This window comes from Lithobates pipiens, unplaced genomic scaffold, assembly GCF_037356315.1.
Source record: "Lithobates pipiens isolate NorthernLeopardFrog02 unplaced genomic scaffold, aLitPip1_a1.2 Scaffold_3, whole genome shotgun sequence".
Lineage (NCBI taxonomy): Eukaryota > Metazoa > Chordata > Amphibia > Anura > Ranidae > Lithobates > Lithobates pipiens.
The window spans coordinates 108,436,379-108,567,963 of record NW_027507790.1 but is presented as its reverse complement, the minus strand read 5'-3'; the positions used below and the strand labels follow the sequence as shown (position 1 = coordinate 108,567,963).

Genomic DNA, 131,585 nt, shown 5'->3' with positions numbered 1-131,585 from the left:
AGTCAGTATATTCTTGCTGTTGGGATTCACAGTGTGGATAAAAGCCCATGTGAAGGTAACCGAAAGGGGTAAAGTTGGAAGAGCTTCAGCCCCTAAATGTTTTTTTTTTTTACAAAATTATAAAAAAAATGTAACTACAAAAATAAATGATTACCGCACAAATAATCAAATACACAAGACAAGGAAAACATTAACACTGTAGAATATAGAAATAGTTACCTCTCTCTTCCCCTTCTGGTATATGGGAGGGCCCTGTGTTGCAAGCACAGGAGCTAGACGCTCCCTGTGCAAGGGCCTTATAGGTAGCACATGGACTCTTATGTTTCAGCACTGGGGATGAAAAAAAAATATTTACAGCTTTAAAAAATGATGTATTAAGGTCTAATTTTATACATTGGGGAAGAGAGGTACATTCACAGGTGCAGAACATTAGATATTGAATCTCTTCCCAGTTTTGAATATTTATTTATTTGAAGGCCTCATGAACATTGCAGTTCAGAAATGCCTATTTTACAGGCATTCAATTTTTTTTCTGCATCTAAATGCCCCTCCATGTTAGCCTGTGTCCATGCATAGATAGGCATTTACAGGAGTTTAGAACTAGAAAAAAAAAATCACTTATGCGTTTAAGAGAGGAGTGTTTTGGCTGAATAAACACCAAAACGTGTCTAAAACATGTCTAAACATACCTAAATGATAGGCACATTTAGTGCTTGAACTTTGTTCATTTCAATGGCCATAATAAATTAATATTATGGCCAATGAAATGAATAAATGCCCAAATACTTGACGTACCTAAACGCATTTTGAAAAAACAAGGCTTAGGCGTTTAGAAGAGCCCCAGTGTACATGAAATTGAAGGAAACGTTTATTACTTTATAAACACCATCAATCAATCATCAATAATGACATCTAGTGATGAGAAATGTACACTGCAGAAATAGGACAAGGCAGAAATAAACAGTTGTGAACGATAACATCTTTTCTGCCTCCTTTATCTTCTCTCCGCCTATAGTTATAGACTCCTGACATGGCGAGACAGCTTTGTGGCAGAATTCTACCAATCACAACCAGAGAGATATGCTTGTGACTTATTTTCCATTTCCTGTGTTTACAATGTAAATGTGCAGGAAATCCACCATGTAGTCAGCGTGCCTCCTGTATAATGTGTGGCTCCTATATATCCCCTTAGAATTAAAAATACCCTGAAGAAGACCAGAATTGCAAAGGGTCGAAATGCATTGGGGTATTCCTGGTGTATTCATGTGGATAACAATATTATAATGTAACTGTATAATTAGGATCTCCTTGGTGTATGGTTTGTCACGAGTGATGGTTTCTGTTGTTTATGTCACCAAACAGAGCTTACATTCAATATTGATTGTACAATGAAATGTATTTTATGTCATAATTAAATAATATTTTTTTTTATCAATTACGGTTTTACAATATTTTGTTGCTAAAAAAAAAAAAACCCTTGGGGAAACTCTTCCACTTTTTTTTGCAAATTTTTGGGGTGCCCAGCTGCATCAACTCATACATGTGTTTTTCCATAACGTGTGGCTACTGACTAGATACATTTTTTTTCAATTTACATTTTTTAAAATAAGATTAGTATTTATGCAAAAGGCAAAAATACATTGGTACAGAGGACACAGCAGACATCCTTTGTTAACAGCATTGACTGCGTATTGGATTGAATGTACATGTACATTGTAAATAGAGAATGTGACGGGCCGCCTGGCAATCCACCTGGGTGCCTCAGCTACGATTCCACTCTGGTACTAGGAACCAGGTAATAGGCCCCTTTCCCACTGAGGCGCTTTGCAGGCGCTAGAGTGCTAAAAATTGCACCTGCAAAGCGCCCTCAAACAGCCGCTGCTGACAGCACGAGGAGAAAAGAAAAAAGCCGATCACCGGCGGCCGTATGAGGGACTTCAGTCCCGATCACCGTGAGCTGGCGCCAGCTCATCAGTGCCCACCTGCCACCTATGGAAAGGCAAAAGTGCCACCCATCTGTGCCACCCATCAGTGCCCACAATCTGCCTCAACAGTGCTGCACCTCTGTGCCACATATCCATGCCCATCAGTGTCATCTACCAGTGCCCATCAGTGCCACCCAGCAGTGTCACCTATCAGTGCCACCTATCAGTGCCCATCAGCGGTACCTATAAGTGCCTATTAGTGCCACCCATCCGTGCCATCTTATCTGTTCCCATCTTTGCCCATCAGTGCTGCCTTTTCTGTGCCTTTCAGTGCCCATCAGTGGTGCCTATCAGTGCCCACCAGTGCCGCCTCATCAGCGCATTTAATTGAAAGAGAAAAATGACCTGTTTGCAAAATTTTATAACAAACTATTAAACATTATTTTTTATTTTATTTTTTGCATCTTTTTTTGTTTGTTTAGCAAAAAATAAAACTCCCAGCTGTGATTAAATACCACCAAAGGACAGCTCTATTTGTGTCAAAAAAATGATAAAAATTTCATTTGGGTACAGTGTTGTATGACCGCGCAATTGTCATTCAAAGTGTATCAGTGCTGAAAGCTGAAAATTGGTCTGGGCAGGAGGGGGGTTTAAGTGCCCAGTAAGCAAGTGGTTAAACAGACCAGGAGATATGTAGAAGTGATAGGACCTGAAGAAGAGGGGCAGGGAGAAAAGGGGAGACGTCAAGAAAGAATAGGTAGGACGAGAGGACACGGGGGGGTTAGCGGGAGGAGTAATACTCTAGTAAATAGAGATTGCGATTGAGAAAATTGTTTTTTTCTCTTTTGATATATATCTGATATAAAGAAAATCAATAAAAAAAATGGAAAAAAAAAATACTCATGTCAGGGTTTTTTTTGCCATTTGTGTCTCATTGGTGAGATCTCTCTTGACTTCCTGTCCCAAAACAGGAAGTGAGAGAATACCTGGTTGTCACCAAAATTATAGTGTCCCCATTGACACATTTTTCATTTACTCCTGTTCTGGTGACAACCCAAAATTAGAAACCTGAAAGTGATCAGCAGAGCTAATATACAGGGTGAATTTTCCTAATAGAGGAGCAGACAGCAATGAAAGCATGGCAGGTGATCTAATTTTCCTCCACTGTATCCAAAACAAAAACAAAAAAAAAGTTTTGTCTTTAAATATACTTTAAAGTGGTTGTAAACCCTTATAAACCACTTTGACCTACAGGTAAGCCTAGATTAAGGCTTACCTGTAGGTCCAAGAAATATCTCCTAAACCGTATAGGTTTAGGAGATATTTACGGTTTAGGAGATATTTACCTGAAGACAGCGGCACGCAGGCGCACTGGGTAAGCCGCAGATCGCGGCGATATGCCGCGAGTGTCGGCTCCCGTGCGCATGCGCGGGAGTGACGTCATCGCTGCTTCGGGCAAATCACAGCGCCGGAGCAGCGAGACCCACGAAACCCACCAAGAAGATGGACGCTTGAAACTACAGGGGACAGCGGTGACTTCGCTGGCTCCTGTGTCAGGTAAGTGACACATAATGGACTACTATACGATGCATAGTAGTTCATTATGCTTTACCTTTGCAGGGAATCAAAGAGGAAGTAAACCCTAAAAGGTTACGTCCTCTTTAATACCATACTTTTAATGTGGGAATTTCCACTCTTTTGCATACTGCCTTTAAGGGTAAGAAAACAGACTTTCTGTCTGAAAATTAAATTATCTTCTGGAACATCATCATCTTGTTATTTAAGTCATCTTTATCGAATTTCATCCTCAGACAAAGTCTCTTTCACAGAAACAGAGGCCGTTTTAAAAAGAGCTATAAAACTTCCTGCGGAGAATTGTGTTTTAGCAGAATAGTATGCCTCTTGGGAACTTAGTTCCCCATACCCTTGCATCAAGCGGTAAATATGGTGTGACTGTCATCTGGCATAAGTACTAATGTTCCTTCATTTTGGCCCCGCCACTACTTCTTTCCTTGATGCAAAAGCATGGTTTATCCCCTGTTGTACCCCATTTCAGTGACTGGATGCAATGCCTTTGCTTCCTCATCTAACTGGTATATACATTTGCATATGCAAACCATAAACATTGTTAACATTCCACAGCTTCGTATAAACCTGTGAAACGCCCCTACCCCAGGGTTGAAATCATCTGTGACATGATGTTAAAGTAATTGTAAAGGCAAAAGGTTTTTTTCCTTCCTGCATTCCATAACTAGCCTATATCATGAATAGGCTAGTTAGGGAACAGCCTCGAAATTTAATGGAGTGGGATCCTATGGGGTAGGAGCAAGGGTGGAGCTACCCATGCTGCCATGGAATCCCGCAGGAAAGTAAAATTACAGAATTTGATCACTTTTTTTTTTTTTTACATGTTTTCCCCTAAACTTTCTTTCCCATCACATACAAAAAGTCCCCTATTCAGTGAATTTTTGGTGACAGGTTCTCTTAAACGAGACATCAGGAATCTGAAAGAATTTTACGTGTCACTTCTGGGTCATTAACAGGAAGTTCTCTGATCTCCCTCCCTACCCTGTGGCACCTGCCATGTTGGTCTGGGTTTGCCGATGGGCAAGGAGCCTGGAGATCTAGGAGGACAAGCCAAGATTGCTGGCGGTGGACCCCAGAAAAGGAGGTTTGGGGCAACTGTGTGCACTACCATTGCACAAAGAATGTAAGTATAACATGTTTGTTTTTTTAATTAAAATAACAAACAGGCTTTCCAAGTGCTTTAACAGGAAAGGCGGCACCCGTTATGCATGGAGCCTGGAAATACAGGTCTAAAATAGTGGAAAAGGTGACCTTATCCTTTAAAGGAGAGGTATGGACAAAGCTTTTTTTGTCCCTACGGATCACAGGAGTGCAGTTTATTCAGCATTCCTGTGACCACTGTCGGTTATCGTCACTCAGCCGGTCCAGGCTTTGGAAAGACCCTGACTTTAAAGTCAGATCCACACAGATGCTTGGACCGGTAGCTGACACAGCCTCTGCGTGAGCTGCTGGGAGACTGATCCAGCTGTTCCCACCCTTGCCATAGTCCAGCACTCCAGTGTTCACTGAAGACTGAGAACTGAGCATTTAGCGGTCTTTGAATGCTCAGTTCCCAGTCTTAGCCCCTGTACACACGGTCGGAGATTCTGCCAACCAAATCCGTCGGATTTTGGCCGTTGGATTTAGTCCGACAGATTGTGTTTTCCGAAACTGTTGCATACACACGGTCGGACTAAGTTGTCGAAAAATCAGATCTTTCAGAACGTGATGACGTAATTTTGTTACGATGGGACTACATTCAGGCTAGTAGCCAATAGCTTTGATGTAGGAATTCGATCTGAGCATGCGTGGCACTTGGTCCGATCAAAATTCGCTACACATGATCGGAGTATGTCCGATCGAACCAGTTGGTCGGGAAATATTTCCAACATGTTGGAAAATTGGGTCCGACGGATATTCGGACGGAATCGGTCCGATGCATACCACACAGTCGGATTATCCGACGACAAGGTCCGATAGGACACATTCCGACAGATTCTCCGACCGTGTGTACAAGGGCTTAGAAGCAGCAAGGGACAGCTAGGGGGTGTGTGTGTGTGTGTATGTATATATATATAAAATTTACAAAAGTGAGTACAACCCTCATATTTTTGTAAATATTTTATTACATCTTTTCATGTGACAACACTGAAGAAATTACACAATTACACTTTGCTACAATGTAAATTATTAAGTATACAGCTTGTATAACAGTGTAAATTTGCTGTCCCCTCAAAATAACTCAACACAGAGCCATTAATGGCTAAACCACTGGCAACAAATGTGAGTACACCACTAAGTGAAAACGTCCAAATTGGGACCAATTAGCCATTTTCCCTGATGTGACTCATTAGTGTTACAAGGTCTCACTTGTGAATGGGGAGCAGGTGTGTTAAATTTGGTGTTACCGCTCTTAGGGCTCTTTCATACAGGGTGGATGCCTGCTGATCCGCCCTGTGGACATCCGCTTGCTCAGCGGGAATAGCTCCGTCGATCCCCCCTGAGCAGGAAGATGACAGGTCTGTCTCTGCACAGTGCTGGGACAGACCTGCCAGAGTGCCGCTCTCCCCTATGGGAGATCGGATGAGAAGGGACCACAGAGTCCGCCATCACCCAATCCGATGACAGATGGAAAAGTAGGTTTTTCCTCCGTCACACTTTTTTGGATGGGAGTAGGTCGGATGTCAATGGACATGTCACTGCTGACATCCAACGCTCCATAGACCTCTATGGAGCATCCATTCAGGTCCACCTAAAAAACGGACAGGCAGACATGAACGGATCGTTCATGTGAAAGAGGCCTCACTCTCTCATACTGGTCACTGAAAGCTCATGGCAAAGAACTCTCTGGGGATCTGAAAAAAAGAATTGTTGATCTACATAAAGATGACCTAGGCTATAAGAAGATTGGCAAGACCTTGAAACTGAGCTGCAGGATGGTGGCCAAGACCACGGAGCAGTTTAACCGAACAGGTTCCAATCAGAACAGACCTCGCCATGGTCGACCAAAGAAGTTGAGTGCACATGTTCAGCATCATATGCAGAGGTTGTCATTGGGAAATAGATGTATGAGTGCTGCCAGAATTGCTGCAGAGATTGAAGAGGTGGGGGTCAGCCTGTCAGTACTCAGACCATACACCGCACCCTGCATCAAATTGGTCTGCATGGCTGTTGTCCCAGAAGGAAGCCTCTTCTAAAGATGATGCACAAGAAAGCCCACAGTTTGCTGAAGACAAGCAGACTAAGGACATGGATTACTGGAACCATGTCCTGTGGTCTGATGAGATCAAGATAAACATATTTGGTTCAGATGGTGTCAAGCGTGTGTGGTAGAAACCAGGTGAGTAGTACAAAAACAAGTGCGTCTTGCCTACAGTCAAGCATGGTGGTGGGAGTGGTATGGTCTGGGGCTGCATGAGTGCTGCTGGCACTGGGGTGCTACAGTTTATTGAGGAAACCACGAATGCCAACATGTACTGTGACATACTGAAGCAGAGCATGATCTCCTTCCTTCGGAGACTGGGCCGCAGGGCAGTATTCCGACATGATAATAACTCCAAACACACCTCTAAGACTACCACTGCCTTGCTAAAGAAGATGAAGGTAAAGGCGATGGACTGGCCAAGCATGTCTCCAGACCTAAACCCTATTGTGCATCTGTGGGGCATTCTCAAACGGAAGGTCTCTAACATCCGCCAGCTCCATGATGTCATCATAGAGGAGTGGAAGTAACTCCAGTGGCAACCTGTGAAGCTCTAGTGAACTCCATGCCCAAGAGGATTAAGGCAGTGTTGGAAAATAGTGGCTACAGAAAATATTGACACTTTGGGCCTAATTTGGACATTTTAACTTAGGGGTGTACTCTCTTTTGTTGCCAGTGGTTTAGACATTAATGGCTGTGTGATGAATTATTTTGAGGGGACAGAAAAGTTACACTGTTATACAAGCTGTACACTCAATAATTTACATTGTAACAAAGTGTAATTTCTTCACTGTTGTCACGTGAAAAGATAGAATAAAATATTTACAAAAAATGTAACAGGTGTACTCACCTTTATGAGATACTGTGTGTGTATATAGTATTTTTTTTTTTTTTTAAGAACCCAATTCTTTTTTAAAGGGTTATTTCACCTTTCCCCAAAAGCTGCTTATGGGGGCGCCTGTAGAAAAAAAACAAAAAAAACTGCACTGTGATTAAAGGATAAGTTGCCTTTTACAAAAAAAATTATAAATGCCCATATTTTTGCAGCAAAAAAAAAAAAGTGCCATTATTATGTTTTTCTACAGAAGCCTGTAAAAAATTGCATCCTCGGCCAGTAGATCGCAGGTGCAACATTAGGCCCCTGCACACTCACTCTCCTACTTTCTACCTGTACCTCTATATGGGCTTCCAATTACAAAGCTGATGGAAGGGTGAATGGACTACAAGTACACTGATCAGCTCTCTTGTAGTCCATTGATTCTGTGATAGACATCACTGCATGGGCTCAGGAATACTTCCAAAGATCACTGTCTGAATACAGTCATGGTGCCACCCAAAAAGGCAAATTGAAAGCTCTATCATGCAAAGAAGAAGCCATTTCTGAACAGTCCAGAAATGTCACCATCTTCTCTGGGTCAAAGCTAATTTAAAATGGTCTGTTGCAAAGTGTAAAACTGTTCTGTGGTTGGAAAATTTTAAATTTGGCATTCTTTTGGGAAACGATGGGTGCTGCGTCCACTGGACTAAAGTAGAAATGGACTTTCTGGCTTGTTTTCAGCACTAAGTTCAAATGCCTGCATCTCTGATGGTATAGGGGTGTATTAGTGCATATGGAATGAGCAGCTTGCACATCTGGAAAGGTACCAAAAAGATACATCCAGGCTTTAGATCAAAATATGCTCCCATACAGATGACATTTTTTTTTCAGGGAAGGCCTTTCACATTTCGGCAGGACAAAACTGTATACTGCATCTATGACAACAGTATAGCTTTGTAGTAGAGAAGTCTAGGCGCTTAACTGGCCTACCTGCAGTCCAGACCTTTTACCAATAAAAACATTGGACTCTTCTTGAAATTAAAAAAACATGACAAAGACGACCTAGAACTGTTGAGCCGTTATAGTCCTTTATCAGCCAAAAACAAAACCACATTCCTTTCCTAAAACTCAGCAAATGGTCTCCTCAGCTCCCAGACGGTAACAGAATGTTGTTAAAAGAAGAGGGGTTGTTACACCCTGGTAAACATGGCCCTGTCCCAACTTTGTTGACACATTGCTGCCAAATTGAAACTACCTTAACTTTTTCTTAAAATGATACGTTTTCTCATTTTAAACAGTTATATTTTTTATTTTCTATTGTGAAAAAAAGATGGGTTTATGAGATGCATGGGTCTCCTCCGGCTACTACGGTTTCCTCCCACACTCAAATAAAATGCTGGTAGGTAAACTGTCTCCTTTCCAAATTGGCCCTAGTATGTGTATGCATGTGAGAAAGGGACCTTAAATTGTAGGCTTAGAATGTCCACTGTACTGCATAATTTGATGGCACTATAAACAATAAATACCTGTAATAAATAAAAAATATAAGTTCATTCTCCTGCTTTAACATCTTTTATGCCTCCTTTCTCCTCTCTCTGTCTATAGTTATAGACCCCTGGGGGTGCAGAGAGACATGGTTAGACAATTTTGTGCTAGAAGTCTGCCAATCACAGCCAGAGGAATAGTCTTGTGATTATTTTCTATCTGCTGTATGAAAAACCCAACAGGGACAGGTGCTTTTGGAGCGCACTAGGGGTTAGCCTTCTATCCACTGATTAGGTCCACAAAAGGAGACTGAGGCTTTTGTCTGCTTCTCCCAGTCAGAGCATGGAAAAGAGCTCAGGTCAGCCTCAGATCTCATGGCGAAAGCAGATTATTGTTTAACGATGGACAACAGTGTGATGAAAGCGAGTGAGGCTTGGATTAATTCTCTGAATAAAGACCATAAAGCTTTCCTTTTGGAGTGGTTGGAAGATTGTAATATTAATCTTTTACAGGTGACTGGTCAGAGGAAATATGGTGGCCCTCCAAATTGGAGAAGCTCCTCCACTTGGGGCAGAAATTATTAAAGTGGACCTTCAGTAATTTCTTCAACTTTCTATCTATTAAATTGGTTGTAAACCCTTACAACCAACTTTGACCAACAGGTAAGCCTAGATTAAGGCTTACCTGTAGGTCCAAGAAATTTCTCCTAAACCTACACGGTTTAGGAGATATTTTCCGAAAGACAGGCACCGCTGTCTACGGCGCATGCACCCGTAGACAGCGGCGTGCAGGCGCACTGAGCGCGCCTCGGTCAACGGCGATATGCCGCGAGTGGCGGCTCCCGTGCGCATGCGTGGGAGTGACGTCATCGGGGCTTAGCCAAATGACAGCGGCAGAGCAACGAGACCCACCAAGAAGATGGATGTGCCGGACTACAGGGGACAGCGGTGACTTCCCTGGCTCCTGTGTCAGGTAAGTGACACATAATGGACTACTATGCGATGCATAGTAGCCCATTGTGCTTTACCTTTGCAGGGAATGAAAGAGGAAGTAAACTCATCAGGGTTTACTTCCACTTTAAAGCTTCGGTCCTTGCTGTTTTAACTTTGGATAGTAAAACATTTTTTTCTGCCAGTAAATAACTTATGCAGCCCACTTCCTGTTTCTTATCTGGTCATTAGCCTAGGCTTATGACATTATGCATAGCCGTCTCTAACTCTTGTGAAAGTTTGGCAGGAAGGAAGGGGGGATAAATTATAAGAGGGCCAATGAAAGCTGCAGAGCTGGAGGTGTGTGTCTGTGTAAATCCAGGAAGTGAACAGGCAGCAGCTTCATTTTCTCCACAGTTAAAATGGCTGCAGTCAGACTCAATGGAGGGAGATTTCTGCAGCATATTTGGAAAGTACAGAATCACAGTATATATAAAATAATATGCAAAGTGGGTGGAGGGAAGCTTCAGAGTGACAAAGATTTTTTTTTTTTTTTTTTTTTTTATTACAAAGTGAGCAGACTGCTGTTCATCTCAGTCAAGATGCTCTCACAAACGGTAAACAGGACAAAATAGAGTGACTTTTCCCAACAGGGAGCACAGACAGCAATACAGATAGGTGTTCTATACCCTCTCCATAACGAGAATTTTATTATATATATATATATATATATATATATATATATATATATATATATATATATATATATATATATATATATATATATATATATAATGTTTTGCCTTTAGTTACACTTTAAATCTTATATACACACCTAAAAAAGAAAAATGGCATCTGGCTCATCACTCCTTAGATCAGGTGTCTGAATTTTGGGTTTTCTTTATTTCCTGTGGTAATCATGTGAATAAAAACAAAACAAAAAAACAACACTTACACAGCCACATCTAAGGACTGTTTTTTGATCTCTGGTTTGGATATTCCATAAGCATATATCAGGGGTTAGAAACCTTTTCCACATTAAGGCCCCTTTCACATGGGCACCACTGTTGGAAGGACTCCGCTTGCTCGGCAGGGGATCGTTTCGCTGATACTGGACCCAGTCCTGCTCTCCTCTATGGGGAGATCGGGTGAAGACGGACCACCTGTCAGTTTTCATCTGATCCACCAGACAGAAAATAGGACCACCATTCGTCTGGATTTTGTGGAAAGGGTCAGATAGAATAGTGGTGGATGTCAGCTCCATAGGGGTGAATGGAGGGTCTGATCAGGTCTGCCTTAAAAACTGGACAGCCCTGTAAAAATGGACCTTAAATTACACCAACTTAACACAGCACTTTTTGTGATTCAACACTGCGTCACTTTAACTGACAATTGTGTGGTTGTGTGACGTGGCTCCCAAAGTTGGCGCCCTTTTTTTTCATACAAAGAGCTTTATTTTGGTGGTATTTGATTACCTCTGCTATTTTTTGCGCTATAAAACAAAAAAAGTGACAATTTTGAAAAAAAAAAAAATGCATTATTTTTTTACATTTTGCTATAATGAATATCCCCCAAATATATATAAAAAAAATATTTTCCTCCATTTAGGCCGATACGTATTCTACATATAGTAGAGTATTCCTACACCTGGCCAGGGTAAGGATAGATGGCGTACTGCTGCACACACTGAATGGAGATATCTGAACCCAGGAAGATTAAAAGTAAAAAAAAAAAAAAAAAAAAAAAAAAAAAGAGTAGTGGTGCGCTGTACTGGGACAGAATTCGCCTGCCCCCAAGGAGCAGTATGCTATAGCAGAAATTAGGTGGTGAGTGTTATAGCTGGATAAAAAATTGATACTATAAATTATAAACTAGATACAGTGCCTTGCGAAAGTATTCGGCCCCCTTGAACGTTTCAACCTTTTGCCACATTTCAGGCTTCAAACATAAAGATATAAAATGTTTATTTTTTATGAAGAATCACCAACAAGTGGGACACAATTGTGAAGTGGAACGAAATCTATTGGATTTTTGAAACTTTTTTAACTAATAAAAAAATGAAAAGTGGGGCGTGCAAAATTATTTGGCCCCCTTGAGTTAATACTTTGTAGAGCCACCTTTTGCTGCGATTACAGCTGCAAGTCGCTTGGGGTATGTCTCTATCAGTTTTGCACATCGAGAGACTGAAATTCTTGCCCATTCTTCCTTGCAAAACAGCTCGAGCTCAGTGAGGTTGGATGGAGAGCAAAACAGCAGTTTTCAGCTCTTTCTACAGATTCTCGATTGGATTCAGGTCTGGACTTTGACTTGGCCATTCTAACACCTGGATACGTTTATTTGTGAACCATTCCTTTGTAGATTTTGCTGTATGTTTGGGATCATTGTCTTGTTGGAAGATAAATCTCCGTCCCAGGTCTTTTGCAGACTCCAACAGGTTTTCATCCAGAATGGTCCTGTATTTGGCTGCATCCATCTTCCCCTCAATTTTAACCATCTTCCCTGTCCCTGCTGAAGAAAAGCAGGCCCAAACCATGATGCTGCCACCACCATATTTGACAGTGGGGATGGTGTGTTGAGGGTGATGAGCTGTGTTGCTTTTACGCCAAACACATCGTTTTGCATTGTGGGCAAAAAGTTTGATTTTGGTTTCATCTGACCAGAGCACCTTCTTCCACATGTTTGGTGTGTCTCCCAGGTGGCTTGTGGCAAACTTTAGACGAGACTTTTTATGGATATCTTTGAGAAATGACTTTCTTCTTGCCACTCTTCCATAAAGGCCAGATTTGTGCAGTGTACAACTGATTGTTGTCCTATGGACAGACTCTCCCACCTCAGCTGTAGTTCTCTGCAGTTCATCCAGGGTGATCATGGGCCTCTTGGCTGCATCTCTGATCAGTCTTCTCCTTGTCTGAGCTGAAAGTTTAGAGGGACGGCCAGGTCTTGGTAGATTTACAGTGGTCTGATACTCCTTCCATTTCAAAATGATCGCTTGCAAAGTGCTCCTTGGGATGTTTAAAGCTTGGGAAATCTTTTTGTATCCAAATCCGGCTTTAAACTTCTCCACAACAGTATTACGGACCTGCCTGGTGTGTTCCTTGGTCTTCATGATGCTCTCTGCGCTTTCAACAGAACCCTGAGACCATCACAGAGCAGGTGCATTTATACAGAGACTTGATTACACACAGGTGGATTCTATTTATCACCATCAGTCATTTAGGACAACATTGGATCATTCAGAGATCCTCGCTGAACTTCTGGAGTGAGTTTGCTGCACTGAAAGTAAAGGGGCCGAATAATTTTGCACGCACCACTTTTCAGTTTTTTATTTGCTAAAAAAGTTTAAATTATCCAATAGATTTCGTTCCACTTCACAATTGTGTCCCACTTGTTGGTGATTCTTCACAAAAAAGAAAAATTTTATATCTTTATGTTTGAAGCCTGAAATGTCGCAAAAGGTTGAAAAGTTCAAGGGGGCCGAATACTTTCGCAAGGCACTGTAGATATAGATATAGATTTGGCATATCATGCAATCAACTGCTCAGATAGGCTTAAACCATACATATAAGTTCATATAGCACACTTAGAAGTAGTGATTACTTTCCATAATCATATAACTGTGACATTCATTTCAGTGTCCATACATAAGTTAGTGTAAGCCAAAAGAGATATATATTACTAAAAAACGTATAAAAGTAAAGAAATATATTAAAATATCTTTAAATTGCAAAGTGTAGCGATTAATTTGAAAAAATCTCACAAAGTGCTGGTGCTATAATGCAATACAAATGGGTAACCTTCGCAAGTGTAAAAGGAAACAAAAAAAGTTAATAAAAATCTCGAATGTCCATTTGTAGCGTGCAAAGTGCAGCTATTATCTCCAAAATTGCATAAGGCTTCAATACAATAGTGTGATCAACCGTGAAGAAAATGCAAATGAAAATAGTGATGCTGGTGATGGGGGGTGTATCCCTCGTGATCCTGTGTGGTCTGGTAATGGGTGTCCCCTTACCTTACTGCTGTAAGGTAACAGTGTGTGTAATAATCTTTTGAGGTCCTTGGTGGTCTTTCCCTTTAAGATCCCGTTGTGATGTTCCCAGGTCCTGGCGTTTTTTAATCCTGCCTATTATGCTGTATGGCCCCTTTAAATGGTTTCTGTGAGGTATTTCAGCAATGGAGGGTCCCTCAGCGGAAGGCATATATATGGGATCAAAGAGATATAGAGGAAGGATGCCCCATAGTGTAGTATATTTGATAAATAATCTTTATTTCAAAAAATCAAAAAAGTAAATACTCACAGAGTGAAAACGAACGTTGTACAAACGAGCAACGAGCTCAGTATGCGTCACTTCTGGTAGCTATCGTCCCGACGCGTGTTCGTCCCGGGTCACGTGACTTCATCCCTCTGTTTTACGTATTCTACATATTTTTTTACCCCCAAAATCGCAATAAGCGATTTGTTTGCGCAAAAGTTATAGCGTTTAAAAAAAAAATAGGTTATAGTTTTATGGCATTTTTATATTTTTTTTTTTTTTACTAGTAATGGCAGCAATCAACGATTTTTATCATGATGGCAACATTATGGCGGACACATCGGACATTTTTGACACATTTTCAGGACCATTGTCATTTATACAGCAATCAGTGCTATACATTCCTGTGTAAATGACACTGGAAGTGAAGGGGTTAACCGATCACAGGGAGCCGAGATCAGCGATACTCGCTAGGCAGAACGGGGAGATGCTTTTTTACATTAGCATCTTCCCATGAGACGATCGCGGTTATTCCCGCGGCAATTGAGTCCGCGGTACCCGTGACCCGACTCACGGAGGTCCTGGTCGGCGATGACACTGTAGCAAATTTAAAAGGGACATACCTGTACGCCCATTTGCCTGTCCGTGCCAATCTGCCGACGTACATAGGCGTGCGTCGGCTGGGAACCGGTTATCATCCTTTGTAGAGCTGAGGAAAGGTGTCAAATCCCCTGAGATACTACACTAACAAAACTGCTCCGCATAGGAGGGGCTATACAGAAGCTGATATAATGAATATATCATACACATACATAATGTATCTCACAAAAACGAGTACACCCCTCACATTTTTGTAAAAATGTATTATATCTTTTCATGTGACAACATGGAAGAAATTACACTTTTATACAATGTAAAGTAGTGAGTGTACAGCTTGTATAACCGTGTAAATTTTCTGTTCCTTCAAAATAACACACACAGCCTTTAATGTCTAAACCGCTGGCAACAAAAGCGAGTACACCCCCAAGTGAAAAAGTACAAATTGGGCCCAAAGTGTCAATATTTTGTGTGACCACCATTATTTTCCAACATTGCTTTAACACTCTTGGGCATGGAGTTCACCAGAGCTTCACAGGTTGCCACTGGGGTTCTCTTCTACTCCTCCAGGACAACATCACAGAGCTGGTGAATGTTAGAGACCTTGTGCTCCTCCACCTTTCATTTGAGGATGCCCCACAGGGTTTAGGTCTGGAGACGTGCTTGGCCAGTCCATCACCTTTACCCTCAGCTTCTTTAGCAAGGCAGTGGTTGTCTTGGAGCTGTCTTTGGGGTCGTTATGTTGGAATACTGCCCTGTGGCCCAGTCTCCAAAGGGAGGGGATCATGCCCTGCTTCAGTATGTCACAGTACATGTTGGCATTTATGGTTGGCAATGAACTGTAGCTCCCCCAGTGCCGGCAGCAATCATGCAGCCCCAGACCATGACACTCCGATCACCATGCTTGACTGTAGGCAAGAGTCACTTGTCTTTGTACATACCTGGTTGCCGCCACACACGCTTGACACCATCTGAGCCAAATAAGTTTATCTTGGTCTCATCAGACCACAGGACATGGTTCCAGTCCAGCAAACTGCTGCGGGCTTTGAGCATCATCTTTATAAGAGGCTTCCTTCTGGGACAGGCTGCCCCCCACCCCTTCAACCTCTACAGCAATGCTGCCAGCACTAATATGTCCATTTCCCAAAGACAACCTCTGGATATGATGCTGAGCATGTACACACGCAACTTCTTTGGTCGACCATGGCGAAGCCTGCTCTGAGGGGAATCTGTCTTGTTAAACCGCTGTATGGTCTTGGCCACTGTTCTGCAGCTCAGTTTCAAGGTCTTGGAAATCTTCTTATAGCCTAGGCCATCTTTATGTAGAGCAGCAATTCTTTTGTTCAGATTCTCAGAGTTCTTTGCCATGAGGTGCCTTGTTGAACTTCCAGTGACCACTAAGAGAGTGAGAGCGATAACACCAAATTTAAACACACCTGCCCCCCACGCACACCTGAGATCTTGTAACACTAACAAATCTTATGACACCAGGGAGGGAAAAAGGCTAATTTTTCCCAATTTGGACATTTTCACTTAGGGGTATACTCATTTTTTGTTGCCAGCGGTTTAGACATTAATGGCTATGTTTTGAGATATTTTATTGGAGGGGATAGCAAATGTACACTGTTATACAAACTGTACACTCACTACATTACATTGTAGCAAAGTGTCATTTCTGCAGTGTTGTCACATGAAAAGATATAAAAAAATTTACAAAAATGTCAGGGGTGTACTCGCTTTTGTAATAGATAAATATTTATTTTACACAGACACATACGTCTAGTATCCACAGCTAAGAACTCTACAAAGCGCTTCCTGGTAAATGCCAAAGGTGAAACATGTAAATGCACACGTAAGCAGAATTTTTTTATTTTATTTTACTAAACAAGTAAAGTACAAACTTTGTGTCAGCTCCAGAACATAAGGCTTTGTTTCCATATCCAGTGTTCAGCTGCTAAAACATTAATGAACAGACACAGGAGATGGTCATTTTCAGCAGCCTGACAGGATCCTCTGTGAATGTCTGCTGTAGCAAGGGTGACACAGTCTGTCTTCCGTAGTGAAAACGAATACAATCTTTTTTTTCTGCAAAAGTTTGAGTAATAAACACTTGTACCACAATTTATTAGGGTAATTTCTCATTGTGAAAGGATAAGTCTTTCATATAAATGTCTGCAATGATTGACCTCGATGCTTTTCACCACACTGTTCCATAACTAGACAGCCACCTAGTGGACATTTACTGGAACTTTATGCCTTGGGCCAATGGCAAATTCTTACTGTAGTTGATGGTACTGAAATGATAAAATATAGGATTACTTAATGAGACACTTTTAGTAAAAAGGAGTCTATTATGGTGTATTATAATAATAGAGTCATTTAATTTAACAATTAAACAAAAACACGTACTAAGAGGTCTAGGCTCTGCATGATCTAAATACCATGAGTGGGACCTTTAATCATTGGACTGGACTTGACTCTGTACGATCGTTTCTTTGGATTTCCATCGCTACTTCTCTCTAACGAGAAGCTGCTCAACTGACATGGACTCAGACCCTGGCCGTGGCAGGAGCACCTATAGCAGATCCCCTTAACCTTTGACTGCCATGACACCGGTGATCTTATCTTTGCAGGAGAGTTTTGTTTTATAATTTAAAACATTATTCTAACATGCTACAGCCCTTTCTGTGATGCTTCTTCTTTTACAGTAATGTGGGAGCTCTCCAAGCAAAACTGGCTGCACTGGGTCTCTAGTTAAAGGATATGTAAAGGTTTGCTTTATTCTTTTTTAAATGCAAACAAACTTGACATACTTACCTCCTCTGTGCAGTTGGTTTTGCACAATGGCCCCAATCCACCTCTTCTGGTGTGCCTCAGCGGAGCTCCTGGCTCCTCCTCTCGAGTGCCCTGTTGGAGAGCCACTCTTCCTTGGGGCACCCGTGCAGGCGCGCATCCGTGTCCTGCTGCTGCGTCCATTGACACAAACGGCAAGACCGGGCTCCGTCCCCTGTCTAAATCATCATCTGGTTTGATTGACAGCAGCAGGAGCCAACGGCTGCACTGCTATCAATCTATCCAATCAGGATCCGAGACACCAGCTGGAGCCGGTGTGTTTTTTCATCTCTGGAAAGACCAGGTTCAGGCAAGTAAAAAGGTGGGCTCTGGGGGACTGCTGCCTCACAATAGGTTTTTTAACACATTTAATGTCAGGTGCTTACCCTCTAACCGGATACGTGTATATGTACAGGTTTATTAAAGAGCGTGTGCGTTTCCCCCTCCCCTATTACCCTCTATAGCATTTTCCCTGTTTTTATTGTGGCTTTTATCCAGACCTCCATATCTGCTCTCTGTAGCGTGATTGAACGCTCTTCAGAAAAGGTTTTGTTTATTTATCCAGTACTGATGAAACAGAATAGGTAAAGAGCTGTATTTGAAGGAGTACGATTAGACACTACAATAAGCTAGCTATATGCATTCAATAATGAACAACAAATCTTTTTTGTTCTACTGTTTGTCAATGCTTATAAAAGATTCTTAAATGTAGTGTACATAAAAAAAGACATGATCACAGATTCTTGCCTGTTTACTTACCATGTTGACCTTCTCATATAGTGTTTCCAGGAATCACTTCCAGACTCTCTTCCACCACCTGTGTGTTTTTCACCACCTTTTTTTATATTAAAAAAAAAAAAAAAAAAAAAACACACCACACACAGCATATTAGCAAAGAATGACAACCAAACTGAATATCTTGGCTAAAAGAAAAACTGTACTGTCATTACTATTAGACTTTGTGCACATGGGGTATAGCCCCTCTGGACACCGAAATTCAGTAAAACTGCTATGGGGCGGTCTTTAAGTGGTTAAAGAAAAAACAAAAAAACACCACAGTAGCATACAGCTCATGCATTTAGGTGTGATTAAGGCACAATCAAATGCTAGCTGCGTCTAGCTTTTTGCCTCATCTGCTCTTTAACTCAACTCAAAACTTGCCTTTGGTGTTCATAATATATTATATAATATATATATATATATATATATATATATATATATATATATATATATATATATATATATACACATATACATATACACACACACACAGTGCCTTGCGAAAGTACTCGGCCCCCTTGAACGTTTCAACCTTTTGCCACATTTCAGGCTTCAAACATAAAAATATAAAATTTTATTTTTTGTGAAGAATCACCAACAAGTGGGATACAATTGTGAAGTGGAACGAAATCTATTGGATTTTTGAAACTTTTTTTAACTAATAAAAAAATGAAAAGTGGGACGTGCAAAATTATTCGGCCCCCTTGCATTAATACTTTGTAGAGTCACCTTTTGCTGCGATTACAGCTGCAAGTCACTTGGGGTATGTCTCTATCAGTTTTGCACATCGAGAGACTGAAATTCTTGCCCATTCTTCCTTGCAAAACAGCTCGAGCTCAGTGAGGTTGGATGGAGAGCGTTTGTGAACAGCAGTTTTCAGCTCTTTCCACAGATTCTCGATTGGATTCAGGTCTGGACTTTGACTTGGCCATTCTAACACCTGGATACGTTTATTTGTGAACCATTCCTTTGTAGATTTTGCTGTATGTTTGGGATCATTGTCTTGTTGGAAGATAAATCTTCATCCCAGTTTCAGGTCTTTTGCAGACTCCAACAGGTTTTCATCCAGAATGGTCCTGTATTTGGCTGCATCCATCTTTCCCTCAATTTTAACCATCTTCCCTGTCCCTGCTGAAGAAAAGCAGGCCCAAACCATGATGCTGCCACCACCATGTTTGACAGGGGGGATGGTGTGTTGAGGGTGATGAGCTGTGTTGCTTTTACGCCAAACATATAGTTTTGCATTGTGGGCAAAAAGTTAGATTTTGGTTTCATCTGACCAGAGCACCTTCTTCCACATGTTTGGTGTGTCTCCCAGGTGGCTTGTGGCAAATTTTAGACGAGACTTTTTATGGATATCTTTGAGAAATGGCTTTCTTCTTGCCACTCTTCCATAAAGGCCAGATTTGTGCAGTGTACAACTGATTGTTGTCCTATGGACAGACTCTCCCACCTCAGCTGTAGTTCTCTGCAGTTCATCCAGAGTGATCATGGGCCTCTTGGCTGCATCTCTGATCAGTCTTCTTCTTGTCTGAGCTGAAAGTTTAGAGGGACGGCCATGTCTTTGTAGATTTGCAGTGGTCCGATACTCCTTCCATTTCAAAATGATCGCTTGCACAGTGCTCCTTGGGATGTTTAAAGCTTGGGAAATCTTTTTGTATCCAAATCCGGCTTTAAACTTCTCCACAACAGTATTACGGACCTGCCTGGTGTGTTCCTTGGTCTTCATGATGCTCTCTGCGCTTTCAACAGAACCCTGAGACTATCACAGAGCAGGTGCATTTATACAGAGACTTGATTACACACAGGTGGATTCTATTTATCACCATCAGTCATTTAGGACAACATTGGATCATTCAGAGATCCTCGCTGAACTTCTGGAGTGAGTTTGCACTGAAAGTAAAGGGGCCAAATAATTTTGCACGCACCACTTTTCAGTTTTTTATTTGCTAAAAAAGTTTAAATTATCCAATAGATTTCGTTCCACTTCACAATTGTGTCCCACTTGGTGATTCTTCACAACAAATTAAAATTTTATATCTTATGTTTGAAGCCTGAAATGTGGCACAAGGTTGAAAGGTTCAAGGGGGCCGAATACTTTCGCAAGGCACTGTATATATATATTACACTTTTTTTTTTTTTTACATCAAAGAAACCTGACATTTAACAGAGGTGTGTAGGTAGATATAGATATATAGACAAAGATAAAACATTTACACCGTCTTTAATGTGACCTATAACTGTACAACTCAGTCGAAAAACAAACAAATCTTTTAGAGGAGAAGTAAAAATAAAAAAATAAAATTGTGATTGCATAAGTGTGCACACCTTCTTATAACTGGGGATGTAGCCATGTTCAGAATTAACCACTTAAGGACCAGCCTCGTTTTGGAATTTAGGTGTTTACAACAGGATTTTTTGCTAGATTACTTATAATAAAAACAATATCTAGTGTTTGGGGGTTCTAACACCCTAGAGAATAAAATGGCGGTCATTGCAATACTTTTTTTCACACCGTATTTGCACAGCAATCTTAAAAGCACACTTTTTTTTTGGGGGGGGGGGGGAAATCACTTTAAAAAAAATAAAAAATAAAATAAGACAGTAAAGTTAGTCCAATTTTTTTTATATTGTGAAAGATAATGTTACGCCAAGTAAATTGATACCCAACATGTCACACTTGAAAATTTCCCCTGCTCGTGGAATGGCGTCAAACTTAACCTCAAAAATCTCCATAAGCAACGTTTTAAAAATTCTACAGGTTGCATGTTTTGCGTTACAGAGGAGACCTAGGACTAGAATTATTGCTCTTGCTCTACCGATTGCGGCGATACCCAACACGTGTGGTTTGATCACCATTTTCATATGTGGGCCCTACTCACGTATGCGTTCGCTTCTGCACGCGAGCTTGTCGGGACAGATCGCTTTAAAAAAAAAAAATTATATATATATATATATATATATATATATATATATATATATATATATATATATATATATATATATATATATATATATATATATATACACACATACATACACATATATACATACACACACATTTGAAAAAAAATGTCTCTTTAAGAGCTATGGGCGGAAGCAACGTGTTGACGTCACTTCCGCCCTGCTATAGTATGGAGACGAGTGGGGGCTATCTCCAGACACCGAGAGGACCCGATTGCCTCTGCCGCCTGCTCTGGAAAGTGGCGGGGGGTGCGGGAGAGTTGCGGGAGGCCCTTCTCTCACCACTGAGAACGGTGATCTCACGGCGAATCCGCCGCAGAGACCACCATTAAATCATAAACACAACCGGCTCCTGAAAATATGGATATCTCAGTTGGGCCGCAGCTGCTGCCATTACCGAGATATCCCTCTTCAAAGTGCTGACGTATATGTACAGGAGCCGGTCAGCAAGTGGTTAAGCAATCACATTCAAACTGAGGTTACATAGGAGTCAGTTACACACCTGCTATCATTTAGAGTGCCTCTGATTAACCCCCAAATAAAGTTCAGCTGTTCTAGTAGGCCTTTCCTGACATTTCTTAGTCACATCTTACAGCAAAAGCCAATGGTCCGCAGAGAGCTTCAAAAGCATCAGAGGGCTTTCATTCTTGAAAGGTATCAGTTAGGAGAAGGGTACAAAATAATTTCTAAGGCAGATTAGGATATGGAACACCGTGAAGACAGTCGTCATGTGGAGAAAATATGGCACAACAGTGACATTACCAAGAACTGGATGTTCCTCCAAAATTGATGAAGACGAGAAGAAAAAACTGGTCAGGGAGGCAGCCAAGAGGCCTACAGCAACATTAAAGTAGCTGCAGGAATATCTGGCAAGTACTAGCTGTGTGGTATACATGACAACAATCTCCCACATTCTTCATATGTCTGGGCTATGGGGTAAAGTGTCATAAAGAAAAACATCCAAGCCTGGCTAAATTTAGCAAAAACATACCTGAAATCTCTCAAAAGCATGTGGGAAAATATGTTATGGTCTGATGAAACCAAGGTTGAACTTTTTTGGCTATAAATTCCAAAAGATAGGTTTGGAGCAAAAACGCTGTACATCACCAAAACACCACCATACCCACCAGGAAGCATTGTGGTGGCAGCATCATGCTTTAGGGCTGTTTTTCTTCAGCTGGAACAGGGGCCTTAGTCAAGGTAGAGGGTATTATGACCAGTTCCAAATATCAGTCAATATTGGCACAAAACCTTCAGGCTTCTGCTAGAAAGCTGAACATGAAGGGGAACTTCATCTTTCAGCATTAGAATGACCCAAAAACATACATCCAAAGCATCAAAAGAATGGCTTCACCAGAAGAAGATTCAAGTTTTGGCATTGTCCAGCCAGAGCCCAGACTTGAATCAATTGAAAATCTGTGGGGTGATCTGACGAGGGTTGTGCACAGGAGATGCCCTCACAATTGGACAGATTTGGAATATTTTTGCAAAAGAGTGGGCAAACATTGCCATGTCAAGATGTGCCATGCTGATAAGACTCATACCGAAAAAGACTGAGTGCTGTAACAAAATCAAAAGGTGCTTCGAAAGTATTAGCGCAAGGGTGTGCACACTTATGCAACCATTTTAGTTTAGTTGATTTTTACTTTGCTCCACCTAAAAGATTTCAGTTTGTTGTTCAACTGAGTTGTACAGTTTATAGGTCACATTAAAAAGGTGGGGGAAAAAAAAAATAATAATAATCTGAAATGAGTTATCTTTGTATCATTTTTTTTTTACATCACAGAAACCGGACATTTTAACAGGGGCGTGTAGACTTTATATACAATGTAGGAGGTTTTTTTTTTTTTTTTTCAGTTTGTAAAAATAATATAAACAGCAACATTTTAAGCTCTGTGGGCATGTTTCCATGCAGTTCTGGCAGGCATAACAGATGTACAATACCATACAATACCATGACGCACGTACAATAACGTGACCAAAATCATTACTTTCTAAAGCAGTATTGTATTTTCACAACCCAAAGGACTAGGTTCTTCCAGAATATGGAAGGTATAATACTACAATTACATGACCTTTTGGCTACTTTTGGTTTAGGGACATACAAGATATATGCATATTCAAACCGATCTTGTTACTCACCAAAAGCTCCACCAATTTCGGCTCCACTGGTTGGAATATTGACATTTACTATACCACAGTCGGATCCTTTTGGCCTAGGAAGAAAAATCAGTCACTTGGTAACCAGATCCAACTCAACCTTGAATCACATGCTTGTAAGTTTTCAAAAAGCTGCTGAATGTCAATTCTGTTGCAGCTTAGTTGAAAATTGCAGAGAAGCCCCTAAAAGTGTACTTAGACAGAATAAGCACCCCATTTGTACAACAGTAACTTTCTAGAAAATCATAAAATTTTACCCAAGCCAGCGGAAAATCCTTCCCAAGTCCTTTGTAAAGATGCTGCTCGACAGGCCTTGCTTAACCTCATTATTCCACGCAAAAGCTTCTTCTTCAGTCTGAGGAGAAAGAAACCTTTTACTGGGAGTGAGAACGTTGATTATTTTGACTGCTCTAAAAGCAAGATCTGCTTGCTGTGAGTTACTGCACCTTATTGCTCTCTTTGCCTGCCTTATTTTAAAGTCCTGCCAAAGTCAATATAACATTTAGCAGTCAACGCTGCTATATCTTTTTCTAGTTCACTAGCCTCAAATCTTCCACATATTGTAATAAAAATGTTTTAAGCACAAGACTACTACAATTAGGCAGTAGGATCTGGTATTTTGAAGTTAGTTATGCTTGAACTTCTGCCTCTCTAGCTGATCTGCCTACATTAATGAGGCTCTAAACCTAAACCTTTGATTATCCGCATGAGTGAGCTAATGGCTCTACATAAATCCTTCCTACCCTTCCTGCACAAGTCCCATCTCTTTAGCTGTGATCTACACAGGATGGAAGCTCCACCTGTTATTTTTAATGTGCAAGACTAAATACAAGGCAGCATAGACACCACAAATGAATGACCATCCAGCAAATTGGATTGCATTCTGAATGATGTAACAGAAGGCAAACATCCAAATCCAAGCAGCTATACTAATCTTCTTGTACACTTACTGCACAATTTGGTTGTTGGATTTGTATTATGCTCCAATGCATCTTCGAGAGCTCCTTTATTATTAAAAGTCAAATCACAGTATCAGTTCTAAAAGCTCCCATATACTATTTATAAGTCAGCCTGTTGGACTGTGCATGCTGTACACCCAGATCAGTATAACCAGTCATGTGTATATGTCTGGCATACAGGATGTCCGGCAGATTGGTCGTTAGGCAGAGGGTACCCAATGACCAGATTAATGTCCAACTGCATACACAAACCAACAAAGGCAACTAGATAACTGAGCAGCTCAGTTCTTACAAGTCTGTAGCTGGTTCCTCATTCACAATAACCAATGTATTTATATTGAAAACCCCTAAATGCCAGACAAGTCTATGGGATCTCTCACCTCCAGGCAGACCAGCTAAAGAAGGGAACCAAGCTGTAGTCTGTGGTTTACTTTAGACCCACTTATTACATTACAGTCACCAAGGTATTTGCATCTGTGCAGTTTTTAAGAATGGGAAGACTGATTTAAAAATGTATAAAAGTATTTCTCTGCTTGTCTAAACAATGAAATCAAAGAAATATCCCAGCAATGCAATAGTGAACACAAGGACATGGTTACTGCCTGTACTATAGAGAACAAAGTGTGCAGTCAGTGTGTGTGATGGATTATTCTTTAATATATTTCCCAGTCCAGTTGGGCAATTACTACATGTATCACTACTACTAATCACTACTCTATAATCTAGTGAATTAACCTACAGCAAGAGGAAGTAAACTCTTAAAAAAAAAATAAAAAAAATTGGCGATTGGCCAGAGCCACAATGACGTCACTCGTCATGTGTGCGGGAGACGCCGGTAACGGCACGCAGACTGATGTAGCGGCACATAGGTGCCATTGCATCAGTTTGCTCTAGTGCACATGTGCCAATGTTATCGGCACATGCAGGGGACAGGGGATATCTGCTAAACCGTGTAGGTTTAGGAAATATCCTGGTTAGCTACAGGTAAGCCTTAATAAAAGGCTTACCTGTAGCATAAAGTTTAAAAATAGGGTTTACGACCACTTTAAAGGATAATTACAGGATATCCAAAGGGGGATCACACAACTCATGATATCTGATGGCAATACTTTTTCCTTCTGGTTTCACCTGGTTTATTATATTGCCAGAGACACACACACACTCTCTCTCTCTCTCTTCTCCCTCTAGTGGCTATATAAACACAAAGCATGCATACAGAAACAGCTGATGTAAAGGAGAAGGGCTAATTCACATGAGCATAGGCATGGTTCTGGCATAGTTGGCAGAAACTCCTGCATTAAAACATGCAACTAAAGTACTTGCATTAAGACACATACAGTGATTAGACGTGAATAATTATTCTTAAGGCATGTATGCTTAGAGTTTTTTTTTTTTTTTTAAGTGGATTGGAATCTTTATTCTCACGAGGTGTCTTCCTCTTCTACTATTGAGTTTGGGTCCTCATCGAAGGGAAATCTTTTCAAGCTACTTGAAAAGGGTCTCTTGTCTGGTTCTGACCATTCCCCAAGCACTAAAATCAGTCATGATTTTGTGCACTGAGAATACATTGGGTTACTTTTTATTCAACCCTTGATACATTTTGTCATGGCCTTGAGAGTGTTTTTTCCCCTCCATCTCTAAGGTTTGATAGATTTGCTGAACTAGTTCAGCCACTTCCTCCTGGGAAAGTTTGAACCTTGTGGGTATTCCGGAATCTTCCATTTATCTTGAATCCGAATGTGAGGAATCTGGGTCGGTATTTTTAAAGGGATTTCTCCCCACTCTCTAAAGGCTCTCCTGAACCTACCGGAGTAGGGGAGGTGGGCACCTGATGGGGTTTGCCAACGACCGTGCCTGGGACTTGTGTATCAGAAATACATTTTCTAAATTACTGAAAAGTAGATTGCATTTCATCCTTGAAGGAGCAGAGGAATAAAAAAAAAAAAGGGGAATCCTCCTCGCTCTTTAACACAGCTGTGATGCAAGCTGGACACAAGGTTTTTCTGTAGCTAGATGACAGCCTTGCATTACAAGGACATTTTTTCTTGTCTTGCTTGGTAGTAGCTTTTTCTGATCTGGATAATTCTGAGAGGGGGTTTAGCAACCATCTAGTCCTGGACTCCTCCGAGTTTCCCTGCTAAAAAGTTCCCAGCCGAGCTAATAAGGCGGTTCCTCCAGGGTCTTCTATCTTCCCTTTGTAAACATTGATACACAATAAAGATTTTGACCAGGCCAGCCTACCTGTGATGAGCCGGCGTTTGACTCCCCCAGAGTATGGGATGCCTCCATGATGCTCCTTAGCTGGCGTCTAAAGCCCATGCTGTTGCGTCTTTATATGCCAGCTCGGCCTCCCCCTTGCTCTCTGCAGCAAAGGCTGGAACCACAACCTCCAGAATGCAGTGATGACATATGCGCCAGAAGAGACGCCCTGAATTTTCCGGATCGCGGCGTCCTACAGCGAGGAGAGTCTTACTGCCGATGTTCCGCCATCACTGCCCACTCTATTCCTGGGCACCAGAGAGTGGGGACAGAGAACTCCATACCAACACAGAGGAAACCCGTGGCCTGCCGAGAAAAGGTGAGGGGAATATTCGGCTGGTTCTCAACAGCCCTTGATGATGGATGCTATCCTACTCCATCTCCCCCTAAGAAGATGGTTCCTTCAGGCAACATGTCTCCGCTTACAGAGACCGCCTTTTAAAGAGCTTCCTGTCCAAGGGAGGAGCTCTCGTCTCATAAAATCACCCCCAATAAGGCATCCACCTTCTCGAGCCAGAGCCTGCATCTGAGCGAGCTTGTCCCTTGGCTCGGAGTATGTTTGGATGATGCTGTCTCACTTAGCTCATCCAAAAGGATCTGATGCCTCTCCTCCTCCTCCGCCCGATTCGTCACCCTTCCCTGGGGCTGAAGCAGGGAATTACGGCTGATTGTTTTGGGGTTTCAAGGTTCGACAGCATATACTTCATAGCCTTCATTTTAAACTGCCATGGCTCCAGCGCCCACGTTCGCCACGCGACACGGTAGTGACGTGCTGGAAGTCCCCGCCCTCCTCCTGCATTCCAGAAACCAGAACTCGAGGCCTATGACCAACCCCCCAGCTGGACTCATGCCAGGATACCACAGTATCCAGCAAGCAGACTACTGTGAGCCTTGTGCGAGGAGCGCCAGCCCTATCCATGGAGGATGCCAGTGTCAGCTCCCTGCAGCCTGAGACTTAGATGCCTGCCTGCCTCCCTCCTCCCCCCCCCCCCCTCATGCTCAGGGGAAGGAGAGCTCCCATCCAGCCTCCTCCTCCAGTGGAGGAAACAAGACGGGAGCTGTCATTAGCTGGACCTAAATTTGGCGTTTCAATATATGCTTCACCAAAAATATATTTTGGCTTAGACTGTGGAAGAAATTAGTTATTTTTTATATATTTTTCAGGATTTTTATTATAGCAAAAAAGAAAAAAAAATATTGCTTTGTTTATAGCACAAAAAATAAAAACTGCAGAGGTGATAAAAATACCACTAAAAGAAAGCTCTATTTGGGGGGGGGGGCTGGCAGCAATTTTGTTTGGGTGCAACGTCAGTTAAAGCGACGCAGTGCCGTATCGCAAAAAAGGGCTTGGTCAGGAAGGGGGTAAATCCCTCCAGAGCTGAAGTGGTTAAGGGGGAATTTTTAGGGTCTAAGTGGTTAAATTTATATTACTTACCATTACTGAAGATGCCCTCTTGTGGCAGACCAAGATATCGGTGTGTGAGCACTGACCAAGTCAGCTAATAAGGGAAAATCAGCGTGCAGAGCCACCGAATAAGCAGATGTTTTATCCCCTCATGCACAGATCACATGATTAACGTATTGGTAACGATTATGTAACAAAGTTCCAATAGGACCCTAAAGCTCCTTACCTGGAGTTCAGCTTTAAGTAGAAATACGATTTAATAAAAGCTAAAAAATAGTCAAATATATAGTTTTACCTTGAATTTAAGAACATAAAGTATCGGAGCAAATGTTTCCTTGTGAACGATTGGGGAGTCATGAGCAAGGCCCGTCATGATGGTTGGTTCAACAAAATTTCCTGGACGATCAATTACCTTTGTCAGATATTACAGAAAAAAAAAAAGTTATTGATAATGAAGCAGTTATCTCTTCACTAATACGCATCTCCCTCTTCAACATACCTTACCACCACACACAATGGTGCCACCTTCACATTTTGCTTGCTCAATGGCGGAAAGGAACATTTCCACAGCCTGCTTAGTGTGTAGAGGTCCACATAACGTGTCAGCTGAAAAGAGACACACATGGTTTAAAATACTCAGAAAAGTCAGTCAATGAAGATCTGCCATATAGATATTGCATATGGTAACCCTTAACAGTTTTCATTAGGCAGTCTTGCTTCCAAGCAGCTTTCAACCACAAACCAAAGTAAGGGGAATTTGTGTCTTAGACAACTGCAACCAAAACTTCCATCTTCACTGGTAGATTTCCCCTCACTTTCTGTGTAGGCATTAGAACAGAAGGGTGAATCTCCCCAGTGAAGAGACAGACAGCAAACAAACATAAGTTACCATTGTTAAGTCTACCAAAAAACTAAAATGTGTTTTTACATGCACTTTTAAAGTTACTCAACTGTAAAAATAGAACGCCCAGCATAACAACCCCTCAAACCTCTAATTTTAGATTTATGTACAGGAAGAGAGAACATTTTTCTGAGCTGTCCGAAAACAGGGACAGAGCTAAATTTACACTGCAGAGCTCATTGAGGAGGACTCTGACAGCTGACTGGATGGAGGAAACACCCCCTTCACACAGCACACATGAACAGAGCTGAGGCTGTCAATCACACACTCTGTGCTGGAGCTCCCTTCACTGTAACCTTCTTTCTCTTGGGGTCAGGAAAACTCGTCAGAAGTGATTTATGCTGCAGAGGAGCAAAGAGAAATGACACTTCGTGATCTGGATTGAGACAAGTACACACTATAGAGGGATATGCCTTGTTCATATTTCATGTCTGGAGGTTTACAACCACTAAGTTCTTAATATTATTAATACATGTTCCCGTTAAAGCACTACTCACATTCCCAGGGGTCCCCGATACGCACTTGCGCATAGGCTTTGGAAAGTTTCTGAACAATGTCATCATGGATGCTTTCATGCAAGAACTACAGAGAAAGAATACTGGATAAGGACATAAAACAACACCAAAACCGGCCATGAGTCACATAAAAGGTAATTATTTCTCACCAGGCGTCTGGCTGTGGTGCATCTCTGACCTGCAGTACCCACAGCAGCAAACAGGACAGATGGGGTGACCAAATTAAGATCAGCATCTTCAAACACTACAATTAGACGACAGATTGCCGCATTACAGATTAGTACAAACAGATTTGTGACCTACAAATAGCATATGATCAGAAAAAAATAAAATAAAAAAAGTCTACAGTTAATCATATAAAGACAAAGATTTACAATTTTAACAGTATTCTGTACTGGTCTGGGTACAGAAAATTCAGACCTGGAAACTAAGTAACACCCTCAAATTATTTTCTTTTAACATTTATTGTGTGTAAAATGTCCCAAACTATTTTAGGCACGACACCCTTTGACAAAAGGTGATGTGGAAGCCATGCTGTTGATCACATTGCACTTTTTTTTTTTTTCTTTTTCTCCAATTTAAATCGAAGTGTCACAAAATGTGCAGTGTGCTGCAACATACTGCACTGAAAAAAACAAAAACAAAAAAAACAAACAAACGTAGACCGTATCTTGCTTGTGTCTTTTCTATAATTTAGTGGTGGTGTGAACTGAAGTTAAATTGCCTTGTCTATGCATCGAGATGATTAGACGGGGCTTTTCAGCGCCACCCAATGCATATGGCATGAATGGGCCTCCTAGGGGTGCTGTAGATGTCAGTGATAGCACTTCCCAAAGACACAGAAACGATCAGCTCCTGGGCATAAGATCAAGCTACAAAAGTACTCTATCAGAGCACCCTGTATGTAACCACAATGAGTTAAGCATGGTAAAAAAAATTATTTACACGAAATTTTGAGGAAATGAGATGAAATAATGATCCAATGAGCTACTGCTTAGCAAACACAGATGTGCACATACTGTGTATTTACTTTAACCGCTAGCCGACCAGCCACCGAGCCGGCGTGAGTGCCCGACAGTCGCCGGGCTCCCACGATCACTCGGGGCACACGGAGAACCGGGAGCTGTGTGTGTGTGTGTAACACAGTTTCCGGTTCTCTGAGCAGTGAACTGACAGGTAGTCTGTTCATACAGAGTATGAACAGCGATCTGTTAGTTTCCCTGCAGTCCCATTTCCCCTTCAGTTAGCACACTCCCTAGGACACATATTAACCCCTTCACTGCCCCCTAGTGTTAACCCCTGTAAAATGTTTACAGTAATCAATGCAATTTTAAATAGCACTGATGCCAATGATAAATAAATTTAAAAAAATAAAAATGCCATAAAATGATCCCCTATTTTGTAGATGCTATAACTTTTGCGCAAACCAACCAATATACGCTTACTGCGAGAGTAAAAAATAGTGTTTTTTTCAAAATTGTCGTTTTTGTTTAACCACTTCAATACTGGGCACTTAAACACCTTCCTGCCCAGACCAATTTTGAGCTTTCAGCGCTGTCGCACTTTGATTGACAATTGCGCGGTCATGCTACACTGTACCCAAATGAAATTTTTATCATTTTTTGTCATATGACGTCCGATCAGGATTATGAAACCACTTTGCCACCGTCAATTTGTAATAGGGCGGGTGGCAAGTGGTTAACCACTTTCAGACCGGACCATTTTGCTGGTCAAAGACCAGACCACTTTTTGCGATTCGGCACTGCGTCGCTTTAACTGACAATTGCGCGGTCGTGCGATGTGGCTCCCAAACAAAATTGACGTCCTTTTTTCCCCACAAATAGAGCTTTCTTTTGGTGGTATTTGATCACCCCTGCGGTTTTTATTTTTTGCGCTATAAACAAAAATAGAGCGACAATTTTGAAAAAAAACGCATTTTTTACTTTTTGTTATAATAAATATCCCCCAAAAATATATAAAAAAACATTTTTTTCCCTCAGTTTAGGCTGATACGTATTCTTCTTTTTTGGTAAAAAAAAAAAAAAAAAAAAAATCGCAATAAACGATTATTGATTGGTTTGCGCAAAAGTTATAGCGTTTACAAAATGGGGATAGTTTTATAGCATTTATATTAATAATTTTTTATTTTTACTAGTAATGGCGGCGATCAGCGATTTTTATTGTGACTGCGACATTGTGGGGGACCCATCGGCCATTTTTGGGACCATTGTCATTTATACAGTAATCACTGCTATATAAATGCAGTGATTCCTGTGTAAATGACACTGGCAGTGAAGGGGTTAACCAGTGGGTGGCAGTGTAGGGGTTAAGTGTTCCTAGGGGTGTGTTAATAACTGTGGGGGGGTTGGGCTTTCATTTAGTGAACACTGATCTCTGCTCCAATCACATGGAGCAGAGATCAGTGTCACTAGTTGCTATGCAGAATGGAGAAATGCTGTTTACACGGCATTTCCTCTATTCAGCCGTCCGTGAGACGATCGCGGGTCCCGCGACCGGACTCACGGGGGTCCCGATCAGCGCGGGAGCACGCCGCCGCCGGCGCGCTCCCGATGGCAGGGCGGCATTGAATATTGGACGTACATGTACGCCAATATGCCTGCCCGTGCCATTCTGTCGACGTACATCGTCGTGCACTGGTCGGGAAGTGGTTAAAGCGCAAAAAATAAAAACCGCTGAGGTGATCAAATATCACCAAAAGAAAGCTCCATTTGTGGGGGGGAAGTTGTCAATTTTGTTTGGGAACCGTGTCGCACGACCGTGCAATTGTCAGTTAAAGTGGCACAGTGCCGAACCGCAAAAAGTGGCCTGGTCTTTGGCCAGCCAAATGGTCCGGGCCTTAAGCGGTTAATATTACTGCTTGTCTATATGGATAACACTAAAACATGGACAAAACCTTATGAACATAACACTGTTGATTCAATATACTCACCAATGATTGCATTGTTTCCACCAAGCTCAAGTAACTTGCGTCCTACAGAATACAAACAGAATATTAGTCTCCCCAATGTGGTGCTAGAAGCATTCTTCCATTTTGAGAGGAAATGACTTACTAGCGATTAACCATGTGATATCTAATGTGAAGAGTAATGCATACAACAGAACTTTTAGAAATTAAGCAGCTTTTTCAACGCCTTTAAAAGCACCCTTCAGCTCCAGTCTGCATGTGTGATAACACAGCTCTTAATCGGAGCAGGTTTCGAGCAGTGCTAAAATTTGGTAAAACTTCACTAAAACCCCTTAATGGCTTGTTTAACCAACAATAGATGGTATTGCTCCAAAAAAACACCTTGACGGGCTGGTTGTACGTCTTTAGTACAACCAGCCTGCCCATATGTGGATTGAAATTTACCAGTTCAAGAGGAATTGGCCAACTTCTGATCCAGCTATGGCCAAAAGTTTGCATTGCCAAGACAGCCTCCTGTTTACCAAAATAACTAGTCTTCCCTGCCTTCCTTAGTATAGCAAAGTCAAATATGACACATTGTAATTAGTTTGGCTTTTTGTTTTTAGGGCAGGTTCCAGACATTGAGTCTCCATTTGGTCATGTAGCTTTGGTATGCTAAAGCAGGCCATACATTATGCATCTTTCTTTCCTTCCATCATGGGTGGAAGGAAAAAAAAATTGCTCAATTCCTCTATCACAGTTATGGGACGGTTTATGTCAGGCAAGAAGCTTAATGAACTTGGAGGAGATCTTCAATGCATGTTCTAGACATCAAGTCACTGAAATAGCAATTCGAGATAGTAATAAGTTTGAAAAAGTCCTCACATCAGAGGCACTTGAGTTCCAGCCAATCATTTTCATGCAAAAGCTATAGTTGTGCCATTTGGACCAATCAGAAATTCCCAAAGGTTAGCAAATGGAAAACTAAAAAACTAGCATAATAATTATTAACAGAAAGGGAACACTTAAGGAGACCTTGACTAAAAGAGGCTTGACTGAGGAAAGTGGTAATATTTGATGTGCCTGCAAGCAAGAGGTCTTTCCAGATGACGATTGCTGAAAGTGGTATTTTTAAATAACAAACATGTTATACTTACCTGCTCTGTGCAGTGGTTTTGCACCTCTTTTTTGGGTCCCCTGCTCATGCTCCTGACCCCTCCCCCCAGCAGTGCCCCCAGAGAAAGCCGCTTGCTCCCGAGCAGCTGGCTGCCTCAGCCAATGAGGAGGGAGAGTCCCAGGCAGCCGAGGCCATCGTGAACACTGCTGGATCAGAGGGGGCTCAGGTAAGGATTGGGGGGGCTGCACACAGGTTTTTTTTATCTTCATGCATAAAAAGCATGAAGGTAAAAAAATCTTCAGCCTTTAGAACCACTTTAAACATGGTCTTTGATGGTCTTCCATAGTGCAGAAGTTGTATTCTTAGTAGTATTGGGTATTATTGCCTCTTTTCAGTGCCTTTATTGATATGACACTTAGAATTGGTTCTGTAATATTTGTGGAATGATTTCTTGGTACAGCAGTTAATCGTTGTCTGTAATTTTTATGTCTAATATTTAATGAGTATTGTTTAATATTTCCTGGTCTGTAACAAAACTGTAACTTACACCAGTCAGACTGTTTGGTATTGTTGTACAGGCAGTCTGATCTACCCAAGTTGATCAATAGATCAACATGGGTACAAAAAGCATGTCAAATTTTTCATACGATTTCGCGATAATCACCAAGGTTCCCCCCGCCGGAAGAACACAATAGTTCCACAGGAAGGAGATAGAATCACTCTATGGCTGGCTTTTAAAGTGGTTGTAAACCAGGAGTATCAAACTGGCAGCCCACCAGCTGTTGCAGTACTACAACTCCCATCTTGCCTCTGCCTGTCATGCTTTAACTGTCAGCCTTGCAATGCCTCATGGGACTTGTACTTCTGCAACAGCGGAAGGGCTGCCAGTTTGACATCTGTGTTGTAAACCCTCACATATACCCAATGACGTGAATAGCATCAGATGATACAGAGATGAAACAAATCTTATATAAAAAGTTTTGCATGTATATCTATGGTCTTCCCCTTTCTATACGCTTTGAAAAGTGCAGATCGTGTTCAAAATCTTTCTTCATGTTTCAGCAGTACATATGGGTGAGGGACAGTGCACTTACACCGTGCAAGAGCTGACTGGAAGAAGGGGACTCTTCACACCCCCCCCCCCCCCCCCCCACAGGCAGAGGAACACAAGAACATGCAGACTTGTATTCTGAATAGACAAGCTCCATGCTCATCTACCTTTAAGCACTATCCCCAACACAAATTTTGAGCTCATGTTATATCTCAGGTGTCAGAGAACTTGTCAGAGGCGACTCATGCTGATAACAGAGGAACAAAGCACCAGAGAGAAACAACACTTAGAGCTTTGGAGAGAGTAAAAACTACAGATATATGCGCTTACATCAAATTTAATGGGGTTTACAACCACTTTAAGGTTCCAAACAAACATTCTCTGCGGACTTCAGGTCAGAACTTAATAAAAACACAGATGTCCTCTAGGTAAAAAAAAAGCTGGGAGGAGGGCCTATTTGTGGGACATGTCGAAGTCCCATAACTGGCTTCTCTCTGTTGCTGTAACTTTTGTGAATATATATATATATATATATATATATATATATATACACATACATACATACATACACACACACACACACACACACACACACACACACATACATACCCCACAGCATCAGAACATAGCACCTGTGTGTACACATAGGTGTATTCTAAAAAGGAAAGACCGCTTCCTATATATAAAAAAATAAAAAAAAGACTCACCAAACCTTTCTTGAACCTTCAAAGCCACTTGTTTCCCCACGTTTGTGCTGCCAGTGAAAGAAACCAAACCCACACGCTCATCCTTCGCTATAGCATTGCTAGGAGAACAAAGAAGTATCACAAACTGCATCTTAAAACAGGTATGATATATGAAATGGTTTGCAAGAGAAGGTGGGAATATACTAGATATGGCAGATAGACTGAGCTAGATGACCATCTATATAATATGGGAAAGTCCTTCAGTTGGTTAGTGGCTGATGTGACTAGTGGAAAAACGACTGACAAAAATAACTGTGCTGAGTTTGAATACTTTACATGAGTTGCTTGCATTTGACATAGAGTGCACTTTTACACAGAATCAAGATTTTTTTTTTTGCACATATTTTTGAAAAAAGTAATCAATTCCCTTTAGCCTTGTGATAGATTTACTTTAGCAAGGACATTTATATACAGTAGTATCTTATCTACATTCTTGTAAATTCCATACCAGGAACACAGTTCAGAATGTCTAGCCATTTCTCAATTCACCAGGCAGTAAAAGTACAATAAAGCAACCACAGGGGAAATATTACAGAATTTTTTTCTTTTTTTTCTTGAAGACAAACAGTACAGAAAGGACATCAAGGTTGTGAAGCAATATTACTTTTACCTTTCGTTTGACAGGTAAATCCAGCTACCAAAACTTCCATGCTTTAAGTACATGGTGAGTACATACAGTATCTCACAAAAAAGTGATTACACCCCTCACATTTTTGTAAATTATATATTTAAATGTGACAATACCGAAGAAATTACACTTTGCTACAATGTAAAGTAGTGAGTGTGCAGCTTGTATAACAGTGTAAATTTGCTGTTCCCTCAAAACACAGTCATTGATGTCTAAACCGCTGTCAACAAGTACACCCCTAAGTGAAAATGTCCAAATTGGGCCCAATTGGTCTGTATGGCCATCCTCCCAGAAGCAAGCCTCTTCTAAAGATGATGCACAAGGAGGGCAGCAGTTTGCTGAAGACAAGCAGACTAAGGACACAGATTACTGGAACTGTGGTCTGAGGAGAGACAGATGGTGTCAAGAGTGTGTGGCGGTAACCAGGTGAGGAGTACAAAGACAAGTGTGTCTTGTCTACAGTCAAGCATAGTGGTGGGAGTGTCATGGTCTGGGGCTGTATGAGTGCTGCCAGGACTGGGGAGCTACAGTTCAGTTCATTGAGGAAACAATGAAAAACAACATGTACTGCGACATACTGAAGCAGAACATGATCCGCTGCCTTCGGAGACTGGGCTGAAGGGTAGTATTCAAACAGGATAACGACCCCAAACACACCTCCTAGACGACTGCAGTGCTAAAGAAGCAAAGAGTATCCTCAAAATGGAAGGTGGAGAAACGCAAGATCTCCAACTTCCACTAGCTCTGTGATGTCATCATGGAGGAGTGTAAGACAGGGGTTGACAAATTTGCTTGGAATCTAGGAGCCAGCTAAAAAAGTTAGGAGCCAGGTCCGTGACGGCGATCTGGACCTGTCCCTGGCCTGACATGGAGACGAGTGAGGGGAAGATAGCCCCCAGCCCCCCACCTGTCTCCAAGTCATTGCCCATAGCTCTTAGAGGGACATTTTTAAATTGCATTTTAGTGTAAATATGAGATGTGAGGTCTCTCTGACCCCAGATCTCATATATAAAAGAGGACCTGTCATGCTTTTTTCTATTACAAGGGATTTTTACATTCCTTGTAATAGGAATAAAAGTGACACACTTTTTTTTTTTTAAAAGAACAGTGAAAAAAATAAAAATAAAAGTTAAAATAAGAAAAAAAAATTGTTTTAAATGCGCCCTGTCTTGCCAAGCTTGCGTGCAGAAGCGAACGCATATATGAAAACGGTGTTCAAACCACACATGTGAGGTATCGCTGCGATCGGTAGAGTAAGAGCAATAATTCTAGCCCCAGACCTCCCCTGTAACTCAAAACGTGCAACCTGAAGAATTTTTTAAACGTCGCCTATGGAGATTTTAAAGGGTAAAAGTTTGTCGCCATTCCATGAGCGGGCGCAATTTTGAAGCGTGACATGTTGGGAATCAATTTACTCGGCGTAACATTATCTTTCACAATATAAAAAAAAAAAAATTGGGCTAACTTTACTGTTGTCTTTTTTTTTTTTTATTAACCACTTGCTTACTGGGCACTTAAACACCCTTCCTGCCCAGACCAATTTTCAGCTTTCGGTGCTCTCACACTTTGAATGACAATTACTCAGTCATGCAACACTGTACCCAAATGAATTTTGTGTCCTTTTTTTCCCACAAATAGAGCTTTCTTTTGGTGGTATTTGATCACCTCTGGGGTTTTTATTTTTTGCGCTATAAATGAAAAAAGACCGAAAATTTTGAAAAAAAACGCATATTTCTTTGTTTCTGTGACAGAATTATGCAAATTATTAATTTTTCTTCATAAATTTTGGCCACAATTTATACTGCTACATATCTTTGGTAAAAATAACCCAAATTAGTGGATATTATTTGGTCTTTGTGAAAGTTAGAGAGTCTACAAGCTGTGGTGCGAATCGCACAAAATTGATCACATCTGATGTACTGGTGGCCTATCTCGCTTCTTGTGACCCAAACAAGTCAGGAAAGTACAAATACCCCCCAAATGACCCCTTTTTGGAAAGTAGACATTCCAAGGTATTTAGTAAGAGGCATGGTGAGCTTTTTGATGTTGTCATTTTTTTCCCACAATTCTTTGCAAAATGAAGATTTTTCATTTTCTTTATTTTTCTCCACAAAATTGTCATTGTAATAGGTTATTTCTCTCACGTGGCATGTGTATACCACAAATGACACCCCCCAAAAAATTCTGCTACTCCTCCTGAGTATTACAATACCACATGTGTGGGACTTTTTCGCAGCCTGGCCACATAGAGAGGCCCAACATGCAGGGAGCGCCATCACGTGTTCTAGGAGCATAAATTACACATCTAACTTGTTGACTACTTATTACACTTTTGAAATACCAGGACAATGACATGTGACACTGATGACAGATGGCACTGATACGTGGCAATGATGACACTTATACGTGGCACTGATGACACGTGGCACTGATGACAGATGACACTAATATGTGGCACTGATGACACGTGGCACTAATACGTGGCACTGATGACACGTGGCACTAATATGTGGCACTGATGACACGTGGCACTAATACGTGGCACTGATGACATGTGGCACTAATACGTGGCACTAATACGTGCCACCGGTGACAGATGGCACTAATACGTGGCACCAATGACACGTGACACTGATGACAGATGGCACTGATAAGTGGCATTGATGACACGTGACACTGACAACAGATGGCACGTGACACTGACAGGTGGCACTGATGACAAATGGCACTGATACGTGGCACTGATGACAGATGGCACTAATACGTGGCACTGATGACAGATGGCACTATGTGGCACTAATAACACGTGGCACTGGTGACAGATGGCACTGGGGACAAATGGCACTGACAACAGGTGGCACTGGGGACAGATAGCACTGCGGGCAGGTGGCACTGGGGTGGGGTGGATTGCACTGGGGTGGATGGCACTGGGGCGGATGGCACTGGGGCAGGATGGCACTGGGGCGGATGGCACTGGGGCAGGATGGCACTGGGGCAGGATGGCACTGGGGCAGGATGGCACTGGGGGGGGGCATGGCACTGGGGGGGGGCATGGCACTGGGGGAGGATGGCTCTTTTTATTAAACTTTTTTTTTACTTTTTTTTTTTTTTTTTTTCTTTTTTACACTGACGGCTGCTGCAGCCGTTCTTCTCTCCCCTCTCACACGCTGTCTGTGTGAGGAGGGAGAGCGGCGCTGAGAGATGATCTCATATGTTTACATATGAGATCATCTCCATTGGACACGCCGATCACGCTGTAAACGGCCGCTGTGATTGGCCGTTTACAGCGATCTGTGTTTGCCTGTCCCCGGGGGACACGGCAAACACAGAACTTCCGCGATGCGCGCCCGCGGCGGCGCGCATTGCGGAAGTAAACACCAGGCCGTCCAGGGACGGCCAGGCACGGGAAGCCGCCCGCCCTAAGGCCGGCATTCGGCTATAGGGCGGGCAGGAAGCGGTTAAATAAAAATTTTTTCCCCAAAAAAAGTGCGCATGTAAGTCCGCTGTGCAAATATGGTGTGACAGACAGTATTGCAATGACCACCATTTTACTCTCTAGGGTGTTAGAATAAATAATTAAAAAAAAAATTTATATATATATATATATATATATATATATATATATATATATATATATATATATATATATATATATATATATATATATATATATATATATATATATATATATATATATATATATTTTTTTTTTTTTGTTTTGTTTAGGGGTTCTAAGTAAAGGGATGGAGAAAGACTGGCCCATTAGCATTGTTGGTTGTAATTCCAACGGCCACCACAAGAGGGCGCCAGATTCCAGAAGGAACCATAGGATCACAGAAGGCCTCAAAGCCGGGGGGCTCAATTACCGGCCGCCTGCGGCGCGGCCCGACGCGATCGCGCGGGGGGGGTCCACGGAGACGGGATACCCCCAGCTATGCTGCCCCAGGCGCAAGGTCACTGATTCTAGTCGCCAATGCGACCTGGCGACCGGGTTTTGTCGAGCACTGGTGTAAGAGGACTTCAGTGGCAACCTGTGAAGCTCTGGTGAACTCCATGCCTAAGAGGGTTAAGGAAGTGCTGGAAAATAATGGTGGCCACACAAAAAATTGGGCCCAATTTGGACATTTTCACTTAAGGGTGTACTAATTTTTGTTGTTTAGACAGTGTCATTTATTCAGTGTTGTCACCTGAAAAGATATTTAAAAAAATTACAAAAAAGCAAGGGGTGTACTCACTTTTGTGAGACACTGTATATAGGTAGGATATAACTGCTAAAGAGAGTTATTTACTTGCCGTTTGGTCACCAAAAAACGCCCTGGTCATGAAGGGGGTAAAACCTTATAGGAGGGTCAAGTGGTTGAGTATGTACACTATTGCTACACCAGAAGGCATATTTATAACATAGCAAAGCATGCAAAGAATAAAACATTCTAAAAAAAATAAAAAGAATTGACACTGTCCTCAAAGACTATGAATGTCACCTGATCTAATGAATAAGTGATGGTGAAATCATGTCAGTGGGTAATGGACATATTACGCCGGTAGTATCTCTGGGCCTCTTTCAGCAAGATATTCTAAATTATTTATATGCCACGCTTTGTGCTTTCGCCCGAACAAGAGAACTACATACCTTTTGCTGAGCTTCATTTGGATTTAATGGAGAACTTAGCAGGAGATGCCCATCATTACAAAGCAGGGCCTGATGAGAATACCTGTTGGGAGGTAAAACGCCATCTTCCATCCAATACCATCTATTTTTTGTGTTGTAAAACTAAATAGTAGCCTATACTTATGCATTGAATCACCTACCCAATACGTATGAGAGGTTAAAATGTAAGCAGTGTATGCGCTTACTGCCTGAAAAAGGTCTAGTTAGCATGCTGAACCTGTGTGCTTCTTCTGAGCCCCAAGCTCCTAGTTTGTTGTAAAAGAACGGTGACCAGTCTAGAAATTGCATCCGAAAAAAGATAAACTTACCCAATGTCAGCGCCACCACAGGTCAAGGAGCAGATTGCACCAGGCAATTTATTGTCCTCTAGAACTTGAGCAATTATCCTATGAAGTGCAAAGGGGAAAAAAAAAAAAAAAAAAAGTTTAAATTTTAAAAAGTTTGTGTCAGCAGGCTAAACTTAAATCAATCATGGCAAACTATTAAATACGACAATCAAAAACTGGCACTATATGGTGACTGGTAAATCAATTAAAAATACTTTCAGAAGTGTTAATATTTTACTTTTAGAAAACAAAAAGACAGAAAGCAAATGAAAAGAAGAGAAATCCAAATCAATATTTGGTGTGACCACCCTTTGCCTTCAAATCAACATCAGTTCTTCTAGGTACACTTGTACACAGTTTTTGAAGGAACTCAGCAGGTAGGTTGCTCCAATCATCATGGAGAACCAACCTCATATTTTCTGTGGATGTAGGCTGCCTCAAATCCTTTTGTCTCTTCATGTAATCCCAGACAAACTTGGTTTTGAGATCAGAGCTCAGTGAGAGCCAAACCATCACATCCATGGTCCTTGTTCTTCTTTACACACTGAAGTAAGTTCTTAATGGCATATGTTGTAGGTTATGGCCTGTCCTGCTGCAGAATAAGTTTGGGGTCAAAGGCACGATGGATATGCATCTGCCTCCATTTATCAGCATTAAGGTCACCACTGATCTCAACTCAATTTGCAGAAACGCAGCCCCATACTTGCAAGGAACCTCCACCATGCTTCACTGTTGCTTGCAGACACTAGTCATACCAATTTCAGCCCTTCAGCAAACAAACTGCTTCCTGCTACAGCCAAATATTCCGGATTGGACTCATCAGTCCAGAGCACCTGCTGCCATTTTCCTGCACTTCCTTTTTTCCATATAATTGAGCTGCTTAGCCCCATTTACATGTCAGAGGCATGGCTTTTGGTGGCAATTCTTCCATGAAGACGACTTCTGGGCAGACTTCTCTGGACAGTGGATGGGTGTACCTGGTTTCCAACAGTTATGTGCTGATGGCACTACTGGACATCTTTTAGTGTCAGAAGCAAGCATGATGTGCCTTTTATTTGCTGCATTAAGGGTCCTTGGCTGACCAGTGTCTTTAGTCCTGAACACTGTCCGATTCTTTGTGCTTCTTCACAAACTCGAACAGCACATCTTGAAACCCCAATCTACATTGGGATCTTTACCTGGGAGAGAACGATGCAGTATAACTACCTTGCGTCTTGTTGCTGTGCTCGGTCTTGCCACGGTGTTTGACTTGTGACTTGAAACAGTCTTTCACAACCTCACCTTAGTAACAAAGTTTTGCTGTTTGTGCAAGTCTACAAGTAAGAATTGATGCTGGTTTGAAGCATCGTATACAAAATATTGATCATTTTAGATTTTTCTTCAGCTCGCTGACTTTGCATTTTGTAAGTGAACACATGCATCAGCCTCAACTTAATGAGCAACCACCTAATTTTTTTTTATTTTTAACAAGAAAGCCCCTACCTAATACAGTATGTCCCCCTGTTTTACCACCAAAACATGACTGACCCATCGAGGCATAGACACCACTAGACCTCCGATTTGTGGCAGATACCACGTATGAGTCAGTATCCTGTTTGTATTGCTTCCTCTGTGAAATCCTTGGTGTTCCTACCAGTCCCTTTGCTTTCTTAATAAAAACTGACCACACCAAGTAGGAGAACACACCGTGATCAGTTCTCTAGCTATGTTGGAAACTCTGTATGCTCTCCTCCAATGATCAGACTTGTCCTGCCATGTCCTCATTGCACAACCATTCACTGGGAAGCTCAGTGTACTGCTGCTCCCCACCCTCAACACTTATGCAGCCGAGAACAGAGGGAATGTAATCACAAAAATAAATAAATAGAAAGGAAGAAGGTACGGATGATGTATTTTTATATCAATACAAAAAGATTTTGCCTTCTATTTTAAACTGAACGGATTGTTTTAAAAGGAAATCGTTTACAATCACTTTAGGCCTCTTTCATATGGGACAGATCCGTGATGATCCACCCCTTGAACATCCGCTTGCTCAGCGGGGATTGCTCCATCGACCCCCGCTGAGCAGGAAGATGACAGGTCCGTCTCACACTGTGCAGGGAAGGACCTGTCAGAGCACCACTCTCCCCTATGGGAGATCAGATGAGGACGGACCGCAGAGTCCATCGTCACCCGATCCGATGATGGATGCAAGAGTAGGTTTTTCCCCCGTCACACTTTTTGGATTGGAGCGGGTCGGATGTCAGCGGTCATGTTACCGCTGACATCCGACGCGCCATAGAGGTCTATGGAGCATCCGTTCAGGTCCGCCTGTCAGTTTTTTCCTTCGTGTGAAAGAGGCCTTAAAGTCCTGCAAGGTAAGACATCTATGAATCTGATTTTTCTAGCACATCCAACAGATGCTTGATTAGACTGAGAACTGGAGGCCACATCAACACCTATAACTCATTGATTTTGTTCCTCAAGCCATTTTTTGAGCCATTTGTGTGGCAGGGTACATTATCCTGCTGAAAGAGGCCACTGTCATCAGGGAATAACATTTCCATGAAGAGGTGTATTTGGTCATCAACAATGTTTAAGTAGATGGTACATTTCTGAGTAACAGCCACATGCATGGCAGTACCCAACTTTGTATAGCAAAACTTTTTTTCTGCCAGTAAATGCCTTATACAGCCCACTTCCTGTTTGGTCATTAGCCTAGGCAAATGGCATAATGCACAGCACTCTCTCACTCTTGTGAGAGTTTGTCAGGAAGGGGAGGTTGGATGAGTCATAAAAGGGACAATCAAAGCTGCAGGGCAGCAGACCTGGGAGGTGTGCCTGCGTGTGTGTGTAAATGCAGGAAGTGAACGGGCAGCAGCTTCAGCCAGACTTGTCGGAGGGAGATTTCTGCAGCAAATTTGGCAAGTACAGAATCAAAATATGCAAAGCGGTCGGAGTGAAACTTGAGAATGGCAGAGATGTTTTTATTATATACAAAATTATCTGAGCAGACTGCAATTCCTCTATTTTAATAGCCTACAAATATGACATACATTAGTATTACAAGGAAACTTACTTTGTTACTGCCACACTAGTAAGCGATGTGGTTGGTGCTCCCTTCCTAAATAAAAGAAACACAATTTTATAGTCTTAGCAACCAAACAATATATATATATATATATATATATATATATATATATATATATATATATATATATAAATTTTTAAATAATGAAATAATCAAAGTACATTTCACTATGAAATATAGATCCATGTTGTCACCACCCAGCCTTGTCCAACCAGAAAATGCCTAGCATTCATTGAGAACAACTCAAGGCGTTCTTTGAAAGGCGAATGGGGTGCTCCAGCCCAAGGGATCTGGTCAGGACCCATACAATAGACTTATTTAGAAAAAAAATATTAAATTTTGCTGACCTTTGTACATGTCTGCAAAAAAAAAAAAAAAAAAAAAAAAAAATAACACAACCCATCACTAGTACATTCAACAGAAGAGCTTTTGGGCAGAAAAAAAAATAAAAAATACTTGATGTGGGTCAATACATCTAAAACGCTACACACATTTACCATTTGAGCATCTGAATTCCATTGACCAGAATATTTATTCTGCCATTGGAATGAAAGTGCAGTATGTGGTGTTTCGCCACATTGTTCAATCAGCTTTTTTATGCCAGCAGATCACCAACCTCAAAAAAAAAAAAAATATAATAATAATTTCTGATGCAGTGCACCACAATGCAAAATGAGACACTGCAACATGTTAGAATGCACCACATTAAAGGTGTAAATGCCCCCCTAAAAAGCCAAAGCCTACAATATGTAAACTATAGTAATTATTACAATCGAACAAACGCCTCATCTCTATAAAATGCATCCATCTTCATTACATGATTTATGAGTAATTACATTGCCATTTGGTGAAGTTGCTTACCTTCAACATTAAACATTTCCATATACTAATCAGGCTTTTGTTTTATATTCAACTATCAAACTGATCTTCATTTTGGTTGAGAACCTCTCAGATTTTTTATTGTTGTCTGTGACCCCATTAGTGAAAAACTCCCTTCACTTCCTGTTCCATTGACAGCCTGGTCTTCAGAACAGAAATGAGGGGAATCTACAAGAGGAATACTTAAAGAAAAATTAGACAATAGGTTCTAACCCTTCAAGATTGCTGTAAACAAATTAATGCTTACCACCTTTTATCACAAGGGCAGGAAGGTAGGGCAAACTTCCAATTTTGGGCTACAGACAATAAAAAGCTGACTAAGGTTCCAACATTGCCCCTCCCGGCAATCTGACTGGGGGGGGATCTGGGAAAATTAACAGCTCTCCAGTACCCAAAACAGTAACAAACTATGTACATAAGCTTTAGGCTACATGCCCACGGACGTTTTTACAGACGCTTTTGTGAGTTTTTTTTTTGCAGCTTAAAAACACCTCTCCATGTTAGCCTATGGCCTCATACCCACCATGGTGTTTTTGAGCTGTAAATGGCATAGGCATTTTTAAGCTGCAAAAAATAAATGAATAAATAAAAAAAAAAAAAAAAAAAAAAAAAAAAAAACAGGACCAGGGCGTTTTCAGGCGCAGTGTTAGAGCTGTAAAAACATGAAATGCGCAAAAACGCTGCATCGCCGATTTTACAGCGCCGGTGGAAATCGCTGCACGATCGTGTCAGGAGGGACCTCGCAGATGAGGATAAGGGAGCACGAAGTGGAGCTCCAGCCCCTGCTAAAAAAAAACCTTATGTATATCAAAACAATTTGGTTTATTTATGCTACAATATGAAAAAATAGCATTAGACAGCAAGTTCAATTTTTTTTTTTTTAGTTATTTTATCATCATAGATTTCCTTATGTGCAGTGGCGGCTGGTGCTCAAAATTTGTGGGGGGGGGCGCAAAACAAACAAAAAAAACAAAAATGCAGCCACTGTGCACATCAAACGCCACCACTGTGCCCATAAATTGCTGCCACTGTGCCAAATGCATCTACTGCATCCAATTGCTGTCAGTGTGCATTGCCTGGGAGTTGGGAGTTACCTGTCTCGCAGCGGGTCATGGTGGCATCCTCCATGTCCATGCTCCTTGATGTCTCCGGTCCTCTCCATCAGGTGTCCAATCACAGCGTCTGTTTCAGCCAATCAGGTGACAGGTAACCAGGCCCGAGCACCTGAATGGCTGAGAGGCGGGTCAGTGCTCCTAACACAAACACTGAGCAAACAGCGAACACATAGCATTGCGCTCACCGTTTACCATTTTGGAAGCCTATTTGAGCCAACGGCTCTAATCAGGCTCTTCAAAAAAAAAAAAAAACCACACCGCTGTAATTCAGGTGCCCGACAAGGGTCCAGACACCCAAATAAGGGGCCGCAGCGGCAACCATAGATAGATTCATGCATTGCATGAATCTATGGTGAGAGTGGCGACAGAAGACAGGGGGCAGCACTCCTGCGCCATTTATGGACGCACCGCCACTGCTTATGTACATTTCTTTTCAGGCGGTATTTTCCATGGATATTGTTTAACTGCATAAATTTTTTTTTATTGTCTGCAGGACAACTTCTAACATTTCTTCGCAAAGGGAGGTGGTTGTGGAAGAGGCCTATTTTGACAGACCCACCAGTCCCATGGAGAGCACTGGCACTGCATCACATGAAATGAGGGTGGCAAGCGTTGAGTGCACAGATGAGGTAACTGCCCGTCTGTTATGTCTGCCTGTCCGTCTAACTCATTGTCTGTCCATGTACATGTCAATATAAGCATTTTCGTTCTTTTGCAGGAATCCAGGGCCTTGGAGTTGGCAGCGACTGGCAAGCAAGAACGTGGGGAGCTGCGCGGTCATGTTCATGGCTGTGGACATCCGAGGAGGGACGGCTGCAATATTGAGGCAGATGACAGGGTGCTAGCACTGCTGCAGTAAGTGCGGCAGAAGAGGCGCAGTGTGGATGCATTTTTGGATACCGGCAACCCACGCGCCTGCTTCTGCCGCAGCCTATATTACATCCTGGAGGACATTGGGGGAGACCTAGAGAAGCATTGTATGGATTGCATGCACGGTATTGCTATGCAATATAGACAAGCATAATTAAGTGGTGGGTAACCTCCATGTAATCCATATACTGCTTTTCATGATCCCCCAAAGGCCCCCCCGAGATCTCAGCAGCGCTAGCAACCCCTTCTCAATATCAGCCTCCTCAACGCCATCCACCACCTATCCGGTCCCAGACCTCATTTTACACCCCACACTCCAACAGTGAATTTGCACCCTCCACCTCCCATTTTCATCACGATAGAACAGCTCCCTCATATCCTGTACCCAGCTACCAGCATGATTTTTTGCCTCAACGCCAGCCCCAATCATGACCCCAATCTCCACGGTGAGCAAGCATCCACCTCCACCTATCACCATTTGTGATCAACCAACCCTTTTATGTTTGATATAAAAAATCCTATTTTCACAGAAAAATATTTAACAGCTTACCTGTAAAATCCTTTTCTTTGATGTACATCAGGGGACACAGAGCCATAGTAATTACTATGTGGGTTATATCAAACCGACAGGTGCTGGACACTGGCACGCCCCTAATGGCATGTACTCCCCTATATAACCCCTCCCATTACTGGGAGTCCTTAGTTTTGTAGCCAAGCAATACAAGCGTATCCAAAAGAAGGGAGAGACCTCTGTGTCCCCTGATATACATCAAAGAAAAGGATTTTACAGGTAAGCGGTTTTAAAAACCCCATTTTCTTTTCTTACATCAGGGGACACAGAGCCATACATAACAAAAGACAGGAGGCCAGCCAGTATACTGCGCCCAACGGCAATATCCTCATGACCTTTAATATCGATTTGATAAAATCTGATAAACATATGAACCGAAGACCAAGTTGCGGCCTTACAGATCTGAGCCATAGAGGCCTGATGATGCGCCACCCAAGAGGAACTAATCGCCCTGGAAGAGTTTGCTTTAACATGAGAAGGAAGAATTTTCTTCTTTAAGCTGAAGCTTGAATAATCACTTGACAAATCCATTTGGAAAAAATAGTAGATCTTGACGCTGCCTGTCCACATCTTGGACCCTCTGGCAGTACAAACAAAACCTGTGTTTTGCAAACCTGAGCGGTCGCCCTTAAGTAGACTCTGATCGCTCTTGCTACATCAAGAGAATGTAGTGCCTTCTCTTCCCCAGATCTGGGGAGAAAGGAGGAGGAATAATATCTTGGTTTAAATGAAAACCTGTTACCACTTTTGGTAGGAATTCAGGATGAGGACATGAAACCACCTCATCCTCATGCATGATGAAATATGGCTCTTACAAGACAGAGCCGCTGGTTCCGATACTCTTCTAGCAGAGGAAATGGCAACCAGAAAATATTCTCTCTTGTCAAAAGAATCAAGGAAATTTCTCATAAAGGTTCAAACGGCTGATTCAGCAAAGCCGATAAGACCAATTTTAAATCCCAAGGATTTAGAGGTGCCTTGATAGGGGGAATCAACCGTGTTACTCCCTGAAAACGCTATAAACCAAGAGTGGGAAGCAAGAGGCCATAGAAAACACACTGACAAGGCCGGGATCCTACCTATGACATACTTCCTGGGGTGTCAACCCCTGGATCCACACCAAGAAACATATGCCTTCCAGACTCTAAAGTAAGTGATTCTGGAAGTCGTCTTCCTGGCATTAACTGTGCCGGAACTAGCTTTACAGCTCGTTTTTAAAAATGTCCATGGGCATGTAGCCTTATTGTATCATCTGAACACTCCCCTCCTGCCCTGCACCAGTGTGACATGCTATAAAAAGTTTTAACTTAACAGAACAAGTTGTAACTTTACGGGAAATTATTTACTCATTTAAAGATACAATTACCAGGAAATGGTACAGACAAAAATAAACCTTTAATGAGGTTAGGGTCACATTCTTATTCTGCCACACCTGTAGCATTGTCTGAAATAATCATAGCCCTCAAACTTCATGCAAACGTCAAGAGAACATTGCACCAGCTAAAAAAGGCACTGCTATGCCGCTAGAGCTCTCTGTCTCTGCAATACATTTTACACATATAGGTTTTAACATTTATTCCTATAAAAAAAGCAGCCAGCAGAATTCAGCTCCAAAATATAACTTTAACATGGCCTGTAAGTTCTCATGATCACAGGTTCCAGTTTGAAATTGTATCTTTTCTTCCTTCTCCTGAGCAGAAACAGAAGCTTTTTCAGACAATGGAGGATTTCCAACCAAGTGATTGTCCAATTGGTCCCGTAGGTTACTACACAATGCACACGGCTGCTTGCCTTGTGGGCGAAGCTACTGTTTATTACTTATTATACTGCTTACCATAGACAGACGTCCCCACAGACCAAAGCAAGAGCATTATTCCAGCCATAGACTGCAACTGGAAAATTAAAGGCAGTAATAATTCCAACCAAACCCACAGGATTCCACTGTTCAATCAGGGCATGTCCAGGTCCTAAAGACATGAAATATGACATTTATGAGCATGTGAGAATGTACAGAGCTTTTAGGTTGTACCAACAATTTCAGTTAAATTTAAATAAAAGCCATTTAACAAAAGTCCAGAGTCTGGATAACAATATTTGCAATTAAGCACTTACAAGTCCCAGTATACATTTTATGAGCCAACCAGTCTTCGATTCCTTACTTAAAAAAGGAGTTGTAACGGCAGAAGGTTTTTTTTAATCTTAATGCATTCTGTGTAGCAACCGCCCCTGAACCCCCCTCCCCCCCTTTACCTACCTGAGCCCCTTCTCTCGACAGCGATGTCAACAATCCCCTCAGCCATCCAGGACACTCCTAATTGGCTGAGACAGAGCAGCGATGCCATTGGCTCCCGCGGCTGTCGAGGTCAGTCGGCCAATCAGGGGAGAGAGGGGGTGGGGGCAAGGTCAGGATTCCATGTCTGAATGGATACACGGAGCTCTGACTCAGGCTTAGGTGCCCCCTGCAGCAAGCTGCTGGCTGAGGGGCACTCTAAAGAGGGAGGAGCTAGGAGCAGTAAAGAGGGACCCAAGAAGAGGAGGAGCTGGGCTGCTCTGTGCAAAACCAACAACTGCACAGAGGAGGCAAGGATAGCTTGCAAAAAAAAAAAAAAAGCCTACTGGGCACGTTTACAATTTTATCAGTGCCCCGATTATCAGTGTAGATGTCCCTTTAACACAAGCTGGTTATCAGCTTATGTCCCCTCCTCACGCTGTCAGCATGAGGAATAGAAAGCAGATAACCAGCTTGTGTTTAAATTTATGATCTACTGTCATTGGACACAGCTGATCACGTTGTAAAGAACTCTGCGATCAGAGCGTGCCATAACGTGTGCGCAGGCAGCATCATCACGGGAGGATTTCCATGGACACCCTCCTGGCAAAGTAAGCCTGAGCTGTAGCCGTCTTTTAGCTATAGTGTGGGAGGAAAGGGGGGTAATTAAAAATATGAAGCCTGGCTACTCTGTAAAAGCTACAGTTTTGCCAAATGTTCCAAATCAGTTCTTTCACATCTAGGCTAGGCACATTGTTTTTTTTTTTTCAAAAGAAGAAAAAAAAAAAAAATTTTTTGAATAAGAAAAATGTTTTGAAGCAACCAAGAGTATAAAAACCTCATTTACTTTCTGAAGGTAATATAGGTCCTCCAATAATACGGGAAAGGCCAACTGCATAGTCACAGATGTCAACATATTCCTGGACTTCTCCAACACCTTCTACCAGAATCTTTCCCATTTCTAGAGAAACCTAAAATGGAAATACGAAAATGTTAGGATATAAGCCAAGACAGCTACAAAGTGTTTAGTAAATGCCTGACAGCTATAAGGAGGTGGGTTTTAGAGGCCGTTTTGTATGCTCGGTCTTTTGTGACAGCCAGTAAAATTCACAAAAAATAGGTAAAAAAAATGCCAAAATGAATGTGTCACATTTTAGAGACTGAATTAGAATGTTTACGTGTGAAATAATGAAAACTTTGCACCTGGCTACAGTTTCTACATGGCAACAATCAAAACTGGTTGTCATGTGGGAACTTTAACTGCCTCTCAAAGGAAAGAGCACTGCTAGAAAAATACTACTTTGGAAATTTACAATTTTCTGGATAACCCCACCCCATGCAAACACGGAGAAACACTTTGTAAAGGTATGGTTTTATTTAACCATGTCCCCCCCCCTTGTTGATACAGTTCACAGCCAAACACCTCCAAGTATACCCAAAGTGGCCCAGACCTTGGTGACATGCTGATCAACTCTTTAATGCAGTGAGTGCAACCTGTTTTTTTAACTATTTTTTTTAACAAACGGTGTACACTTTGATGCTGGCACGCTCTGGTGTTTATGTGCACAAGCCCTTGTACACACGGTCGGACATTCCGACGGAAGGTGTCCGATCGGACTGTGTTGTCGGATAATCCGACTGTGTGTGGTCTCCAGCGGACTGTTTCCGTCGGAGTATCCGACGGACCAAGTTTTACAACTTGTCTATAAAATTTTCCGACAACATGATCCGATCGGACTTTGTCCGATCATGTGTAGAGAATTCCGATCGGACAAAGCGCCACGCATACTCAGATCAAATTCCTAAACCAAAGCTAATGGCTACTAGCCTGAACGTAGTCCCGTCCTAACAAAATAACGCCATCACGTTAAGTACGACCGGATTTTCTGACAACTTTGTCCGACTGCGTATGCAACAGTTTCAGACAAAATCCAATGGATCTGGTTGTCGAATGTCTGACCGTGTGTACAAGGGCTTAGACAACTCAACCGTCAACCCTCAACGTGCAGCAACTATAGTGGTTCTCCTTGGTCACTTTTTGTCTACTTTTCTTATTATTCATTTCTTATCAGTTTTGAGCAACAGTGATCTGTCCTTTGTACAAGTTACAATATGGTACCTCTTAATGCCAGAAGATTGGACATTGTAGTTTTTGCCACAGAAAAGAATAAAAAAAAAGTTTGCCAAGTACAATGTAAAACCCTATGCTTCTCTAACTCTAACCTTACTGCTGTCAACAAGATAATTCAACATACTAACCTTAACACTTACCCTCCCCAACTAACCCCCTTTTAACCCCAATATTAACCTTTCAGAATCTGAACTCAACCCGTTGTCACCTCTACTGTGCTGTATCCTCTGGGCCAAAGGCCAACCAGTCTCTGTGCTGAAAGATAAACCAAAAATCTACTGTTTTAAAGTTAAAGTGAATGTAAAGGCTACATTTTTTTCTTCATTAAAATAAAAGAGGTTATACCCAACCACAGAGGCGGCTCTCTAATTAGGCGGTCATCTAATTTGCCTGACGTGTATGTTCTAGGGAATATCCCCCTGTCAGCGTCCCCAATGAGCGAGGGTCTCTACTAGTATGCAGCCCCAGCGCTGGTATATCATTGCTGCGCCCACCTGAAGTCTCTTCCTGTTCCTTCTGCCACCCTCAGCATTCTCCAGCGCCCCCTCTCAGTCTCTTCCAGGTAGCGTCACCTGCAGAAAGATTGTAGAGGTGGAGGCGGAGCCGCCGATCCCAGGAGGGAGGCATGTACATGTAGGAGTTTGTTCTGATGCAGGACAACACCGGATGTGTGGAGGGAGGTGAGCTGACAGACTCGTGTGCAATGTGCAGGGACTTGAGAGGGGGCAGTGAGACCAGTGTCTGCAGCAGCCTGGGAGGCTAGTTCTGGTGCTGTGTTGCCAACTTCAGTTGCTCTATGCATGCAAGCTGGCCTCTGCAGTGATGGAGCAATAAATTAGGGCTCATTCACACCATATACCACTTTTCATTTAGAAAAGAAAAAACAACATATTTACCAGCCCCCTTTCCTGGAGAACTCCCACAGCAGTCAGCGAGAGAGAGTTTTGCCTAAGGCCTCACAAAGTCTAGAGCCGCCTCTGCCTACCCACTTTGTACTATGGCATTGCACAGAGCGTTCAGATACTCATACAGGCACATTCCTGATCTGGCCTGTGCACATCCTTAAGAGACACCGTGCCGGTAAGCGCCCCTTTCTCCTCTCACAGGAGTTGGACTGACAGCAGCAGGAGCCTATTGCTCCGATTGTTGCAACAAGAAGAGGGGAGAATGGTGCTGCAGCCAGGATAGTGCTAGATCGTGAGAAGAGGCAGGTAAGTGTTTAGTGACTAGTGGGGGCAGGGAATGGGAGGAACTAGTGGAGAGTTTTTTTTTACCGGAATACAAAGAATGAATTAGGCTGTATTCACACCTGAGCGTTTCAAAGTCATGTGTTTTAACCACTTTTTTTGCCGCAATTTTATAGAGGTCACCAATGTAAAAAGCAGAAAAATGCCTATAAATTTGCCCCAAAGCAGCTCATGTTCTCAGGCTTTCAGGCATTTTGCTTCAGGTGACAAAACGCTCAGATGTGAACAGGTGCCATTGAAATGAATGGGATTTTGCTTGTTGGGCGTTTTAGGAGCTGAAAAACTCTCAGGCTTGAATGCAGCCTTAGGACACAGTTTTACTTCTTCAGATTGAACGTCCCAAAATAACAACTTAGGGTAACAACTTTAGAACCACTTGAAGACCAGACCGTTTTCAATGATGCCACACTTTCAATAACAATTGGTCAGTCATGCAACGCTACCTAAATTAGTTGTTTTTGATCATGTTTGAGACAAATAGAGCTTTTGGTGTTTTTCTTACCATTGGGGACACAGACAGACAAGCCTGGGCGGGTGCTGTGTTTTTTTGGCAAGAGGACTTTTGTACTCACCATAAAATCTTTTCCTCAGAGTTTATTGAAGGACACAGTTTTACTTCTTCAGATTGAACGTCCCAAAATAACAGGACAGGGAACGGTTGGTCTACATAACAGGAGGAACGCAAACTTTGGTCTACAAAAATTTCTAGTCAAAGCTGGAAACCGTGTAAAACTTGGTAAAAGGGTGTAAACTGACGATCAAGTACCTGCTTCGCAAACGTAAGGTATTAGCAGAATAATGAAAAGTCCAGGCTTCACTAAGCCCCCTGGTGGGGGAGAAAAAAAAAAAAAAAAAAAAAAAAACAAAAAAAAAGGGGGGGGGGGGCTTTGGGTTACAGTTCTACAAATCCATCTGGAAAAAAAGTGAAAGACAAGGCAGCTTGATCTTGTCTAGGCCCCTCCAGATTGATGAACAGAGCATCAGACTTTCAAAACGGAAGCTGTGGCTGAGACACAGACTTTACCGGTCTCAACCACATCCAGGCAACGAAGAGCAGCTTCTCTCAAAATGAGAGGAATGTGGTGAAAGTCCGACACCAGTCTTGGTACAAAACAAAGTCACAGCCTAGGGTGAAGAATCACCTTGTCCCTAAGCAATGTCAAAATAGGTGGCTTCTCAGAAAGAGAGACGATCTTGGACACCCAACGAGCTGAAGTGATGACCACAGAGAAGGCTACCCTTTGCGACAAGCTTGAGATGGGAGTATTCTCAGACATTTTAAAAATGATGCTTTAGTAAGGCTGGTAAGACCAGATTTGGGTTCCAAGCTGGTAAAGAGGTCCTATAGCAGGCAGAACCACCAGAGAGATCCGTTGGTTAAAAGAGGAACAAACCAGAGAAAGGGAGGCCAAAGCAACCAGCGATCCATGCGCCTCTGAATAAAGGCCAGAATGTAAGCAACTGATAATATGCGGACATGCTTATGGGTTCCTGAACATGGCCAAAAACTTGGGAACCTTCAGATTGAGTCTGGTTGCAAATAGGTCAAGACTGTCTGCAGCAGGCTTGGGGTTCCTAGGCAGCTAAGAATGCATGGCTGCAGAGGAGACAGAGGGTCTGTGAACTCGTCTTTGAAGGAGCAGGCCTGGCCACATAAAAGGCATTTGTATGCAGAGGAGGATGGTCCTGCTTGTGGCAAGTATCTCTTCTAGGCCTGAGCTTAAAGATTGCATCCAGGAGTGGCAAAAGCACAAGCGCCTGCAAGGGAATTTTGGCAAGGACCTTCTTCTAAGTATATCCGCGGACCAGCCGAAAGGCAGAACAAACATGGTAAAATGACTGAGACAGGCAGACAAAAAACAGTCTGCAATACAGAAATGCTTTCGCAAACATTAAGGCCCCGGAACTGGCCCGCCAATGCAACGTAGGCAGGGTCTATTCCAAACTAGCCTTGGCGTAGTAAGCATTTACTAAGCCACACTTTTCCAGGGAAAGGTGCCTTTTTGGTACAATTTTTCAAAAGCATACCAAAAATGCACCTTCCTTTGTAAATCAATGGGAATGCATCAAAATCACATCAAAAGAGCATCAGTGTAAAAGGGCTCCTAGCAACTGGGATACCAGAGCTAAGCAAGAACTTGATGCCTAAGCCCTCAAACTGCATACTTGAGACACACATGTCTGAAGGACACCAAAAAGGAGAAGGCCGACTCTAGTATGGCAGTAAAAAACCCAGCTAAGCCTAGACTGCAAAGGGAAACCACCAGAGCGGCATATCATTGGACAATGAACTGCCTGCACAGGGATGCATAGATCATTTGACAAACACGGCTCTCCATATGGCCCTCCATGGGTGTACACCCCATGTGAACAAGGACTTAGTAGGAATTTTGTATGTCTTGTTGTGTTTTGAATGCAAATAAGGATTTTAGTGTTAGGGCCGGTTCACACTGCGGGCGATGCGAGGCGACACCGACTTGCCTCGCCGCGACCTGCCGCGACCTCAGCGGCGATTTGCAAATGACTTCTGTATAGAAGTCAATGCAAGTCGCCCCGAGGTCGCCCAAAAGTAGTACAGGAACCTTTTTTCTGAGTCGGAGCGACTCGAGTCGCTCCTCTCAGAACGGTTCCATTGTACAGAACGGGGGCGACTTGTCAGATCGCGGCGAGGCAAGTCGTGTCGCCTCGCATCGCCCGCAGTGTGAACCGGCCCTTACAGTTAAAAACAGCAATTTGATAAACATTTGTGCTGCGCATCTATTGTGCCCCTACAGTAGCACCCCTTTTTTTTTATTCTACTGCTCATTTGGTTTAAAAAAAAAAAAAAATATATATATATATATATATATATATATTATATGGTGGGGGGGTATCAGAGGTATTTTACGATCTCTGAAAGCTGTAGGTGATAAAATGAAAATCTCCCGATTTTTAAAAAAATTTGGTTACTTACAGTTTTGCGTATGTTTGATTTCACAATTTAAACATAAAGGCAGTTCAACATTTAAACATTTCGTTATTAACTCAATACAGGTTAAGCTTTAGATTTAGTAGGAATTTAGCAAGAATTCTGTAAAATTAGCTGTGTTTATGTCTGCGAATAATGATTTGTGTATTTTTAGCAAAAATTGTTTTGAGAAACATTTGCGCAAATATCATGGGGCCTTAAAAATCAGCAGCACCTTATTTTTCTTCTACTGGTCACGCGCATTCAGAAAAAATATATACGTTTTAAAGCTTAGTTACATTTTCAAAATATACAGCCGGTCCCTGTAATATAACTCTTTCCAAGTAATGGTTTGTTTTGAGAAGTTTGGACCTAGGGCAATACTATTCTCTTACTAAGACTGTAGCGCAAGCTTTTGAAGTGCCCAGGCCTTTTCTTCAGGTAACATGCATTTTTAGCAAGGTACATTACAGAAGAAAAGGACTTCCTAAAGACTGAGGGAAGAAGTCCAGGCTGAAAGTCTATATCATGTTCCAGGTGCAATCTTTCTGGGAAGGTTAAAAATTAAAGCTAGTAACTAAATGGTTGTTTTTTTCTTTAGCACTTCAGTTTTTCTTAGTGCTGCACAACAGCTATAGGAAAATTGAATGCTTTAGACAAGTTAATGATAGTGATAAGTGGCCATTAGTACATCTGCAGTCTAATGTGGGTTCCTCAAACCACAATCCCCACTATCAGTGACAACATAATTATATATTTTTTTTCTCAGATTCCAATTCCATGGGTCTAACGATTATATAACTTCATGCTATGCAGTTAAACAGGACAGTGGACTGCTTTATTTACTATACCAGATTTCCAAGAACGTGGATCTTTTGTCGGAGTGCATCACCGATCTGTCTCACTATTTCTCCACGTTTTGGAGCAGGGACCTAAACAAAAATGTACCACATTAATAAAAAGTTGCTTTTTAAGAAAAGAAAAAAACCCACACACAGATCCTGTTCCCTTAAAGCATGTTATACAGCACACTGCTTGTGGCCAGTTTACATGCCCCTGCTCGGTCATCTCCACCCCTCCCTGCCTGTCTGCTCTGTCAGAGTCCATTCACACGGCGGCAACACGACTTTTGGAGGCAACTTGGACACGACTTGAGTATAACAGCGCGACTTGGAGCGACTTACAAGACTAAGTGGCCCCAGGCCAGGAGACTTTGGCAGTGGCCAATCAGAGAATAATCAGCTCGAGGGGGGAACTCCACGCCAAATTTTAAATAAAGAAGCAGCATGGGTTCCCCCTCCAGGAGCATACCAGGCCGTTAGGTCTGGTATGGATTTTAAGGGGAACCCCCCCACTCTGAAAAAACGGCATGGGGGTCCCCCCAAAATACATCCCAGCCCCTTATCCGAGCACGCAGCTCGGCCGGTCAGGAAAGGGGGTTGGGGGGGGGTGCTTTAGGGAAGGAAGCTCCTTGTCCCCATGTTGATGAGGATAAGGGCCCCTTCCCAACAACCCTGGCCGTTGGGGTCTGGAGCCCCCAGATCCCGGCCACCCACCCTATGTGAATGAGTCTGGGGTAACACCGTACCCCTACCCATTCACCTGGGGGGGGAAAAAAAATAAAACACAAACACAGGTTTTTAAAGTAATTTATTAATCAGCTCCGGGGGTCTTCTTCTGACTTCCAGCTCTTTTACTAGTGGAGAAGAAAGAAAAGAAAAAGAAAAAAGAAAAGAAAAGAAAGAATAGAAAAAGAAAGCTCCTCAACTAGTAAAAGAGCTGGAAGAAGATGGGGGAGGACCCAGCAGAAGACCTGGAGACGATGCCGAAGAGAGCAGAGAAATCAGAAGACACCCAAAGTCGGAAAGACCACCCCCCCCCCCCCCCCCCCGAGCAGATTGATAAATTAGTTTAAAAACCTGTGTTTTTTTTTGTTTTTATTGACACTTTTTTCCCCCCAGGTGAATGGGTAGGGGCGTACATTGTACCCCATACTCACTAACACAGGGTGGGGGGCCGGGATCTGGTAGCCCCCTTATTAAGGGGGGCTCTCGGATTCCAATAAGCCCCCCCGCAGACCCCGACAACCAACGGCCAGGGTTGTCGGGAAGAGGCCCTTGTCCTCATCAACATGGGGACAAGGTGCTTTGGGGTGGGGCCCTTCCCCAAAGCACCCACCTACCCCCATGTTGAGGGCACCCGGCCTGGTATGGTTCGGGGGGGGGCTCGCTCATCCCCACCCCCTTTCCTGACCAGCCGGGCTGCATGCTCGGATAAAGGTCTGGTATCTATTTTGGAGGGGACCCCAACACAGTTTTTTCAGTGTAGGGGTTCCCCTGAGAATCCATACCAGACTTAAGGGCCCCCTCGAGAGCCGGTTATTCTGTGAGAGGCGACATTGTCGCTTCAATATAGATGAAGTATAGAGCGCGAGAGAGTGTACGCCAGCCCTGGTGTATTAACGTTTATTAAAAAAGTTCAATTGATAAAAAGCAAGAGTTGCACTCAGATTACTGATGTGTAAACAGCATAAACCATTACACGTCAGCCTCCTCTCCTGGTCTGTAAGATCTTGCAGGGACTTGCAGCGAGGTAAAAAGAAAGGCAACTACAGGCATGAACCACTTGCTCTCCACTACTGCGCACCACTCTCAGACTAGCACGGACCAGCCGGCTATGCATGGTGTCACCCGCGGCCAGGGGAGGGAATAGACTGATCGCGCTCACGGCTAAGGTATGTTGATAACCGTTACTAGGACAACATGTCTGTCTGGCTGTTTTTTATGTAACAAAAACCCTATATCAGAGTGTCTTCCGGCACTCACGTGACTCCCTCCCTTCCCTCCTCCTCCCCGGCTGATGTCAGTGGGAGTGCTCGGCCCCACCCACTATAGCCATCAGCTGGGGAGAGCAGAGAGCGCAGAAGTCACATGAGTGCCCGGGAGACACTAATAGGCGTAAATCGGATATATAAACAGGCACAGGGACACACAAGGTTAGGTTACAGAGGGGGTGTGAGTTTTTTTTGTACTGGGTTAACAACCACTTTAAACTATACAAAAGTTACTTTTTATATATTTAGATGTTCAATACATACAATGGTGAGCCCTCTTGCACACTGCAGCTTGAAATAGCTCAGTAATTTTTTTTTTAACTGAGCTACAATACAGCCCATTAATAGTGTGCCCATGCACACAGGCACGTAAAGCAAGCGTGCATTCTTCAGAAAAGAAGAATCTGCATTTTTGGTCAGTAATTCACACCTCATGCGTGCAAATGCCCATTTACATGTTGTGCAGATCCAGAACGTTTTTGCGCTTAACTGCACAAATACAAACCAAAAAAAAAAAGCGGTCTGATAAAGTAGATGCTAAAACAGGTGTATCGTGTACAAGAAGCCTTACCCTGCAAAGTATTAGAAAGATACACAACCTCTTTTTACAGATATAACTACTGTACACTGTTAGTTCAATAGTATTTATGAGCGAATATGTGAATAACAAACAAAAAACATTGCAGGAAAAAGCTCAACCAATCTTATATTTTAAAGGTCTACTTGCAGAATTTTTTTCCTTTTAATAAACATTTATAGTGAGTTGCAATGCGCCTCTGAACAAGCTACCAATATTGACTGGTCAGTTCCAGGACACAACTTCCTCCCTCCTGCCAAGTCATAGCTCAGTAGCAGTCTCAGGGCTTTTGGAGGAGGTCTACACAAGGGAGGCTTTTACAGTTAACCTCCCTGGCGGTACGATTATTTCGGATTTTAGGTGCTAAAAGCGGTACCATTATTTTGCATGAAAATTTGGCGTTTTATATTGTAGTCCTGCAATTCTTAGGAATAACTCTCTTAAATCTGTCCAAACCAGAGTCTAGCAGACATCCCGGGTATGATAAAGTTTGAAAAATTAAATCATAAATTATAATTTAATAAATAATTATAAATAATCGTACCAAATAATAATATAACAATAATAAAAATTATTCAATAATGTAATCAAATCAAAAACACTGAAATTTGCTCAGTTGCAAAATTGTCACTGTCATTACTTTTCAGTATTTGATGACGGATCTCCCCACAAATCGCTATCCCTCAATTCTGCGAGTGATTCTAATTTATTATCGCTGTTTTCTAGCTGGTCTAAAATCATTTTTGATGTACAGTGACAGTTTTGGTTGCTATGGGCAATCTCCAGTTTCCAGGCATAAAGAACAGTTTTTATTATATAAAACTGCATGCAGGACACTGGGCAGACCACTAGGGACAACGGGGATGTGAAATATTTACATACAGCAATGTCATTTTTGAATTTGGCGCCGATCTCCGTGCCCGTGCGTCGCAACGCTCGCAGGGCACGGAGATCGGCGATGTGATGCATCGAGCGAGACACGGCTCGCTCGTACAGCGGGGAGACAACGCTGGATCCGAGGGAGAAGGTAAGTAAACCTCCTCCTGGATCCAGCGATGCAGTCCCAAGTCTGATTTGGGGATACCGCTCTTGGTATAAAAAATCCACCCCGAGTCAGACTCGGGAATACCGTCAGGGGGGTTAAAGAACATGCCTAAAATATATCAAAACGTGCATATAAACTCATGGGAAAATTGAGGTTGAACTTAATGGTCTGGTGACAGGGTTTCTTTCAGTAAACTATACTAAGGCATCATAACTCATGCTGCTCCCTCTGCTTTCCTATTTCAAACTGACCACGCTAGACATGAGAGCATATCTATCCCAGCGGTATATCCATCTCCCCAGCAAGGCATTTACTGGGAAGATCAGTGTATCACCGTTTCTCCACCCCCAGTTCGCTAAGCCCTTTATGCAGCTGAGAACAAAGATTATGTGATCACTTATAAAATAAATGGTATTTATATACACTAATAGAATACACACACACACACTTAGGCCCCTTTCACACATGCGGACGATATGTCCGTATTTCATCCATCCGTTTGCGGATGAAATACGGACACACATTCATCCCTATGGGATAGCGGGTGTCTGCGGATGAGCATCCGCAGACACCCGATTTCGTCCGCCTCCGCAACAGTCCGATTCTGCAGACGGAGGAAAATCCTATTTTTCTATCCGTCTGCAGAGCGGATCGGACGGACACGGACAGACGGTCCGTGCTCGTCCGATCCACATAGAGGAGAGCGGAGAGCTGACAGGGCGGTCCCCGCACAGTGTGCGGAGACCGCCCTGTCCGCAGCCGGCTCAGCGGGGACAACGGAGCGATCCCCGCTGAGCGAGCGGATCATCACGGGGCGGATCATTACTGATCCGCCCCGTGTGAAAGAGGCCTTTACCTTTTACTTTTATTTTAAACTGAAGGGGTTGTTTTTCAAGGCAAGGGTTCATATACTTTAATTATCTAAGGGGAGCGATTGATGGAATAAGGTCTATGGGGACACACTATTCCACCACAATGACCAAAGGCATCCATTCATGACATGTTCAAAACAACAGAAAATATTTTTTTTGTGTAGCAATGTCTGTTATACTTACATCAGCCCAGACCTGCCAGGCCTCCTTAGCCTTGATAACCGTTTCATTGTACTCTTCAAGAGTGGCCTGAAATTAACAAGGACACAAAAGGAGAAAATTAAGCAGCCAGTCATTTCTGCCCTATGCGTGCGCTCATTTAAAAACTCCTAGGTTGGCGTTAATCAGGCAAATGTATCAAGTGCCATTCCTAAAAAACTGCAAATCAAAATGTAGGCTATACTAAATGAAGAAGCCCACCACTGTGAAAATGCATCACAATTGTATGCCATTTTCACAAAAGGACCCAACCGTTGCTGTTGGTACTAACTAGGTCCCTCCAACTTCATCTGATATCCTTGGTTAGGCCATATCTTAACTCACTGAACATAAAGCAGGATGTTTGCACCTTTTTGTCAGCCTTGTGATGCTTTTATTTGGACATATGCAAGTCTACTGCATCTTTTGTATATAAAGCCTGAAACAGTTCACTAAATTAAGTGGGATACACATGAGAAAATTGTATTAAAAAAAATTTGTACGAGAAACAAAATTGATTTACGTATAGTGTGTGTACACAGTTTTTCACATCCGCTTCAGACTTTCCAAATGAAAAATTTCTGAATGGACAAGCTGCAATATATTTCTCGTACATGAACAAAACTAAAATGATTTTCATTTAATGCGTACCATTTTTGTACAAGAAAAAATTTATACAAAAGAGTGTGCATGATCAGAAACAAAAAAAAAAAATAAAAGATTTTTGTACTCCCTGTTAAATCCTTTTCTCCGAATTTCATTGACGGACACAGCTCTTTTAATTCTCGACCTTAGGGTTATCACACCACCTTCAGGAGAGAACTAGGCAGAGCACATAACACATGTAAAAACAGCAAGACTGCACAGCACCACCCATGGGGCAGTCCCTCTGGCTATAACCCCTCACCCTGCTTCGCAGTTCATCAAAAAGCAGAACATACATAAGAGGGGTGGGTGCTGTGTCCGTCAGTGAACTTCAGAGAAAAGGATTTTACGGCGAGTGCACAAATTACATTTTCTCTTTCGTTCATTGATGGACACAATTCCTTTAATTCTTGACCTTAGGGACGACCCCAAGCAGTGTCAAAAAACAAGTGGTGGAAACAGCAAAACCTAACTTCACCCACAACAAAAGTAATGCCTCAACAGAGGAGTTGCCATTTTAAACGGCCGCCATCAAAAAACCTGAGGCCAACTTGTGCATCAAAAGATGCGTTCACAACCCCCCCCCCCCCCCCCCCAACCTGTCAGGCTGGCTTCCGTTGTGATCACCGTCCAATGGAGAGGAAGGAACAATCTTCCGGACCGAAAGACCGGAGACTAGGGATGCACCGAAATTAATTTCGGCCGCCGAAACATATCAGCCGAAAATTGTGTTTTCGGCATATTGCCTAAAGGAAAATCTTGCCGATAATGGGGATGGGGCCTGTGCGGGGCTCCATCCCCTGGTGCCGCCCATTGCACGGGTGTTTTCCTGGCTCGTCCCCAGTCCTCTCTCCTTTCCTCCCGTCCAACAGTGCAGTGATCTCCGTGTGTCACGGAGCTGTGCATTGAATTGCCTGGGCGGCTGCAGTAACAATGTCCCGCCTCCTGTGACAGACGGTACACTGATCCAATGGCGGGACATTGAATCAGCATGACGTGATTACAGGAGGCGGGACATTGTTACTGCAGCCGCCCGAATTCAATGCACAGCTCTGTGACACAGGGAGATCACCGCTCTGACCCGAGCATGGGTAAGGCTGCATTTAGACACTGGCAAGCTGCATGAGGGGGAAAGAGTGTGCCCAGGGCAAGCATTGCAGAGTTTTGTCGGCAGCTAAATCAAGTTTTTTGTACCCACAGTGCTGCTACATCCAAAAGTCATTTGTTTGCCTCTGAAACCATCTACCTCTGGCCACTTGTGTTAATGTAGCCATGCTATATAAACCAGGTCACAGGACAAAGGCTGTACTCCCTTTATTGGCCATATTAAAAAAAAAAAAAAAAAAAAATATATATATAATAATAATAATAATCTTGATTTTGTCCCAGCTAGGTTTTTATCACCATGTGATAGAATGGGGAAGGGTTAAGTTATCGCTAGTAGAAGTAACGATATGAGCATTCCCAATAGAAGTCTGTTGGAACGGAACCAGGTAGCTTGCTTGGGGCCAGTTCACACTAGATGCAGTTCCGTGTGCTTTTTTTTTTTTTTGCACAAAATGCATGCACAGTGTTTTCCATGTATTCCAATAGCTCTAGTTCACACCATGCAGTCAGTTTCCGCAGACCAGCATTTCAGGAAAATCAGGCGCCATAGCACCACTGCTGATACTGATGCTCTAGAGAGCAAGTGGACCGTATCCAGGGCCGCATCAGACATACTTAAGGCCATGCACTAAGTGATCTGTCAGTTCTACGCAGACCGGGGAAGACTGTTGCTTTTCCAATTCACAATGCAACAACTTAGCCCATTCAGTGGGCGTCTGCGACACCAAGGCCGTGGCCAGCACAGGTCGTAACGCCGACTTCACCCCGTAAACATGGACCAGGCCACTGCCTCGGCTCTCCTGTCGGCAGGGTCCCTGAAGGCAGGAGTCCCTTCTACCGGAATCGTAATCGTGGTTACTTTATTTAACCTGGATACCGGGGGGTGGGGGGGTCGTCAACAGAGGCTCGCCTTAAAATGGGTAAACGGGCTTACCCATTCCTTGTAGATTAACTTATCAAAATAAGTCAAATACGGAAAACATCTTAGGCGTGCGCACCGGTTTGCAGGACCGAAAAGGGACCGCCACCTCATCAGAAGTTCCTGCTGCATCCTGTATCTTCAGGGTATCCCGCACCGCAGTGAGAAGTGCTCCTACAGGGATGACTGGGGAAGAAACGCCAGCTTCTGACGCCATGCTGACCCTCACTCGCCTGCCACAACTTAGGGACTTAAGGCAAGGTACACAAATCCCACCCTCCTAGCTGCACGCAGACCAAGGGGTGCCCTCCGCAGGACTCACCACCCTGACCAAGTGCTGCGCCGTGTTGCCACTGACCGCTGTGCCCTGTGTCAGTCACAAAGTGCCCAGAGCTGCGTTGTTCTGAGGTACAGAGACACCAGCACTAGATGTAAACCAAGCTACAAGAAAATGGCAACCCTAGCAGCAAAAAAAATAAAATAAAATAAAATTCACTATGAAAATGGCCTCCAGAAAAAGGCTGACCGCACATACACTGCATAAAACTACAGCAAAATAGCCCCAAGCACCTCACAGTGAAGAAAAAAAATAAATAAATAAATAAAAAAATAATTTTTTTTTAACAAAGACCCCAACAGCCAGCGAAGCCCCCCGGCCAGGTACATACACCACACTTCATGCCCAGTCCACAGCGGCTACAGCAGGGAGGAGGGGATGAGGGTTAGGGAGAGAGGAAAGGGAGAGTGAGACCCCCCAGTCAACCTCCCAGGGAATGCCCAGCTGCTCTATCCTGCCGGGGCAGAGATAGCCGTATTTTACCCCTCCTGTCGTGATTGCTGGACGCATTCCACCACAGACCCATCACCCGAGCAGTACGGGGTGGCTGTTGGCCATGGCACACCATTACACTGACAGCAGTAGCCTGGTCATGTGTGTGCCCCAGAGCATATAGCTCACCGGCCACCCCTGGAGCAGAAAGGGGCATGTCGATTGTAGATCACAGGATCAAAATTACAGGAAAATAAAATGAAAAAATTCCCAGAACCATTAACACTAGGAAGAAAAAAAACTGAGCTGCAGGAAGCAGGACGAGGGGTTATAGCCAGAGGGACTGCCCCCTGGATCGTGCTGTGCAGTCTTGCTGTTTTTACATGTTTTACACTTTCTGCCTAGTCCTCTCCTGAAGGGGGGGGCGCGATAACCCTAAGGTCAAGAATTGAAGGAGCTGTGTCCGTCAATGAACGAAAGAGAAAAAAGCCTTTGTTTGAGAATTTTCATACAATTAGTACCATCCTTGGTTTCGAACTGCTGCGAAACATTGACGAAAACCAGGCGATCGTTTGTCAGATTTGAGATTGCAGCCATAGATCTACACTATGAATACCTATTAAACCCCTGACCAAAAAAAAAATATTAAACTTAAGGACCAAAAATATCAGCTGCTGTGTGCAACACCTAATGTGTTTGCATAAAATTTTGTCCTTAAAAGTGATGTGATTGTAAAGTCTTGTCAAAAAAAAAAAAAATATTTAAAAAACCATCATGTTATACATTTGTGAAATATATTACTAAAGCGCTGATATGAGTAACAAACTACCTAAAACTAAAATATGACTAAATTGTATTATTGAAAAACAGCTGCAACCATTTAAAATGTGTTCTGGTACCACAAATAAAATTGAATAGCAAAAATTAATAGTCCGCTAAAATTCAATTATATACTTCATATTAAACTGCAGTGTATATGTGACCGTGATCTTAAAAACAAAGACAAAAAAAATGTATGTAAAAAAGTCCACATGCACAATATAAGATAAAATACACATCTCGATTGCGGAAGAAATGTGAATAAACTCAATCCATGCTCTGTGTCGGTCTCTGCAAAAAATACATGCGGACAAGTGATCACCACCACCTCCCTGTGCAATGCCTGCTCACCTCAATTAAAGACCCCCTTGGGTCTATTGTCACTTTTAATAATAAACCACACACGGATCAGATCGATCGTACACTGGTTTTCAGCTAATGGCTCCAGGAATACCAGGACTTATCCATAGACAATTTCTTTCTCCAGATTACAATTTCTCAAAGCAAATAAAACATAATCATTGTGCAAGATTGCTTAAGTACTTGCTTTTAATAATTAACATTGTATACTAGAGCTGCACAAATAATTGTTAAAAAAATAGTGATCTTGATTCAACCCCCCCCCCCCCCCCCCCCCTCACAATCTCTATAGCAGAGTTTCCAGATTTTTTTTCCATGTAACAAGTGTAGAGACTTCTCTGCTCACTCAGCTGGCAAAAGAAAAAAAAAAAAAATAGTATTTACTGTCAGAAAACATTTTACGAATTTTTATCAGAGACTCTAGAGAATAAAATGACGGTTGTATTTTATGTCGTACTGGATTTGTGCAGTGGTCTTTAGTTTTTTTTTGTCCAAAAAAACTGAAACAGTAAAGCTAGCCCAATTGTTTTTGTATAAATGTGAACGATGTTACGCCGTGAAAGAATCGTGATCTTTAGTCTCATTTTGGCCAGAATCGTGAAGCTCTACTATGGGGGCACTGGAGCAGAGTCACAGCTTCGTGTGTCCATTCAGATGATACGGAGCCAAGACCCAGCCCGGCACCCTCTTTGCCCTGATTAGCCGACTGACAGCCATGGGAGCCAATGGCCAATCAGGAGTGTCCCAGACAGCTTACCCGTAGTTGTCCTGGAAGTAATCGGGCGTTCATCGAGGCCGGCTGGCTCGATTGGTACAAGCTGTTCACACATTGGTTTGATACAAGTGCGCAATCTGTCTTATCTATTAATAAACGCTATGGTTTTACACTATTGCGAGTTCTATATCTTATATATTTGCTGACGCTCTGGATCTCTGCTGGGTCGGAACTGGGGGAGTTTGATCTTATTATCCCATCCACTCAAGAACCTAGGCTGGGGAAAATAGCCATCTGTGTTTTGCGGTTCTCTGTAATAAAGAACCACTAGCATCTGGTAAGCGGCAGCGTGTACTGTGGTGGAGGTGTTCACAATTGACACATTTTTGGATTTACCTCACTTTTTCTTCACCGTGGAAGATTTTATCATCTCTCCTTGGGACTTTCCTATGGACTTTTTAGTATAGTCATTATCGATTATGATTCAAGTTGATTAATATTCACCTGCTTTTATTATTAACACGTTTTTAGTTAGATCTGTTCAGATAAGTTATTTTGCATATATATATGATTTTTGCACATATTCCTTTGCAATATTGGGGAGAATCAATAAATTTTTGTGTATTGCACATTTTTCATTGATTGAATATTTTATAATTTTTAGCACAGCCCACTTTCTTTCTTTTTTCTTTTCTGTGAATGTAGTATAACATTTGGGTATTGCAGCTCGTTTTGTTTTTGTTAGGCAAGCGTGTTTTTTTCTTTTTTCTACACATTAGTGGACATTGCTGGAGATGGAGCTCAGGTAATTAGGGGGGTGCTGATATGGCAGCTACACACAAAATGTTTTTATTTTAATGCATAGAAAATGCATTCTATGCATTAAGATTTAAAAAAATAAAAAAATAAAATAAAAAAAAAACCCCCACACACAACTCTTCTGCCTCTACAATTCTTTTAAATAACAGCTCTTAAATCATCAACCACAAATTATAACAGATGCTAGCGTACAAAATTATAATGTCCCATATAGTGTAGCTTTAAAGAGACAGTCCATTAATGAATACCATCCTTGAAGTGCTGGTTAAAGTGGAAGTAAACTCCCCTATCGTTTTTAGCCAAGGAAGCTGCCATCTTTGCCTCTGTTTAACCACTTGCCGACCGCCGCACGACGATGTACGTCCTATTTTTGAAGAGGGATATCTCGGTAACGGCAGCAGCTGCTGCCACAACCGAGATATCCATCTCTTCAGGCGGCAGTCAGCTGTACGATAACGGTGGTCTCCGCGGTGGATTCGCCGCAAGATCACCGCTATCGGCGGCGGGAGAGGTGCCACCCCCCCTCCCGCCGCCCTCCCCCCGCACCTTCCGCCGCGGCGGAGGCGATCGGGTCCTTCCATCTGCTGGGCATAGAGACAAGTGAGGCTAAGATGGCCCCCACTCGTCTCTATACCATAGGAGGGCGGAAGCGACGTCAAAACGTCACTTCCGCCCATACCTCTTAAAGGTATTTTTTTTTTTTTAAATGTCAGATTTTTTTTTTTTTTTTTGCATTTTAGCCCAAATATGAGATCTGAGGACCTTTTGACCCCAGGTCTCATATTTAAGAGGACCTGTCATGCTTTTTTTCTATTACAAGGGATGTTTACATTCCTTGTAATAGGAATAAAAGTGATCCATTTTATTTATTTTTTTAAAACAGTGTAAAAATAAATAAAATCAATTAAAATAAATAAGAAAAAAAAAAAAAAATTTTTTTAAAAACACCCCATTATGACGAGCTTGCGCACAGAAGCGAGCGCATACGTGAGTAGCGCCCGCATATGAAAACGGTGGTCAAACCACACATGTGAGGTATCGCCGCGATCGGTAGAGCGAGAGCAATAATTCTAGCCCTAGACCTCCTCTGTAATGCAAAAAATGCAACCTGTAGAATTTTTTAAATGTCGCTTATGGAGATTTTTGAGGCTAAAAGTTTGACGCCATTCCACGAGCGGGCGCAATTTTGAAGCGTGACATGTTGGGTATCAATTTACTCGGCATACCATTATCTTTCACAGTATATAAAAAATTGGGCTAATTTTACTGTTGTCTTATTTTTTTATTCAAAAAAAGTGAATTTTTTCCAAAAAAAGTGCGCTTGTAAGACCGCTGCGCAAATACGGTGTGAAAAAAAGTATTTCAATGACCGCCATTTTATTCTCTAGGGTGTTAGAAAAAAAACAATATAAAATGTTTGGGGGTTCTAAGTAATTTTCTAGCAAAAAAAACTGTTTTAAACATGGAAACACCAAGTCTGAAAAAGAGGCCTGGTCCTTAAGTGGTTAATCTTCAACTGCAATGGTGCTGCACATGTGATTCGTTATGACACCAGCCATTGGATGGTTTGATAGTTTGGCTGACAGCACAGCCAATGTACAGTTAGCATTCCCGGCATACCTTTTATTTTTAACTGTTTAAATCGATGGGTTTACTTCCACTTTAAATCGTATTTAACCCCTTCAATACAGGGCATTTTCCTGCCCAGGCCAATTTTTAGCTTTCAGCGCTGTAACATTTTGAATGGCAATTGCGCGGTTAAGCAGCACTATCCTAAAGGTCTATTTTTTGCGCTATAAAAAAAATAAAAAATTAAAAAGAAAGGGGGGCGACAATTTGGAAAATATATTTTTAACTTTTTGCTATAATTTGTGCAAAAGTTATAGCGCCTACACAACAGGGGTAGATTTATGGCATTTTTAGTCTATGTAAATAAGGCATTTCCCTGTTCTGCCTAGTGACATGACAGCCATCACTGCTCCCTGTCATGCGAGTACTAGCCCACCCTCCCTCCACAGTTAATTACTCCATAGGACACAATTAGCCCCTTGATCATCCCCTAGTGATTAACCCCTTCCCTGCTAGTGTCATTTACACAGTAATTGGTGCATTTTTATAGCACTGATCACTGTATAAATAACAGTGGTCCCAAAATAGTGTCAAAAGTGTCCGACATAATGTCGCAGTCACGGAGAGAAGGAAGGGGAAAAAAAAAAATTTTGCAGATCACCGCCAATAAAAAATACATAAACTATCCCCTATTTTGTAGAAGCTATACATTTGCGCAAACTAGTCAATACACGCTTATTGCGATTTTTATTATTACCAAAAATATGTAGAGGAATACATAGCCTAAACTGAGGGAAAAAAAACAAAAAACAAATGCAAACTGCATGAATGAATCGGTTCGGAGATGACCATTTTTGCAAATATTAAAAGATTCTAACTACCAGCAAGAATGAGTCCTTACATTTAAAGAACACCTGTTATTTCAGGCCCATCATGGCAGTGCCTGTTAATGGACATCCAGTCACCTGCTACTGCCACGTCTCTCACCTTGTTTTGTCACTGCCACATTACCAGCAGTCCCAGTAAAGTGAAAGACACTGTCAGTGAGTCAACAGTGGGTCAGGAGGAGCTTCTGCAGGACAGAGATGACAGTTGCTCTTTAAAAATGATTAAGGCTCACAGATTCTCCCCAGCCAATGAGAACAGAGGGGTGTGGACTGTGGTAGGCAAAGTGGAAGCCCAGTACTTGAGCGTGGTTGTGGGGCCCTAGGGTAGATCTAAGTTGGACTTTGTGGAGGATATGATATGACAGGAAGGCTGCAGGGGCACCCTGGAACTAGGGGCAGGGCAGCGATTGTGACTCCTGCAACCCCTTATGCTACGCCCATGGCCGTGGCTTCTTTGTCTGCCTGTCCTGCACACACCGACACAACGGAAGCCCCATAGTAACTTTATGGATGACATTAGAACAGAGTGGCTTCAGAAAAGGTATGTATATCAATTTCTTTATTACAGGGCTTGATCGGTTAGTCTGGGTGGTATTGGGGGGCCCAGGTCAACTTTTGCATCAGGGCCCACAAGCTTCAAGCTATGCCTCTGGCCACCGGTGACAGCTCAGTGTGGGACCGGACCAGCTTTAGAAAAGGTATTACAGTGATTTTTGCTTTACAGGGCTATATAGTGTGTACGAGCCTTAAGACTAACCTAAGAAAATTGGGCGAACATTTTTCGTCCAATTTTTATGTAGTTTGTACACAAATTTCAACAGCCGATTCTGATGAATCGTACAAAAATTCTCAAAAAGGGACAAACTTCCAAATGTTTCTTGCACGGGAACAGGACGAATGATTTGCGTTTAATGTGAAACGACGAGTAGAGAAAAAAATTTAAAAAAAATGTAAAAAAACGACGATTGTTCGCCAGGTTTTCTTATTGCGTGTACCCCACTTTAGATTATGGATTCAAGTAGATTTGGAGATTTTAGTTTTAGCCTGAACTTCTACTTGCCCTGCACCCGATTTATGTAGTGTTTTTTTTATTATACAACACTAGCTTCACTATAACAAGTGCAGCCCTGCATGTAGATCAAATCACTCGGGCCTCTCACCACATCCGGGTGTCTCCAGCAGAACAGCCTTCCTTCCTGTAACCTCATCTTGACGTATGTTTCCTCGTACTGACTTCTTCAGGAGGTGATAGACCTATACTACATAGATTTATGCAGTTATAGAGGCATGTTCTGACAGCTCTTTGCAGGGCTGCCCTAGCCATAGATTCTAAAGCCCAATTGAGAAAGTTGGGGATTCGTGCATTTTATTCCACCTTTTGGAGTTGATCGACATATCGATTAATATTTCATCGATATCCTTTAAAAACGTATTGCTCGAGTCTGAACATTTCCTGGCAGCTTCTATGTATAGAAGGACTGTCTGTCTTTCTCCAATATACAGAAACAACACAATCCATCATTTCCTTTCACTAGATGGATTGTCAAGAGTAGACATACAGGATTGGAATAAGTTATCATCAGTGATTATCAGAGATGGCTTGACTTTGATATACGAAGAGCTTCAGTTCAGGTTTATTACACTACTTATATAGCTCATAGTCCCGTTTGTCTGATCTCCAATTTGAATGTATGTGTAGACAGGCTTGGGTTGTTTTCTGAACCAAGGAAAAAAAAAAAAAAAGAAATATGCACATAACATTGGGGTTGATTTACTAAAGGAAAATAGTCTGCACTACAAGTGCACCCACTATAGATCTGAGAGGAAAAAAAAAAAAAAACACAAACAACATTTTTGCTTGCACATGACTAGATGATATATTCTGCAGAGCTTCCCATCATTTCAGAGATTCCCCTCAGATCTAGACCGAATGCACTTGAAGTGCACAGTATATTTTCCTTTACTAAATCAACCTCATTGTTTATACGGTTTACGGCTGCATTCACACCTTGGCATTTTGAATCATGGGCAGAATTGCTGTGATGTCAAAAACGCCCTACTAAAATGAAAAAAAAAATTGCACAACATGAACTTTAGATGCCATTCATTTTGATGGCATCTAAAAAATGTTGTGTTGTTCTGGGGCATAAAAAAATTATAATAATAATAATAATATTATAATATATATATATATATATATTTATATTACACACAAACACACACACTTCTTTTTAGGAGATAAGCTTTGCATGATACCGTTTTCCACGACTGCGGTAGATTTTAGGTGCCATTAAAATGAATGAAATCTGAAAGTCGTGTTGTGCGATTTGTCATTTTAGCATTTGTCAAATTAGTGTTTTGAAATCATGGGAAGAATAATGGCGATTCAAAAACGCCCAGCTGTGAATGCAGCTAAGGCTGTAGTTTGAGAAAAGAAGGAGTGTGTTTTTAAACGGTCGATCAGATTATAATGGTATCCCCTACGTGTATAGCTATGGCCAAAAGTTTTGAGAATGACAAATATAATAATTTTCAAAGTCTGCTGCCTCAGATTTTAGGATGGCAATTTGCATATACTCCAGAATTTTATGAAGAGTGTTCAGATGAATTGCAATGTCCCTCTTTGCCATGAAAAAAAAAAAAACTAAAAATAAAAAATAAAAATTTACATTGCAATTGTGAAGACCTTTCTTACCCTGCTGCTCACCACACCAGGGCTATTTATGGTTTTTAAAGTTCAAATGCATTGTGATCAACTGAGCTATATTACAGGGTCAGGATGTACAAAAAAAAAAAATGGAATTACGTACCGGTAATGTCCTTTTCCAGGAGTCTTTCAGGACAGCCACCTTTGAGAGACACTGGCTCCTCCCCTCTTAGGAAACACCGCCTTCATTTTCATGATTTAAGCCTCCTCCTCCCTTCGTTCCTCAGTTCTTCCAGAGTACCTCCGGCCAACTGGGGAGACACAAGAACACGTCAAATAAACAAACCTTTAAGTCTTACCTGACGGCCTCATGTAATGAGTTCCCGATGATCTGCAAAAAACTTGGGTGGGAACCGGTGCTGTCCTGAAAGACTCCTGGAAAAGGACATTACCGGTACGTAATTCCATTTTTCCCCAATCGTCTTTCAGGACAGCCACCTTTGAGAGGATAAGCGAGTACCCTGTCTTAGGGTGGGACCTACTGCTTGCAGCACCTTGTGACCAAAGGGCTTGGTCTTTGGCTGAGAGAAGATCCAATCTATAGCGCTTCACGAACGTAGAAAACTTGAACCACGTTGCGGCTCTACAGATCTGTTCAGGAGACACACCAGCCCACATTGTCTGCGGAGTTGCCGCTGTCCTGGCTGAGTGTGCTTTAATTCTAACTGGAGGCTTTAATACCCCAACCGCGCAAGTCTGCCCAATGGCTGACCTTAATCATCTGGTTAGCGTACGTCTAAAGGCTTTGGAACCCTTCCTAGCCCCTGGAAGTAACACCAAAGGTAAATCAGACTTCCTGAACTGGCTTTGTGTAACCAAAATAATGAAGGACACGTCCAAGAAGATGTGTTCCTGTTCGCTCACTGGTTTTGAACGAAAAATAGGCAGCATAATCTCTCGGACTCTCTGAGGATTAGAGACTACCATTAGGTAAAAAGGCCAGAATGATCTTAAAAACTGAATGGTCTGGAAAGGGAGTGCCTTAACAGAAAGGGTTTCGAGTTTACTCACTTTCCTTGCCGCAGTGATCGCCACAAAAAACACAGTTTTGAGAGTGATCAACCATAACCAGCCAGATTCCAATTGCTGAAAAAGGTTCCTTTGTGGGAACCTGTAAAACTAATGAGTGACCCCGACTGGGAAGGGGGCGACCAAAGGCTTGGTCTTTGCCTACTTAAGGCTCTAGGAACCTTACTATACCAAGGTCTGATGTTAGATGCCCTTCCAGGAATACGCTAAAAGCGAAAACCTGACTCTTCAATGTTTATGGGGCTAAACCTTTATCTGCCCCTGACTGCAGGAACTCTAGAACGGCTACGAGGCTGTGCACATTGAAGGAGTTCTCTGAGCATCAGCTGTTGAACCGTCTCCATACCTTCAAGAAAATGGTCTGAGTTTCTATTTACCTGCAATTCAGAAGAGTGGCTATTAAACAGTCTGAGACCTCTTTGCCCTTCAGCAATTCCTTCTCAGTAGCCAAGCTGCAAGAATCCACCTGGGGACCGCAGACTGGACCCTGGGAGAAGGGACACTCCTAGACCGGGAAAACCCGGGGGGGGGTTCTACTGACAGGCCCTTCAGAATGGAGAACCACGGCCTCCTGGGCCCAAGAGGTGTGATTAGAAAATAGGTAGTAATCTCCACCTGAAAACTTCCCTGACCCTGCAGGAATCAGAACGGGAGGGGAGAAAGCATAGCACTTAGAGAAACCCTAACTCTGTGCTTTAGTGTGTCTGCTCCCGACCTCCCATCTCCCCTGTTCATGGAACAGGAGATGGCTTCCTTTGCGTTTTCCCTTGAGAAAAAGAGAGGTCTATCCAAGGAATCCCCCAACTCTGGGTGATCCATTCGAAGAACCTCCTGCTTGAGAACCTGGTTGCTCTGAGGAAATCTAATATCAGGATTTGCTCTCCTTCAAGACAGATCACTGAAAAGACAGGATTTTAATATTCGGCCCATCTGAGGATGGCCTTCGCTAGGACCCATAAGGATCCGCTCCAGGAGTCCCCGTCCTGTCGACGCAAGCCACTGCCAAGGGATTGTTTCCACGACTCTTACATGAAGTCTCCAGAGAACTCTGAGAGGTCCTGAGAACCAGATCTACTGTTCTCAACTCCCTCCAATTTGAGGATCTCTTAGATTCCTTCCTGTACCAAACAGGAGTCTAGGTGTGTACCCCAACCTAAGCCGTTCGTATCGGTATCGTAACCACCCTGGATACTGGGAAACTCCATTCTAGGTCTTGTAACAAACGTGCTCCCTTTCCCAAAGGGACCTCTTTACCTGAGTTGGAACCAAAGAGTCCCAAGACCCCTGACTGTGGTCCCAAAGCTTCAAGATGAATAGTTTACAGAGGACGGTAACATGACCCCGTCCACTGAACTGCTAGGAGCGTGGCTGTCAGTAAACTCAACCTGCCTAACTGAGTTTTTGACGGTTGCCCTGGAGAAACAACAGTGCTCTGTCTATCTTCTGGATCTTCTCCAAGGAGGGAAGACCTTTTGTTCTGTTGAGCCCAGCACCTACCCCAGGAAGGTGACCCCCTGGTAAGGAATTTAAGTTGGGTTTCTCTAGGTTCAGAGGCCAACCCAGGCTCACTAACAGGTCTTTTGTTACCTGTTGCTCCCAAATCGACTGCGTCAGAGAAGGTACAAACCGGAGAAGATCTTCAGGACACACGATCACCGAGACTCCCCTGAGACGCAGGAATGCCAGAACATCTACCATCACTTTGGTGAAGATAGGAGGAGGAAAGGGATAGCCCAAAAGGGAAGTGCTTTGAACTGAATGTGTAGCACCCCTACAGAAGTTATCACTGCCAGCCTAAGGAAACGCTGGTGGTTCTCTGCAATGGGAATATGCAGGTATGCATCCATACTATCCATGCCCTGAAACAGTTTTGGTGGAAGAGGTGCCCTCACCCAGTGACCAAAACCAACGAAAGCCATCTGTAGGTGACTTAGACACACAGACATTTCAGGTTCAGGATGAGCCTGAACTTTTTTCCCCAAAGGCTTGTGAACCACAAAAATGTGAGAATAGGAGCCCTTTCTATATATCCTGCTGGGACCTGTATTACCACTTCCTGTTCCTCTAACTCCTGAAGAGGAAAGAAGGGCACATTTTGGCAGCTCAGTGACAAGGAGTCTCAAAAGAGGAGAGTTCTGAAAACTCCAAACGGTAACCTCTTACGATGATCCCCAACACAAACTGATTGGAGGTGATCATCTCCCACTGGGGGAGGAAGGCCTCTTTTTTACTGCTCCCCATATTTCTTCTTAAGAGGAAAGGCCTTTTTCTTATCAGCCGTGCGATCTAGCCCTGCTTCAAGACCTGGCCCAAACTGCAGTAAACAGTAGCAGTAACAGCAGCCTCCTGTAAAAAGGATTCCAGAGCTTTGCTTTGGACGCCTTGTCCCCCTGCCATGCCTTGACCCCCTGCCATGTCTTCAGCCTTGAGGCCCTCCAGGCTGAGTTGGTCAGAGCCGAAGATCTTGCATACATTCGCCTGGATTGAATCGAAGCAGCGTATGCCAACACCTTAAGCAGCATGGGAAAGGAGGATAGAAAGTCTCCTCTGCCGTCATTGCTTCATGCATTAATCTGGCTAAGCCGACACTTCATATTATGAGCCACCACTGTGGCCGCTATGGCAGGCTTAGATATTTTCTTAAGAGAAAAAGCCCATGCATCCTTCAGAAGTGAGTCCATCATTTCAAACATAGGGTCTGAAAGCATTCCCATGTCCCTGAGGACAGGTCAGTATGCCTGGACGTCTGAAGAAAGGTAGTCTCTAACCTGGGAGATTCTATTCCAGACAAGAGCTTCCTCTTCCGCCCAAGAAAAAACCTTTGCTTTAATGCACCAGAAAAGAAAGGTTTTCCTTCGGGACCCCGCCATTCCTGATGGCATCGATCAAGACAGCATGAACCGGGAACACCCGCTTCCCCCAGGTCCTAGTACATCTGATCGTGGGGTGACAATGCCTTCTTCCTAAAGTGGTATGAATAGCTCTCAAGAGCTTATCCACTTCATCCAGGGGGAAGTTTATATCGAGGGGTTCTTTTGGGTTCCCCACCCAAGCCCTCACCTTTATCAGATTCCCTTGGGAGTCTGAGACGGCACTGTCAACTTCTTCCTCAACTTCCTCTCTGGAACCCTCTAGACTCTCCCTTAACCTGCAGGAGGAACATCCATCGGGTTAGGTGGAACACTCTGCTGTGCTGGTGAAAGAGTGCTCTGGAGCTGAGGCCACTGGAACCTTCCCAGAAGCCGCCAGATATGCACCGTGTTCTGCTGCCTGTTCCCTGATGGCGCTCAAACAGGGATCTGAACCCTCTGAGGCCACTGGAACCTTAGGTTAAAGGTCTGACTGAGCTATCCGGTGCTTCAATACACTCTTTACCAAGTGCCTTTGAACCAGGGATTCCCCAAAGAGGCTCTATATGAAGGACGCTCCCTCCTAGAACCAAGGGGAGACTTGCTCATGTCCTTCAGAGACCTAGAGATAAAAGAGCAGCATAAAATCCTAAAAAAAAAAGAAACACCAGCACTACTTAAGAGGACCACCGGGAGTGCCCTCCCCTAGGATCAATCTCCATCTGGATCCCAGACGCACTGCCCTTCCCCCCGACCACCTAGGGGGAAAAAACACCAGTGGAGCTACTGGTTGTAAGGTAAGGGAACCCCTCGCCAGGGCTTTTACCTTTGAGTGGCTGGTGCCGTTACTCCTGGAGCTCCCGAAGCCACTGCTTTGGACATTCTCCTGTTGAGGAAGAGTGGTACGAACGTGCCTCCAACAGCTACCTGTGCAACTGTAGAAAGAGAGGCTGCACCAGCCGAACGCTAGGTTCCCCTCCACGTGCCGCGTCCGGAACCGGAAGACGCGGATCCAACAAAGAGGTCCGCCCCCACCGGAATTGACGTCGCCCGCCAACCGGTCCGGCCTCTGGCTCCCAGCCGACTGGATACACAGGGGGGCCTTGGACGTCCTCGTTGCAGCGCCCCACTGGGCGAAACGCAGGGATGAACCTCCCCAAAAACTTCCTGCTTTCCCCAAGCGAAGATTGGAGTGCGTATATAGAAAAAGGTCAGTCAAAAGTTCAGCTTCCCCAGCCGACCGGACTGCCTGTTCCGTTAAAACACCCGCGGGTGAACGGACGGACGACCCTGTAAAACTTCCTGCTTTCCCCAAGCGAAGTTTAGGGTGTATAGACAGTACGAACGCTTCAGCTCCCCGCTGATCCGACTGTCAAGGGCCGACCGATAGACGGTCGGGTAACCGAGTGGGGCCGGGGCTCCGCTCGGATAGCTTCAGTCTCACCAACCGAATTCAGCTAAGGTTCCTTAGCGATGTCTCCCCACCGGAGGAAACACCATAACTGAGGAACGAAGGGAGGAGGAGGCTTAAATCATGAAAATGAAGGCGGTGTTTCCTAAGAGGGGAGGAGCCAGTGTCTCTCAAAGGTGGCTGTCCTGAAAGACGATTGGGGAAAAAAAAAAAAAACTTTCTATTACTACTCTCTTGATGTTACAACACCTCTGTCTATAATTGCTATATGTTCTTCTCATATTGCTTTTTTCTTATATACATGTAGCGATGACACTTTGGACAAGGTGTCCATATACAAATTTAGCTTTTGCCTCAGAACAGTAGTGGGGTTCTGAGGGTTAATTGTGTAGGTTTAACTTTGACATCAGTTTGGCTGGGCTGTGTTAGAGTTCTGCCTGGTCATGTATACAGTTAGGTGCACATGACAGGCTCAGAACCAGGCCTGGTTGGATGGCTTTAGGTATCAGCTTTCCCCGGAGCCAATCAGTGGGTGCGACTGGCCCTGCTGAGGAGTCTGGGGAAGGGTACATAAGATGTTGAAGTCACGTGTTCGGGGTTCGTTCGTGAGGCCATAGCTGCCTGTTCCCGATTCTGGAATGGGGTAGCCCTGCGAGGGTAGTCCCGGTCACGGGAGCGTGCGACGCTTCGCAACTTGCTTCGGTTGGCTAACCCCAATAGACCTGCTTGGTCTGGGGTAAGGATCTGTCTGTTCCCGAGTCTCGGAACCGGATGGTCCGAGGTGCAGTAACTGAGGGAGGATTCAAGGCGTCCGGGTGTACTCTCGGCTTGGAGGGGCACCGCAGCTCGTGTAAGAGTCCTCCCCCGGTCGCTTCGAAGGAGGGCCAACAAGCTGGCATCCCAAGAAGTGCCTGGGTTGTCAAGGACATCAGCGAATCCATGTTTTCCAGTACTGCCAAGGAGACAGAGAATGTTCCAGGTACTGAGGAAACTCTGTTCACTTCTGTTACAAAATTACTTAAGGTCAGGGATTTCACCAGTTCTGGATCAAAGTGCTAACTGCCATAATCTCTGGCTAGAGATTTGTTCAGCTTTGAAGCACCCAGCTGCGATTGGCTACTCTCTGGGTGGTATTAGAGACTTTCTGATAAACTAGCAGTTCAAGGTGCCCAAGTTTCTTCACCCTTGCCCTCTGTTCCCATACGAGATGGTTTGTTGGATGTTGCCCCTGCAAATAAAAACCTTTCTAAAAAGGACTTTTTATGGTGTCGGCGTCCAAAATTGTTGGGTACTAACCCTGGGAACCACTAGACGTGGAAGAGCCAACCAAGCGGAGGTAACCGGTAAGCCCAAAAGTCAAGGCCACCCTGCCAAGGGTTATGGCCGCTACATATATGTATACATGCTGATCCATTTTCCCGGAAGAAGAGTTGAAATACTCAACACGCATTGGAATACATTCCTATACCTGCTCTTTATGTTTCTGTTTATTGCATCCTTTTCTCTTTTAATACACGTCTTAATGTTTTGTATATTTATGCAAGTTGATCTTCCTACACACTCTATACCACTTGTCTGTAATAAATATTCAAACGCATTATACTACTTAGTAGTTGTCCTTTCAGTTGTTTTTGGGATGTGGGTTAGGCCAACTCTAAACCTACCGCTGCACTCCCCCCCTTATTCTGCAATTGTGAAGAAAGCTTTAGGGTGCCAAGAAAGTCCAGCAAGCTTCAGGACAGTCTCCTACAGTTGATTCAGCTGTGGGATCGGGGCACCACCAGTGCAGAGCTTGCGCAGGAATGGGCTGCCACCAGTCAGGATGTGGCCCAGAAGTTGATTGACAGCATGCCAGGGCAAATTGCAGACGTCTTGAAAAAGAAGGGTCAACACTGCAAATGTTGATTCTCTGCATGAACTTTTTTTTTTTTTAGGTAGTGTTTGAGACCCTAAAAAAATCCTGTTTCCTTAAAGCATGTTATACAGCACAATGCTTGTGCTGTGCAGTTTGGCCCCTTGTATCAAAAATACCTGGCTGATCCTACCCTCCCCTCTGAAAACCGACCATGGTTTATAATGACTACTAAGCCTTGACACTGTGGTCAGGTTATATTCTTCCATCATCCGCAGCTCTCCTGTCCTTTCCCTGCCTGCCTACTCATACCAGTGCCTGACCCACCTCTCCTGCTACTGAAAAAATAAATACATAAAAAGATATGAACATACAATCCCCTGTTAAATAAGGACATGTGCCCCACTGCAAGTGTTTTATAAAAAAATATTATAAATATATTTATAAAAAAATATTACGCTACCTTTTTAAAATGCCACCCATCGCTCACGCGACTGCTCGCTGCTCTCCTCACGGCTGACGTCAGCGGGAGTTCTCGGCCCCTCCCGTTGTAGTTGTTTGTTATAAAACACATGCCTTTATTCAACAGCGAGGCTTGTATGTTCATATAGTAGCTTTACAACCACTTTAATGTAATTGTCAATAGAAGCCTTTGACATTTATGAAATGCTTGTAATTGTACTTCAGTATACCATAGTAACATCTGACAAAAAGATCTAATGCCACTGAAGCAGCAGACTTTGTGAAAATGATTATTTGTCATTATCAAAACTTTTGGCCATGGCTGTACACACTTGGGAAAGGTTCACTATAAAAGCAAGAACACCGGCTGTCAACTACGAGGTACAGGGTACCCAAACGGTGGCCCTTATGTCACCAAGGGGTTGCATATGGTATTCTGTGCATTTAACTCTACAGAATGCTGAGTTCACGCTGCCGCAATTTGGATCTAACTTGTGAGATCCCAAGTCGCATTACATGTGAAATCCCATGTTAGTCAATGAGAGCTGTCATAACACTACTGAAGTCGCTCCGACTTTAGAAAAGGTTCCTGTACTACTTCAAGGAGACTTCCATCAGACTTGTGCCTCAAAGTAGTACTAAAGCCTCGTACACACGGTTCAATTTTTGTATGACCGAGTGTATGTTTTGTCAAAATCACGAGTGCAGGATTTTGTTTAGCATACTAACCAACCACAAATCATTGTTCGACAAACACAAATGTAGTGCTGTACTATGAGAGTATAAAGAGGAAGTTTCCCCAAGCGCCACCCTTTGGGCCCCTTCTGCTAATTTCATGTAAGAAGTTTGGAGAGCATTGATTCGCACTTTTGTTAGGAGCAGTTGGGCATTTATTTTTTCAACTGCTCCTGAACTCTCCTCTAGGTTACCTTATCAGTACATGTACACAGGGTCATTTACAGTCATTTATAGGCAGTTGAGTTTAGAGGCTATTTTTTTTTTTTGTTCCAAAAAAGTTTCAGAAGCTGAGTTTAGAGGCATTTCAAGCACCAAATTCTTCTAAACGTGGCTATAGTAGTAACCTCATGTTTTGCCACGTTTCGTTTACAGGCTCTCATTTATGGCTATTTTTTTTTTTTTTTTTCAAAAAGACTACAATACGTAACTACATCAGTATCACCAGCAAAGCAGCTTCATTATTATCCCATTAAAGATGAGAAGAAGATTTCTACTTCACCACTCTGATATACCTGCTCTAGTTTACAAAAAAAAAAAAAAAAATCGCTATCTATGCATATGCTCAACGCAGCTAAATTATGCGTACCAGTTCACTGGGGATCCCCGGATACCCCTTCTGTTTCAGAGTGGTTTAAACGTATCGAGACGATAGCAGAAATGGAAGAACTAATCCACAATGCGAAAGACACCCCACATAAGTTTGCCAGAACTTGGGGACAATGGAATGACTTTAGAAACTCAGAGAGATACAAGTTGAGCCTGCGAGCCACGAATTAAGTAGCGAGAATAGTGCCATATTAAAGGACTAATATACTGACACCCGCACGCTATGTTTGGGTGAACACATAGACAATATCCCTCCTCCTCATAGTCTAGGACAGACTGGGATCTACTCTGTTCCCTCCGCAATACAGAGACTCAGACAGGCTGGGCCCAAGTGCTATGAACGGCAGAGGCCGGAGAGGCAATCATATCCTCTATATCCTTCCCTCCTCTACTTCTCTTCTTTCTCTTTACCCCCCCCTCCCTTTACCTCCCCCCTCCCTCCCTCCCTCTTTCTACTTACGTAGATAACCCTTCCTACTTACTCAACTACCCATTTTTCACTTCCAGTAGACTATAATAATTTGGACGGTCTAACAATTTGCCCACAAACGACCTCACGTGAGACGACTGACTTACTTTGGGACAGAACTCTATCTTACTTATTAGACATGACAAAGGATTTTTTACTTAAGACTATTCCAGTGAGACATGTTAAAGTTACTTATGTCTGCTGATTGGATGGAAAGGGAAAGGCTGCTTTATTCATGATAGTAGAAGGTTAGACCTTCCCATTGTGTGAGTAGGTTCTGCTCCAGAAACTCAACCATACATAACGAGATGTAATCGGATGCATAATGTGAGCGATATGTTTCAATATGTGCCATGCTTTGGACTGTACTGTTTTTGCACGCACGTTACGTGCTCTGTTATTGTAACCATTATATATTTCTAATAAAAATTTTGAATGGAAAAAAAAAAAAAAAAAGATGAGAATGTGCACTGCATTTCGACATTATCAATTGCCGCGTCACGAATGTCAATTCTAGATTATGAACGGTAGTTTACAAGACCGGACTCTTGCTGATTCTGAGCATGCATGTTTGTACTTTCGACTTGTGTGGCGATTTCTGTGCTGACCATCCGAAAATCAGACATTGAGTTCACATCAGACAAAAATTTTATAGCCTGCACATCCAGCTTTTGTCTGACGAAAAAGTGAAAAATCGGCTGTCGAAAACACTGTACTAGCGATCCGAAAATCCATAGACATTTTCCCCATCCGATTTTCGTATCGTGTGTACGGGCCTTAGGAGACCAGGAGTGGTTGGTGGAATCAGACCTATTGCAAGAAACTGTGGACATGTTACATGAGACTGCTTGAAGCTACAAAATGCTGGATGGGGGGGGGGAATAAAAAATAAATATCTAATTATTCTCTACAGAGATCGCCACTCGAAAACACCTGAAACTAGAAGCTCAAACAAGTTCTGGAGCAACTTTCTGCCTGAAAACTAAACGCTCAGGTGTGAATGCAGCCCAGCAGGCATTTGATGTTCTTCTAATGGCAACCTGTAGACCTAAAGCTAGGAGGTGCCAAAAAAAAAAAAAAAATTAAATTTTTATAATATATATATATATATATATATATATATATATATATATATATATATATATATAGGCAGCCAATAATCAAAACCTTTAGTACAGGAAAAACGCATTAATAAATTCTATGACCTCACACTGGCCCATTGCTCGTGCATTTGGTCAGAAAAAAATTTAAATAAAAAACATCTCTGTTGAATGGCACTGAAAACGCATCAATAAACGCACTTGTGTTATGTTTTTTGAGTCACCTATGGGAAACCCCCCCCCCCACACACACCACAAGCACAGTAACATTGTGGCAAAACTGCGTGCATTTTCAGTGCCACTTTTGGCAAAATACTGAAAACACAATTTTCAGCCAATATATTTTGGCTGCTGAGACTTAGAGAGTATATCTCATGTCCTATATAGTATACCTAGTGTAGTGGGAAAAACTCTACACATGTCAAGTTCACATTACATTGTTAAAAAATGGGGAGGGGGGGAAATGAAAAAAAAATACAAACATACACACCCCAGCCAAGCAAATAGATTGAGGGGAAAAGGAAAAAAAAAAAAAAAAAACACCCCCACACACTACATTAATTCTTACCTGCTTAACTCGAGCAATGGGGAAATTGTTTGCAGGGCAGTATGATGTTACCACCTGAAAGATAAATCGGACAGTATTAGCAGAAAAACAGATATTAAGCAAATTTCATGGGAAAACCAGCATTAAAAAATAAATAAATAAAAAAAGGTCTACACCAAGCAATCAAGCTACCCATAAAAAAAAAAAAAAAAAAAAAAAAATTGTAAATTGTCAATTCTAGGATTCAGACACCTCTGCCACACCGCATAGCCTGGCATGTGCCAGGCTTACTCCCTTTTTCAGGAATGCAGCTTTCCATGTCAGCTCTCTGCCTCCAGGCTGCTCGCTGGACAATAGATCAGCACAAGAAGAAAGTTGAATGTTGACCAAGGGAGATGTTAGGCTGAACCAGAAAACAGTGAAGGGGTTCAACAGGCTATGCATTGTGGCATTGGAATCACAATATCTGTTAGTAGGCAATACAGTGCAGTCATTTATGTATTTTAACTGCATGCGAAGATTTGCCTGGGAGTTCCACGTAAACTAAAACCATACCAAAGATTCTACAGCCATTTTAGCCATCAAAATCATTACTGCACATTGCCAAATGACAGTTCATGTGTTTCACAATTACAATGAAGATCACTGCATTCTTTATTTTCTATATGGATGGGTCTCTACCCCACGGTTGTGTGACAGTCCTCAGCAAACAAAATCCTGCAAACCCGTGCAAGAATAATACACATACATCTTTGTAGCTGTGCATCTGCTGTAATTTCTTCTGTAGATTGTTCTAAAAACACAGGAGGAAAGGATTTCTTCTTTCAGGCCGGTGTTCTGCCTAATAGTGTCCGCCTATCAAATGCTGTCCGCTCCGTACTGCGCATGCGCAGTACGGAGCAGACGAAGCTTCGGAAAAACTCTGAAGCTTAACGGCGCCTGCGCCGTGAGTGGAGGAGGTAGGTAGCCCCACTATCCAAGCGGACATAGGGTTAAGAATTTTAGAGGGCCCCTCGCGGGCGAGCTTCGCTCGCCACGCTTTGGGCTCGGCCTCGCTCCGCTCGGCTCTTTTTTATTCTAACTCTATGTCCACTTGGATAGTGGGGATAGAACCTGGACTCACGGCGCAGGCGCCGTTCATCCTCGGCAATTTTCGGAATCTGTGTTCCTGTGTACTGCGCATGCGCAGTACGCAGGGGACACCATCTGATGGAGGACACTATTTTACAAGACACCGGGTTCAAACTGCTCCGACATGGAAGTCAGGCGACTTCCAATCCGACTTAGCTCTACAACTACATGTCAGATTTCAATGCAACTTCAATGAATGGGATCCGGCAATACCAGGCCCTTTGAGTCTGGTATGAATCTTGAGGGGAGAACCCCACACTAAAGAAAAAAAATAAATAAAGTTGATGGGGACGGGCCTCTTCCCGACAACTCTGGGCAGTGGTTGTGGGGAACTGCAGACATCGGGCTTATTAGAATCTGGAAGCCCCACTGTGGGTGTCAGGCGGCGTCACAGGTCCCATTCCGCAAGTCAGATCAGTGAAGATGTGACTTTCAACCCATTGATATCAATGGGCTGAAATCATGCCCAAGTCAGATCAAACTAGTGCAGGAACCTTAAAGCAGAGGTCCACCCTAAAGTGGACCTCCGCTCATCGGAACCCTCCCCCCCTCCGGCGCCACAATTGTCACCTTTCAGGGGGGAGGGGGGGTGCAGATGCCTGTACAGTACAGGTATTCTGCACCCACTTCCGGGATAGCTCTCTGCGAAAAGGGGCGTAGATTACGCCCCTTTCCGCAAGGCAGCGGGGACCGTCCTTATTGCGCAGCGCGATTCGCGCATGCGCAGTAGGGAACCGGGAAATGAAGCCAAAAGGCTCCATTTCCTGATTCCTATACCCAAGATGGCGGCGGCAGCACCTTACAGACGATCTGGAGATCGGCTTCGGGTGCCGACATCGCGGGCGCGCTGGACAGGTAAGTGTCATTATTTTAAAAGTCAGCAACTGCAGTATTTGTAGCTGCTGGCTTTAAAAAAATAAAAAACGAGGAGTCCCGGTGGACTCCCGCTTTAAAGTCTGACAAGTTAAGACGGCTCTCATAAGGAGCCTTTGATTTAAATCACGTTATGCGACATGTGTGGGGGGGGCGGTAGTAGTCCTGCTTAACTCAGCCTGCCAATTGTGAAAAGAATATTGATCAGTTTAAAAGGGATCTGGGATGCCTCCCTACTGTACACACTGTAGCTAAAGTAATACATAGGACAGCTGCTTTTGACAGGTTGCAAGTTCCAAAGGTTGTATTAGTCAAGTGGACAAAAAATAAAAACGACTCACAGTGAGGGAAAAAGTATTTGATTCCCTGCTGGTTTTGTATGTTTGCCCACTTTCAAAAAAATGATCAGTCTATCATTTTAATGGTAGGTTTATTTCAACAGTGAGAAAATATCCAGAAAAAAACACATTTCAAAAAGTTTGATTTGCATTTTAATGAGTGAAAGAAGTATTTGATCCCTGATCAATCAGCAAGATTTCTGGCTCCCAGGTGTCTTCTATACAGGTAACGAGCTGAGATTAGGAGAACTTACCTAGGATTCACACCTATGCATTTAGTGCGTTTTGCAGAAACGCACTACAGTCCATTTAACATGGTTTCCTATGGTACACGTTTACATCTATGCGTTTTGCCACCGGTGCATTTTTGAAAAGGGTCAGGGACTTTTTTTCCCACGATTTGCGGGTAAGATTTCAAATGGAACCACGCCAGAAATGCAAGTGCTGTGGAGGGGGAGGGGAGGGGAGGAATGCTGCCTATGACCCCAAGAACACCATCCCCACCGTCAAATATGGAGGTGAAAACATGCTTTTGAGGTTTTTCAGCTAAGGGGCCAGGACAACTTCACCGCATCTTCAAAGGGATGGCCGGCCATGTTTATATTTAGAATGTATAATTCGCTAATATGAACTTCCCAATATAACACGTGTAACCTTCTAATGGTTAATCAGTGAATCATGTGCAAAATAAGCAAAAGGCGCCTATTATAAATAACATAACATCCTTCACCATAAAATCCTAAAACTAAAATATCATGTGATGATAAATTATTAAACACAATAAAAAGGAAAAATTAGATAATGTGATTAACCACAATGCACAAATAACTGAATAGGACAGCATACCGCTGTGAAGAAATGTAATTGATGAGTTTAGACAAGTTTCAATGAGTACCAAGTCATGATTTGCAAAGGGGTCAAATAATTATTTCACTCATTAAAATGCAAATCAATTCATAACTTGTGTTTTGTTCTCGATATGTTATTCTGTCTCTCACTGTTACCATAAACCTACCATTAAAATTATAGACAGATCATTTGTCAGTGGGCCCATTTTCAAATTCACACTGCAGTGTGAACCGGCTCCAATGAAAGCCAGTCACATGTAATGCGAATTGGATGCAGTGTAAAAACACATCCAATTTGCATATGCGTGTACCCAGCCTAAATGGGTATGTTGAGTAGATGCCTTCATTTTTCTGTGTCTACATTTAAAGTGCACACAGACAAGCTAAATGTACACAAGCAATATTTACACTTGCTGGGCATATGGGGTTAGGGATAGAAAAGGCAGAGAGACCATAACTTGCATTTGCAAATTTGGTATCCTGCTTAGTATTCCTCACTCTTCATTGTTTCGTTCAGCCACCTGAGCAAACAAAACACCCAGTACTTCTAGGCATGGTGGAGCATGTAGTAGCAAACATGCAAAAATTGCGTTCATGTGAATTCAAAATATTCATTAGTCTGGTTGGCCAGAATTTATGAAAAATTTCAATGTGCTTCTGTAACCAGTCCACTAGAGCTGCACAATTAATCGTCAAGAATTGTTATTGCGATCTTGACTAAAGTGTTTGACAATTCTTTCTATGCAAAGAATTCTCTTCTGAAGCCACAGTAGTCAAAAGAAAGGAAGAGAAGAAAAGAAAACTGGGCAGCCTGCCAAGAATCAAAACATTTATCAGTTGAACTCAAGTACAAACATTGTAACAATGTGTCAATGGAATAAACTTGTGTGCAAGTGAAAAAAGTTTAACCACTTAAACACTAAAACCTTTTTCTGATATTTGATGGTTTCAAATTAAAATAATTTCTTTTTTTTTTTTTTTAACTTAGAACCCGCCCACCTCTACACTCCCCTTGTCAATATGCATATTCTCTTGTGTATTTCTTACACTGAACTTCTGCTATGATCTCTAACATCCAGTGAAAAGATAGGAAAGTAACCACACAACTTCATCATGACAAATCATGATGAGGTGGGGAACATCCAATTCTGGCAGAGCAGCAGAAGAAAGGAGTGGGGGAGGGAATTAAAAAAATAATGCACGTGTTAGGCTAGTGCATGAGATGTGTAAATCACCTGTCACTCACAGCAAGGGGGAGGATGTGACAACGTTTTTCTCTATCTGTCAAGAATTATCTCTCTGAACAATAAAAGATAATTGTTTAGAGATGGATTAACTCTTTGTGGCAAGACTGGGCTCAAATGATAGGAAATCGTATACTCATTATGACATAAAAAAAAAAAAAAAAAAAAAAAAAAGAAGGAAGGGGAGGACGAAGCAGTAAAGTTAGCCCTTTTTTATGTATAATGTGAAAGATTTTACGTCGCGAGAATCGTGCTCTTTTTAATTCTAAGAAATGTTTATATATATATACTCATTTTGGCCAGAATCGTGCAGCTCTACAGCAAGTGCCCTTTGGAAAAGACTAAACCTACAAGACAGAACAGATCAGTGTAACAATTTGAAGCCCTACAAAATATTCTAGTTCAATGTATCAAAGAAAAACAAAAAGAAGCGCGAACAGTCAAAAATTCATGAGCCATATATAACAAAAAGGGGGGGGGGGGGGAACACAAAATGCCCGGTCTCATTAGCCTAAGTTGTGCAAGTGACTCAGCTAGATACAATGAGTCATTGCTGCATAATAACCCTTCTGCATCTGTATTATCCAACTGACTAAACATGGATTTCTTAAGGAATGAAAATGAATTTGGGAGCACTGCAAAAAAGCCTAGCTGCTGCATCCAGGGCTCCATTAGCAGTGTGATAAGGTATGACTAGCTTCCATGGTGGATCAATACAGACTGTACCCTAAAGATTAAAGCAAAGCCTACTTGTTAAAGTGGTTGTAAACCCTCCCCCACAACTTTGTCCCATGTAAATCAGCATAAAAAACCCTAATGAACACTGCTTGTAGAGATCTCCTTACTTGCTTAGTATTGTTGTAATCCTTGTTGTTCTGTAGAATGAAGGCACTGAGCATGCCCAGATCTCCCTTGATTTAAGGAAAACTCTCTATGTCTTATCTATCTGTTATCAGGACTTCCTATGGCACAACTCTGAACTCTGCTAATCACTCAGCGCTTCCTCCTACACACCATGTGACCTCACATACAGTCTGAACTTGGCCATTACTGCAGTCTTATCAGCGGACACGCTCTGGTGGCAGCATCTGACGCGCACGGGGGGGGACACGCTCTGGTGGCAGCATCTGATGCGCACCGGGGGGGACACGCTCTGGTGGCAGCATCTGACGCGCACGGGGGGGACATGCTCTGGTGGCAGCATCTGACGAGCACGGGGGGGAACGCTCTGGTGACAGCATCTGATGCGCACAGGGGGGACACGCTCTGGTGGCAGCATCTGACGCGCACGGGGGGGGGGACACGCTCTGGTGGCAGCATCTGACGCCCACGGGGGGGAACACGCTCTGGTGGCAGCATCTGACGCGCACGGGGGGGAACACGCTCTGGTGGCAGCATCTGACGCGCACGGGGGGGACACGCTCTGGTGGCAGCATCTGATGTGCACCGGGGGGGACACGCTCTGGTGGCAGCATCTGACGCGCACGGGGGGGACACGCTCTGGTGGCAGCATCTGACGAGCACGGGGGGGGAACGCTCTGGTGACAGCATCTGATGCGCACGGGGGGGACACGCTCTGGTGGCAGCATCTGACGCGCACGGGGGGGGGACAGGCTCTGGTGGCAGCATCTGACGCCCACAGGGGGGAACACGCTCTGGTGGCAGCATCTGACGCGCACGGGGGGGAACACGCTCTGGTGGCAGCATCTGACGCGCACGGGGGGGAACACGCTCTGGTGGCAGCATCTGACGCGCACGGGGGGGAACACGCTCTGGTGGCAGCATCTGACGCGCACGGGGGGGAACACGCTCTGGTGGCAGCATCTGACGCGCACGGGGGGGAACACGCTCTGGTGGCAGCATCTGACGCGCACGGGGGGAACACGCTCTGGTGGCAGCATCTGACGCGCACGGGGGGGAACACGCTCTGGTGGCAGCATCTGACGCGCACGGGGGGGAACACGCTCTGGTGGCAGCATCTGATGCGCACGGGGGGGGGGGGGGGGGGGAACAAGCTCTGGTGGCAGCATCTGACGCGCACGGGGGGGGGGAACAAGCTCTGGTGGCAGCATCTGACGCGCACGGGGGGGAACACGCTCTGGTGGCAGCATCTGACGCGCACGGGGGGAGACGCTCTGGTGGCAGCATCTGACGCGCACGGGGGGAATACGCTCTGGTGGCAGCATCTGACGCGCACGGGGGGGGGGGGGACACGCTCTGGTGGCAGCATCTGACGCGCACGGGGGGGGGGGGGGACACGCTCTGGTGGCAGCATCTGACGCGCACGGGGGGGGGGGGACACGCTCTGGTGGCAGCATCTGACGCGCACGGGGGGGGGGGGGGGGACACGCTCTGGTGGCAGCATCTGACGCGCACGGGGGGGGGGGGTGACAAGCTCTGGTGGCAGCTTCTGACGCGCACGGGGGGGGGGGGGAGACACGCTCTGGTGGCAGCATCTGACGCGCACGGGGGGGGGACACGCTCTGGTGGCAGCATCTGACGAGCACGGGGGGGGACACGCTCTGGTGGCAGCATCTGATGCGCACGGGGGGGGGGGGGGGGGAACAAGCTCTGGTGGCAGCATCTGACGCGCACGGGGGGGGGGAACAAGCTCTGGTGGCAGCATCTGACGCGCACGGGGGGGAACACGCTCTGGTGGCAGCATCTGACGCGCACGGGGGGAGACGCTCTGGTGGCAGCATCTGACGCGCACGGGGGGAATACGCTCTGGTGGCAGCATCTGACGCGCACGGGGGGGGGGGGACACGCTCTGGTGGCAGCATCTGACGCGCACGGGGGGGGGGGGGACACGCTCTGGTGGCAGCATCTGACGCGCACGGGGGGGGGGGACACGCTCTGGTGGCAGCATCTGACGCGCACGGGGGGGGGGGGGGGGACACGCTCTGGTGGCAGCATCTGACGCGCACGGGGGGGGGGGGTGACAAGCTCTGGTGGCAGCTTCTGACGCGCACGGGGGGGGGGGGGGAGACACGCTCTGGTGGCAGCATCTGACGCGCACGGGGGGGGGGACACGCTCTGGTGGCAGCATCTGACGAGCACGGGGGGGGACACGCTCTGGTGGCAGCATCTGACGCATACGGGGGGGGGGGACACGCTCTGGTGGCAGCATCTGACGCGCACGGGGGGGGGGGGGGGAACAAGCTCTGGTGGCAGCATCTGACGCGCACGGGGGGGGCGGAGACACGCTCTGGTGGCAGCATCTGACGCGCACGGGGGGGGCGGAGACACGCTCTGGTGGCAGCATCTGACGCGCACGGGGGGGGCGGAGACACGCTCTGGTGGCAGCATCTGACGCGCACGGGGGGGGCGGAGACACGCTCTGGTGGCAGCATCTGACGCGCACGGGGGGGCAGAGACACGCTCTGGTGGCAGCATCTGACGCGCACGGGGGGGCAGAGACACGCTCTGGTGGCAGCATCTGACGCGCACGGGGGGGGGGGGGGACACGCTCTGGTGGCAGCATCTGACGCGCACGGGGGGGGGGGGGGGAGACACGCTCTGGTGGCAGCATCTGACGCGCACAGGGGGGAACACGCTCTGGTGGCAGCATCTGACGCGCACGGGGGGGGGGGGGGGGGACACGCTCTGGTGGCAGCATCTGACGCGCACGGGGGGGGGAACACGCTCTGGTGGCAGCATCTGACGCGCACGGGGGGGGGGGGGACACGCTCTGGTGGCAGCATCTGACACGCACGGGGGGGGGGGGGGGACACGCTCTGGTGGCAGCATCTGACGCGCACGGGGGGGGGGGGGGACAAGCTCTGGTGGCAGCATCTGACGCGCACGGGGGGGGGGGAGACAAGCTCTGGTGGCAGCATCTGACGCGCACGGGGGGGGGGGGGGAGACACGCTCTGGTGGCAGCATCTGACGCGCACGGGGGGGGGGGGGGGGAACACGCTCTGGTGGCAGCATCTGACGCGCACGGGGGGACACACGCTCTGGTGGCAGCATCTGACGCGCACGGGGGGACACACGCTCTGGTGGCAGCATCTGACGCGCACGGGGGGACACACGCTCTGGTGGCAGCATCTGACGCGCACGGGGGGGGGGACACGCTCTGGTGGCATGCACCCGATTCGCACGGGGGTGAGGGGTGGACGCTCTAGTGGCAACACCCGATGCACGGGGGGGACGCTCTGGTGGCAGCACCCGACCCACGGGGGGGCGCTCTGGTGGCATCACCCGACCCACGGGGGGGGACGCTCTGGTGGCAGCACCCGACCCACGGGGGGCGGGGGGACGCTCTTCTGGTGGCAGCACCCGACGCACGGGGGGGGACGCTCTGGTGACAGCACCCAATGCGCAAAGGGGAACACTCTGATGGGGGCACCCAATGCGCAGGGTGCGCTCTGATGGGGGCACCTGATATAATCCTGGCACAATGAGATGTAGTCCTCTGATGCAAGAGGGACATGTATGTGTGCAGAGACCAGCTATATGTACAGTGCTGGATGTACGATCCCAGAATCCCATGCCTGCTCCTCACAATGTTCTCTGCCTTCACATCCACCATACAATAGGCTCTCAGGGTGAGTTGTAGCCCTGCACCCAATATGCTTTGTACATTGTCCGGGGGGAGTGGGCGGGGGGGGCACAGCGTGCACCTACCTCTCCTCTTCCTCCCCATGTCCCATTGTACACCCCGTCGTTGTCTTCGCTCAGTCCCAGCTCCTTCAGCCAGGAATACTGCGGCTGGTTTATGAGTAGAGAAGACATCGCCGCCAGCCGCCTATAGCACGGGGACAAGAGTCTCCTTTTCAGCAAAATCTGCCTGGAAAGAGGAAAGGTGAAGTGCAGCATGGTGGGATGTCCGCTTGGCAGCTGGGACTGCTAATAAGAATTAGGATAGCAGACCCACCTCCAGCTTTCCGAGCGTATGATTGGTCAGACCAAGGCTCGGCCCACACATGTTCAGCCTCTGTCATGTCAGCAAGGGTTGCTGGTATGAGTCACAGCTCCGGAGTACTGCCACCTCCTGGACACATCCTGCCTACCTTCTTCTTGATGCCATAGAACCATTAGAAGTATCATTGTTCAGTCCTCCAGCCAAACAAATCTTCAGTCAGCAGAGCCCTGGCAAAGCCTGCATGTGGGAATAAAGTGCACCTTCACCCTTTCTAAATACTTTATTTCGTTTTGTTCCTCTCCTCTTTAAAATAATTGAAGAATGAAAGCCCCCTGAAATACTTGTGCCCATAGGTGAGAACTTAACATAGCTGACCTAGCTGACCCAAAAGGGGAAGTTGCGGGTAAGATTGTCATGGCGATTAATGAGCGTTTCTGGCCCCTCCTCCTTCCCCACTGCCTTCTGGGACACACACAGGTCCCAGAAGACGGTGGGACCATTCAGAAAGCACAGAACGACTTGTGCATGAAGGCTTCACTGCCAGTTTCCCTTACGATGCCAACGCCTGCACCCAAAGCCAACTGACAAAGTGGCTCAGGGTGCCAACGTCGCTGGATCCCTGGACAGGTAAGTGTCCGTATAATAAAAATTAGCAGTTACAGTATTTGTTAATCAACCCTCGATTAAGCCTGGAGTTTGATAAAGTCCAACAAATTGCACAAATATTTACCTGTTTTACGGGGAGGGGGGGCAGATAATGGGGTTGTCCTGTTTGGGATTAGGTTTGTAACTAGGAGTACACCAACAGTCGGCAATATTCTATTTCTGAGCTTTTTCAGTCAAATAGATGGAAAGAAAACACCTGGATGAGCACTACAGGTACTTGATGTTGTTTGAGTCGCATCCTTCTAGGACAGGGGTGCTCAACATGTGGCCCACAAGCTACATGTGGCCTTCGGAGCCCTCTGTGGCCTGCGACCTCAAACCAGAGAAACGCATGCCCATGAACTGGGATGGCAGGTCAGCAAGCCCAGATCACAATCAACGAGTTGCCGACCCACCATCCCAGAGCATCAGAGTGCATGGAGCTGATGTCGGCAGTGGAGGAAGCAGGCGATTGCGTAGGGAACTGGAGCATAAGCCAATGCTTCCTCTGTAGCATCTGCTCCAGTCCAAGGCAGAGTGATACCAAGGGAAGGGATCACCAAGGGTTCACCTGGGAAATTTCTAGCAGCCTGGAGAGCTATGCCAATAGAAACTGGAAGAGAAAACGGTCAGTGTATTAAACATCACATACACTGCACTTTTACAACAGGACTATTAGCACTTAAATTGGTTGTAAACCATTAAAAAAAAAAAAAACCTGCAAGACAAAGGCATAATGAGCTAGTATGTGTATATATATATATATATATGGCCCAAAGCACCAAAAGGATTACTACCAATATAAATCACCTCATGTATGTATTATCATGGATAAAAATAAACCATGATTTGAGCAGCTGCAGTGTTTACACCAATTTCACACTGCAGTAGCTAGTATGCATAGCATACTAGCTCATTATGAATTACTTACCTGAGATCGAAACCCCGAAGCGGTCCTCATTCACTGATCCTTTAGGGCAGTGGTCATCAACCCTGTCCTCAGGGTCCACTAACAGGCCAGGTTTGCAAGATAATGGAAATACATCATAAGTGACATAATTTGCTGCTCAGTGATGGCAGTATTCTAGTCTGCATCTTCCCAAAGTAATACTTAAAACCTGGCCTGTTAGTGGGCCCTGAGGACAAGGTTGATGACCACTGCTTTAGGGTACAAATTATTGAAAGAATATATAGTGCTGTCGGAGGGGAGGATGGCTATTCCTCTTCAGCAGAAAGCATATTTACTGGCTATTTCAATTAGACACCGACATCCCTAAAAGGATGATGTGAAAGTGAGGGATATGTTAGGTAATAGGGATGAGCTTCGAGTTCGAGTCGCTGAAAATCGCCTGTTGCTGGATCAGATCAGCCATCGCTGGACCCCGAAGAGGTGATCATCCGTCGCTGGATAGCAAGAGTGGATTACCACCACTGGAACCTTTTTTTTATTTTTAACCACTTACAGACCGGACCATTTTGCGATTCGGCACTGCGTCGCTTTAACTGACAATTGCACGGTCATGCGACGTGGCTCCCAAACAAAATTGAAGTCCTTTTTTTCCCACAAATAGCTTTCTTTTGGTGGTATTTGATCACTGCTGCATTTTTTTTTTGCGCTATAAACAAAAATAGAGCGACAATTTTGAAAAAAACGCATTATTTTTTACTTTTTGTTATAATAAATATTCCCCAAAATATATAAAAAAAACATTTTTTTCCCTCAGTTTAGGCCAATATGTATTCTTCTACATATTTTTGGTAAAAAAAATAAGCGATTATTGATTGCTTTGCGCAAAAGTTATAGCGTTTACAAAATAGGGGATAGTTTTATGGCATTTTTATTAATATTTTTTTTACTAGTAATGGCGGCGATCAGCGATTTTTATTGTGACTGCGACATTAGGGCGGACACATCGGACATTTTTGACACATTTTTGGGACCATTGTCATTTATACAGTAATCACTGCTATATAAATGCAGTGATTCCTGTGTAAATAACACTGGCAGTGAAGGGGTTAACCAGTGGGTGGCAGTGTAGGGGTTAAGTGTTCCTAGGGGTGAGTTACTAACTGTGGGGGGCTGGGCTTTCATTTAGTGAACACTGATCTCTGCTCCAATCACATGGAGCAGAGATCAGCGTCACTAGTTGCTAGGCAGAATGGAGAAATGCTGTTTACAATGACATTTCTTCATTCGGCCGCCCCGTGCGACGATCGCGGGTATGCCCGCGGCGATCGAGTCTGCGGGACCCGCGACCGGACTCACGGGGGTCCCGACCAGCACGGCGGCGCACTCCCGATGGCAGGGCGACAAATTTAAAGGGACGTACAGGTACGCCCATTTGCCTGCCCGTGCCATTCTGCCGACGTACATCGGCGTGCGCTGGTCGGGAACTGGTTAATAAAGGAATTTTTCAAAAGTGTGTTTGTCTTATTTATTTAACCATTTTTACACTTTCTTTGTGAGATGGTAGGGGTAGGGCCAGGATCTGGGGGTCCCCTTGTTAAAGGGGGCTTCCAGATTCTGATAAGCCCCCCGCCCGCAGACCCCACAACCACCGGCCAGGGTTGTGGGGATGAGGCCCTTGTCCCCATCAACATGGGGACATGGTGCTTTGAGGGGTCACAGACCCCCAAAGCATCCTCCCAATGTTGAGGGCATGTGGCCTGGTACAGTTCAGGAGGGGGGGCACTCTCTCATCCCCCCTCTTTTCCTGCGGCCTGCCAGGTTGCGTGCTCGGATAAAGGGTCGGGTATGGATTTTTAGGGGGACCCCCACGTCAATTTTTTTTTTTAATTGGCGCGGGGTTCCCCTTAATATCCATACCAGACCTGAAGGGCCTGTTAATTGAATTTAGGGGAACCCCACGCTTTTTTTTTTTTATCAATGAATGAATTGTCGGCTCCCGTAATACAGTGAACACTCATTGAGTGTTCTCTGTATTACGCCGCAAGTGATTTTAAAAGACTTTTTTTCCTGCAGAAATGACACTCTGTGCAGGGACAGTTCTAAGCACGGGAAACATGCGCCCCTTCACAGATATACTATAGAGACCCCCCGGGTACGAAATTTAAAGGAATATTACACTTTTATTGTTTCACTTTAATCATTATTAAAATCACTGCTCCTGAAAAAACTGCAGTTTTTTAAACTTTTTTTTGCATTGGTCCATGTCCCCTGGGACAGGACCCAGGTCCCCAAACACTTTTTAGGACAGTAACTTGCATATTAGCCTTTAAAATTGGCACTTTAGATTTTGAACATTCGAGTCCCATAGACTTTAATAGGGTTCTAAAGTTCACACAAAGTTTAGGTCTGTTCGCAGGTTCTGGTGCGAACTGAACAAGGGGGTGTTCGGCTCATCCTTATTAGGTAACACTGATCACAGAGTAATCGTGTTTGCCACAAAGGTAGGACAAGAACATAATATTTTTAAAAAGCCAACTTTACTAAGCTGCCCTTCATACTATATGATACTAAATAGGAACACTGAAGAAAAGTGGGAGTGCTTTAAGAACATATTAAACAATTGCATTCATCAGGGTTCTCCAGTGGGCAACAAATAAAAATGAACAAAAGTTAAACCTGGGTAAGGTAAAAAAAAGTTTATTAACCACTTCCCACCCGGCCACTGCATATGTATGGCCGGGCGGGCACTCTCTCTTTCTGTGTAGACGTTCACGAATGTCCCTCAGAAGGAGCGGGACCGCGCGTGTGTTCCCGCGCAACTGCACAATCCCGTGTGCTCGTGTCACCCGGTCACGGCGCATCTTAGATCGGCAGGAGGGCTCTGTGATTGGCCCTCCTGATCACTTGACAGCCGTGTCCAATCACGGCTGTCATGTGATGTAAACAAATAGGCCCGGTTCTCCTTTCCTGCACGGATGTACAGTAATTGATGGTACGGACGGATGCAAATCAATGCCAAACATTAATGCCTGTCAATCAGTGATGCCCATTGTGGGCACTGATTGGCATCCATTGTGGGCACTGAGTGTCATCCATTGTGGGTACTGATTGCATCCATGGTGGTCTAGGATGGCATACCTGGTGGTGACATCCCTGGTGGTCCTAGTTGCGTCCCTTGGGTCCTAGTGGCGTCCCTGGTGGTCCAGGGTATCCTTGGGGGCGCTGCGCTGATAATTAATAAGCGCAGAAACCCCCGGTGAGAGGAGCAGCCGATCCGGTCTCCGGATATTGAAACCACTTTGCCACCATAATTTTGCTATATGGCGGGCGGCAAGTGGTTAACTAAAAAAAAACTTTAAAAGGCTGAAGGGTCACCATCAGCACTCCACAAGGAATACAATAAGGTATGCAAACATGTGATCAGGGCAGCTAAAATAGATTTACAAGAGACACATACTGAGGAGACAGCAGCAGGAGCCAATGGCTGTGAAGAGAGAATAGATGCAGCTGTGCACAGCACTGGATCAATATAGGATTCAGGTAAGTGTTTGGGGAGGGTGGGGGGAAACAAGTGATGAAATGTTTTTTAACCTAATACAATCAATGCATTAAGGTAAAAAAAATGTCATTTCACAATCATTTTAAATGCATTCTTCTCTTCTGTTTATACAAAAGAAAGGGAGGGGTATAATAAACAACACAGTATTGTTAATGACATTATACTGAATATACCTGACAGAAATTGGTATTCAAAAAAGACAAGACAAATTTTATGTGTATGAATCACCAGGACCAGATGACTTGCATCGGGGAGTTCTTAAAGAGCTTAGCCATGTTCTAGCCAGACCATTATTCCTAATTTGTAAGGACAGTTTACACACTGGAATGGTACCAGATTGGCAAAAAGCAAAATTAGTACTAGTTATCGAAAAAGATACAACATTTTTATTTTGGAATGAATGAACTTTACTTAACGAAAACCACATACACTGTTAGAAATATGTTTTGAACACAAATGTCAGTTTGACCCCACCAATGATTCCAAAAACAAACAAACTTTCTCAGAACATCCTTTTTCTAAGCCCCCGTACACATGGTCGGACATTCCGACCACAAAATCCGTCTGATTTTTTCCGACAGATGTTGTCCGAAACTGATGTTGCATACACACGGTCGGACAAAGTTGTTGGAAAATCTGATCGTTCGTAACGTGATGACGTTCGTTGGTTAAGACGGGACTACATTCAGGCTAGTAGCCAAAAGCTTTGGTCTCGTTATTTGATCTGAGCATGCGTGGCACTTTGTCCAATCGGAATTCTCTACAAACGATCGGACAAAGTCCGATCGGATCATGTTGTCGGAAAATTTTATATTCAGCTCTCAAACTTTGTTGGTCGGACATTCCGACGGAAAAAGTCAGATGTAGCCCATACACGGTCGGATTATCCGACAACATGGTCCTATCGGACATTTTCCATCGGAATGTCCGACCGTGTGTACAGGGGCTATGACTTTGCCTTCACTCACACTAAGGCTGAACTGGATGGACTGGTGTCTTTATTCAACTTTAGCGATTATGTAACTATGTGACTTTTGAAAGGGATATAATGTCAGGGCTGGGCTCAGCCCTTCCTTCTCTGAGCTAGCCACTCAGCTATCAGCTAATTGCCAGCTCCTATCTCTCCACAGGTACTCAGCTGTTGATAATATCCTGCTCGTCAGTCCTGCCTACTAAAGCCATCCAGCCTAGAGGATCTCTGCCTTCACCTTAGTCAACAATACAGAGACGCTCGCCTGCATTCCTGTTAAAAGACTTACTTGGCTCCAGATCCTGCTTGCTGTTTTTACTACGCTCATCTCTGTCTCCCTGATGTTTGGCTTGTCTGACTATCCGTTCCGGTTCCTGAACTCTGGCTATGTTTTGACTATGTTTGTTCTATTTACTTTTATTATTAAACAAGTGTGATTTAACTGTACTTTTGTCTCAGTCTGATTTCATGGTTTCTGACATATAACACATTATTATGAATGAGGTCCAAATAAGAATGTCAATCATGCGTGTGTGCATAAGCATGCACATCTTTAAAAAAACCTGTGTTCCTGATCCTGAAACTTACACTGATTTGTTACTGACCTGGCTTCCATATGACCTGCTTTCAGATTACCCTTGCCCGCCAATGTTGCTGCCTGTCCCAATTACTGTAACATTGTTATCAAACCTTATTGAAATGTCACACAGTGATATTTCAAAAAAATTCTGTTGGCTGGCATGTAGTGACTGCACTGCACGCAGAACCTTTTTCATGGCACACAGCCGGCACACCACTACAATGCAGGAAAGGTGGCAGAATACAAGTCACGCAAAGTGAAACCTTATTAAGCCTGCTTACACTAATCATAGAACTGATTTTTGCAGTTGCTGACCAGATATATAAAGGACAATAGAGCACTCTCTATGCACCCTGAACAAAGCACGCTATATGCTTCAATGTGTTTAAAGTAATTGTACAGGCTGAGGGTTTTTTACCTTCATGCATTCTATGCATGAAGGTAAAAAACCTTCTATGTGCTGCCCACCCCCTAATACATACCTGAGCCCCCTCTCCATCCAGCAATGTACATGGGAGTCTCAGGTCTCCCTCAGTGTTGCCAACCTACCAGACTGAAATGTATTGACACAACACCCAAAATATACTGGCGTTTCCAAAAGTAACAAAATTACAGTTTTAAGTGCAAATTTCAGTATTTAGGCTAAACACAAGTACAATATGCAATTAACAATGTAATTTAATGTAGATAATAAGGCAAAAAACATGTATATTTTTTTTCAATATAGTAAGTAAATAGCTCAGGGACAGGACAAAAAATGAGAATGGGGGCACACACACATAAAATTGACTCTCACAGTGACACTGACAGCAGTGTGCAGCAGCACAGGTCACCGACTTGACATGTCCCCTCCACTCACAGTGACAGTCTCTTTCCATGGCAGGTGTTCCCTTCAGTCTAATGAGCATTGACAGTCCAGCTCCCGGCTTGCCTTGCTCCCATCCCGCAGACCTGAATATGAGGCTCCGGCCTCTCCGCTTGGCTCCCTTACACCATGTCATCACATGACACACTCCCCATGGCACCGCCTCCACCAAACTCGTCCCCTCACCGGCATTGCCCAAGCGTCACAGCCATGATTTTTACTGGCAACCTTTTGTTGTCACTGGCATTTACTGGCAGGAGAAAAGTGTAAATTTTTACTGGCTGCCAGTAAAAATACTGATGGTGAGCCAATGAAGAGAGAGCAGGGGCTCAGGAGGGAGGGAACATGCACCAGTGCCCCCATAACAAGCGGCTTGGCATTGGGGGCACTGGTCAAGAGGGGAAAAGTTAGTAATGCTGGCAGGAAACCCGACAAGAAAAGGATTGGGGCTGCTCTGTGCAAAAAGATTGCACAGATAAGGTAAGTATAACATGTTAAAGAGGAAGTAAACCCTTCCAAACAACTTGGACCTATAGGTAAGCCTAGATTAAGGCTTACCTGTAGGTCCAAGCAATATCTCCTAAACCTATATGGTTTAGGAGATATTTGCCCGAAAATGGGCACCGCTGTCTACGGCGCATGCGCCGTAGACAGCGGCGCGCAGGCGCACTAAATGCGGCAAATCCAAGAATGGATTTGCCAAATTTGTCGACTCCCGTGCGCATGCGCGCGAGTGACGTCATCGCGGCTTCGCCGTATGACAGCGGCGGAGCTGCGAGGCGCGACTCCCGTGCGCATGCGCGGGAGTGACGTCATCGCGGTTGCGCCGCTGTGATTCGTCGGAGCTGCGAGACGCCACAAGCAACATGGATGAGGCGGACTACAGGGGACAGCGGCGACTTCGCTGGCTCCTGTGTCAGGTAAGTGACACATAATGAGCTACTATGCGATGCATAGTAGTCCATTATGCTTTACCTTTGCAGGGAAAAAAAGAGGAAGTAAACCCATCAGGGTTTACTTCCTCTTTAATTTTTTGTTTTTTTTTAAACCCTGAACCTTTAGACCCCTTTCACACCAGGGCGTTTTGCAGGCGCTATAGCGTTAGAAATAGCGCCTGCAAAACGCCCTAAAGAAGCTGCACCATTGTGTGTAGTGTGAAAGCCCCGAGGGCTTTCACACTACAGCAGTGCGCTGGCAGGACATCAGAAAAAAGTCCTGCCAGCAGCTTCTTTGGAGCGGTGAAGGAGCGGTGTGTTTACCGCTCCTCCACCGCTGCTGCCCATTGAAATCAATGGGGCAGCGCTGTAATGCCGCCGGCAAAACGCTGCTATTGCGGCTTATTGCCGGCGGTTTTAACCCTTTCGCGGCCGCTAGTGGGGGTAAAAGCGCCCCGCTAGCGGCCGAAATGCACCGCAAATCCGGCGGTAAAACGCCGCTAAAAATAGCGGCGTTTTACCGCCGACGCAAGGTGCGGTGTGGTGTGAAAGGGGTCTTAATATCACTTTAAAAAGGGGCTACATTCTGTGTTCTTATTTCCCTGTGAATGGTTTCTCTATACCATTGCATTTTTCATTTTCTGACTAAGCATTTGTCATTATGGCATGTCTGCTTTTATTATAACATGGGTTTTAGGGGTGGAGACTTAATCCCTTACTACTCCCAGCACCAGCACAGCACTAGCAACAAAAAAAAAACACTATCTGACCCTGGTTCTTGGGGTTTAGATACACTTTCATTTAACATCTACTTACATATGTTTTATTGTATGATCAATTTCTACTGCCAGGGTTGGTGACAGGTTCACTTCAAACAGACACTCTTACTTTTACCCAATAAAGTTGGAAATCTTTTGCTACCTTCAAAACACAGGGGTGGCCCGTCCATTAAGGCTGCACAGGCGCCGCCTCCTCTCTCTATCTACCCGTTCTATGACTAAGGGATAGATTCATGCATAGCATGAATCTATCCATGCCCCACCCCCCCCTACTCAGGCATCGGGGGGGGGGGGGGTCACAGTGTCACAGTTGTGGAATTTGATGGGCACAGTGGCTGCATTTGATGGGGCACATTGACGGCATTTGATGGGCACAGTGGCAGCATTTGATGGGGCACAGTGGCTGAAATTCATAGGCACAGTGGCTGCAACTGATGGGCAAAGTGGCAGCATTTGATGGGACACATTGTTCTCATTTGATGGGGCACAGTGGCTGCATTTGATGGGGCACAGTGGCTGAAATTCGTAGGCACAGTGGCTGCAACTGATGGGCACAGTGGCTACATTTGATGAGCACTGTAGCTACATTTGATTGGCACAGTGGCTGCATTTGATGGGCACAGTGGCTGCTATTGATGGCACAGTGGCTGCTATTGATGGGGCACAGTGGTGGCATTTGATGGGGCACAGTGGCTGCAATTCATAGGCACAGTGGCTGCAATTGATGGGCACAGTGGCTACATTTTATGGGCACAGTAGCTACATTTGATGGGCACAGTTTCTGCATTTGATGGGCACAGTGGCTGCTATTGATGGCACAGTGGCTGCATTTAATGGGATACAGTGGCTACACTTGATGGGGTATAGTTGCTGCAATTGATGGGCACAGTTGCTGCAATTCATGGCACAGTGGCTGCATTTGATGGGCACAGTGGCTACATCTGATGGGTGCAATGGTTGCTATTGATGGCACAGTGGCTGCATTTGATGGGCACAGTATCTGCAATTAATGGCACAGTGAGGCTGCAATTGATGGGTTTTTTTCAGTATTTTTCAGAATTTTTCAGTTTGTTTGTGCCCCCTCCCCCCTCTCCCCCCATTTTGTGCACCAGCCATCACTGTTCAATGGGATTTTAAATGTGAAATAGTATAGAAAATATTTTAGTTTGTTTATTAAAATATGTTGCTTTGGCTCTACTGAAGATGTAACAGACCATCTATGCTATAATACGTGTCCACATCAGTGTAGTTCTGCTACCATTTAACCTTAGACTATGACTCCTTCACCCTAAATGCTGTAAAATATACAGTAAGTGCTAATAGATCACACTTCTTAAGCTCACCTGCAAGCATTGAATACAGCTTGAAAAAAATGATTTACCAAGGAAATAATTTATCCAGGGATTGAACTTGCTTTATTAGCAGTAAACTGTAAACAGTTTAATAAATAAACCAACAGACATATTGGCTTAAAAAATGCAGCCACAGCATTTCAACAAATGGAGCCCAGAACAAAGACGTTTGCCAAAAAAAGCTAAATATTAATCGCTGCCCATGCAAACTGGCAACTCCAGGGAGCTGTATTATTCTTGCAGTATAACAAAGTACACCTACTATATAAAAAGCAGGAAACATTGTCAGTGTTCAGCAGTGTCGTGATCCCTACTTTATTCCTTAAAGTGTTACTAAACCCACAGCAGTAAAATCAGTCTGTATGTGCAGTAAAGCATGATTGTTATACTCACTGTTCAACCTGAAGGGTTAATCCTCTGCATTGTGTAAAAAGGCTGTTTGATCCTATCTTCTCTCCCTTCTTCCACATTCCCCAATCCATCTCCTGATAGTACAGAGCCTTTGAGTTACTCTGCACATGCTCAGTTTGGTGTGTATTGCTAGAGAGTTTTTTTTTCTTTTTTTTTTTTGAAAGGGTGCATGTAATCAGCACATGGCCAATCAGAACTGTCCAGCCAGAGGGTCAGGGGTCATGCAGCCTCATAGGACAGTCAGAGGAGAATGAAAACGCCTCCTACAAGCTTTAACCAGACACTGATAGGAGTCACAAGTGTCCTATATACTGCTGATGAGAAAAGGTATAGGTATTAAGCGATTTATATTTACTAAAATAATTGCATTTCCATCTTCTGTGTACTATGGGAGACCAGATATAGTGAATGCAGGGTCCTGGGTTTAGTAACACTTTAACTATTCAGATGCATTGCGTTCCTTGTCACAGTGCATGCAAAGCTCCTTGCAATACCATGACCTATGTATCCACCATCCTCAACCATTTAGCTGTATCATGCCCTATGCCTTCTCTGTTCTCAAGTGCTACCATGCCCCTCATTTCCATCTTCCTCCACTGTTCAGCAGTATCATGTCCCTTGCCTCATCCTGCCTCCAAGGTACCATGTGCCCCTTTCCTCCTCCATTTAGTAGTGCCATGTTTCTGGTTTCCTCATGCCTCCAGCACCATGTCCATTCTGCATTCCTTTCTACACTATTCAGCAGTGTCATGTTGCCTGCTTTGTCCTGCCTTCACTGCAGGGGCATAACTATGAATTATGGGGCCCCATAACAAAGCTTTGATGGGGCGCCCTGTGACTAAATCTGTCTGTAGCAGCTGACAGTGTCAACTGTGACGATGCATGGCACTGATCTTAACCACTTGCTATCTGGCAGATTTACCCCCCTTCATGACCAGGCCATTTTTTCGCAGTGTGGGACTGTGATATTATGGCTGGCTAACTGACACTTTTGACACTATGGGGTTTATTTACTAAAGCTACAGAGTACAAAAATTTGTCACACTTCTGCAGAGAATCAGCTTCTAACCTCAGCTTGTTCAATTAAGCTTTGGCAATAAAACCTGGAAGCTGATTGGTTTCTCTGCAGAAGTGTGACTAATGCCCCATACACATGGTCGGACATTCCGACTACAAAATCTGTTAGATTTTTTCAGACGGATTTTGGCCCAAACTTTCCTGCATACACACGGTCGCACAAAGTTGTCGGAAAATCTGATCCCTGCACGTAGAACACGTACAATGGGACTATAAAAGAGGGCAGTATCCAATAGCTTTCGTCTCGTAATTTATTCTGAGCATGCGTGGCGCTTTGTCCGTCGGAATTGTCTGCACACGATTGGAATTTAAGCGATCAGATTTTGTTGTCGGAAAATTTTAGATCCCGCTCTCAAACTTTGTGTGTCAGAAATTCCGACGGAAAAAGTCAGATGGAGCCAACACACGATCGGATTTTCCAACAACAAGATCTGATCGCACATTTTCCGTCTGAGAGTCTGACCGTGTGTACAGTGTGGCATAATTTTGCACTCTCTAGCTTTAGTAAATAAACCCCTTTGTGAGAACCAGTGACACTAATACATAGATCAGTGTGAAAAATATGCACTGTCACTGAACTAATGACAATGGCTGGGAAGGGGATTAAATGTGTGCCTAACAGTGCTTTCACTAAGGCCCCTTTCACACTGGGGCGGGAGGAGTGTCAGCACTAAAGCACAGCTATTTTTAGCATTGCTTTATCCTCAGATTTGCGACGCTATGTGGCTGCTAGCGGGGCGGTTTTACCCCTGCTAGCGGCCGAGAAAGGGTTAAAAACCACAGCTAAGCACCTCTGCCCCACTGATATCAGTGTATACACCGCTCCTTCACCACTCCAAAGATGCTGTTATCAGGACTTTTTTTTACCGTCCTGCCAGTGCACCGCTCCAGTGTGAAAGCCCTTGGGGCTTTCACATTGGAGAGACAGCAGCAGCTGTTTCAGTTCGGTTTGCAGGCACTATTTTTAGTGCAATAATGCCTGCCAAATAACCCAGTGTGAAAGGGGTCTAAGTGATGTGCCGGTATTTATTCCTTGCTTTGCAGGGAAACAAATACCAGCACATCCCCGCTGACAGGACAGAGCTCTGTAACATTTATAATCACAGAGCTCTGTCCTGTCATCCTCTTCGCCGATCAGCGGGTGCCAGTGGTCAATCATTTGCAGCATCCACTGAGCGCCCCCTACCTGGAAGGAGAGCAGTTCTGCCGCCATACTCTTACGTGAGGTGGTCAGCAAGTGGTTAACATAGAATTCCTCCTGAATCAAGGACAGGTAGTAGGAGAGCTGTCAGCATAATCAGGACTCTTCTAGAGACCAGTGTCATGGGTAAAAGTTTTAGTTATACTAGCAATATTAATATTTATAGGATATCAGCTGTCCTATAAGGTATTAGCAGAGGAGAAACTTGAAGTTGAATATTGTACAAGACTTGTTGATTTATCACTGGCCCAGTAACTTTTGAACGTAACCACTTCCGGACCTCCACATGCAGATGTACGTCCCTACTTTGGGGACGCATATCGTTGTTATGGCAGCAGCTAGCTGCCATAACTCCAGTAACCTCGTGTTCAGCTGGCAGTCAGGTACAAGATAAAAGTGGTCTCTGCAGCGGATTCGGCGCAAGATCTATTTTATCGATGGCCTAGATCTGGTGCCCTCCGCCACTTACCGGAGCCATTGGCAGCGGTGGAGTCGATCGCGTCTGTCCCCTGGGCTGACATGGAGACGAGTGAGTAGAAGATGGCCCCCACCCGTCTCCATGACACTGCAGGGCGGAAGCAACGTCAAAACGTTACTTCTGCCCAATGCTCTTAAAGGGCCATTTTTTTTTTTTTTTTAAATGACATTTTTTTTATTGCATTTAACTTTTGACCCCAGATCTCATATTTAAGAGTAACATAGTTACATAGTTAGTAAGGTTGAAAAAAGACACAAGTCCATCCAGTTCAACCACAAAAAAAATAATAATAATAATATCATACAATACCATATACCCAATTCTATACCCACAGTTGATCCAGAGGAAGGCGAAAAAAAGAGGTCCTGCCATGCTTTTTTTCTATTACAAGGGATGTTGACATCCCTTGTAATAGGAATAAAAGTGTTTTTTTTTTTTCAAAAACAATGTAAAAATAAAAGGGAAAATAAATAAGAATTATTTTTTTTTAAACGCATCCCATCCGGCCGAGCTCGGGTACAGAAGCGAGCGCATACGTGAGTAGCGTCTGCATATGAAATAGGTGTTCAAACCACACATGTGAGGTATCGCCACAATCTGTAGAGCAAGAGCAATAATTCTAGCCCTAGACCTCCTCTTTAATGCAAAACATGTAACCAGTAGAATTTTTTTGTCCCCTATGGAGGTTTTTAAGGGTAAAAGTTTGTCGCCATTCAACGAGCGAGTGCAATTTTGAAGCGTGACATGTTGGGTATCAATTTACTTGGTGTAACATTATCTTTCATAATATAAAAAAAATTGGGCTAACGTTACTGATGTCTTATTTTAAAAAGTGTGGTTTTAAGACCGCTGCACAAATATGGTGTGACAGAAAGTACTACAACAACCGCCATTTTATTCTCTAGGATGTTAGAAAAAAAATGTATAATGTTTGGGGGTTCTAAGTCATTTTCTAGCAAAAAAAAAACAGTTTTTAACTTGTAAACACCACATCTAAAAAAGAGGCTCGGTCTTAAAATGGTTAAAAGTTGAGAATCATATATGTATCTTTTTACGCCCGGATCATTGGGCTACATATTTAACAAAGGTCAATGGTCTCATTAGCCCCAAATAGAGTTAGTCACACACAAAGAATTCATAGCTCTATGTGTACGGGAAACATTTATGAACCCTGATTTGAATATTTCCACTTTTATGTTAAAATTTGGCATGGGAAGAAGGGGATAAAACGTGAGGGTGAGGGAAGATAATAAGGTTTGTATAGGGAAAGAGGAGTTTAGAGGAGAAGGGAGAGCAGGAAAAGAGCATCTGAAAGGATGGTATAGGCTCAAAAGTGGGCAGATAAAGAATTGATATGATTTTCTATAGCTTCTTTGTACAGTAAAACCTTGGATTGCAAGCATAGTTAGTTACAGAAACATGTTTGTAATCCAAGGCACTTGTATATCAAAGCAAATTTCTCCATAAGAAATAATGGAAACTCAAATGATTCATTCCACAACCATTTATTCATAAATCCTGCAGTTTATAGTCCATATAAAAAGATTATAGCAATTTAACCACTTCAGCCTCGGACCAATTAACAGCCTAAGGACCAGAGGTCTTTTTACAATTTCGCACTGCACTGCTTTAACTGGTAATTGCGCGGTCATGCAATGTTGTACCCAAACGAAATTTGCGTTGTTTTCTTCCCACAAATAGAGCTTTCTTTTGATGGTATTTGATTGCCTCTGGGATTTTTATTTTTTGCAATATAAATGGAAAAAGACCGAAAATTTTGAGAAAAAATGATATTTTCTATTTTTGTTATAAGAAAAATCGAATAAACTCAATTTTAGTCATACATTTAGGGCAAAATTTATTCAGCCACATGTCTTTAGTAAAATAAATGTCAATAAGCGTATATTTATTGGTTTGCGCAAAAGTTATAGCGTCTACAAACTAGAGTACATTTTGTGGAATTTACACAGCTTTTAATTTACGATCGCCTATCTCATTTCTTGAGGTGCTAAAATGGCAGGGCAGTACAACCCCCCCCCCCCCCAAATGACCCCATTTTGGAAAGTAGACACCCCAAGGAAATTGTGGAGAGGCATGTTGAGCCCATTGAATATTTTTTTTTTTGTCCCAAGTGATTGAATAATGACACAAAAAAATAAAAATAAAAAAGTTTACAAAAAGTTGTCACTAAATGATATATTGCTCACACATGCCATAGTTATATGTGGAATTGCACCCCAAAATATATTCTGCTGCTTCTCCTGAGTACGGGGATACCACATATGTGGGACTTTTTGGGAGTCTAGCCGCGTACGGCACCCCGAAAACCAATCACTGCCTTCAGGGTTTCTAAGGGTGCAAATTTTTGATTTCACTCCTCACTACCTATCACAGTTTCGAAGGCCATAAAATGCCAAAATATCACAAAACCCCCCCCAAATGACCCCATTTTGGAAAGTAGACACCCCAAGCTATTTACTGAGAGGCATGTTGAGTCCATGAAATATTTTATATTTTGCCACAAGTTGCAGGAATTTTAAAAATTTTTTTTTTTTTGCACAAAGTTGTCACTAAATGATATATTGCTCACACATGCTATGGGCATAAGTCAAATTACACCCCAAAATAAGTTCTGCTGCTTCTCCCGAGTACGGGGATACCACATATGGGGGACTTTTTGGGAGCCTAGCCACGTACGGGACCCCGAAAACCAAGCACTGCCTTCTGGATTTAAATTTAAAATGCTACCAAAAAAAACTGTTAGCGATCGCAGGGATCAGGCCTGACTCTGCGATCGCTGCAGTTATGTGTTTAGTGTTTTGTAAGTGACAGTGATCGATCAATACTGCACTTGGGGGGCTGGGCAGAGGGGCAAAACGCAGGTGCCAGCAGGTATCTGGGCTGATCCCGCTAACAATGCGTTTTTTTGGAACCCTAAACTGCTGGGGATGCTAGTATAGATCTGATCAGATATTGATCTGTTCAGATTCTATACCACTACGGGAGGTTTATGCTTTGCGTGTGGGTGTTAGCGGTACTGGCACTAACCTATCGCTGCCTGGGGCGACGCAGACCCTGACCCTAAAACCTAATTGATATCACCCGCCGGGTGACCAGTGGGTTAAACCTTTATTGGGTAATAAATGGTGGGTGCCCTGATGCTATAAAAAGCAAACTAACCAGAGTCACCCGTAACACTTATACGGTGATCACTGGTGAAAGGGTTAACTAGGGGCAATCAGGGGGTTAAAATTTTTATTAGGTAGTATATGGGGGTCCCTGGCGCTATATAAAAACCTGACGGGGAACCTAAATAACTAACTGGCTAACCAGCGTCACCAGTGACACTTATACTGGGATCGCTGGTGAAAGGGTTAACTAGGGGCAATCAGGGGGTTAAAAACATTATTGGGTAGTATATGGGGGTACCTAGCGCTATAAAAACCTGGCGGTGAACCTAAAAAAATAACTAGCTACCTAGCGACACTAGGGACACTAATGCAGCGATCAGAAAAATGATCGCTTAGTGACACTGGCAAAAGGGGGTGAAAGGGTTAACTTGGGGCAATCAGGGGGTTAAAACCATTATTGGATAGTATATCGGGGTACCTAGCGCTGTAAAAACCTGGCGGTGAACCTAAAAAAATAACTAGCTACCTAGCGACATCAGTGACACTAATGCTGCGATCAGAAAAACGATCGCTTAGTGATACTGGCAAAAGGGGGTGAAAGGGTTAACTAGGGGCAATCAGGGGGTTAAAACCATTATTGGGTAGTATATCGGGGTACCTAGCGCTATAAAAACCTGGCGGTGAACCTAAAAAAATAACTAGCTACCTAGCGACACTAGCGACACTAATGCAGCGATCAGAAAAATGATCGCTTAGTGACACTGGCAAAAGGGGGTGAAAGGGTTAACTAGGGGCAATCAGGGGGTTAAAACCATTATTGGGTAGTATATCGGGGTACCTAGCGCTATAAAAAACTGGCGGTGAACCTAAAAAAATAACTAGCTACCTAGCGACACTAGCGACACTAATGCAGCGATCAGAAAAATGATCGCTTAGTGACACTGGCAAAAGGGGGTGAAAGGGTTAACTAGGGGCAATCAGGGGGTTAAAACCATTATTGGGTAGTATATCGGGGTACCTAGCGCTATAAAAACCTGGCGGTGAACCTAAAAAAATAACTAGCTACCTAGGGACACTAGCGACACTAATGCAGCGATCAGAAAAATGATCGCTTAGTGACACTGGCAAAAGGGGGTGAAAGGGTTAATCTATGGGGCAATCAGGTGGTTGAATCTTTATTGGGGGGTGGTAGGGGGCTACCCTGGACCTAACACTAACTGCCCTGACAGTTTTTACTTTTACAACTGACATTGAATGCAGTGATCAGTAAATAAATGATCACTGCAATCAGTGACACTGTGACTGGGGGGGGGGGCGGGGGGTGATCGGGGGGGGGGGGTTTGTGTACCTATGTGTACCTATGTGTTAGAGTAGTGTTTTGGTGCACTTACTTTTAGTCTTCTCCTCGTAGTCCGGTCAAAAAGACCGCCCCGAGGAGAATGACATCACTTCCTCCCTGCCTGTGTATACAATACACAGTGGGAGGAAGCTTCTCATTCGCCAGGAGCGATCGAGAGGGGATGGCCAGAAACCAACGGCCATCCCCTCATCCCGGATCGCTCCTGAAGCGAAACGGACCACCGTATCCAGCGGTAGGGGGTCCGATCGGACCCCCACCCGCTGGAAGGCAAGCACGTACATGTACGTGCTTGTGCCTGCCGGTGCCATTGTAATGACGTACATTGGCAATACGGCGGTCCTTAAGTGGTTAATAGGTTGTGTAACCATAAAAGGTCTATCCACAAATGGAAGCCTCCACAAGGGGATTAGAAGCAAAATCCAGCAGGAGCTAGTGTATAAATAGAAAAGAGGCGCCTCTTAGTGTAGCAATATGGTTACATTTAATGAAGGTACAACATTTAGCAACTCATATGAATTGATGGTTAAAAGAGGCACATCTAAGTATGCAGGCATCCAGGTTAAAGCTGCCTACATAGACCATCTCTCGCACCACCAGCTTCCCTGCTGTCCATCTGCAATCGTGCCTGGGAAGACTACCCTGCAGTACAGCAATCTGAAATTTATTAAAAAATGTTGCTTGTCTTGCATAAACGCTCTCAAACCAAGTTACTCTCAAGCCAAGGTTTTACTGTATTCTGAAGAAAATCTGAATTAGTGCCAGTAAACCACGTCTTTTTGAATTTATCCTCCTGGTGTCTGAGGGAGAGGGTGAAGGCCAACATTCTCATGAGCTCATCAACTGTTAATAACCACTGACCTACCATGGTAGAGTTACTGTTTTTCCATTTAACCCATATGCCAGCCCTTGCTGCATTAACTAAGCAAATTAGCAAGGAATGTGTAGATTGTTTCCTTGTGAGTTAGCTGAGATGTAGGAGTAAAGCCATACCTCCCAACTTTTTGAAATGGGAACGAGGGATACCTATTAACAAAAATAATGTAGGCATAGGACACACTCCCTGCCACAGCCCCTTAAAGGAGAATTATATGTAGCGCCCTGCTCCTAATGAGCAGACGCTATTATTTTTCAAATTTAGTTGTCTGAGGCTGCAGTTGGGCTCAGGCTAATTATTCCAAAAGTTCTGGTTTTTGTGCCAGTCCAGCTGGGTTGCACTGGTTCCCAATTGACCGTAGGTGCCGCTGTCACCGTCAGTAGGTGTGGAAATTCAGCAGGCTGGATGTATTGAATACCACCTCTTGCTCGGAAGTAGCTCAGTGGGAGTGGTTTCCCTCCTGTGCATTCTGAGAGAGGGTGTTTAAGGTACTGATGCCATTTTTGGTGGTTCTTGTCCAGGGTCTGCTATCCCGACCTCATGGCCCACCTGGCCTGGGGTCTGTGTCGCATGGTCCTGCACCTCAGGGCCGGCTCTGCAACTGAGAGGGTAGGCCTGGAAAAGTCTTGGGGCCTACTGATCCAGGGGTGGTCCTGTGCTGTCTCGCCTGCGGGGAGAGGCCAAGAAAATTGGAGGATCCAGGGGAGGACTTTTCTAGTAGAGGACCGAGCACAAGGCTGGTATCTGTGGAGGAGCCCGGAAACTCAGAGGACGCAACCCGGATCAACACCCATACGGTATCGCCAGGTTGGCTGAAAGAAAACTGGTACTGTATGGCAGTTCTTTAAACCTCTCTAGATCTCTCAAGAATGCTTTAGTTTAATTGACAAGTCTGTGGCAGAGACTTTGTTGAGCATCTCACCGGCTGCTAGGTCAGTGAGAGGGGCCTATCCGGTGGTTGCTGGATCCAGTCTGTGGAGCTGTTTGTCCTCTGGATCTGACTAATACCGCTAACCAGGGCTGGACTTACCATAGGGCTTGACTGGGCTCAAGCCCATGGGCCCCGCCCAACAGGGGGCCCCGCCGAGTTACATAGCCGAGTTTACTCGGCTCGGCTCCTCTCACAGTCTTGCCCAGTCCTGCCCTATAATGGACATAACACAGGGACTGGGCGTGACTGTGAGCCGAGCCGAGTACACTCGGCTACTCTTGGGACTGTGAGAGGACCTGAGAGCCACTGAGATACACAGGACTCTGTATCTCGGTGGCACCATTTTTGAACTTCAAGACTGCAATGACAAGGCTACACTGACAAGGCTGCAATGACACTGGACAAGGTTGTAGATGGATTGACAAGGTTGCAGATGGATGGACAAGGTTGCAGATGGATGGGCAAGGCTGCAGATAGACACTGATAAGGCTGCATTGATGGGTATTTAAATGTAAGTTTTTTTCCTTAAACTTCCCTCCTAAAAGTTTTTTCCTTAAAATTCCCTCCTAAACTTGGGGTGCGTGTTTTATATGCCGACAAATACGGTAATGTATAGAAGGTAGGGCCCAAAAGTGACTCAAGCCCAGGGGCCCCCACCACCCTAAGTCCTGCCCTGCCTCTAACCCACAATTATCAGGTGCCCGAACTCCCCTTAACCCTTTGACCCTCTATTAAAGGACTTTGTGCTTATCCTGAATAAATGTTAAAAAAAAGAACTGTGTCGGATTCAACATTATTTGGGCTACTTTCCAACGGGACCCCTGTGATGGAGAAGCAAGCAGGTGAGGTAACGGTAAGCCCAAATAGAACCAGAAGTGCTACGTATACAAAAAAATAAAAAAAAATTATTATTTAAATTCACAAGTGCTTTTTTTTACTACTATTATTCCTTTATACTGACTTTTGACATTTACTAATGCAGCAATCTAGAAATTGGATGAAAGGTTTAACACTGTGAAAAAAATTTTGAGAGAGAAATAGCGCATTTTATATAGAACTATATAGATCAGACCAAAATGAAAGACAAATGAGGAGGACAGAGAGACAGAGGTACCTTTCTTCCAAATCAAGGACAGTCCCTCAAAATCCTCAAAATCAGGGACAGTTGAGAGCTATGGTAAAGCTGCAGGGCTGCCCACTAAATTAATCCCAGGGAGATCCAGCATTGTTGTACACACACAGTTCTGCAAAAGCACTGCAGGATTGAGAATGACCAGAAGATGTGGAGAAGGGTGCCTACTTATTGACTATGTCTCCAACACAGCCATGAAACAGCATAAAATATCTGATGGAGTACCAATGCCACATAGTTAATATCTTATAACTGTCAATGTTTAGCCTGCCATTCCCAGCCTGTGAAATTCCTATCTCCTTGCTACAGTTGTTCTGCCAAGATCTGGGATTCAATTCACATGGGCTGCTGGCTTCACCTTTGGGTGTTGCCTGCTCTGCTGTGGATATACAGTATATTCCTTCCTGGCCCACCTCCCAGTTTTCTTCCCTATATAAGACATGCTCAGCACAGCCCGTGTTGCCTGAGCAACTTCCTAGTTCTCTGAGCGACTATTTGCCAAGTATTACTTGTATTCAGTGTCTGACTTCCAATGTACCGAACCTGGCTTTGTCTACCATTTTTGTTTGCCTGCCACCCTCCCTGATCTTAGCTTGTTCCTCCTGAATCCTCTTCTGTCATCAGTTGGGCGAACCTGGGGGCTGCAACCTGGTTTCAGCTTGCATCAAGTGCATCCACAATATCAGGGGCCCTGGTGAAGAAACAGGCTGGAGCTTAGACTCCACGCCCAGGAAAACACTGAATTGATGTTTTTTTCAAGAGCTCACTACCACAGAAACCTGACAACAGCCAAGTTCTCATACCCTGAGATAGAAATTCAAAATGAAGGATATAGTCCCTTTGCTCAACTGTGAGAGTTTGATTCACATCTTGTTCCCTTTTACTTTGGTATGAGGGCCTATGGTGGGTAAGCTAGGATAACTCTGGGATTGTTACCTGTATTAGACGAGTCATAGATGATGCAATGTTATTTGGTTTCAGGAAGGAAAATTGCTTGATTCCCCTATCAGCACAGTCAGTGTTGATGGAGGAATCCCTCCAGCAGCGCTATTGTGTTCTGCCAGTGGGGAGCCTTCCCTGCCAGCAGAACACAATGATTACTGCTAGCAGCTATAGCTTTGCAAAGTAATCATATTCAAAACAATCAATATATTGACTTCACTATAACCAGCCCGCCCATAGATGAATCGAATCTCGGCCGGTGCCTGCTAACCCAGGCCGAGATTCAATCCATCAATGGCCGGCTTAAGGCATACAGAGTTAAAGTGGTTGTTTAGGCTCAATATATATCACATCCAAAATGGCGCTGTTCGATCCGCACAAGCGCAGTGGAGCACTGCACCCTACTTAAACAGGAAGGTGCACCAATATGGCCGCTCCAGAAGACGTCACTCTGACGAAACGCACAGGACGTGGCTACGTACGTGCACCCTTCCCATAGCCAGCAGCGGCCGGCGGAGTTTGTTTTCTATCTGTTCACAAACGCAAACTGTTCTCATAAGTAAATGTGAGTAATTTTCTTTCATACAACCAAATAAAAAGCTGTTTTAAACGTATTTGCACTATGGATATGTTTTTCTTCCCTCAATGTATATAACAACGGAGTACACATAAAGTGAAGAGTGAACATTCACCCAGCGCACCAGCAGCAGTATCCAGTCAGCAGCACAGTGGCTCATACTGTGAAAGCCCATCCAACCCCACAGGGGTACATGATCTGGTGAGAGCATTCACATTACCACAACACTGAGTGGCGCACCGGGGACGAGTGTTTTCTCTACATTGAGGATTGGCACTTTTGCACTAGTTACTTTACTTTATTACCACTACTTGGAACATTACTGTATGGGACTTTCCAGCGATCCCAGAATGCGATTTTGAAAGTTTTTTTCTATGCACAAAGACGTTCTTTGGGATTAATTATTTTGCACAATCTCTTATATGGGTTTTTTGGGATTAATCATTTTGCACCCATTTTTTTATGTTTTTTATGAATTTTTTATGAATTTTTATGAATTTTTATGAATTTGTTATTATTATTATAAGCAAATCATATTTATGGGTCACAGTAGTGTCAGCACATATTTGCACACACTGAATATATAAAAATAATTTTTTTCAGCACCGTATTGCAACACTTATAAATTTATTTTGTATATATTTTCATGAATAGACCTTTATAGGGTAAATACACATTGGGTTTTAGCGCCATAGCCCACCATCTAATCCTTTTCAGTATGTATATCGCTGATCCGAAAAATTATCCGATCCGTGACTCTGATCTGAGGAACGATCTGATCCATGAGTTTTTTGATCCGTTGCACCCCTAATATATATATATATATATATATATATATATATATCATTTTAGTATCACTTTAAATAAAAAAGGAGACTGTGAAAAGGCGCTTGTGTAACATCAAGGGGAAGGAAAATCAAAGTCTAAAAGGACAACACATTTTGAGTAAAGCATTATATTATTCCCTCTTGAATATGTAACCATAGTTTTTCTGTTCGCTGACTAACTATTCTTTATTACAACAAAGCAAACAACAAAAAGTGCAAATCGCTTGAGTAAAGTAATTTTAAATTGCGTGGACCATGGAAAGCACTATGAAATTTGCAGCATAAACACCCATAGCTGTTCTGTAAAAGAGTTATGTGCTGCAATAATACCCTCCGTAGCTAATTAGATAGAATGTCTGTCTGTAGGCTGGGTGACGTAGGCCCGGGTCACGCTACCACAACTTCAAAGTCTCGCGACCTTGAAGCTGACATCCCAGCACAACTTCGGCACAACTTGCATACTACTTCTTTAACAGAACTCAATGCAAGTCGTGCCAAAGTCAGACCAAAAGTAGTGCAGGAACCTTTTTCTAGGTCAGAGCGACTCAAGTCGCTATTAGAACATTTCCATTGCACTTAACCACTTGCTTACAGGGCACTTAAACCCCCCCTCATGCCCAGACCAATTTTCAGCTTTCAGCGCTGATGCACTTTGAATGACAATTGCGCGGGCATACAACACTGTACTCAAATGAAATTTTTATCATTTTTTTCGCACAAATAGAGCTTTCTTTTGGTGGTATTTAATTACAGCTGGGAGTTTTATTTTTTGCTAAACAAACAAAAAAAGATGCAAAAAAAAAAATCATGTTTAATAGTTTGTTATAAAATTTTGCAAACAGGTCAATTTTCTCCTTCATTGAAGTGCGCTGATGAGGCGGCACTGATAGGCTGCACTGGTGGGCACTGATAGGCTGCATTGGTGGGCACTGATAGGCTGCACTGGTGGGCACTGATAGGCATAGTTAAGGAGGCACTAATAGGCACAGATAAGGCTGCACCGATGGGCACAGATAAGGCGGCACTGATGGGAAAAGATGGGCACAGATAAGATGTCACGGATGGGTGGCACGGATGGGTGGCACTAAGGGGCACTGATAGGTACCACTGATAGATGGGACTGATGGGCACTGATAGGTGGCACTGATAGGTGGCACTGCTGGGCACTGATGGGTGGCACTGATGGGCACTGATGGGCACTGGTAGATGACACTGATGGGCACGAATATGTGGCACTGGGGTGCAGCACCTTTGTTGAGGCAGATTGTGGGCACTGCTGGGTGGCACTGTGGGCACTGCTGGGTGGCACTGACGGGGGGCACTTATTTTTTATTGAGGTGGCACTGGCAGGGGGCAGGTGGGCACTGGCAGGGCTGGCCATGATCGGGACTGATGTCCCGATCACGGCCGCCGGTGATCGGCTCTTTTTTTTTCTACTCGCGCTGTCAGCGCAAGGAGGAATAATAGCCAATTACCGGCTCCGTTGTATCACATGATCAGCTGTCATTGGCTGACAGCTGATCACGTGATAAGGGGTCGGGATCGACCCCTTGCTCGGATCGGTGATCAGGCGAGTCTCATAGACTTGCCGATCACAGAGCGCGCCACGCGTGCCCCTCAGGGGGCGCGCAGGCCGCTCGTGCACGGGACGACATCAATAGACGTAGTCCCGGGAAAAGGAGGTCCGCGCTGTAGCCGTCATTCGGCTATAGCGCGGGTCTCAAGTGGTTAAACATTTCAATACCAGGCACTTAGACACCTTCCTGCCCAAGCCAATTTTCAGCTTTCATCGCTGTAGCAATTTCAATGAAAATTACGCGGTCATACAACACTGTACCCAAACAAATTTTTTATGATTTTGTTCCCACAAATAGAGCTTTCTTTTGGTGTATTTGTTCACCTCTGCGATTTTATTTTTTTGCACAACAAATAAAAAAAGGCCGAAAATTTTGTTTCTGTTAAAATTTTTTGTAAATAAGTATGTTTTCTTCTTAAATGACGGGCACTAATATGGCTGCTCTGATGGGTACTGATAAGGCAGCACTGATGGGCACTGATGAGGTGGCACTGATGATGGGCACTGATAGGCGGCACTGATGGGCACTGATAGGTGGCACTGATGCGCACTCGCAGGCGGCACTAATGGGTACTTATGGGTGGCACTGATAGGTGGCACGGATGGGCACTCATGGCATGGATGGGCACTAATAGGTGGCACTCATGGACACTGATGGGTGGCACTGATGACACGGATGGGTGACATTGCTGGGCATCACTGATGTAATTTGTTACATAATGGTGCCAGTCCATGTCCATTTCTGGGCACTGATTGGCACAGATTGGGCATTCATTTGCACACGTGGATGGCCATGGGGTACATACCTGGCCGTCTACATGTTGCCGCCTTCCCTGGTGGTCCTGGCAGCTTCCCTGGTGGTCCAGTGTGGGCACCTCCCCTGTCAAGAGAGCCGCCGATCTGCTCTCCTCTACTTGCATCTGTCAGACCGATCAATGGCTTTTTCTGTTTACATCGTGATCAGCAGTCATTGGACACGGCTGATCACGCGGTAAAGAGCCTCCGTTGGAGGCTGTTTACTGAGATCAGTGTAGCAGTGTGTCAGACTGAATTGAATTTGAATATGTGGTACCAATAGACATAAAAGAACATATATAAAGGTACATGTAGACATAAAAGGGCATACCCAAAGGTACCTGTAGACATAAAAAGGGCACAAAACAGATATATTAGGCAACAATTTCATGCCTGCAGTCAGGAGGAAGAACTAGTAGAATATGTTATAGAATCTATCCTATTTGCTATTTTTTTTCACCTGAAAAAACAATAGCAGACTCCTGCCTATGCCCATCAAGCCCTCTCCATTCACATAAGCTAAGCTTTACAGATTCAGTGGAGCATTCCATATATACAGCTTGCTGTGAGGCTAAGTTTACACTTATGTGGTGCGGGAAACGCCGCAATCCATGCGCATTTCCTGCACCACATTGCGATCTGCTATCTGTGTCAATACAAAGTTAAGGACATCCCTAACATAGGTCGCAAACACAGTACATTTGCCTGCACTGGGTCGCATGGTACAAAGCAACTATGCAATCTGGTTTAGTGCAGCTCCAAAAAAGGTGTATTCTCTTTTTTGGTACAATGCAGTGCGATTTGAGCCAATTCAAAATGACTGGGCTCAAATTGCGCCGCACTAAATTACATGTGAATTACACAGGAAAACTGTGTGGTTCCTGTGCGACTCACATATACAGTGTGAACTGAGCCTAAGGGTAGTCAGATTATGCATTAATAAACAGCTGGCCTTGCAGCAGAGAAATGCACACTCATATACTTGGCCCTGCATTCTTCCAGCTGTTTACCTGTGTGATTTAACTGTACTTCTGTCTTAACCTAATTCATGGTTTCTGACAGTAGGCGAAGGCCATGAATTCGGAAGATGCAGTCATTCTAATTGTTGGTAATATTTTTTTGGATTGGATGAACAGGATCATGGCATTACAAATGCCCCTGAGTTGCATGGCTCACCTGGAACCTCTCACTGTGGCTGCTCTGATACAACCTGTGTTGCAGGCCATCCCTGCTGCTGCTCCAGTCTCTGTGCAGGCCCCTGCCTCGAGTATTACCTCTATAAGGGGTATGTCTGGTTCAGCTTCCCTACCGATTTGGGGGCGATCCAGTCCAGTGCAGAGGGTTTCTCAACCAGGTTCAGATATACTTTGAGATGCTGCCCCAGGTGTTTCCCACGGACAGAAGCAAAGTAGATTTTTTGATATCTTTGCTTTTTGAGAGATCCTTGGCCTGGGCAAACCCTCTATGGGAGACGCAAAAACCTGTTGTCTTAAGTTACCCTGAGTTTGTGGCTTCTTTTAAAAGGGTATTTGACATTTCCACACGTGCCGCTTCTGCTTCCAAGTGCTGAGAACACCGGAACCTTAAGGTCCTGTCACAGACAGACCTAAGGCGTTGTTTCGTTCCCAGTTATCCAGAAGGATAAGTTCCTGGTTTTGGTTACTCTTTCTTGGGCTGAATTGTCCATTGAGATACAGGCTCTAATCGACTCTGGGGCTGCAGGCCTGTTCATTGATGCTGCCTTTGTATTGAAGAACTCGATTCCGCTGCAGCTGCGTGACACTCCACTTGCCATTGAGGCTCTTGACAGGAGACCGTTATAGCCTACCCATGTGACTCATGGGACTGTTCCGTTGTCCATGGCCGTAGGGGCTCTTTACCATGAGATAATCCAATTCCAAGTTATTTCCTCACCTAAGTTTCTGCTGGATATTGGTTATCCTTGGTTACAGAGGCACAACCCTTCTTTTGATTGGCTCCGTGCTGAGGTTCTCTCCTGGTCACCACAATGCAGTGAGACATGCTTCCTGAAGGTAGCCAAGGTCCTGTGCACCTCTTTCCTCTCCTCCCTGCCAGAGGATTGCCGTGATTTTAGCGATGTCTTTGACAAAGGTCAAGCTATTAGTTTGCCTCCATACCAGTTGTATGATTGCGCAACTGACCTTCACTATGGTGCCATACAGTCTAGTGGCCAGGTTTACCCTTTGTTGGTCTTGGAAGATAGGGCCACAGAGGAGTATGTTGCAGACGTACTTTCTCGAGGTTTCATCCACAAATATTCCTCTTCGGCTGGTGCTGGTTTCTTCTTTGTGAAGAAGAAGAGTGGTGAACTGAGACCTTGTATTGATTATAGGGGTCTCAATAGTTTCCCGATTAAGAATGCCTATCCGATTCTGTTGATTACAGAGTTATTGGACCGCCTCAAGGGAGCAACGGTTTTCACAAAGCTTGATTTAAGAGGGGCATACAACCTTGTGAGGATTAAGGAGGGCGACGAGTGGAGCAGTGCATTTAATACCAAAACAGGCCATTATGAGTACCTCGTAATGCCTTTTGGCCTTTGTAACGCCACGGTAGTTTACCAGGAATTTATTAACGATGTCCTCCGAGATTTGTTGTAGTTATGTGTGGTGGTTTATCTTGACCATATCCTCATATTTTCCAAGTCCCTGGAGAGTCACCATACAGATGTCTGTCGTATGCTTCAGAAACTAAGAGAGAACAATCTCTATTATAAATTGGAGAAGTGCGAATTCCATCATGAACAGGTTAAATTCCTGGGCTATGTCATTTCTACTGCTAGTTTTTAGATGGACCCAGAGAAACTTTTAACAGTCCTACAGTGGCCTTGACTCGTGGCTTTGCCAACTATTATCAGAAGTTTATTTGTAACTTCTTGTCTCTGATCAAGCCCCTGACTGATATGACCAGAAAGAACGGTGGTAACCCACAGAGTTGGCCTCCGGAGTCCATTAAGGCTTTTGAGAATCTCAAGGTGACCTTTGTTTCTACTCTTGTGTTTGCACATCCTGATCCTACCTTACCTTTTATCCTTGAGGTTGATGCTTCTGAGACTGGAGTCTCAACGTCCTACCACTGAGAGCGCCTCAAAGGTACCACTGTGTCGGTTCTCATTCTTACTGACCAATCACACATTCTTGTCAGGGGCTATATGCCTCTCTCCCAGAAAGGACTAAGAATGTAAGGACTGACACTTTATCACGACAATTTTCCTACACTTCCAAGATGGAGTCGTATTCTGGCTATGGTGCGCACCAGTCTCACTTCTCCTTTGGGTGACAAAATTCTTGCCACTCAGGTCCATGCTCCTCCTGAGAAACCTTGTGACCGCTGCTTTGTCCCACAGGTAGTCAGTTTGTGTCCCGGTTCTGGCGAGCCTTTTGTCCACAGTTGGGAATTTAGCTTGCTTTCTCCTCTTCATATCACCCTCAGTCTAATGGGGCCACTGAACGAGCCAATCAGTCCTTGGAGCAATTTCTACGTTGCTTTATTTCTCGCCATCATAACAACTGGTCAGACTTCTTACTGTGGGCAGAGTTTGCTCACAATAGTGCCTTGAATTCTGCTTCCTGATTGTCCCCGTTTTTTGGCGAACTATGGTTTCCAACCTTCCATGTTGCCTGACTCGTTTGTTCCGCAGAGTATTCCTGCGTTAGAGGAGCATCTCTGTGGTCTAAGTTTCACTTGGGCACAAGTCCAGGAGGCTTTGTGACATGCAAATGATAGGTACAGACTCCATGCTGACTGCAGACGCATGTCTGTGCCTTCTTACCAGGTTGGGGACAGGGACTGGCTGTCATCTCGCAACCTCCGACTTTGTGTTCCCTCTCTGAAGTTCGCACCTCAGTTTATTGGGCCTTTCCGTATTCTTCGCCGGATTAACCCTGCAGCTTATGCATTAGACCTCCCTTCTAATATGCGGATCTCAAGTGTATTTCATGTCTCCTTATTAAAACATTTGGTCTGCAACCGCTTTACCACCTCGATGCCTCGTCATTACCCTGTACAGGTTGAGAACCATGATGAGTATGAAGTACAGTCCATTGTTGACTCCCGTAGGTTCCATGGGCACTTACAGTACCTGGTGAATTGGAAAGTGTACGGTCCGGAGAAACGCTCTTGGGTCTCATCCTCAGACGTACATGCCCCTGCCCTCCTCCGTGATTTCCATAGACATTTTCCCCTCAAGCCCGGTGGTCCCCCGAGGGGGAGGAGTCATTATGGAGTGGGTACTGTCAGGGCCAGGCTCAGCCCTTCCTTCTCAAAGCTGGCTGCTCAGATGTCAGCTAATTGCCAGCTCCTTTCTCTCCACAGTGACTCACCTGTTGACGATATCCTGCTCGTCAGTCCTGTCTACTTAAGCTGTCTAGCCCAGATGATCTCTGCCTTTGCCTTGGTCACATATCTCTCTAGAGACACTCTCATGTGTTCTTGTTAACGACTTGCTTGGCCGACACTCCTTCTGGCTCCAGATCCTGCTTGCTGTTCTACTACGCTCATCTCTGGCTCCCTGACATTTGGCTTGTCTGACTATCCGTTCCGGTGCCTGAACTCTGGCTATGTTTTGACTATGTTTACTCTGTTTACCTTTTTATTATTATTATTAAACAAGTGTGATTTAACTGTACTTCTGTCTCAGTCTGATTCATGGTTTCTGACAGTACCGACTCTGGCTTTGTCTACCATTTTTGCTTGCCTGCCATCGGCTTGTTCCTCCTGAATCCTCTTCTGTCTCTTGCCATCTGTACTCTACATAGGCAAGCGGTCTCTGTATCATCAGTTGGGCGTACCTGGGGGCTGCTACCTGATTTCAGCTTGCGTCAAGTCCATCCACACTATCAAGGGCCCTGGTGAAGAAACAGGCTGGGGCTTAAACTCCATGCACTGGAGAACCTCGAGTTGGCGTTTTTTTCAAGAGCTCACTACCACAGAAACCTGACAACAGCCAAGTTCTCATACTCTATTTTAGATAGAAATGCAAAACGAAAGATATAGTCCCTTTGCTCAACTTTGAGACTTCGATTCACATCTTGTTCCCATTTACTTTGGTATGAGTTCCTATGGTGGGTAAGCTAGGAAAACTCTGGGATTTTTACCTGTATTAGGCAAGCCATAGATGATGTGATTTTATTTGGTTGCAGGAAAGAAAATTGTTTGATTCCCCTATCAACACAGTCAGTGTTGATTGAGGAATCCCTCCAGCAGTGCTATTGTGTTCTGCCAGTGGGGAGCCTTCCCTGCCAGCAGAACACAATGATTACTGCTAGCGGCTATAGCTTTGCAAAGTAATCATATTCAAAACAATCAATGTATTGACTTCACTATAACCAGCCTGCCCATAGATTAATCGAATCTCGGCCAGTGCCCGCTAAACCGGGCCGAGATTCAATCCATTAATGGCCGGTTTAAGGCATACAGAGTTTAGGCTCATATATATATATATATATATATATATATAATCTCCTTTAGTATCACTTTAAGTAAAAAAGGAGACTGTGAGAAGGCGCTTGTGTAACATCAAGGGGAAGGAAAATCAAAGTCTAAAAGGACAACACATTTTGAGTAAAGCATTATCTAATTCCCTCTTGAATAAGTAACCATAGTTTTTCTGTTTGCTGAGTAACTATTCTTAATTACAACAAAGCAAACATCAATTCAGTGGAGCATTCCATATATACAGCTTGCTGTGAGGCTAAGTTTACACTTATGTGGTGTGGGAAACGCCGCAATCCGTGCGCATTTCCTGCACCACATTGCAATCGCACTGTCCTTGCGATCTGCTATTAGTGATGGACGAACGTTTCGCCCGGCGGTCGTTTCGCGGCGAATTTCCGACATTCGCGGTCCGCACGTTCGAACGCCTTTTTCCGTCGTTCGCCGCGGCGGACTTACGTGTTTAATGTATACAAGAACTTTAACCTTTGGTGACACGTTTATCATGTGATACAGGACAGCCAATTGAGACATGACAGCACATGGACACTTGTACATTCCCCCTAACCTATAAATACACCCGATCCGGTGGCCATTTTACATTCTTTCTTCTGTTACGATAGGGACAGGTTCCTGTGTGGAGTAGGGAGAGATAAACCACTAGCTATTTGGTACACAAAAGTTCTTTTCAGGACTGGTATAGGTGTTAGGTGTTGATAGGTTTGCTGTGCTGCTGATTCTTGCAGCAGCCTGAGTGTCTTTTGTTAGTTTAGAGAAAGGGAAAGGACGGTGTATGCTACAGGGACAGCCAGATTAGTCTTTCATCATCATCATCATCATCATCATCATTAGCTGTTACTATCAAGGTCCACAAAAGAGCTGTTCCAGTAACCACTAATCGTTCTCTTTTTTTGCCAATTTGTATAGGGACAGGAAGGAAGCAGTGTTGTCAGGCAGTGAGGGTAATTTTAAAGACTTGCTGTTATTATTAGTTCCACAAAGGTTCTTTTCAGGACTGGTATCAGTGGTACAGTAATAGGCTTGTACATGTATAATATTCTTTCTTCCAAATATAGAAAGGATATTATACTTGACTGCTGCCCTTCTGCTGCAGTCTGCTAAACATTCACAACTCACTTGTTCCACAAAAGTTCTTATAAGGACTGGTAACTTGGTATAGGGTGCTACGGTACATAGGCTTGAGTGCGGTACAGTCTGCTGTTCTGTAAGGACCGCTATCGGTCCACAATAGATAGGGTTGACGTGCACCACTGCTGACCGCTGCCCTATACTGCAGCAGTCCTTCAGCGGTATAGGGACTGACGTACAGTCTGCTAATCACTAACACACAACCTGCTTGTTCCACAAAAGTTCTTATAAGGACTGGTAACTTGGTATAGGGTGCTACGGTACATAGGCTTGAGTGCGGTACAGTCTGCTGTTCTGTAAGGACCGCTATCGGTCCACAATAGATAGGGTTGACGTGCACCACTGCTGACCGCTGCCCTATACTGCAGCAGTCCTTCAGCGGTATAGGGACTGACGTACAGTCTGCTAAACACTAATACACAACCTGCTTGGTCCACAAAAGTTCTTATAAGGACTGGTAACTTGGTATAGGGTGCTACGGTACATAGGCTTGAGTGCGGTACAGTCTGCTGTTCTGTAAGGACCGCTATCGGTCCACAATAGATAGGGTTGACGTGCACCACTGCTGACCGCTGCCCTATACTGCAGCAGTCCTTCAGCGGTATAGGGACTGACGTACAGTCTGCTAAACACTAATACACAACCTGCTTGGTCCACAAAAGTTCTTATAAGGACTGGTAACTTGGTATAGGGTGCTACGGTACATAGGCTTGAGTGCGGTACAGTCTGCTGTTCTGTAAGGACCGCTATCGGTCCACAATAGATAGGGTTGACGTGCACCACTGCTGACCGCTGCCCTATACTGCAGCAGTCCTTCAGCGGTATAGGGACTGACGTACAGTCTGCTAAACACTAATACACAACCTGCTTGGTCCACAAAAGTTCTTATAAGGACTGGTAACTTGGTATAGGGTGCTACGGTACATAGGCTTGAGTGCGGTACAGTCTGCTGTTCTGTAAGGACCGCTATCGGTCCACAATAGATAGGGTTGACGTGCACCACTGCTGACCGCTGCCCTATACTGCAGCAGTCCTTCAGCGGTATAGGGACTGACGTACAGTCTGCTAATCACTAACACACAACCTGCTTGTTCCACAAAAGTTCTTATAAGGACTGGTAACTTGGTATAGGGTGCTACGGTACATAGGCTTGAGTGCGGTACAGTCTGCTGTTCTGTAAGGACCGCTATCGGTCCACAATAGATAGGGTTGACGTGCACCACTGCTGACCGCTGCCCTATACTGCAGCAGTCCTTCAGCGGTATAGGGACTGACGTACAGTCTGCTAATCACTAACACACAACCTGCTTGTTCCACAAAAGTTCTTATAAGGACTGGTAACTTGGTATAGGGTGCTACGGTACATAGGCTTGAGTGCGGTACAGTCTGCTGTTCTGTAAGGACCGCTATCGGTCCACAATAGATAGGGTTGACGTGCACCACTGCTGACCGCTGCCCTATACTGCAGCAGTCCTTCAGCGGTATAGGGACTGACGTACAGTCTGCTAAACACTAATACACAACCTGCTTGGTCCACAAAAGTTCTTATAAGGACTGGTAACTTGGTATAGGGTGCTACGGTACATAGGCTTGAGTGCGGTACAGTCTGCTGTTCTGTAAGGACCGCTATAGGTCCACAATAGATAGGGTTGACGTGCACCACTGCTGACCGCTCACCTATACTGCAGCAGTCCTTCAGCGGTATAGGGACTGACGTACAGTCTGCTAATCACTAACACACAACCTGCTTGTTCCACAAAAGTTCTTATAAGGACTGGTAACTTGGTATAGGGTGCTACGGTACATAGGCTTGAGTGCGGTACAGTCTGCTGTTCTGTAAGGACCGCTATCGGTCCACAATAGATAGGGTTGACGTGCACCACTGCTGACCGCTGCCCTATACTGCAGCAGTCCTTCAGCGGTATAGGGACTGACGTACAGTCTGCTAAACACTAATACACAACCTGCTTGGTCCACAAAAGTTCTTATAAGGACTGGTAACTTGGTATAGGGTGCTACGGTACATAGGCTTGAGTGCGGTACAGTCTGCTGTTCTGTAAGGACCGCTATCGGTCCACAATAGATAGGGTTGACGTGCACCACTGCTGACCGCTGCCCTATACTGCAGCAGTCCTTCATCGGTATAGGGACTAAGAGTTTTGTCACAGGGTCATTTAAAAAATGACAGGCAGAGGAAGAGGCAGGCCCTTCCGCAGGGGTGGTAGGGGTAGGGCAGGAGCAACAGGCTTGAGCCAAAGTGGGAAGTTGCAGAAGGTGCGTTCAATTACTTTAAAGGATGCACCAGACTTGGTTGAGTGGCTCGCTCAGCCTTACTCTTCTGCACCCTCCTCATCCTCTCGATCTGCACCCTCTTCTTCACTCTCTGCTATGTGCACCCCCAAAGACACTACCACCAACAACACGACCACCACCACCACCACCACATACCTTCCGCTTGAGTCACTGGAATTATTTTCCGATCCATATCAAGAGGACATTTCTGATGCGCAGCCACTCTTGGTATTGGATCAGGAAGAGGAGGTAGCAACAAGCGCTACTCAGCAGTCTGACGCCAGTACCCAGATCAGCCCAAGGAGGAGGTTGGTCCCCGGTGTTGCTGCCTACTCCGAGATCTCTACTTATAGCGGTGGGGAAGGTGACGTTGATGATGACGTGTCTAGTGATGTCACGTGGGTGCCCACAAGAGAGGAAGAGGAGGGGAGTTCAGAGGGAGATATGGACCAGCAGATAGGGAGGAGAAGCAGCAATGACTTACATTGCACAGCAGGGACAAAGCAGACTGCAAATGTATCAGGAGCGAGTCATCGACCATGTACGGTCACATCTGGCGCTCCCAGGACACCGGCACATGGCTCCGCAGTGTGGGCTTTTTTTAACGTGTCCGCTGCTGACAATAGCGTTGCCATCTGCAATCTTTGCAGTCAACGCGTTAGTCGCGGTAAGCCCAATACTCACCTAGGGACGACCGCCTTAAGAAGGCACATGAGCAGCCATCACCGAGCCCAGTGGGAGCAACGGAACACACAAAGCCACACTGCAGGCTCTCACCGTCCAGCCTCGTCTTCTACTTCTCCTTCTCCTCTCTCCTCACAATTGTCCTCCACTCCACCTTCCATCACGCCAAGCTCACATTTTTCTGCAAAAAGGCAGGCTTCCGTGGGCCTAATGTTTGAGCGTAAAAAAATGATGACGCCGGATAACCCTCTTGCCCAACGGTTGGCGGCTGGCTTGTCAGAACTCATAGCCCGCCAACTACTGCCATATAAACTGGTGGACTCGGAGGCCTTTCGCAAATTTGTGGCCATTGGAACACCACAATGGAAGGTCCCAGGAAGGAAGTATTTCTCAGAGAAGGGCATCCCAGAGCTATATGGCCATGTTCAGCGGCAAGTGAATGTATCTCTGGCACACAGTGTCGGTGCCAAGATACATCTGACCACAGACACGTGGTCTAGCAAACACGGGCAGGGAAGGTATATCAGTTTTACTGCCCACTGGGTGAACCTTCTGACGGCCGTCAAGCATGTAACCCGTGGCACCCGTGTAGATTTGGTTTTACCGCCACGGATTGCATGCAGGCCTGACTCTTCTTCTCCTCCTCCTACTCCATCCTCCTCCCTCTCCTCCTCAGCTGCCTCCTCCTTTTCCGCTGCTAGCGTCTCTTCCACTGCACCGCCCAAGCTCCCCAGAACCTATTCCACATGCCAGGTGAGACGTTGCCATGCCGTGCTGCGTCTGTTGTGCCTGGAAGCAAAGAGCCACACTGGCCCGGCACTCCTTTCAGCTTTGCGTTCACAGGCAGATGAGTGGCTAACACCGCTCAATTTGACAGTTGGTAAAGTGGTGTGTGACAACGGTGCCAATCTGCTTAGCGCATTGAAACAGGGCAAAATCACGCACGTGCCGTGCATGGCACACGTCTTAAACTTGGTCGTGCAGCGATTCCTTGTCAAATACCCTGGGGTCCAGGACATCTTGCGGCAGGCAAGGAAAATCTCGGCCCATTTCAGAAGATCTTACACGGCCATGGCTCGCCTTGCTGACATTCAGCGGCGACACCATCTGCCGGTCAGACGTCTTATTTGCGATTGCCCGACGCGATGGAACTCAACCTTCTATATGCTTGATAGGCTGCTCCAGCAGAAACGTGCAGTTAACGTCTACCTGTATGAACTCTGCGAAAGAAACGGTTCTGGGGAGCTGGGTTTTTTTTCACCGCGCCAGTGGCTGCTCATGCGCGACACATGCAGACTTCTGCGGCCATTTGAGGAGATCACCAAACTGGTCAGTCGCAGCCATGGCGCCATCAGTGACATGGTACCTTATGCCTTCTTTCTGGAGCGTGCATTGCGTCGTGTCATTGATCAGGCTGTGGAGGAGCAGGAGCGGGAAGATGAGGAAGTCGCAATGCTGGATGAATTCCCAGGGGGGGCTACTCTATCTGAGACAAGTCAACAACAGGAGTCTGATGAGGAGTCAGAGGAGGATGGTGCCGGGGCGGATGAGCAGGAGCAAGAAGAGCATGCTTTAAACCTTTCTGGGATCCCTGTTGTGCGAGGATGGGGAGAGGAGAATGAAGAGGACGACATTATCCTGGATGATGAGCAGGAGCCAGGCCACCACACCGCTTCCACTTTAGTGCAAATGGGGGCCTTCATGCTCCAGTGTTTTAATAGGGACCCCCGTATAAAAAGCATGAGGGTCAAGGACCAGTACTGGGTGGCAACGTACTTAGACCCCCGGTACAAACACAAAATGGCGGAAATGTTACCGCCGTCGCAGAGGGCTGTCAGAATGCAGCACTTCCAGGCCTTGCTTCGAGAAATGCTGCATTCTGCTTTTGCGTGCGCTGGCAGAGGAGCAATTCCCACTCCCAGAGAAGGATTTGCGGGTACCAATCCAACAGCGCCTGCAAGAAGAGGCCGGTTTGAAGATGTGTTGGTGACTTCGGATATGAGGTCATTCTTTCAGCCGACCCATCGACAGGTGTCATCCGGATCCAGCATCAGGGAACGCCTAGACCGTCAGGTGTCCGACTACATTGGGTTAACGGCCGATGTGGACGCTCTGAGGAGTGATGAACCCCTAGACTACTGGGTGGGCAGGCTTGACCTCTGGCCAGAGCTTGCCCAATTTGCAATCGAACTGTTGGCTTGCCCCTCATCCAGTGTCCTGTCCGAAAGGACGTTCAGCGCAGCAGGGGGGATTGTGACCGATAAGCGTACTCGCCTAGCTCACCACAGTGTTAACTACCTCACATTTCTAAAAATGAATGAGGCATGGATCTCGGAGGAATTCAACACATGTGACCAGTAGACCATGTATATGTCTATAAACTATTTTTTTAATCAAGCACACAGACCTTCTTAATTCATTTGGCTCACTTCCTTGACCCAAAAAAGCACACCGTACTATATGCCCCTACCCTCCTCTTTGAAGAGGTTGAGCGGTGTCATATTTCTACTGGGGCTGCTTATGATATCCCTGTGCTGTGCTGACTTCCTCCTGGGGGTTCTTATTATGAAGGGATCACACTATCCCTGTGCTGTGCTGACTTCCTCCTGGGGGTTCTTATTATGAGGGGATCACACCATCCCTGTGCTGTGCTGACTTCCTCCTGGGGCTGCTTACGGTGCTGCTGTCAGTGCTGTATGTCACGGTGCTGCTGTCAGCGCTGTATGTCACGGTGCTGCTGTCAGCGCTGTATGTCACGGTGCTGCTGTCAGCGCTGTATGTCACGGTGCTGCTGTCAGCGCTGTAT

At 44.3% G+C, this 131,585-nt stretch overlaps 1 protein-coding gene and 1 long non-coding RNA gene across 2 annotated transcripts; one reads left to right on the top strand and one right to left on the bottom strand.

Moving 5' to 3' along the window:
- Window positions 1–16,624: 16,624 nt before the first annotated feature.
- ALDH7A1 (aldehyde dehydrogenase 7 family member A1) lies at window positions 16,625–93,288 on the bottom strand. The gene is made up of 18 exons (XM_077462167.1): window positions 93,056–93,288; window positions 84,013–84,066; window positions 61,598–61,663; window positions 56,939–57,019; window positions 50,610–50,733; window positions 49,328–49,460; window positions 44,047–44,091; window positions 40,971–41,048; window positions 35,327–35,424; window positions 32,497–32,538; window positions 29,696–29,790; window positions 29,529–29,613; window positions 28,630–28,736; window positions 28,426–28,542; window positions 23,765–23,862; window positions 23,490–23,563; window positions 18,363–18,438; window positions 16,625–17,065 (listed from the first exon to the last, which is right to left on the bottom strand). The coding sequence occupies exons 1-18, from the start codon at window positions 93,245–93,247 to the stop codon at window positions 17,011–17,013; spliced, it is 1,620 nt and encodes a 539-aa protein (XP_077318293.1). The 5' UTR covers window positions 93,248–93,288; the 3' UTR covers window positions 16,625–17,010.
- LOC143940617 (uncharacterized) lies at window positions 46,546–49,564 on the top strand. The gene is made up of 2 exons (XR_013263898.1): window positions 46,546–46,681; window positions 46,771–49,564. It is a non-coding gene; the product is annotated as an uncharacterized LOC143940617 (long non-coding RNA).
- Window positions 93,289–131,585: the final 38,297 nt, after the last annotated feature.

Excerpts from the sequence above, each read along its gene's own strand:
- ALDH7A1 (XM_077462167.1), bottom strand. The coding sequence starts at position 93,247 with ATGCTGCACTTCACCTTTCCTCTTTCCAGGCAGATTTTGCTGAAAAGG. Across the intron at positions 41,049-44,046 it reads ACTAGTGTGGCAGTAACAAA|GATAATTGCTCAAGTTCTAG; the intron begins GTAAGTTTCCTT and ends TGCACTTCATAG. Across the intron at positions 32,539-35,326 it reads GAAGGTTCAAGAAAGGTTTG|GACGCAAGTTACTTGAGCTT; the intron begins GTGAGTCTTTTT and ends TGTATTCTGTAG.